Below are 144,179 nucleotides of genomic sequence, written 5' to 3'. Positions count from 1 at the left end.
CATCAATAGAGATCATCAAATCCAATAGAATTGCGTTGTATCTTTCCACACAGACATATGCGTACTCAACTGCTGAGGACAAATTCCATGTTTTGTTTTGTTTTTGTTTTTTTGAACAGTGCTGCCTTGAGTCGATGAAGTGACTTAAAGATGAGATATTTCTATTGAACGAGAGAGCGATTTTGAGCCAGTGACCGGAGTTTAAAACCTTTCAAGGTGGCAGAAAATGGTACTTCGTACACATCTTGCAATAAGAACGCCTACATGGATTCATTTTACTTTGAAAGTAAAATCATGAAAATAATGCAAGTTGCAGCATCGGGAATTAAATATTAAAATTATTAAATTCATACGTCACTTGTGTGTGTGTGTGTGTGAGAGAGAGAGAGAGAGAGAGAGAGAGAGAGAGAGAGAGAGAGAGAGAAAATGCGTGTGTTATCTGGAAATCGTCAACCTCCAAACGCAGTTATGTTCAATCTTCTTGGAATAAACTTCACTGAATGAAATAATCGTTTTGACGTCTTTGCACAAACCAAATGGATCCTTTCTAACTGTCAAATATCTTCTCTATTGACTCTTATCCTCCTTGAGTCGAAGTAAACAGCAGCGTGGCGCCACAGCCACTTCTACGGTCTCTCAACGCTACTCCAGTCAAGGATGGCTCAATAATCCGGTGTAAAACAATAGAATTTCATCTTAAAACCTCTTAAGGTCGTTCGTTGCTAAACTCAATTATGTCTGATTTTGACTAATAAACGTTTATCTAGGGAATATGGTGTTATTTGAATCTGAGAGATATATGATGAAATCTTTCTGAAGTACGGTTGGCCTACAAGGAAACGCCTTGATAAGTAACTAAGTCATTATTGAAGTGAATATTCAAATTCCTTGACGCGTGAATTTTTAATTCACATCTTCCTTCATTGGTTTGTCGAATTTAATACGTTCCTGGACCACAGTGCCTGCACCATGGCTACAGAGGGACTGTGCCATGACCACAGTGCCTCCACCACAGAGGGAATGTGCCATGACCACAGTGCCTCCACCACAGAGGGACTGTGCCACGCCACAGTGCCTCCACCGCCTCGACCACAGAGGGGCTGTGTCAAGACGTATAATGTCTTACCAATGTCGTAAGCTGGTAAACAAAAGAGAAGATGAGGTTTTCTAATTACAGCATTGCATCTTAATTTTTTTGTTCTCGTCATTGTACCCAATAATTGACAACTCAAAACGTTTATGTACAACTTGTAAGAAATTGTTTTTAAGACATCGCCGTAATGATGTAAGTCGATGGTTTCATGAAATAAATGACCCATAACCAATCAGATATTTATGCTGATCTGTTTTATGTCGGCCCTTATTCCAATAAGTTGTCATAGTACCTGCGTTGTTCTTCATTTGGCAGACGTTATATCAAAAGGCATTAGAAATATGAGAGAACTGTAATGTAGTGCTAAGTGCCTTTTATGGCAAAATGATTTCATTCTAGAATATGATATATTTTAGTTTCGCTTCCAGTCATTGACATTTATGGTTGTAGAAGCCAAGTCTCCGTAAAAATAACATCGTTACCGTGTGATGACTTATCGTTTTCTGTGAGAGAACGATTACTGAGAGCAAATGAAAAAATATAAAGCGATGTCAGATTTCGTTTGTTTTACAGAATTGAAGAGTAACAAGTTATAATGGCTGTTAATTAGACGGAAAGGTTAACGTTCTATCAAATCAAAGACATGTCAACAATTTCAGAAATGTGTTTGCCGCCTTCAGTGTGCACTTGTGGTCAATGGTTCTTCTAAAACAGTATGGCAACTATAACGATACAAACCAGATAATCAGAAAAATCGAGTGACCTTTGTCGTTGAAATCAAAACATCGGAACGCCAAGTGTGTTGTGTCAGTTATCGTCTCCGTCCAGCCATAGTGTTGTACTCCATTGTGAAATTTGACATGTTTCATATGTGCAAGAGACACGCCTAATAAAATTGTCTCGAGCGTCACCAACATGACCCGTGACCTACAAGGATAGACTGACTCAATAACATGACTGTTTTTGTTGTTTTGAATTACGCTCTCCTCAAACGTCAGGAAGAACTGAATGACAACTTGGAAATCAGATGTTGTATCAACAATCACCAAATAGGTATTGTGAGAAATTTAAAACATTCTGCACAAAAATATCTGTGGCAACAAATTTTCGTTGTTTTTTTCGAATGTTTTCCCAAGTGTCCTCTTAGAGCCTATTAGCGTCACAGATGGAATTTGCCCATCAGGCTTAGACTGCATTGCGGTCAGTAGTTCAACCAAATATTTCATTGCGTAAATTTTAGGGGACCAAAACTATGTCATATGGAATTCTACTTAATTTTACACTGCCTATAGTTTCGGAGTGGTCGCAACACATCTGGACGTGTTCTACTTACATGAAATTCATCAAAATACTGTTTGTCAAGATATGTATAAGTTCATTCGAGATTATCACAGGGCGATCTTATCACATGGGAGACTCCATAGACTCGAGTGGTTGGTATAGCAACCCACGCGTCTCACTCTCTTGCAATTGGTCAAGATAACACTGTGAATAAGCCGAACGGTAATCGGCTTGCTCGCTACAACTCACAGCTGTTTTCGTTCCCAGAGGTTTAAATCATCTTGCTAAATCATTCCAGCGGTATCTTTCGGTGCTGTTTTTGAGAACGTTAGGACACGTACCTGATGATAATGCAGGGGAGACTCTGTTCTCGAAGTCCTATTAATACTCAGCCATTGTACGAACATTTGTTTCCTCGAAAAATTGTACATGGATGTTAGATGTGAAGAGCGGCGATACCGTATTGAAATTAGCCTAGATTCTATTCGTACGCTTGCCTCCGTACCTCCGACCCACTCCCGGTCGGAGGTACGGAGGCAAGCGTACGAATAGAATCTAGGATATATTGAAATAACATTCTAAAATGTATAGCATGATTGAAAAACTAAACTTGACAATTTCATTATTGAGTGAGTATTTTTCCTTCAAAGGAAACCAACATGTAAATTGTAATTGCAAATTGAATCATAAAATTTGTACACGCTTGACCATGATCGTGGAAGTATACAAACGATATGATTTCAGGGACTACATGAAACTTGTGCCGTATACAGGGCGACCGTGACGAACGCTACACAATTAACTTGTGAATACCACCCATTACATTCAACAGATTGTTGAGCTGTTAAATAATGATAATAGTATTCATTACCAAAATCATTATCATCATCATCATCATCATCATCATCATCATCATCTTTATTAACCGCGAAAATAGACAGGTTTAAATTAGACTAACACCTAGCTAGACACAATAAAACATTTCACACGTGTAAAATGTGTACTATACACAGTGTTAAATATATAGCATTACATTATATAAAATAGTAGTGTGACTCCAATAATTTGTCAAGAGGTGTAGGGTAACTCACAACCATTAATGTAATGTGAAATGTGATTAAAATAGAAAACATGAGAATTTTTTGTGCACAAAAACACCGTAAGGAACGTCCGATCCGTAACAGTCTGTGGCTGTCCGTGTGCGTTTATTCACTGTTCGACTGTTTCAAGGGACCCATTGGATGAGTGCCAGAGAATATGTCTTTACGTCTGTACGTGATAATAGTGTGATGGCTATCCAGAAGCGCATACAAGTTACTATAAGTTACAATAAGTTGCTTTATAAATCGGAAGAAAAACTGTTGAAATTGCACGTAAATGGTCAATTCTCGGCCCATTTAGCGTCCCACTCACAACTGTTATATGAATAAGTTATCACGAAAATACCGCAAATGATGCACTAGGACATTAGCACCGCGCATCTCGATCGTCTGCACCCATGTCCTTGTGTATCCATTGCGCGTAAGATTTCCAAGCTTTAGGGAGCCTTCAGTAATTACAGGAGGGTGGGCCAGGGGAATTTCGCGCACACCTGTACTGTAAAATGTGACCCTCTCCCTATCCTCCTGTCTAAAATGTGGGTCAAAATGTGACCCTCCCCCTTGTCCGACATTCTTAAACTTGACCCTCCACCCCCAACCACTGCAGTATTCTCCCCAGGAATAACTGAAATAGTATCAGCTAATTTACATGACAATTGGTTCAATTGTATGTTAGGGACAAATTAGAGAGGGGAGGGCTGCTGTTTTTGGAGGGACAGTCGCAATTTATCACGCAAAAAATTTTGAAGAGATATCGTATTTCATACATTTGAGGGAGGGTCACCATGTTTTGTGCAACTGAAAGAAGGCAAGATGTGGCTGATGTTTAGTACGTCATCCAAAAATATCAAATTATGATACATGGAGTCTATCAATCAAATTATTGACAATTTCCCTCCACAAAACATGCTATATCTGTATATTATATATGTTTGATAATGTATTTAAATGTACTTTGCTTGAATTGGGAAGTAAAATGTGCATTTGTGTACAAGAAATTGATTTCTGAATTTCATCTAAAAAGTTGGTTCACTATCCATGGTGTCTATGATGAAATTATGAATAGTTTTTTTCCAATACAAAAATAGGTAAATCTTTGCATTTGTGTACTCTTGATTATTGATATTACTGTTCTTGATTAGACTAGAGTGGTTACAAGTCTGTGGTTGTGTAAGAAATTAGATTTTAGAATTTCACCAAAATATTTGATTCACTATGCATTTTAGTCTATGATGAAACTATGAATAATTTTTTTCCAATACAAAACTAGGTAAATCTGTGCATGTATGTGCGCTCGATTATGTATATTAATGTTTTTGATTAAACTAGAGTGGTTATAAGTCTATGGTTGTTCAAGAAATTTGATTTGGAATTTCACTCAAAAGTTGATTTACTGTACATGGTAGAACTATGCACAATTTTTTCCAAAATAAAGCTGACAATATCTTTGCATTTATGTACATTTGATAATTGATATACACTTTTCCACCGGTTGCATATGTTTTTGTCTCTTGTCTTTTATCAGTTTTAACTGTTCAAGGTGTTTAATGCAGGATCCCACTGCATCTTCTTTGCTTGTGAAACTTGTGGATAATGTGTACGTATTTTGTTGGTGATTTCCTATTTAGGAAATATCACACGGACAACCAAAGTTTTGGCCATAAAATCAGCTTCTGTCAAAAGTGACCCTTCCCCCAAGATAGGTTTATAAAAAGTGACCCTCCCCTTGAACTGTTTTCTAAAAAGTGACCCTCCTCCAATGCCCCCGGCCCACACCCCCCTGTAATTTCTGAAGGCTCCCTTATTTCCAAGACCATTGTGTTGCAAGTTATGAGACAACAACGTACGGATGAAATGACATGTGTGGATTCGACCTTGTGATCTACGTACTGATATTGACAAGAATATTTCTCATTGTCCTCGTCTAGGTCTTACTATTCACTGACCTATGACCTTACACGTTGACGCAAACTGCAGTGATTTTGTTCTGAGTTCGAGATAAAGGAGCATTCGATTTTTACGGGGGGGGGGGGTTCCGGTGGAACTTAAACTACGAATGAAATGCAGAAAAGACCCCTCCAAATTAAATTTCTAAAATATGACCTCCCAATTCATCGATTTATAAAATGTGAAACCCCATCAGAATCGAGAAGTACGAAAGATGCAGTTTACCTTTGTGAACTTGATACCCAGAATAACTGATCAGAAAAGCACTTGTCCCATTTTTGTTCTTTTTTATATTTTATAATTCTTTTTGTAATCTACAAAGTCCAAAAATGTATGCAAACACGTCATAACACCGTATTTTCAAAAATTTGAGCTATTTTCCAAAGTATTCAAAGTGTTATAAAACTTACATCGTGAACATGGCATGACACTTATTTCTCTCGGTCAACTTGAATTTTATTTTTGTGAACAAAAGTGCTTTTTTCTGCTTGTTATCACATGTCCAAACAGAATAAAGCCATGTTCCTGCTTTTTTGCCATGACTGCATACAAACCTTTGTAAAATTTCACCCCCAAAAAATTGATTGTAAGATTTGACACCCCCTCCCCAAGAAACCGGTGTTATAAAAGTCACCCCTCCTGATTTCCCTACACTGAAAGAGAAACGAATCCTCCCTAACAGAGAACCGATATTTTTTATTTTACTTTGAATATTTCATGCACTGTAAGAAATTATAAGGTTTCTGTTGCTCCCAAATAAAACTTGCTTGGGTGCCTTTTTAAACATCAGCTTTGAATGACTCAAGTTTCATTTTTAATTTCATATTTCATGACGTGCTTCGCAGAGTGGTCATAGAGCCATTGTAACACCATACCGTGCGAAGTCTGTTTTACTGGTAGTGTGCATTTCGCGAGTCAAGCATCAAGCACGTGTCAAGACTATGTGTACATTTCCATCCTATTTAATTGTTTACCCAGTGTTAAGTAGTTATCTGAGTGTAGGAGTGGGCGGTGCAGCCAGCATCGTCGGGTCGCGTGTGTACAGATCATCCACCGCACGTTTTGCGGTATGCATTAATTGTTGTATCGGTGTCGTCATTAAATGCTAACGTCTAACAGCTGGGCATGTGTGTGTGAACCTCTGCGCCGTAAAGCTATCTCAAACAAATCAGCCGACGTTATAATCAAATCGCCGAAATTCTATATCCTGGCAACCATTCGTAAAAAATACACTGATTCATTTCAACCTGTAACTGTGTCTGCCCTTTTTGTCTGTCTGTCTGTCTGTCTGTCTGTCTGTCTGTCTGTCTGTATGTATGTATGTATGTATGTATGTATGTATGTATGTATGTATGTATGTATGTATGTATGTATGTATGTGTCTATGAATGTATGTATGTATGCATATCTATGTATATATGCATCTGTGTATATTTTTTCATGAATACTAGTAAGCTTCATTGAAATCGTACCGCTATCGGTAGTCCGATCAAAAATACAATATAAAGTTTCTGCTGAGAGAAAGCTATTTATAATATCTGTGCCAATGATCACATTGTGACCGTCTGTTAGGCCCCTTGCAGACATTTAACTGTGCTACTTGAAGACGATCAAAACCACTTGAGAAGTATTAATGTAAACGGCGATGATTCATGTCTATCGTGGGAATTTATCCCTTCGGGTCACTCAAGTCGGTGTAATGAGCTAATTGACCTTCAGTATTTGTGGTAACATGTTCCGTGCCTTTTGATAATTAATCATTTTCCCACACCAACATAACTATCATCGACATTTTCTATAGAATAATTTTAACCACAAAAAGTGCTGGTTTTACTCTTGGTTCGGCGAGCGTGGGAGCGTTCAAGTGTCATTCATTACTATCGTACTTTGAAATTATCTTGAGGAACGATCAAGAGTAAATGTTTTTAAAAATGAAAGCAACACAACTGAGTGAATTTCTTGTTCTCGGTTTATTATCTTTATGTTGTTGATATCAGAATTGTTCGTTGTCGTCCATTTTTGAGATTCTGATGATTTGACACTTGCTTTCTTGCCGGAGAAGAGTTGAACTTCGCGACCTCAACAGATGCCAGTATGCTTGGTTTCGATCATTAAATCAAAAAATGTCGACAATGAAATGTATGGAACCACAGATCTAGGGTCTTTGATGAAACACAGGCCTAGGGTCTATGATGGAACCATAGACCTAAGGGACTGGTCAGTTTCTTCGGCCTGGGGGGGGGGGGCGGTGGATTATTTTTTGCCGACGTCAAAAAGTGGCTGACCTCCCCTATTCCAAATTTTGAAAACAGGGTGACCCCATTCCAGATTTTGAAAACAGGGTGACCCCATTCCAGATTTTGAAAACAGGGTGACCCCCCGCGACAACGGTAAAGCAAAAGTAGGATATAAACTATATATATATATATATATATATATATATATATATATATATATATATATATATATATATATATAATATTTTATATATATTTACATTTTAAACAGTCATTCTGTATTTGAAAATATATATATATATATATATATATATATATATATATATATATATATATATATATTACACAGTCATTCTGTGTTTTAATGAAATTGTTGACATGTCAGTTGTAAGATAGGAATTTCAAAGTGTCAATTTTAAAGTTTGAATACAGTACATTTTGAATGGGCTGTGAATGTATTTCACATTTTCTATGCTTAACCAGATGTCCTGAACTGTTGAACAGAAGTGGATGTCAATCATTAATATTAAAGAGGAAAAAGCAGTAAATCAAAAACTCTGATGGGTGTTAAGACTTGCCAGCCATCCAATTAAATCTCCTGAGAAGCCATAGAGAGCTATTTTAGCCAAATCTGATGTGTGCAGTGTATGAGAGGACCTTTTCTTGTAACATTGAAAACATAATAATAATGACGAAAACTGCCTTTTTAACTGTTATTTTAGTCATAAAAAAGCATCTTTTTACAGAAAAATTGAGACACAAAGGAAAATAGTTGCATCAATGAGAACGAAAGATATCTTGTCATTTTTCTATCTCTAAAATAAGTCACTGTATCAAATATATATTGTGAAATATTTGTGCATGTTGCTTTCTCACACTGAATTCTCATAGAGAACAAAACAGAAAAGTATCAGGAATTTGTCATGCTTTTCATATGAACTGCTGATTTCATAATGGTACACTTCACTTAGAAAACATCAAGATATCTCTGGCATATATCTCCGATTTATTAAAGTATGGCACCCGAAGGGCGCGCCAAAATATATGAAGCATCCTGAAATCCCTGATATACATATGTCTTGTATATTAAAGTCATGCACTGGAAGGGCGTGCTGAAAAATGTCTGATATATTAAAGTAATGCGCTCGAAGAGCACGCTGAAAAATATTGAACATACATGTATGTCTGATATGTTAAAGTCGGGCGTGCTGAAAAATATCTCTCATTATTAAAGTTACGCGCCCGAAGGGCGCGCCGAAAAATGCAACTGAATGATGAAATTTGTGGCTGACACGATGCATTTTAGGCAATGATGAGCCTGTGTCAAAATTCAAAAACACACTGACCCCCTATTGGGCATTTCAAAAACATGGTAACCCCCCTATCACCAAAGTCAAAAACAGGGTGAACCCCCCATGAATCCACCGCCCCCCCCCCAAGGTCGAAGAAACTGACCAGTCCCTAAGGTCTATGATGGAACCATAGACCTAGGGTCTATGATGGAACCATAGACCTAGGGTCTATGATGAAACCATAGACCTAGGGTCTATGATGGAACCATAGACCTAGGGTCTATGATGGAACCATAGACCTAGGGTCTATGATGAAACCATAGACCTAGGGTCTATGATTAAACCATAGACCTAGGGTCTATGATGAAACCATAGACCTAGGGTCTATGATGGAACCATAGACCTAGGGTCTATGATGGAACCATAGACCTAGGGTCTATGATGGAACCATAGACCTAGGGTCTATGATTAAACCATAGACCTAGGGTCTATGATGGAACTGTAGACCTAGGGTCTATGATGGAACCATAGACCTAGGGTCTATGATGGAACCATAGACCTAGGGTCTATGATGGAACCATAGACCTAGGGTCTATGATGGAACCATAGACCTAGGGTCTATGATGGAACCATAGACCTAGGGTCTATGATGGAACATAGACCTAGAATCTATGATGGAACATAGATCTAGGGTCTATGATGGTACCATAGACCTAGGGTCTATGATGGAACCATAGACCTAGGGTCTATGATTAAACCATAGACCTAGGGTCTATGATGGAACATAGACCTAGAGTCTATGATGGAACATATATCTAGGGTCTATGATGGAACATAGACCTAGGCTGCATTCACAAATACTTGTTAGGAGGAGGATAGAGAAATAGCGATTGAATTCTCCCAGATCTCACCCAATAACCTCAAAAAATTGCAATGCCCCATCAAAATATTTAAGTCCCCCAAATATCATACAGCCAAATATTTATTTGGGTTGTGTGCGCAGATAGTATAGCAATAGAAGTAAACTGTACTTACGTAGATACAAGGAGGTGCACTTTTTTATGTACCATGGTCAATAATATTTTGTGAATATTGATATGCATCCATCGTCCCTTTTGACCATTGTTCATTGATAACTGTCAAGTCTCCTGGTCTCCAATGTGATTCGCTATAGCCTGATCTCGTGTACAAGTATGTTTCACTGTCATGAGCGTCAAATGGCACAATTACTCCTCTTCAACAACATCAGAGTCAGATTTATCTCTGTCACTATCACTGTCAGTATGCAGTGACAGTGACACTGCCCGTAGGCAGTAGTATGGCAGTAGCTCCATTAACCTTGATAAGTTCGACAATATTTTTGTGTTTTTTATCAACTATATTCATCTATAACATGTTGCATGGTCGAGAATTCAGCTTGCAAACACAGCCTGTGTATGTGTACAGTTCTTTGTATTAGTGACAAATGGCCGTAGTGTGGACTATAAAAACAATAGTGTTTACATATAAAGGCACAAACTGAATATTGTGTGTTTCAGCACGATGTGTGGAGACAACAAGAAACTCTGTTTGATACATTACATATAAATACTGAAAAAAATTACAATAGTTGCATCTTCTGTCCTGTCACAAGATCTCCTTGTTTTGCTTATGCGATGAAATTGTTCTAGAATTCGTTCAATTATTACTGACCTTTGAACCATTGGATGACATAAAATGTTATTCATTTTTCATTGAATTACCTACCAAACATTGGAATTTGGAAAATCAGGGAACCAAAATATATTCAGATCCCACACCCTTATATCTAGAGCAAGACCTTCAAGGCCCCCCCGAGAATTTTCAAATCCCTTGAATTCCTCCAGCCCCCTTCATCAGTAGTCGTGAATAAAGCCCTAGGGTATATTGTGGAGCCATAGGTCTAAGGTCTATAACGGAACTATAGACCTAGTGTCAATGATGGAACTATAGACCAAGTATCTATGATTGAACAATAGAATGACAAAGTGTGTCTTGTGCTTACAATCGTTATGAACAAAAGGAACTCTTTGCGTGTATGTTGCTGTTCAAGAATTAAATTCGGCGCCTAATTCTTGCATGGCCCACATTAAAATACCACGTGACTGCAATGTCGCAAACAAAGAAAGAATGCTGAATGCTGTCTCATGTAATATGCTAATGAACAAACAACGGCGCTCAGGAAATACCAACTTTTGAACATTTATTTCGTGTAAGGTCAACAAAGGTTGTATTGATTGTTCATACTTATTGGGAATTTTATAACATTGAAAACGACTGTTTCCAGCGACTTGTCCGTTTATAATGAATAATGTATACGGGCGGCCATTTCGCTTTATCGTTCAGCCGTTTTTGCTCGGTCACTCGGACAAAGTTTCTTCACCAATATATTCAGCGAATATTTGTTGCAATTACATGTTTCCCAGACTCTCATTAGGTTGTAACGTTAAATGTTTATTATCTTTGAACGTTGGTTGGTCAAAGGTTGTCCATGATATAATATTTTTATCGTATGGCTTTATAATGCCATATGCCCACGTATCAATTTTATAACAAGGTCATGGGAAAATATTATCACTGCGTATATGACTTCAAACATCTCTCTCTCTCTCTCTCTCTCTCTCTCTCTCTCTCTCTCTCTCTCTCTCATATATACATTATGATGTTTTCCGTACGTATGGATGTGATGCGATAATATTCAGCGTTCGCTATGTAGCTAGTAGCCGTGCACTGTGTTGAGATATTTTCTTCAGGCCGATAATCGAATGTCAAGCAACTTAACAATACACGCCGCAGTGTCATTCCTTATAGAATTCATTTCGAGGATTAACATCACACGAAATGACAACATTTGCCCGTGGGGTGTATAGTCACACACTGAGCTGACTGTTGACACGGTACAAATGCTAATGCAATCGGGAGGTTAAAGGGCGTGGCTATGAAGATGTTGTTTTCCTTAGTAATGTTTGTAGGACTATTGTAGAGTGATGCCAGTTCTCTTGTTGCGATAATAGTCAATGAATGGATGACTGTTTACTCGTCCTTCCCTGTGATTAGTTTTCATCGTTGGGGGCACAGTAGGAGATCTTTGAATTCTAAAAACACATTCCTCTCCTACATTGCTCGCATTGCGTGCATTTCGTGCACATGCGCACTTCATGTTATCTTAACAGTAATACAAATAAACTTGTACTGTTTTCTTCCCCATGAGTTCTAAGGATATTTTAGACGTCAAAGTGTCAAAAACGTTTTGTTTAAAGAAATAAAACCAAAACATCGATTGTAAATGTATGTATGTATGTATGTATGTATGTATGTATGTATGTATGTATGTATGTATGTATGTATGTATGTATGTATGTATGTATGTATGTATGTATGTATGTATGTATGTATGTATGTATGTATGTATGCTACATATGATGTATACGCATTATTCAGTTTAGTACTCGAGACAACGTTTCATCGGGAGTTTTCATACAGAATGTATATCTGTATTCAACTTTTAAAGTAGTTCACGCACCAAAAGTGAAAGCCTTAGTCTTTTGCTCAAACGTTCCCAAAAGAGATTTGCAACCATTCTCTTGCCAATCAAATTTAGCACTTGATTAACAAATTACTGTATACAGTACCTAACATTTACCGATATTTGAAATTAACAATGGTCGCCATCTCTGTGTTAACTCTATGGGGAAATGGAATTTTCGATTTTTGAAAAACTAAGACGGTAAATTAATTTTTTCTTACTCCAAGGACTTTAAAATGAGCTCTCAAAAGTAGTAGAATTGTAAAAAAGAGTCCAAATATCAGTCCCCGAGACGCATTCTACTCAAACGAAAAGAATAGAAAAGAGATTGCCTTGAGAGTAATGTAGAAAATAGACTTTTTCGAGATCGCGTCTTAGGTGGCATTTAAAGTAGTCTCCTTTCAGTGGAAGATGGTGACCAGATGAAGCGTCCATTAAGTAATTGGATTTCATTCAGTACGTCCTTGCATTTCACCAACAAAAGAAGATGACAAAGGCCGTTTCACGTTGATGTTTCAGTGATGCTCTCTTTGTCGTGACATGTCAATCATTTGGGAAAACACCGAATCCTCAATATCATCTACGATACATTTCGAGACAGATGTGTTGCTAGCTTTGCGTGGTATCTTGCCCTGTGTCGAAATCATCAAACAGGTAACTAGGACACCGGTGTTCATTTCAGATGACGTAGATTTCCATGGTCCCCAACCAATCAGTGCGAGGAAGACTTGCAAACAAGTCTCCCAGGCCAGATCATTTGGAATAATAAACACATTCTCATCAATGAGAAATCAATATTGACCTTCACGTTGTATAATAAAGGCTTTCACTTACTTGGCAGCGTTTTCAACGAAAATACTTATCTGTCCTAGGATGACTTCCCGGTCCAAAATCTACTTTAAAATAAAGTGCTTTATCAACGTAAATCACGATTAAGTCTCTCTCATCAAAACGGAGACAATTATAGAATATTAGGGAACATCGGCAGTACATGAAAATATTTTTTTCTGGTCATTTATTATGTATGCATTCACAATATAGAAGATTTCATTAGTTTCAATTTAAACTGTAAAATTTTGTACAAACCAGACAACTCTCTGCTCCTTCTGTGATAGCAATGATGAAACATTAGATCATTTATTTCACTCAAGTCAATTCCATGGACATCATATTTTATATAATTTCTATAAATAGTATCTTTTTCTTGTTGCAAGGCCTTGCCTTCATTGTGTATTTTGGAGACTCAATTCTACTTATTTCTAATCGTCTCAATATCATATTAATTGACGAGGCTTCAACAAAGATTGGTTGGATGATTGGTAGAATGACTTGGAATATTGTATTGATAAACTGTCACCTAGTCGCTCTCATGACGCGGGAAAAAGAAGCATGATGATCGAACAGCTGACATACGCAGTCGGAAAAAAATGTATGTAAGTGTTTTAAACTCTGCTGAAGATGACAATGACATAAAGCAATATAATATTGTTTTTGACTTTTGCAATTTTTAGCGAATTGACTTTTAATTCCTCACAGACTTAAATCGGTTCGTAAGAGGCATCAAGTCTGTGATGTCAGGCCAAGTACTGTTCATTTCAGTCATCAAATATTTACTCGGACAATGGCGCGTGGAAAGCGTCATGATTTTTCATCATCTTAGTGTTGTTTCATCATCTTTTTGGTTAGGCAAGGATTGGTTCACTGATTTTGACTGTCTCACAAGAATAGTTTGCCGGCCCATCACCGTGTGGCTGCGGTCGTAATAACCTTACGCTCCTGTGTGCGAGGATGGCCTCAGAATCAGCAGATCTAAGCAGCGCCCTAAGCAGCGCCCTCTAGCCAGAGCCAGACTGTGTATAGATTAACAAGCGAGTATCGCCTTCCTTGTTCGTTGCGATACCAGTTGCATCCTACCACAGGAAAACAGTGATATGCTCACGGGTATTAGAATTTATGAAATATGGAAAACAAAAAACCCTGAAAACTACGCTCATTATATATAGTGCCTTAAGAACGGCAAAAGTCTTCCCGGCTGGATCAGTCGAGTTGTCCTCTTCCCATGTCTTTATATAGTAGTGTATTCTCTGTCACGTTCTGTAGTGAGTAATCAATAGAGTACAGTGGTGGGAAAACGTCAGAAAAAAAGGCAAAAACTCGATACAGAGCGGAAATCCGTATTGGTGTATTGCCTCTTCGGATCGACGATTGGGTGTTTCGTCACGAAATTCAAGATAGTAGACTTAGTGAATTTTGTTGAAGCAATTCGATATTTTATGACGATTTACAAACCACATACTTCCAGTGTGTCACTGAAATTTCTGCTGGTGATAATGGAGATACTGACGTTGACGTTACTATTCTAACAAAACATATAAGAAACACGGTTAAATTTATTGCAAGAGTATTACTTCGTATTAAGGATAGTTTTGTTAACTGCACATAGCATAATCTGTTTTCTCTTTTCGATATTGTCACACATTTACTTCATGATGTGTATTGAATTTCTGTTTGATTGTTTTTCTATTTTCAAGGTCACATATAAGTCCATTCCACTATAGGGGTTTTACTGTATTTTCTGTTTAATTATATGTGTAAATAGACTTCATGCAACTACGAAAAACCGACTCTATGTATTGTATTTCCACGATTTCATAAAACATCGAATCGTTAGATACAATTCAAAAGACACGATAACAGCCAAGGACTCCCTAGAAGTAAAGATATATTTGCCCATCTCAAAGGAGCGTCGATATATTTTACACGATATAGCTTTGCAAGAATTAAACTCAAAAGGAAGATTTGAAAATGAGTAACACTTTCTGCACTTAACTACCTTTCCTTACAAAAGATAAAATGTGTTATAGGGTGGGCCTTTATATCTAAATTTTGTTGTGACTTTAAATTTCATTTTTTTATTTCATTTTTTTACTGCAACGACGCAGCTGATGATAATCTAGCAGGATAAACCAAGGTTTGAAAGTTTTTTGCTATTGCTGTATCCGAAAAATATACAAATACATGTATTGTTATTTAACTTTTTTCCGGGGGAAAGGGGTGTCAGGGGGGTCAGGGGAGCCACTCAAATTCATCATGGTGGACTGGAGGGTTACTCGAAATGTCAGGGTTTCTAATTCTAATTCCTCCCAAACCCAGGTTGTAAATAATGACGACTCCTTTATCTTCAGTTCTAGGACCTCATTGAAGCCACTTCGATGCAAGACTGTACGAAAGACTGTCCCTTAGGGAGCCTTCAGTAATTACAGGTGGGGATGGGCCAGGCATTGGGGAGAGTCACTTTTTAGAAAAGTGTCCAAGGGGGGAGGACCATTTTTATAAACCTATTTGGGGGAGGGTCACTTTTAACAGAACCCGATTTTACGGCCAAACCTTCGATTGTCCATGTGATATTTCCTGAATAGGAAATTGCCGACGAAATACATTGATTCTTTTAAATACATACACATTATTGACAAGCTTCACATGGAATGAAGATGCAGTGGTATCCTACATTAAACACCTTGAACAGTTCAAACTGATGAAAGACAAGAGACAAAAACATATGGGACAGATGGTAAAGTGTATATCAATTATCAAATGTCTATAAATGCACAGATATTGTTAGTTTATCTTTTACATTGGAAATAAATTGTTCTTAGTTCTTTCCAAAAACAAAACTAGGTAAAGCTGTTCATACATGTTTTCTCTACTGAGCTTGTTTTCTTAGAATAAATGACTTTATAATCAGATCAACAAATGTGAATACGATTATAGGAATAGCTTACTGAAGAAGCTGCAATTTGTCCTTAACTGTTACTATCAGAGATGATCAAAAATAAGCAATAAAATCGTTGAGTCTTGGATTTACCCACTGTCCTTACTTTCTGGTCTTCGTTAGATCTGCATGCAGCTATTTCGTACTTTACACAGACCGTGGAGTGATAGGGGATAGAAATCTGTAAGTGAATAGAAACGTCATCGCTCATCTCCAGGACTCCATCTACTGCGGGAAGCAAGGCGTCCTCTTTTGCTGAATTTCCAAGACCGAGTTTTTGGGGCAATATTAAATGGATGTCATTCGTCTCTAGAATGGATAAAAAAATACCCAGTCATGATAACAACATTGTTAAAAATTGTAGACCACTTTCAAATTTATGCTTTGTCTGATCGATTGAAAATCTACTCATCAGAAAATAGACTGTATGCATAATGGCAATCAGCTTACTGAGCATATCACTGTACTGAAACCACCTTGAGCATATCACTGTACTGAAACCACCCTGAGCATATCACTGTACTGAAACCACCCTGAGCATATCACTGTACTGAAACCACCCTGAGCATATCACTGTACTGAAACCACCCTGAGCATATCACTTTACTGAAACCACCCTAAGCATATCACTGTACTGAAACCACCCTGAGCATATCACTGTACTGAAACCACCCTGCGCATATCACTGTATTGAAACCACCCTGAGCATATCACTGTACTGAAACCACCCTGACCATATCACTGTACTGAAACCACCTGAGCATATCACTGTACTGAAACCACCCTGCGCATATCACTGTATTGAAACCACCCTGACCATATCACTGTACTGAAATCACCCTGAGCATATCACTGTACACCCTGAGCATATCATTGTACTGAAACCACCCTGAGCATATCACTGTACTGAAACCACCTTGAGCATATCACTGTACTGAAACCACCTGAGCATATCACTGTACTGAAACCACCCTGACCATATCACTGTACTGAAACCACCCTGAGCATATCACTGTACTGAAACCACCCTGAGCATATCACTTTACTGAAACCACCCTGAGCATATCACTGTACTGAAACCACCCTGAGCATATCACTGTACTGAAACCACCCTGAGCATATCACTGTACTGAAACCACCCTGAGCATATCACTGTACTGAAACCACCCTGAGCATATCACTTTACTGAAACCACCCTGAGCATATCACTGTACTGAAACCACCCTGAGCATATCACTGTACTGAAACCACCCTGAGCATATCACTTACTGAAACCACCCTGAGCATATCACTGTACTGAAACCACCCTGAGCATATCACTGTACTGAAACCACCCTGAGCATATCACTGTACTGAAACCACCCTGAGCATATCACTTTACTGAAACCACCCTGAGCATATCACTGTACCGAAACCACCCTGAGCATATCATTGTACTGAAACCATTCTGAGCATATCACTGTACTGAAACCACCCTGAGCATATCACTGTATGAGACCACCCTGCGCATATCACTGTACTGAAATCACCCTGAGCTATCACTGTACTGAAACCACCCTGAGCATATCACTGTACTGAAACCACCCTGAGCATATCATTGTACTGAAACCACCCTGAGCATATCACTGTACTGAAACCACCCTGAGCATATCACTGTACTGAAACCACCCTGAGCATATCACTGTATTGAAACCACCCTGAGCATATCACTGTACTGAAACCACCCTGACCATATCACTGTACTGAAATCACCCTGAGCATATCACTGTACTGAAACCACCCTGAGCATATCACTGTACTGAAACCACCCTGAGCATATCACTGTACTGAAACCACCTTGAGCATATCACTGTACTGAAACAACCCTGAGCATATCACTGTACCGAAACCACCCTGAGCATATCACTGTACTGAAACCACCCTGAGCATATCACTGTACTGAAACCACCCTGAGCATATCACTGTACTGAAACCACCCTGAGCATATCACTGTACTGAAACCACCCTGAGCATATCACTGTACTGAAACCACCCTGAGCATATCACTGTACTGAAACCACCCTGAGCATATCACTGTACTGAAACCACCCTGAGCATATCACTGTACTGAAACCACCCTGAGCATATCACTGTACTGAAACCACCCTGAGCATATCACTGTACTGAAACCACCCTGAGCATATCACTGTACTGAAACCACCCTGAGCATATCACTGTACTGAAACCACCCTGAGCATATCACTGTACTGAAACCACCCTGAGCATATCACTGTACTGAAACCACCCTGAGCATATCACTGTACACCCTGAGCATATCATTGTACTGAAACCACCCTGAGCATATCACTGTACTGAAACCACCCTGAGCATATCACTGTACTGAAACCACCCTGAGCATATCACTGTACTGAAACCACCCTGAGCATATCACTTGTACTGAAACCACTCTGAGCATATCACTGTACTGAAACCACCCTGAGCATATCACTGTACTGAAACCACCCTGAGCATATCACTGTACTGAAACCACCCTGAGCATATCACTGTACTGAAACCACTCTGAGCATATCACTGTACTGAAACCACCCTGTTTTAATTCATAGCGGAGTAATCGCTGTATAAGATTCACAGAATTATGTGATTTTGGTAATGCTGGATTACTGTCAGGTTTTGATATTCTTGACCATGACATTCTTTTCAAAAGATTGCAGCGTCTTTTTGGAATAGGGGGGTTCAACCTTACAGTATTTTAACAAGACGTATAATTCGTGTTTAGGGTTTGGTGTCCAACAAGATTCTGTCATGGGATTTGGTGTCCAACAAGGTTCTGTCCAGGGACCTGAACTATTTGCTCTGTCTTTACACAAAAAAGCCTTGCTGATATGTTATATGCTGACGATTATCAGATTAATATTGTTAGTAGTAATCCAGAGCGTGTCAAATTGGATTTTGAATTGCGTCACTGGATGAAACCAACATGCTTATATTACTATTCGTTCTGATCTTTCACAATTGTTTGGGTGAACACTTCGTTGTTGCCTGTGTTAAAGATCTTTAAAAACGACCTTCCTAATCTTTCCAAGCTACAGTCTTTGGGGTCTATTGCATGTATGTCTTCTGGCGGGTGTTTAGAAAGGACCTTTCAATCAACTCGGAGTTATTCATCTCTGTGAAATTTGCGGTCATAAATAGCATTTTCTCACTTCAAGCTCCCCTCTATCGAAGTAATAGTCCTATCCTTATCTTTACCCTTCATTTGAAGGTCGAATAAAGAATTTCGCAATTCCGTCAGTTTCTTATCAAGATATACTTTTTCCTCTGCCAAATCTCTCTGGGCTTTTGAGTGCTTGTCCTTGGCTGTGTCATACGCCCGTCTGCATCAGGATCTGCAGCTCTGAGCAGCTTACAATCGATCTGTCTCATGCTTTCTGCATTTTCTATATTCCTACGTTGTCCCCATGTGTCTACATCTGTCCGCCTGTCTGTCTCTGTCTGTCCGACCGTATCTTTAGATGTCTGCTCTGCATCAGGCACTGTTTGTACATTGTCAACATGACTTGTGCCTTGTATCCGTTTACTTATTAGATGGAATAATAACACTGTTTCGTCGATTTGACAGTGTTTTTAGATTATGAACATTGCTGAATATATGATCATGAAGTTTTACACCCCTTCATGTAAGATTTCAGCCTCAATCACGTCCTAAATCACGTTCCGTATATGGCGTCAATATGTGTCTAGCAGTTGTCAACTATGGCGTCAAAGTGTCCCCATGGTAACTGAATGTTTGTCCGAGTTTGCTTGCCTGACAATGATTCCGATCGAACGGAAGATCGAGTCTGTTTTAATCTCTGTGAGGTGTACTGTTTTATTGTAAAGCAGAAGAGAACATTGATGTGCCATTAAAGTGTCAATATAGCAAGCTCTGAATGTCTCATTTGGTCCGTGGAAAACCCTATTGCTGAAATGAACGAAATTAATTTTTTTCTTTTTTTTCTTTTCATTCAGTGTGTCCATGATGAACAAAACCTCTGTGCAAAACATGATGACCAGTTACAGGTCATTATCAAATCTAGCATTAATTACTGTTGAATAGAAAGCACTAGGATAAAAATATATGATCGCACACAGGCCATTGTAAATTCGTATTCATTCAAAAAAACCAAGTTTTAATTAGGCGGTGCATTGACGTCTCTCTTTATCAGAATCGAGGTCGATATAAACTTTAACACCGAGAAGCTTACTCTGATACTATAGACGACATGACAAAGGCAGTGAAAGTCACGCCGCCCCGAGACGAGCTCTTTACGGCGACACAGGCAGTGAAAGTCACGCCGCCCCGAGACGAGCTCTTTACGGCGACACAGACGGTGAAAGTCACGCCGCCCCGAGACGAGATCTTTACGGTGACACAGGCGGTGAAAGTCACGCCGCCCCGAGACGAGCTCTTTACGGTGACACAGGCGGTGAAAGTCACGCCGCCCCGAGACGAGATCTTTACGGCGACACAGACGGTGAAAGTCACGCCGCCCGGAGACGAGCTCTTTACGGTGACAAAGGCAGTGAAAGTCGCGCCGCCCCGAGTCGAGCTAAAGAGCTATGCGTGGACGTGTGTTAGCATTCTATTATTTGTGCTTATTGAGGTTCTTTAATCCATTGTGCAAATATACTAGTAACACTTTTCTGGCTGTGTCTATTTTTCCTTTGCGAAATGCATTGCGTTTCCAGTTTTCGGACAGACAAAGACACATCACGTATGCACTCAGTTTTCTGCTGGACATTCAGTATCTTTCATCAAACGGTCATGTTTCCAGTCAACATCAAAGTCAACGTCAAATGGTCATATTTAGCTCTCTCTCCCATGTGTCTGTCTCTCTCTCTCTCTCTCTCTCTCTCTCTCTCTCTCTCTCTCTCTGATTTATACTAACCCACTAACCGGCTAAATGGTTTTTGTATAATTGCATCCTAATGTAGCATAGTTCGATCGATTGCAAAGCATATAATTATGCCCACCGAATGACTTTGCGAGAGATCTGCTGTGCCGTAATAGCCTACCGAAGGTCTATGACTCTGTCCTGTGCACGTCGTGGTTGCCATGATACGGCAGATACCTTACAAACTGTTGGTTTTTCTTCATTCATTATATTTAAAATCACCCTGGCTTTCTCCCATCAATTTGTGTCTTATCTGCAGGTGCAACAACACTCCGTTCTGCAGAAACTTATTACATGTAATGTATTTATAAATCCCTATTTATCGACACAATGTTAACATCAAATGACCTTACTATGACGTCATAGATATGATAACGTCCATCTTTTGCTTTTTCCGACCCACTTGTCACATGTATTTGAAGGATGTTGGAATGTAAGTTATTCACCGATAATTGAACCGTAGAGTTAGAGTCAGTAGCCAGTGATCACATAACTGTTCTGCCTATCATTCCTCAATTATTGTTTCCTAACGGAGCATTTTGCATTTTTTCGGGACTAAACGCGTCATTTTATGATTTGGTAGAGATTTTGTGCAGTATCAAAATTGCAGAGTGTATTAAACATTACAAACACTGTAACAAGCCGTTTAATGATGTTACAAGATTGGGTTATATCTTGCAGATTTGCAATTCCAGGTTTTCTGTGACAACAGAGATACACTATCTGAGCTCCCTGGGTCTTCAACATTTCAGTAAATTCATTCAAAATGACGTCACTAGTATGAAAATTATTTTTTTTCCTATTAACAATTCATCGAGGGTTATATTTAGTCGATATCCTTTTTAAACTTCTCTCAATGTCCAGTACAGTACTCGCATTCTGTGTTGAGTTGTAGGACAGACGTCCCATGATGCAATCGGATTGTGTGTTGACCTGTGGCAAACACGGATCGACAGCGGGTGATTCGTTTTCAAGTATCACAAGTGCATCATGGGATCGCAACGATCTGTTATTTTTTATTTTTGTTACTATTGCGCCTAGAGCTCTGTTCAGAGATTAGGCGCATTACAAATGTACTTTATTGTACTTGGGCCTCAGCCCAAGTACATTTGTTTTCATTCCGTGGGAAAAAACTGTAAGGTATAACCATTTCCGGCTGAGACCAGGGAGGGCAAAAATGTATTGGCTTCATCTTTCTTGGCATAATAAATGGCGTAATGATGTTAACTGAATGGAAGTGCTGCTCTCAGCCAGTCTTGAATAAGTGAGATGTGAATATAAATGCTTCTCTATCTGAGTTTTTGCCACAAAATCTTCTGAATATAATCAAAATGTGCATCGAAATGCAACAATTAATGCACCCTCCGTTTACTAGGCGATGGCACGACCCTTGCTACACCCACTGGACGAGCCAAAGTGGGAGGGGTAATTTCGGTTTGGTCGAACAGGAGGGCTCGAGACCAGAATTTAACATTTAAACTTGAAACATGTTTAATCACTGACAAGATGTGGATTAGTGTTAATCAAAGAGAAAGTTTGAAAAGGAAAGGTTTTATATCCCGGACACAATGAAAAACATTACGACTGGAAACTGTACCCCCGGTTGAGAATAGTAATGCCCACAGCGATGGAGAACACTTATCCTTGAGCTGAGAAAACCAGACCATCATTTCGAAATAGAGCTGCAGATTCGAGAAGCTCGTTAAAAATAGCTAGGTACACCCCATATAAGGGGTGGTTTCGAGTCTTGAGGGCAAATTTCGCCTCCTTCATTTAGAAATCGTACGTTTGTTTTTCCAGGGGAACACATCATTTGACACAAAATTTGCATGAAAAGGGTCGCCAGTAAGCACGTGGTCAAATCTGGCATAAGAAACAATATGAAATGTTGGGTAAAGCCAGTCCAAAATAAACTGATTTGAACTTTTGTGTTTTGTAATTTATACTACTGCAGTGACATGACTTTTTTTTTGACAACATCACACAATGTAATACGTTTTGAAACTGAATACTCTGACGTATTCTGTGTCCCCTTTGCTAAAAAATACGGTATGCCGATTACCATGTAAGGAGATGATGACGTCAAGACAGATTTGTAGTGCGTTTGGTCTTGGATGGTGCACGAAGTCTTGTCGAGGTAGCTCGTGTATTTATTTCCTAAATGGGAGATATTAGGGTCGATCTAAAAGGCCGAAAAATGTAATGATACTCTAAGCGAGCTGAACTCCAATTCGAATGGTTGGATAATTTGGAGGATGTCTGGACTGATCTCGTCTCATTTATTTGGCGGTCAGTATTGAATTTCAACTGCGTCACAAGTTTGCGTCGAACGGTCAACGAACGATATTTTAGAAATCTGGAGACATGGCACATCGCAGTTTTATTTTAGTATTTTATATTTTACAAAAGATGTAAGAAGCAATGATTTTGTTGAAAATTCTGAAAAAAATATAGGAAGATTTGATCGCGAACACATTTCACTTGAAGGTCACCTAGCCCTGCGTACGATGCTGTGTGTTCTGCTACAGCTAACCGCCCGTTCACCACAGCCCTGCAAAGACCCGTACGTTGGGTCGGTGACTTCAAATCCATTTTGGGACTTGACGTAAAAAGCCAAATTACTGCCGAAATTCAGCGTTCTTGGGCCCAAGTCGTATCCCGGCCTACCTCAGCTACTCGATCGCTTCCAAAAATGACAGTCTTTTATTCACTTCTCGTAAATAACCGTCGATGTCGGCAACTCTCTCGCTGGCCCTGCGTACGATGCTGTGTGTTAGCTGTAGCACATAGCATCGTACGCAGGGCTAGGGGTCAACATGGGGTCGCAGCCATGTTGCCTCAAAACTTATTTCTGTCTGCACTCAAAACTCAAAATGTCGCATATGAACCTGAAAAATCGATGTAATTTTGTCAAACTTCGGCGAAATTTCAGCCTATAGACAAAATTTCATCTAGGTAAGGTAAATTTACTGAAATTTGATCGACAAATAATCCTGAGCTTGAACGTGACAGCTCGCCTTCTCCGGGAAGTCATGCATCCGGCCAGCTGCCCATATGGCCGGGTGCATGAGATTGTTTTCAAGCGACGGCGGCAGACCGTACGGGGCTCTGGATATGAACCTACCGCCGGTGTAGCTGTAATAACTGTTGCGTTGTTTTTAATCACCACGGACGAAGTCCGCGGGGACTTATAGGTTTGGTCATGTCCGTGCGTCCGTCCGTCCGTTCACGCCTACAGTACCCAACCCCATACAGATGCACGTCGATTTGTTTCACGATGCTATCAAATTTGGCCGTGTTAGAGGACTTTTTAGTTTACACCTCCATAGACTCCCATGTATAAGGCAGTTCTCCATAGACTCGCATGTATGATGCCAAGAAAAATAAAAATTTAGTTTCTCATCGTATTCATATTGCCTAAAGGATGCAGTGACACAGTTTTTTGTCCCCACGGATAAAGTCCAGGGGGCTTATAGATTGGCTCATATCCGTCAGTGAGTGCATCAGTGAGTCCATCGGTTCACGCAGATATCTCAGACATTTTGACAAAATATCATGTGACCTTGGTGACCTTTGACCTCAAATATACATTATATTGTCCATGACTCAGTAACCACAAGTGCTAAACCTTTCATATTTGGTATGATGGGACACCTTATGATGCCACATATTGTACTCCATTATTATCTGCATATCTAATTATGAGCGAGCCAATAGAGCAAGAGGTCTGATTTCTGGTATATAGGGATAAGTTAACAATATAATTGTTTGACAAAACTTCACGTGACCTCAATGACCTATGACCTCAAATATACATATTTGTCCACAACTCAGTAACCACAAGTGCTACACCCTTCATATTTGGTATGAAAGGACACCTTATGACACCATATATTGTACCTCATTAATTATGTGCATATCTTATTTTGAGCGAGCCAATAGAGCTAGAGGTCTGATTTTGGTATATAGGAATAACTTAGCAATACAATTATTATGACAAAATGTGACGTGACCCCAATGACCTTTGACCTCAAATATATATATTTGTCCACAACTCAGTAACCACAAGTGCTACATCCTTCATATTTGGTATGATAAGACACCTTATGACACCACATATTGTACCTCATTAATTATGCGCATATCTAATTTTGAGCGAGCCAATAGAGCTAGAGGTCTGATTTTTGGTATATAGGAATAACTTAGCAATACAATTATTTTGACAAAATGTCACGTGACCTCGATGACCTTTGACCTCAAATATATATATTTGTCCACAACTCAGTAACCACAAGTGCTACACCCTTCATAAATGGTATGATGGGACACCTTATGACACCACATATTGTACCTCATTAATTATGCGCATATCTAATTCTGAGCAAGCCAATAGAGCTGGATGTCCGATTTTTGGTATATAGGGATAACTATAGGGTAGAAATCTAAATATGCCCATCTAAATATTAGACATCTACCATCGAGAACAAAAGAAATTTGCTGTAATTTGAATATTTAAGGAGTTTAAGCAATTCCCGCTATAAATAAAGAACCCCTGCCTCAAACTCCACAAAAGTTGCTAGACATATTTTGCCGTTGTCATGCCATTGCTTCGTTTAATAACCAGTTAATCAAATGCCTCATTGACAGGAGGAAATTCAAGATCATATTTGAATAGTAGTATATATTGTCCTCAAAATTACTCTATCACGGCCCAAGTACTCATTGCCTTCAGCAATACTGCCTTGTTATTATTATTATTATTATTATTAAAATTGCAGAGGTCGCTGTTTCCTTTCCCTCGGGAGACATGTAGCGCCATTGAATTTAATAGGTACAATCACCAGTGTTGTATCGGACTTCCACTTGACAACGCTCATTAAAGGGGTGAAAGCTGTACCTATATAAACTTTATAATTTCGTCTATAGCTAAAATCAAAGCACTGTGGTATTATTAAGTTAGAGGATAGATGTCGCAATATCTGTTAAACCGTGCACAGTCTAGTTCAATCTGCACACACACATTACACCAAGAACAGAAAATATCATGTAACATCATCGGACAATTTGGAACCCTCTTTGATACACATCTGTTTTTCAAAAGTATACTTTATTTGTCAGCTACTTTTTTGTCATCGTCCGCTGGCACGGCTCGTTAGCCAGACACGAGTCTTCGGGAACCATCCAGCTGCCCGAACAGCAGGCCTTGGCAAGCCAAGATGCTTTTCTGTCTTTCATTACCAATTCGACGTTTGTGTTGAACGCTGACATTATTTTGTCGTGTCGGCGGAGGTAGTACAGTACAGAAACTTTGAAAAAATGATTTTGCACGCTTTTATCATGAATAAAACACAATATATCCATCATTTAGATGAACAACGTCATCGCACGTTTTCAAACAGAAACTGCCCATTTACAGACTTTGCTCAACTGATGCAAAAGTAATCTACCACAACAGGTCAAATCACAGCGGGCTCTCGTTGTGCCAATGACACCCCCCTAAACAAAGAGAAAACTATATTGCGCATTCCTGTCACTTAAAAACTGCACTTGAAAAATATGTCTCTTGAATCAACGCCTATGTTTAGAAAAGAAGCATTGATTCTCTTTTTTCAATTATGCGATGATCTCTAAGTTCCTTTTAGAACATTTTCTTGCTGATGGACTGAACTCCCGAAAAAACCAACCAAACAAAATAAAACACTCCTTTCCAACTCTTGTGTTTTTCGGCTCTTCTACGTTCATAGTGAATCAATATACCACTCATCAACCTTTGATTGACGACGATAGAGGGAGACATTTGAGCTTGGGTTGCTATGGTTGCAAACCGATGAAAAAGAATCTAAACACAAAGCTTGGTTTGCTGCAATGGCGACATACACAATACACTTGATGATGTCCCAGTATCATAAATTTACTCAGATATGAAAAGTTGTCATGATTATGTTTTAATGTGATTCTCGCCTGTTACTGTAGGTGGTGACGTTGATTTAGGAAATAGTTTTAACCATCGATGTTTTTCACCGACAAATAGTTAGATAATGGAGAAGTAAAGACAGTGAATTTTTTAGACACGAGTAATTCGTCACTAAAATTCCCAAAATGTTTACAAGTTTATCTCTGGCAGACATAACGAAAATGACGATTTTGTGGCAGTGGAAAGCATATCCAAGGATATCCTGTAGCTGAAGACATTCTTTGTCTTTCAAAGGGAGGAAGTCCTGTTATTTACGTCGCTCACTTAATTGAATCTCGAGTGGAGAACTATAAATAAAACAACACGGAAATCCATTAGGTGCGACCTTGAGGAATGAGACAGATTTAGCAAACTGTGATTGTTCACCGCCTTAGGACACCGCTACGAGTCACGTCGTTTCCCCAGAATGGTACTGGATGGGGTATAACAGCTCCCAGGTTCCATGTTTGGACTGACTAGCGACTTTACCGTATTGCAGCCATCAAGCATTAATACTGACACTTATTAAACATCCTGTCTACATAAAAACGGCACCGGTAGATTTTCTTAAATTTATCGCAAACTGACTGAACGTTGGTACAGTATTTAACAGTAAATTAAATTCTGAAGACATTTCAACGCGATAAAAACAGGTGTTGGCAAAGCACCGCTGCGCTGACCAGGTCACCCGGGACTGTGAGTGACAGAGCATGGGCAAACAGCTTTTACAAACACGCGGTTTTGATTTCATTTACTTTGCATCTGGTTGAGTTGATATTTTGGATGACAAGTAAGGACATTGGAGTAGTGTACTAGCTCAATGCAGCTGTGATGCGTGTTGTAATACCATGATAGCTTGTCAAAGGTACATTCATCACTAAAACTCATTCCATAAAAAAACAACAGAAGTGCTCAATCCATTGTCAGCTTGGTATGTACAGATGCAATTTCACAACACGTAATCGGCTTGGGTTTTTCTTTTCAGTGGTTTTCGAGTGACAATCGTACTTAGATGTTTAGTTTTCACCACGACTGACAGTTTCTGAAAAAAAATGCCAAATCGCTGATACAACAAACTATTCATGTGTTATGAACACAGTGACTGTCGTGAAGCTAAATCAACGAATGCCTCCTTTGTCTGTCGAAATAGACATTGCCTTCCTCAGACAACATGAGGTCAGTCCTGCAGTTGATCAACTAGACCTTCAATCTGTCTGACACCCTGGCAGTGTCTGTCAGTTTTTACACGTCTGTCTGGTTGAATTACTGACTATCTTATTATCCTCATGTCATGACGTCATTCCTTCACTTTACATCACAGATAATAGAAATCTTCATTGACAGTATATCAGTCTATCTGTCCAATTGTCCATCTTTCTGTCCGCCCGTCTGTCTGTCTTTTCCCTGTCCCCTTTGCCCCTCTCTCTCTCTCTCTCTCTCTCTCTCTCTCTCTCTCTCTCTCTCTCTCTCTCATACATGCACACATATTGATGTCACGTGCATAGACGGTTCGATGGTAGTAAAAGCAACAACCACTGTAAGATAACAAACATACTTCTGACTGCATTGAGTTGAGTTTTACCGATTTATTTCCTCTCTCTGTGTTCTGCGCATAATGAGATCTTCATAGTGCTACTTCATGCCCAAAATAACAATTTCCGTGTTTATATACATTTATTTTAAATGGTGTAATGTTGTTTTCAAGATACAGAATAGACGATGATACCAACAGAATATGTTTGTAACCAACACGCTTCAAAACGTTAAACGCTAATGTGAATTATACGTTACTTGATTGTATCACAATACCACAGATCACATTCCTCTTCCGGATTGTAATTTTACACATGTCTTTACTCAGGAAGGGGCGTACACAAGGTCTGGAAAATGTCAAGGTCTGGAAAAGGTCAAGGTCTGGAGGTCAACTGTACAAACAACGTCATCTGACGCAAGGATCAGCCGGACGGAGAGTGAAACAAAAGTCCGGGCACAGTCCCTTCACTTCCCTTCCCTTCACCTGCATGTATGTAGAAAACATGGTCCAAAGCCCTCCCTTCACCTGCATGTATGTAGAAAACATGGTCCAAAGCCCTCCCTTCACCTGCATGTATGTAGAAAACATGGTCCAAAGCCCTCCCTTCACCTGCATGTATGTAGAAAACATGGTCCAAAGCCCTCCCTTCACCTGCATGTATGTGGAAAACATGGTCCAAAGCCCTCCCTTCACCTGCATGTATGTAGAAAACATGGTCCAAAGCCCTCCCTTCACCTGCATGTATGTGGAAAACATGGTCCAAAGCCCTCCCTTCACCTGCATGTATGTAGAAAACATGGTCCAAGGCCCTCCCTTCACCTGCATGTATGTAGAAAACGCCCTCCCTTCACCTGCGTGTATGTAGAAAACACGGTCCAAAGCCCTCCCTTCACCTGCGTGTATGTAGAAAACATGGTCCAAAGCCCTCCCTTCACCTGCATGTATGTAGAAAACATGGTCCAAAGCCCTCCCTTCACCTGCATGTATGTAGAAAACATGGTCCAAAGCCCTCCCTTCACCTGCATGTATGTAGAAAACATGGTCCAAAGCCCTCCCTTCACCTGCATGTATGTAGAAAACATGGTCCAAAGCCCTCCTTCACCTGCATGTATGTAGAAAACATGGTCCAAAGCCCTCCCTTCACCTGCATGTGTGTGTAAAAATGGTCCAAAGCCCTCCCTTTACCTGCATGTATGTGGAAAACATGGCTCAAAGCCCGAGACCGCGGAAGGCTCGTATTGGTGAAATATCGCAATAAGAGTACAAATTTAATGGTCTATAGGAGAAGACGATTATATCAAAGGGATCATTTGATTTAATCCAATCTCTTTGTAAGGATTCACTATATCCGGGACAATGCAAAATCCATACAGTATTTCCACTACGGAGCTACTGTACAAAATCGTTATGTGAAAGTCCCCTGGCTTTGTGGTCATATTTTGTGCTTGGAGTCGTTTTAATTTGGACTCCGAGTCTCAGTGCTGGTCAAGAAACATTGTCTTTTCCTAATGTTCTCACAATAACCCTAACTTGAACACCAATCAACACGAAACTCGTTTGTTTCGTACACCACTGCCTGATCACTCAGAATGACCTGACCTGTAGTCAGCCGGGAGTATTTCATGTGTAACGTTAACGAGACCTACCATAAACTGTACGTCATAAAATAATCTCCGTTAGATATATCTTATATTAATTTGAGTTTCTTCTGGGGGACTCACAAACATAAAATTGCCTTTTGTTCTTATTGTTTCTTCCAGACATCTTCAAATCATTCCAGAAGGGGAAAAATTGCATTGATTTTCACAGTAATTAAAATGAGCGATCTGTTGATGGCGGTCTGCTTTCATCTCAGATTAATTAATCAGCCGAACATTAATTGATCTGTTGATTTGTATTGTAATTTCAGGTTAATTAATCTGCTGAAGAACCAGGCAACTTTGCAAATTTGAGAACAAAGAAACTTTGTCTTCTTTCTGTCTCCAAGCCGCAGACGTAGCAGATTTTTGTCTGCACAATCCAAACAATCCTGTCTATCGAACACTACTCTCTTGTCGAATTGGACTTTGCAAAACGAAGGCAAAATTTAAGGTGCCCGTTCTGATTTCATTAGACTTGCTCCAATTCTGTCGACATATAAATATCAACACAGACAAACTGGGAATGAACTTCAGCAGTAGGCTGGCGCCCAGATATTGGGGTGAACACCTCGGCCAACAGAGACGTTGCCGCCGAGAAAAACAAGGCGACCCCGGGCCAGTCTACGATTTCCTTTAAAACACAGCCTAGATAACATAAGAAATCATTGAACAATTAATGTGTCGATAAAAATATAAAAACACTTTGAACATTGTAGACTAACTAAGGGTTATTGTTACAGCATTGATATCTTCACTAAGTTAAAGAAAAAATTCACAACTCATTGATATATTACTAAAGGACGTTTAGTTGATTAAGCTACATAAGATGAATGACGTCATAGGGAGTAACTGACTTTAGGTCTCTGAAATGGCAACTGACATAGTTTTCGCTAAGTTTGAACCATTCACATTGTCGAAAATTATACTCCCTGGAAACGTTTTCAAACCCCGCTACATTCCATTACGTCTTTCTCTAAAAACACTGTAAATATTGCACTGCCCTCACTCGACGACATTTCACATAAAATAAACACGATACAGTTGATAGCAACCATACCATGAATCGTTGAATTTATGTTGTTTTATTGCAGACCCTGAAGCTAACTCTAAGATTTTGTGCACGACTACAACTTAAAGAAATGATGCTTGATTTTCCAGATGAGTTTGACAATGGTATTATTTCAACTGACAGTTGGAGGTGTTGGGTACCCATTCTTTGGGCACGCATCTCTTTTGGCTCAGTGGAGCACAATGCTTACTATTTTACTTCAAAATCTGTTCACCAAATGGTTTTATCGGATTAGACAGCAATTGGCGGTGTCCTTTACTTTATTCGCTTCATCCGATCAGCGTATGCTTCACTACACGCTATGAGGATTAAGTCCCACTAATCCGTTGTAAAAACAATTAATGTAAGTTTTCTTAACGTTCTTTCCAGCACCACAGACTCCCCAGCACCACAGACTCCCCAGCAGTAAGATTCCCAAGGGTCTGTGCTACCTCCGTGAGTGCGTCCTTGAGGCATAATAAGTACATTTGAAAGTAAATCGTAAAAATTAGAATCCTTTTTTAAAAATTTTACCATTTCTTGAAGAAAAATGAGACAAGACAGCGTTTGCTTTGCAACTTTAGGGAATGTGTCACGCTTTATCAAGGTTGCCGAGACACAATACTATCTAACAATTAATGATGTTATGGCCACAGTACGTCATTAGTTGACTGTAGCCTTGCTGAGACTTGACTCGAAAGAAATGAACTTATTTTGTCTGTCTATTGACATTTTATACGTAACGAAATTCCTCATCTTTAACAACAGGGAGCAGAAGCCTATTTGTATTTCGTGTGCTATGTTTTGATGACATTGTTTCAACAGCTATGTCGTCCAATGTTATTAAATAGTTTTGGATGATATGATGTATCTACTGTTACTTATTAGTTACAAAATGCTTGAAGACAACACTGGGCTCCAGAATATTTCCCTCTTTGCTTGTACCTGTGGTCGCCATGGCCAGGTCGCTTGTTCATGCATCTCTCGTGTCTTTATCGGGTGATCTCTCACAGATAGAGACTGACCACAACACTGGTCAAAGACTCTCTCTCTCTCTCTCTCTCTCTCTCTCTCTCTCTCTCTCTCTCTCTCTCTCTCTCTCATATTCGGATACTTCAGTGGCGATGTATAATGAACGCTGTATCGCGCTTGCGCAGACCCCATCATGATCATCAACAATGTACATGATGCATTCAGTAGGCAAAAATCTTAAGAACAAGGTAATTTTATCATATTTACGCTTCTAAATTTGATATTAAACACAACAGGTCTTTAATGTAGATCAGTTTATTTCGAAGATTTCAAACTGTGACGGCTGGATAATACACGTACAATGTACAACAAATATTTCTCTTGTAAACAGTTTGTGTATACACAGAACAAAAGTACATGACACGTAACAAAGTTTTATTGAATTACCTACCGAACTGTCAAATCTGAAAATGTAAAAAATAGGACACTATTTTCAGACATCCCGTACACCCAGTGCAAACCGTTCAAATGCGCCCTCTACCACCCCAAAACTTTCAAGTCCCCCTTAATTAAGGCCCCAGCATTTGTGGATGCAGACTAACACAGCAGCTGCATACGAAAAGGAACAAATGACGTCATCGCAATCCTAACGGATATGCGTCGCTGATAACGGATCTCTGGAAAATGGCTTGTCAATATGACAAAAAGCATCATGCCCCTTTGTTCTATTACGTGGAGAGAGAGAGAGAGAGAGAGAGAGAGAGAGAGAGAGAGAGAGAGAGAGATATGATTCAGCCACAGTCCTTTTGTGGATGGACTGTGATTCAACACATATGATCGCAAGGAAATAACAGCTTGTGAAGCACGAAGTAAGAGCATAGTGATTTCATAATCGTGGACCACGGAAAAGATTCGATGTTAACACCTTTTGGCGACTATGTCGCGGTCTTCATATACATATATTAGATCTCGTAAGATATTAAGTTTTCGTATTCCATGTTATCTCACTTTATGTAAAGCACATTGTGTGTGAAGCAAGCAATTTTTACTTTAGAAACTGCTCGAAATTTCAAAGTTCTAGTTGGAACGCGTTTGTTAATACATAAACAGCTCGCTGTCGGACGCGTCTCATCTGTTGTCATGTCAACTTCTAAGAATCAGCTTGTACGTGTCATTGTTGTTTCTATCCAGTCTTCTATTGTTTCATTCTCGGTGTTTGACATCATCACTTTGTATATAACCGGCTGCATTGAACAAAATCACAGTCGCTTTGTACCATACAAACTCCAAGGGGCAAAAAACGCATTTGAAAATGTTTATCGTTAAGACGCGAATTTCAGACTGCAAATATTCCAATAGAAAAGTCCTTCAAGTATGTTTATCCAGAGGATTAAGATACTCCGATGCGCATGTGGGTCTGCACGCGTGGCTCATTTTCTGAGATTGGGATTTTTTCCTGAAAATTGCGTTGGGGATGAGGGGTTCTTTGCCAAACACCTTTTCAAAACGGGTTGGTACTTGAAAAAACAAGAATTCAAACGATTAAAGTGACTTCTTAAATCATGATTTCAATGATTGTGGCAGGTTAAGCAAACAGAAGATTTCTAGTTTCTAAGAGATGAAAAGGGATCACTTAGCTGTAGTTTGCTCTCAGACGACAGGTGTTATCAAAGATTACAATGGATTGAATAAATTTACAAATTCAACCAGGCAGTGGTTCCTGTGGCCCTGGGGGCAAATCGAATCATGTGACGACATGGTGAAATTGAATGCCAACAGGAAAGGTGTTTTACAGCGGAGAACAGAGTAGCTTTAGAAAGGAAAGAAAACTTTGAAGTTAATTTATATCTACGGAACAGCAATAATTCTTTCGATATTCATTGATGTCAAATGACAGACATTTATTCTGTATTTATTACAGAAATTAAATCGTGAAAATAGATTGTTTGTCTCCCGACATGAATATGACGAAGTCTATGTGTTCCGGCGATGAATTGCTTATAAAGTAAAAATGAAATACTAACACGATTTTAGTTGAGCGATTCAAGAGGTAAGTTTGAAAAACAAATTAAATATTTACTTTAATCGTTTTAAGAGCGAACAAATTAATGTGATTATATCATGGTGTTGCAGTCAAAAATAGTCCCGACATTTTCTACTTCTCCTCGCCAACACTCTCTTGTCAAACTTGCAATTAATTCCTAGAGGTCAAACACCAAACCCAATCTTCACAGCTCTTGTCTTGCCTGTCTAAATTAAATCGTAGACTGTAAAGTCGGAGCTCTCTCCCCTTGGATTGGTGCTGTTGTCTTTATTGAAAGAACAGCTATACACCCATGTCAGTGACAGTGGAACAAAATACACATAGCGGTATCCCGTTTTTCACAACATGGTCCCTTTTGCAACAACTCAAAACGCCAAAAGTATTCTTGGCTGACAATGGTCGTGTTTGTGAGACTAAACTCACGCTGATTTTTTTCCAATCGTACTAGCATTTCTTGTAAGCGACACACCGCGTGAACTCAACAGCTGGGGACAGGTGGAAAGTCACAATTTATTCACACGCGTCACGGCAGTGGAGTAGCTGTGCACACGTGGACAAAGACATATTGTTGATATATATGCACTGAAAAGTCAGTGGCCTGCTGTGTCTTTCAAAATCGCAGCTTTTGTTCTTAAAAGTGTTATACATGCATTCATTATAATAAACAGATAATCCATTCATTCCTTGATTGCTTTATTGTCTGATCGATAGCTAGATGGGTGACCAGGAATGAAACATATCATCTTTGGCTATGAGTAAAGTCGCGAAAACACGCATCTATGTGTGCGCATTGATTTATGACATTCATGTAAGCAGTGCAAAGAGACCAAGAGTTGAAAACCTTAGATCACCATCAAATACAATGACACAAATATTCATCTTGGCTGTACTTCATACAACTATGATAAACTCATTTCATTTACCGTAACATTTGTGGTTACTGCACCATAGGATCAAAAATCACCAATGTCCCGCTGGCAAATGGTTGTAAAATACAAAGAGTAATGAAAAACTCTGTGAACAAGTATTTCTATGCCATGATGGTAACAATGCACTCCCTCAACAAGGATTGTCTCTGTACCGTAACGTTGACGTCACTGTGGTTTTTGACTCCCATTGACTCGATCCATCAAGGACAAACAGGGCTGTGATTTTTACAGTTTCATAGAGCGTTGTGTCGAATGGTGTAGCCACAATATATCCTGTCTCAACTAGAAACTGTTAAAGTTGACGTAGTTTACAAAATATTGTCAGCTTTCCATTTCATTTCGTGGCTATGAATCATGTGAGTTCAGTGCTCATTTATCACATGAATTCCAATTTTCAAGTGAATTGTATGTTCACAAAGGACCATTTTATATTCGTTGTCAATTCAAAATGGTATTTTTCAACAAATTTGTTGGACGTTGTGCTGTGCCGAAAAAGAATACTTGTCTCGACATGTCGAGAAAAAATCGTGACACGTAGACACGTATGGATACTTATAACTTCTCTTTATTTGTGTTTGACAGCTTTATGATGGCTTTGATTGTGTCTACCACCGCCTCTTCATCCATGTGCGATGGACTGTGTGCCTCACACGGCCCCTTCATCCATGTAGGAGAGGGACTGTATGCCCATAACACGGTCCCTTCATTCAAGTGGGAGGGGGACTGTGTGCCTCACACGGCCCCTTCACCCACGTGGGAGAGGGACTGTATGCCCATAACACGGTCCCTTCACCCTAGTGGAAGGTGGACTGTGTGTCTCACGCGACCCTTCATGCACGTGGGAGGGGGGCTGTGTGCCTCACACGGCCCCTTCATCCACGTGGGAGGGGGACTGTTTGCTTCACACGGCCCCTTCATCCACGTGGGAGGGGGACTGTGCGCCTACATTTGTTGTAAGGTGGCAGTTGCTGTTGTCATTGCTGTAAACTTTTCAACAATTTTCAGTTTTATGAAATCCTGGAGGTGGCAGTCCCACTGCTACCTCTGCGCGCAGAATCCAGTCAATTAAACAGCGTAGAACAATGCCGTTTTCACATAACAATCGTCTTTTTATTATAGAAAAACTGGGAAAAGGCGACTTTATTTCAGATGTTATATGAATAAAATATGCACCAGCCACCTGTTCGACCAAGTCCATAGCAAGTGGTACACAAGTCGACAAAAGATTCCAGGGAGAACGTCAATGGAGTAAATAATATGAGCGAGAATTGACCGACTCTAAATTAGACATTGTATTATCCTTCATTGACAAAGTGCACGCCACGCGACTGACCATACGTCGTCGATACCAATTGATTTTCATTGTTTTACACCCGCCGGGTCTCCTTTATGGTCTGGAAAAGAAAAACTACACGGTTCGATTTTTTTTTGTCTCATTCATGACAAATTTCCCGCCAAGTCGCAAAGAGTTGAAAATTCCAGACAGGACAAAGACGATTCATTTCGACATTTTCTGACAAGTATGTGCGAACGAGGTGTGATCATGAAGATGAAATGGTACTGAAATTCTGTCCGCCGCGCTGGTGTAGGTGTTTCTATAAATTCGAACATTTCAGATTATGTGTGGCCCCATAAAACACTTGACCCGTATCACTTGAAATGTAGGGGCAACCGTAAGTGGCGGAATAGACAAGTCGCCCACGTCAGGTTTCCGCAAGTCGCTACGGCCATGAAGATGGGCGTTTACACCTATTCTATGACCTATTACGAAGATACCCGTATGAAAACAAAAGCTGATGGATGATAACTTTTGGCAAAATTTCACAAATTATTGAGCTGAAGACAGAATTATGTAAACTTGGCCATTCCCAGTATAACTTCGGTATGAATTGTCCCTTCACTCACATAAACGCGACTCAAGTTTTTATGAATATACAATTAGAAGAAATAAAAATACTTGATGACCAATGTCGAGCACGTGCAAGGTCAAATAACAAGTTAGAATTTTCAAGAATTTCTTGAAAGGTTTCCTGGTCCGTTTAGATTTGAACGATTTGTGAACGAATTGCGCCAATGTGTGAAGAGTTCGCCTATCTTGTTAAACCTATGATTGCAGAACCCCCATTAATCAGTCAACTTGCAATACATGCGATGTTTTTAAACATGATTGTTGGTGTTGGTATATTGCATCGTACCTTGCAACATCTTGCTTCAATAGCCCTTGGAACTATCTCCTTTTCATGGCATTTTCTAATAAAATGCAATTAACTTCATTATTGTACGAGGAAGATGTCTCAGATGTACATTTTCTTCCATGGCATCGGTAACGGCGTCGTGCTATCGTGCCCACAATGTAGCGGTTCTAAAGCAAACAAACACCCAGCTGTCGTTTTTCACATAAGCAGTGTCGCAACTGCTGCACAAAGGTCAGGCCGAACAAATTAATAATGCTTTGAGTATTTCAATGTATTTTGAGAAGGTTCATTGTTTAAATAACGATTTCATAACGACGCCATTTTGTTTGCTTATCGATGTGAAATAGCACACCGGCACGCGAGCTCCTCATTGTCATGGTGACGAGCCCACGTGCCACTAATGACAAAATGGAAACAATTCTCATTCCGAGTTGTACAACTCCGCCTACATAACTCACATCACATGCCCCGCCCAGCAAAAAGAGTTCCACCCACCCATCAAAAATATAATCCCATGAAAATTTTATATCTACCATCTGTTACGTCCTGTATCGCTTGCCACGCCTCTACATTCTGTAGTTTCCAGATTTTCTTTGTTCGTTCAAATTTCATGACGCGACTCGATGAACTATTTCGGTTACTATCACAAAAATCAGAACAAAGGAGCCATCGTCTTGAATTTTCTGTAAGTTTAGACGACATTAAGAATTTACGCTCTAATAATATCGATAACATATTCTGGAAGATAAAAAAGATCAAATATCGTTTATATTTTAAATCGAACGGATTTCCAAACGGTTAGCGTGACAACGTTCCCTCCATACTGCGTGGAGGCACTGTGGCTTGACAAAGATTTTGAACCTGAGATTCATAAAATATTGGGCAAGTGATGGTTGGGAAAAACCTATACTACTGACCGCTCTGTGTCCGAAAAAAGTCTGATGTTTGAAATACATTAACCTCCCCCCAAAAAGAAACACCTAACCAAGCCCGACCATCCAAATTGAAACGGACAAAGAAAAAACAAACAAACAGACAGACAACCAGACGAAAAGGATTTAAATTTCGTCGTAATAATAGGGAAATACTGAGTTTCAACTGATCTGTAGTTACACTTTGTAAAATCATAGAACCCGGACTATGATTTTGAAGTTAACGACAACTCTAGATGAATTGTTATTCGGTTAAAGGGGGCAAAACTCTCTTGTGTTTCAGTGATCGTTACTTTTAGATATGTATTTATTTTCTTCCTATAAAGTCCAACCTTCAAAGACCTCAATGTCTGATGCTGGGCACACAGTAAACGCGTAAGCTCACATTGGAAGAAGTCGTTTATCAAATATTTCTATAATCCATTGGTTATATGTGTTCAGATTTTACTGATGCTTAGACTGAGAAAGTTGCTAGATCCATGTTTTGTGAGAAATCCTTTGTTCTGGGTTTGACCTTCGAAATGAGGCTACGTGACATCATGAAGTCAGGGTTTTGCTTGAAATTACCCCCTCAACGATCGAACAAGAAACAGTAAGTCAACAGTTCAAAGATCAGTACAACACAAAGTACCGCAATACGGTTTTTGCAAGAACTCGAACCTGACGTTATTTTTAAGGCCAAAGTAATTAAATTTTTTGTTTTGCGTCCACTCTAAATGGGAAAAGGTACGCGTCTAAGCGGCTGAAAAACACACACAAGAAAGTTAACACAATGTAATTTGATTGCAGCAAATAAAAAATTGTAACAAAAGGCCAAAAAAAAAAAGAAATGTTTCTGGTCAGGTCTTTCTTTAAAAAATGGTGCGGCGACGCGCATTTTATTTTTTATTTTTTTCCCCTCAAGGGAGGGAGGAGGGTCAGTTTTATATTTTTATCAATGTAGTCACATATATACTGTTCATGCAGTCACTGATCATGCCCCCCAAAGAATTTTCTCTTTCTCTTCAGCCATTTTGGTTTGGTGTCAGCCACGGCCGCCGGCCACAAACAGGAAAAAAAAGGGTGACGCGCTGTTGTTCAAGTGACGCGCGCGCTGACCAGAAACATTTCTTTTTTTTGGCCAAATTTTAGTTCAGAAAAGCTAAGCGGTTATGTTCTAAAATTTCCTATTCAAATAAACTGTGTGTTTTTCATGAAAACCTTAAAAAACTAGGCGGGTAGGGACGCAAAACAAAGAATTTAATTACTTTGGCCCAATGAAAAAATTAAAAATTCATATTTCCTGTGATCCTGCTTACATATGTAAAACACAAAGGTCACTGTCAGGTTCAGTAGTCAATTTTCCAAGAGATATCATTCTCACAATCAATGTCTTTTCAGGATTGCAAAAATTCTTTTACCATCTATACCAGTCAGATTGAAGTGAAACTTGTCATATAAACGACGTGAATTTACTGAAAACATCAAACCCAAACCATTGCTGTTTACGGCTTTAAATTTCATGTTTCCATAGATACTGTTTTTTTTATGTTTAGAAAACTGACTGTACATAAACTTTTTATCTTTCCTGGGCTGTAATTAGCCGACCTAAAAAACAAACAAAGAATCAAACGAAGGAAGCAAAACAAAAGCAAAACAAAACAAACAAAGATCAAAATAACCCAGTAGACCTAACAAGTCCGCCAATCGACATTATTAACAGAGGAATGTTACAACAATGAAAATAAAATACCCAATCTTGTCTTTCACATGTCAAGTTTTGTTTTAAGAAATTAACACCCGAGTTAGTTAATAGTGAAGTTTTTAATCATATTACTTCACACTGATAGCCTACATCTGCAGACTTTTTAGCAAACTTTCGGTCTGGTTATCGTTTTTTGAAAACTTGATAATTTATTCAAGAAATGAAATTTCATCAAAGAAAAGAAAAGAAACGTGAAACATTTGAAAGACACTTCATCGGCAGATATGTCAACCACCAACATGACACATCATGTGTACATAACTCTAAAAATCATGTTTACATAACTCTAAAAATAGACAGAAGAATGATCTGAAAACATAGTGTGTCAAAGGAAGGAAACGTCTTACATACTCTTTATATTGAATGTAAATTTTGCAACTATTTCACACAGTTTTAGGCAGACTTTTATTAATCATTGAACCAGAAATCTTTCTCTTATTACAAATATCTCACTTTCGACGAATTTTCTCAGAGGGGTGTACCCCTAGTTCTTTACTTTATCGTCACAGCAGATCTTAGAATTTCAATAACAAGATTATGCTTTGAGTTGGAGTAGACAGACACTTTTTTTTAACAGTATTCATTATTGTGAATTTAATAATTTTTTACACTCTTGTTATAACCAATAATGCCTTATGACCCTGTGGTACTAATGGTAGTTGAGCAAGAAGCCGTATTTTACAAACTGAACAGTAGTTCTGGAGAATACATAAAAAATTGCAGCTAATGGAGCTTTAAATTTAGATAAGGTACGTTCCACAAGGATCCTCTTTATACCAGTGTTCTTCTTCACACAGGTGAATGGTGACAGCACTTTCAAGGTCGTTTCGTCACAGGTCAGATTTCAAGCTGAGGATGAAAATTGTGTGGACAGAAATTATTGTAATTTTCAATAATTTCCAATTCAAATTAGTCAATGTTTTCTTACATTCAGAGAGGATATTCATCCATGATGGTCAGGTATGTCAAACCAGACTGACCTTTTTTTTGAAAAGATAAATTTATTTCAACATAGTCACAAATAAAACAGTCTACATAACTGTGACAGACTATGGAAATCCGGTCACGACATGCGACATGCGACCTGCGACTTCAAAACTGCGACCTGCGTCCTGCGTGTCTGTCAAACTGCAACCTGCGACTTCCGGGTGCTCTGGCCTAGCTGCCACCTGCGAGTTTGAAACTGCGAACTGCGAGATCAAGACCTGATCCATGATTTTAGGTATTTGGTGTTTATTGAGAGTATGAAAAGCGCTCACAAGTAATATCAGTGATAGGTGGTGTCATTTAGGAAAGAGATGAGTTTCGATGACACAGCTGTGTTGGCCTACGTGTTGTTCGGTTGCTTTCATGAAGGCGCGACTTTGCACAATTTTTAAATATCGGATATTTACAATTTAGTATCGAAGTTTGACATATCGACGATTTCGGGACTAAAATCGATACTAGACGATACTAGAATGAACTGCGGTTGTCCCATGGCAAGCCGCGTCTGTGAAATCTCCGATATTTACCCGATATTTTTCGGCGATTTGGGGACTCTAATATCGATATTAGACGATACTGGAATGACTTGCCCTGTGCCTCGGCACGCCAGATCTGTGAAATCTCGATATTTACGCGATATATATCGGCGATTTGGGGACATTAATATCGATACTAGACGATACTAGATTTCAGTCAAATCGCAAGTAAATATCCGACATATATCGGAGATTTCACCACCACACAGTTCTGGCCAAACCCGACTTCCAAGGACTGACTCTAGCTTCGATACTAGACGATACTAGATTCAATCAAATCGCGCGTAATTAGCCGATATATATATATCGGAGATTTCAGCCCTTTAGGCCTATAGATCTAGCTAAGCCAATCTAACTTCTATATTGTATAATCTAGTAGCCGTAAATATCGGATATCATATAAAAGTGCAATGTCGCGGTGTCCTCGTTGCTTTCAAAGTCCGGTTTCAAACGGACAATGCTCAACTGATCACCGATTTTTATGAATAAAATTTGTTTTGATAGGCCTACTTCAACAAGCATGTTGTTATATATGTTGTTTCCTAAAGTGGTGGCTATGGTGGCATGTCGCAGTTGTGAAGTCGCAGGTCGCAGTTTGACAAACACGCATGACGCAGGTCGCGGAAGTCGCAGGTTACACCTAGGTCTAAATGCCGAAGTCGCAGGTCGCATGTTTCAAACTCGCAGGACGCAGGTCGCAGTTTTGAAGTCGCAGGTCGCATGTCGCATGTCGTGACCGGATTTCCATAACTGTGACAGACAGACACTGTCCTTTACCAGAGTTAGAATTTCGCCCTCAACGTCATCTACGCTTTGAGAGCACGCCCACCCAACAAACAAACACCTGGCAAAATAATTCAAGATGGCGGCTTTCAGTCTTGCACACGCTGGTTTGCGAAATGCCAAATTTGGACAAATTATGAGCAACTCAGATCCACATTTTATTCCCCTTTGCATTCAGCGTTTAGCTTGTTATACGACGTTATCATCAAGTCTGCCAGGAGTCGAGGTTCCGGGTAAGTGGTTTTCCACACCAGTCCACCTACATTTTAGTCGCTTCATCCTCTTCTGTAGCGTAGAGTCTAGAGTAGTGTACAATCTTTCCATTGTGATTGTTGCTGCAGTACTGTAGCTCGAGGTTTTGCCTTGAATTGTGGGTTGGACGGCAAGACAAGAGCTACAGAGTTTTCCTATGCGAAAGTGCAAAGTGTTCTCTCCAAGACGCGCGATTCCGCTAATCCCTCCATCTATTAAATCAAAGTCGCCTTCAAATAATCACAAACGAGCGACATGTCGCCCTCGTACGGTGAGGTTTGAGATTGTGATGTACATAGAGTACTTGAGCATTCCACTTCGTGATCACTGGATGTTTTGTTCAGATCGGTTTTTTCCGGAGTGGCCAAATAATGGCTGATTTGATTGGATGGAATGATTCCAGTTCGGAGTTAGCTATCAAACAAGTCAAGTAAGAAAGGTGTGAGGGTTCTAATAGATTTCCTGATTGTTTATGCGGCAAACACAAAGTTCGTAAGACCTCGACGATGATATTTTCACAATTGTTGTATCTGTTCAGATGCAATAAAGTTTGTTAATGTATGGAATGACGGTATATCCCTATATTCACAGTTGAATTACAAGTCAATTTCAAAGCTTCACTACCTTGAATTCGAAGTTTGATGGTAATTATGATGGCATGTCCTTGAGAGTGGTGTTACTGGGAAAGCATTGCTACTGAAAGTTTTTGCACTGATGCTGAACATTCTCCTACAGTCCACTTCTTGAATACAATGCCGATGGTAAGCGGACTTTGCCACATCGTGGTGACAGAAGTTGCTAGATTGCTCAGAGATGAAAATTTGGTGATACTAACTCGATGTGTACATTGTATTTCTCCATTTACAATGTAGTTCCTGGAGGACTGGTTGTAGATTTCTTCTGAAGTGTAGGAGTTCACTGTACCAAGGCTGACAGACTTTCTTACTGATAACTTTCAAAAGGACTGGAATTACATGATCAGCTAACACTTCCATAATAGTAGCAAGGAAAATATTTCAGGGTTTGCTTCTGAGGAGTAATTAACTGCCACTTAACAAGTTTCTGTGTGCTGTCTGCCGAGATGGCAATCACCACAGACATAACAGTGAGAAACCTGTCAATGACATACAGAAACTTGTTAAACGGCAGTAATTTGGAGAAAAAGTTACATGTAGGTATCATCGTCTGGGTAGGTGCAAAATTAGATCAAAAGGCAAACAGACAGAGAAAGGACGGCCCCTGGCATCAAGGGTATCCTGTTTGCCAACTAGTGCACTTTCAGATAGGAACCGACTCTCTGTACTGTAGCTTTGGTTTTGCTGTCCAATGCACACCCCAAGCAAAACCTACATCTACTATACTGTGGCAACTCTGCATGATGCTTTGGTGCTGCTGTAAAACCTTGGACACTTCAAAATGACCTCATCAGTATGCCATTTGATTTATAATGAAATTAAGAGCTTGATAGTTCAGCTTTATAGCAGAGATGGCTTTCATTTGGAAAGGAAATACTGGCAGCTGTAATTTTAAGTTTTTGGAACTGGCACTATATGCAATAACTTTTCTCAGCTTGTAGGGTACTGTAAAAATCCAATCAATTTGACCAGTAAAAATAATTATGATTTTAAATAGTTGAATTAAAGAAAATTAACAAAGTTAATTAACAAAGCCAAAATAATTATAGTGGTCGAAATATGAGGTATTTCAACTTTTTTGACATTTCATAAGTGATATGCTGACCATCTTGGATGATTGAAACATATAAAAGTGACTTTCTTGAAGTCCTGATTCAGACATTCTGTGCTGTACATTGTATTGTTCTGTGTATTTTATTGCAAATAAAATGTTGAAAACAGCTTGTCATGATTGGGTGGTCAAATAATTAGAGATTGAAAAAGTTCTAATTTCCATCCGTAGTCAAACTGATAAGAGTAAAATTAAAGTAAGTTTTGAGAAAATTAAAGGGCGGTCGAATTAATAGAGTGGTCAAATTAATAGGGGTTTTACAGTAAGCATCAGTACAATGATTGTAGCCCTATGGTCCTGAGCCAGCTTCTTGTGTCTTGTTGGCTGCGTAGCAGGCTACAATTCCTGACCATTGAAAGCTCAGAAATTTTGCCCAGCAGATCTGCTTTGCATTGAAAGGTTGCACAGGCAGCAAAGTTTCCTTTCTTTTGGGAAATTTTACCATAGTCGTGCTAAGTTCTTTGTCATCAGCGATGCCATCTGAGTTAACAAAATGGTCGTTGGTATATACATGTATGTTAGATTAGCACTAGCAGTCTTACGATGGTTTTAAAGTTGACAAAATGGTCGTTGAGTTAACAAAATGGTCGTTGGTATATACATGTATGTTAGATTAGCACTAGCAGTCTTACGATGGTTTTAACCCTTTTCCTGCCAAGTCGGTGAAAATCCGCTTGAAATTCGGTGTAGCTAGAATCTGAGCAGCCACGGCCGTTATCCTGCCAAGGCGGTGGAAATCGGGCTACTTTTTGGTACCCCCTTTCTGCCTAGTCGACGGAACTACGTGTAGCAACCCTTGCTCGCGCTAGGGGTCGTTCGAGGACAGGTTTTGGGCGAGGAACGGCGTTTGCTCTCGAAATGGGTTCACAGAGAGTCCAACGACAGGGAAAGGTGCGGAAGCTACCCAGCCAGTCCCCCACCCTGTTGGGGGACTGGTTTTTTTGGGGGGGACGAGTAGCGTACTTGGCAGGTTAGCACGGTGACGTATTCTAGCGGAGTTTGGGCTAACTTGGCTCTGAGGCACTACATAGATTGCGGCCGAAATTGACCGTCTCGGCAACGCTAATCTGTAAGGCAACCGCCTAAGACCGCCTCAGCTGGCGGTGCAATTTTTTGCCAATGGTGCGAGACGAAAATCACGGACTTAGTCCTGATTGACGGGAAGTGCGGACGGATTTGACGGACTCGGCTTGATTAGTCCCTGACATGGAACTGATCCGAACGGACTTGAGCGACATTTGTGAAGGGTAACCACCGCTTTTAACCGACTTGTTACCTTCTCGAAAAGACTACCCACTCAGATGTCGGACGTTGTCGGCTGCACTTGGCTCTAGACGTTCAAGCCGTGCAACGAAACACACCGCCTCAGCCTTGCCATTCACGAACATGGCCTCAAAATTTGACACCATTGTTCACCGACTTGGCGGCTGCGGTTAGGTGCGTGAACCGTTGTTCACCGACTTGTTACGCCTATGTTGTCCCTGTGAAGTTCGGCTAACGGCCGAGTCTAACGGGAGTTGGCAGACCTGTGTTTGGTTTATACCGTAGTATGACCGACTCAGGTAGAGGTACCTGTTGGTATATTCCGAGTTTTACGCACTCGGGCGTCAATGACGGGTCGTCATCACCGCTGATGACGTAGACGTGCTGGCCACGTTATTTGAAGGAGCCATGTTTGCCCAATGGACGAGGCCGAGACAGCTGTTGACAATTTTGGCATCCTTCATCTTTGACCGCCTTAGTTGGGTAAGCCGCTTGGCAGGCGACGGTTATGACCTAAACAAGCCGCTGAAGCACTGTTCGTTGCCGTACAAGAACGAGACGGCCAGTCCATTATAGACTCTCTCACAGCCCCTTCGTTCGCTACGCAGTTATGCGCCCTCAACGGTATTTCTAACAAGCGCGCTCACTGAGCCAGCCGTGTATAGCGTAGCGGAACTTGGGGCTGTTAACACTTGTTTTTTCGAATTTTTTTCCGATTTTTCTGATAGGCCATATGCTATTACATGTTAGGCGCCGTCGAGGCCCAATCTATGCCTCTGTTTCCACCCCTATCGTAATTGACAGACTGTGTTATCTGTCAAACATAAGTCTGGTGCAGCTGCGAAGTTAATTAATTAAAGAAGAACAAACAACTCTGTCCCCTTATCTAAACGTAGGACCTTTGTACTTGCCAGTCTACGTCATCACTGTCCCAACCGTAATACTATTGAAAGAGCTGTGCATAGTTATTCGTAACAGTTACTTCTCCTCAGAGATGGAAACTTTAAATTTGGCAATGATGACATTATGTACATGTCTTATTTCTACAATGGCAGTCTTATACTCCAGAACCGTCTACTGAACTGTAAGTGTTGGTTTAATATAATACAGGATGTTTTGTTTTGACGTTTGTCTGCAACCGTTGCATAACATTTCCTTGTAAATTTAGACCAGTCACTGAGTGAGATAGGTCCAAGGTTCAGTTCTCTTACACATGTCAACTTCATAACAGTCCAAAAGTATGCAATAATTCATGTTAAAATTACTATTTCATTGGTCTACCGTCCATAGGCATTACTGTCAATATCGACAACTGTCTAGTCATCAGCAATTTTGTCAGTGCTTGATTACTAAATTTGTATTTCTGTCAAAACTTAGTAGATTCTGTAGCATATGGTCATGTGCATATAACCATTCAGTCTTTAGTATCTATTTCGGCAATTGCGTAACAGTACACAAGCCTCAGATATTTGAGCAGTGTGCTATCAACACCGATATCACTTCTTATATCATAAGACATGTCTGTCTCGAAAGCTGGTCCAATGGCAGGCAAAATGGAAAAAGTATGGGTGGAGTTTTGACAACCAATCAAAAAAATCGAAAATAAAATCGAAAAAACAATTGTTAACAGCCCCTCGCCGGCTCGCTGAGCCGAGCTTCGCTCGGCTCACCTTCTGAGGGCGGTATTATGGTCAGAGGTGAAGCAGGCAAGGGGCTGTGAGAGAGTCTAGTCCATTACTGCTTAATGGGCGATCTGTCGGGTTGGCTTGTCACCGACTTGGATGACAATACGCCCTGCGCAGGCGTACTTAGAAGGGACATGAGGTTAAAGATACGGGTTTCCCACCCGTACTAAACATGGGCTTGGGCCAACGTCCTTGGGTGGCAGGTGCGCATGCCACGTACCCAGCTGGACGGAATGTCAAGTTGAGATGCTAATGACATTGACTATGTTATGCTAAGTGCTCGAGGGATTTGCATCGCAAATGAGTATTATTAGCATATCAAATGGTGCGGACAGGCAATTTACATGACGGGTAGGAATGTCAGCGCCGGTTGGTGGACTGATTGCCGTAGGTCCATTATAATAACAGGTGGCTGCATATATAAACACCCCTGCGTCCAATCATGTCCAGGGCTTTGTTTCCCTGTGGCTTTAAAAGGGTGGGACCTGCTAGTCTGTCGACACTGTTCCAGACATGAGCTTGACAGACCGCAAAAGTTTTCTGAAGGCGAGCAGACGACTGAAGCTCAAAGATGCAGAGTCTCCGGGCGGTAGTGGTAGCGATCGTTGTGATGTCCCTAGTAAACGTTCTAAGAAGTCGGGCAAGAAACGCTCCTGTAAGGCGAAGCTATCTCCGGCTGAAAAACCAGTGGTAAGCGTAAACGTAAGACTGATCGTTCTGCCGATGAGGATGATGACGGGTCACCGGTTGCCAGTGGTTCTCACCCGGCTGCTCGGGAGAGACTACTTCACCTGCAGAGACTACATCTGCTCTTGTGGGAGATACTTCACCTGCACAGACTACGTCTACTGCTGCTAGTGAGACAGTGAGTAACGAGACGGCTGATGCCATTGGTTCTCCCCCGGCTGCTCCGGGAGAGACACCACCTCTTGCGTGCACCATGAGCCCTCATCCTGCGTCAGGAGAGGTTCCTGTGCCCAGTGCGAAAGAGCTTGAGTCCTCGTCATCAGCAGAGGCTGCCCAGCCCGCTCCTGCCATAGTTTCGTGTGCTGCGATGTCCCCGCCGAAAAAGATAGATAGTGCGGAGGGTTCGTTATCAGGATAGCCCACCTGATTTTGAGCCAGATATGATCCTTGATGCCGCTACGGGCGAGTTCAGGCCCAGACGCCCAGACGACGGTGATATCACCGCTGAGTCCGACTCGGAGGTTGACGAGGATGCGGCAGAGGACGATGACTTTTATGACAGGCAGTATGTAGGTGAGGCAAGCTCTGACGACGATGATGACGTTGCTGCTGTGTTGGCGGAGGACGACACCCCTCCTGTCTGGCGTATGTCGGAAACTACCGATGCTAATATATTTGAGGAGACCGATTTTGACCATGAGAGAGGACCGACTTTCACCTTGCCCAGCCACTCCCGTGAGATCGATTACTTTTTTAAGTTATTCCAGCTACACTGATCAGATTGGCCAAGGACGAGACTAATAAATACGCCAAATTCCACCAGCGATATATCGCTAGGAAAATAGATAAATACTGGCGTAACGCTGACTACCGAGAGGTGGAGGCGTTCATTGGCGTCTTAGTCTGTATGGGTATCGACCGTAAATCATCAGTGGAGGATTATTGGTCTAGCGATCCCTTTCTGAGAAACCAGGGTATTTCTACTGTGATTACCCGCAGTCGCTTTCAGCAGCTTATGCGATACTTTCATCTGGCAGACCCAGAGAACGATCCACGTCGTGATCCTGATGAGGCACGCCGCCGACGTCGGTGTCAGGAGGATCCCTTTATAAAATCAATCCATGGATGGAGCCAATAGTTGACAGGTGCGTAAATAATTATAAGATGGGTAGAGAGATCTCCATCGACGAGGGCATGGTGCGATTTAAGGGCCGTTCTAAATTTAAGCAGAGATTACCGCATAAGCCTGATCGAGACGGTTTCAAGATATGGCAGCTGTGCGACTTCAGCACTGCATACATCGCTAACTTTGCACCGTACCTAGGTGTGAAATTTCGGGATCGGACTGATGGGAGACGGCAGGAGCGAGGTGTGGTGAAAAGAATTACGATGGAGCTGGTCCAGCCATTCTGTGGATATAATCACAGCCTATTCTGTGATAGCCTGTTTAGCACGGTTGTTACTGCTAGAGAGCTGATGGAGACCGGGATCTACGTGGTGGGTGTTTTAACCGCCGTAATCGTCGCACCATGCCCCCTCAATTAATTCCGCCGGGTAAGAGGAAGCGCCTTCCTCTGTCTGTTGGGGATATGAAAGCCACGACCAGAACGGACTCTCGTCTTAACATCACTGCTTATCAGGATAGTAACGCTCAGGTGCTGATCTTGAATACGGTCTATCCACCCTTGGAGTGCGTGCCAGTGGGGGAGGGAGACGAGCAGCGACAAGTGCCTCTGTCGCTGTATAATTATCGCCTGTACATGGGAGGCGTCGACCGAGCCAACCAGAAGCGCAAGTACTTTCACACTGGGCGCAAGAACCACAGATGGTGGACATATCTGGCATGTTACCTGATTGATGTTGCCCTGGTAAATGCATATATATGCTTCGATGTACACCCTGATAGTAAGCTGACCCATAAGATGTTTCATCTGCGTGTCGGGAAACAACTCATTGGCGGTTATTGTGGGCGATCGCAGCCCAGTGTGAGAGAGGTCGAGGCCACCGTTTCTCTTGCCTCGTACATAAATCCACAAAATCAGCCGATGCACGTTGTCAGCCGTTTGGAGGGGCGGCAGAAATGCTGTAAAGTATGCAGCAGAGAGGGTAAGACCACTGCGAGCGGACGACTGTCTGAGACGTCCAAAGGATGTAGTCTGTGCGGGGTTCATCTTCACGAGGGCGAGTGTTTTGCGGCTTTTCATCATCGCATGATGCTACGAGGTAAGAGGAGCGTTGGCGTGCAGACCTCTACTCACACAGCCCCGACGACACCCATCAGCAAGAGAACCCGACGTAAATAACGGACAGGGGACAGCTTCGCCTAACAGTGGCTTGACTGTATTCTTAACACGGACCATGATCACATTTTGAGCACGGTTGTGCCGTTTGTTTGTGCTTTACGATCCCGCTGATTGTAAATTGAAACACGGATTATTTTGTACAATCCCCCCGATTGTAATCTTTGTAACACGGACCATGCACTTGGACGTCGAGACAGACTCTGAGATTTATTATTCGGCATAATGTAAATTATTCCCGAATAAAATACTATCTATGGATCGCATATTTTCGTTTGTTTTGTTTAGACGGATTATTTTGTACAATTCCCCCTATTATAATTTTTGAAACACGGATCTGCCACCCCGATTGTAATTTTTGAAACACGGACCATGCACTCGGACGTCGAGACAGACTCCAAGATTTATTGTTCGGCATAATGTAAATTATTCCCGAATAAAATACTATCTATGATCGCATATTTTCGTTTGTTTTGTTTTTACCCCCACTTTCGTTTTTGGCAGATCCGTAAGGACGCTATAGTAATGGATGAACGTGCGTTGTATCACGTGGGAGGGGCACAGCCCAACGGAGGCTGTGCTCGTGCGACGTAGACGTTGTACCAACCATCTGTCGTTTGGGTTAGTGCACAGAGCAGTTGCACTGTCCAGAGCTAAGGTGGTACAAAACTGCACCTTAGTAACAACTGCACAACTAACCTGTTAGGAAACGGTAACACTAACGAGCTAAGTGTGCACTGAACTGGCCAAACTACGTACACGCCTTCCTTCAATGGCGAAGCTATGTCGTTGACACTACGTCAAAGCAGACTGCACTGTGCGACTCTTCCAAGTCGTTCAAAGTACGTGGCCAAGTGACACAACCCAGGGGAAACAGGACAGGTTTGAGGGTGCTGCCGCACCCATAGCACTAACCCCTGGGTCTTCTACTAACCCACGAGCGAGGTGATGTTTCCCCGGTGTGGCCGTGTGTGCCGGCGAACGAGCTTTACTTCCGCAAAAGTAAGCTAGAAAAGGGCATAAAAGTGCACGTCCCCCGGGGCAAACAACGCCCAAGACCTCGTCATTTCTCGACACAACCTCATCAGCGGTTGCCCCTCTATACGGGCATGCAAAAAAGTCTAACACGTATATGGTCGGTAATCGTACCCCGAAAATGCGGTATTTTCCCGCCAAATGCCTGGCAGGAAAGCGTGCAGGAGAGCCTATCTTCTGTAGACACGGAAAAGGGGGCCGGTTTTGACCAACTTGGCAGGATAACGGACAGGGGCGCTCGGCAGGAAAAGGGTTAAAGTCCCAATAGTTGCAAATGTTACACTGCATTATTTTCATGATTTTATTTTCAAACCAAAGTTGGTTCATGTAAATGTGCCGACTGAAGGACGTGTATAGAGGTATCACTGCTGGCTGATTTGGACCATACCTACATATTTTAACACGTTAAATAATATTAAACGGGTGCCGTGATTATTAAATAATGCCCCCACGGAAAAGAACAAAAAAATACAGTATTTCCTGCGCATATGCACCGTGATCTTCCCAGAAACAAGCATGATTCTATTTACTTGAATGCACAACACATGATGGCCAACATTTTGTCGCTGTAATCTTTATTTTCTCTGTCTTATGATTAGTTTTTGAGAATGGCGGAAAATCTAAAATGATGTTACGACATTTGAATTTGCATGCCACTTTTGACACTTATGACAGTGTTATATGCTTTTTTGGTCTTTAATGGGTCTTATTTCAAAGAAAACTCTTGGAAAACTGAGGATATTTTGAGATTGGTTTATTACACATTTGCAGCTATTGGGGCTTTAACCCTTTTCCTGCCAAGTCGGTGAAAATCCGCTTGAAATTCGGTGTAGCCAGAATCTAAGCACTGGTGACCGTTATTCTACCAACTCGGTGGAAATCGGGCCCTTTTTGGGTACCCCCTTTCCTGCCAAGTCGACGGCACTACGTTTTGCTATCCCCTGTGCGTTTAGGGGTCATCTGAGGACAGGTTTTCTGACAAGGAACGCCTTTTCCCCTCGAAATGGGTTCGCAGGGAGTCTATAGACAGGGAAAGGTGCAGAAACCTGTCCGCCAGTCCCCCACACCCGAGGGGGGGCTGGTTTTTTTTTACTGCTTTTTAGCGGACTTGGCAGGATAGCATGGTGACGTTTTCTGGCGGAGTTGGACGTACTTGGCTGCCTGGCACTATAGAGATTGCTGCCGAACTTGACCAACTCGGCAATGCTAATCTAGAAGGCTACCTCTTGCAAACGACTTGGCAGATGGTGCCGATGGTGCGAGACGAAAGTCACTTATTCAGTTGTGCGTGACTGAAAATGAGAACGTATTTTTGACGGGACGGCTCGACTTGTTCCTCCGATGGAACGGATATGAACGACTCGGAAATACCATTACAAACTGGTGTCCGATGTACTAAGCTGGGCTTCAGCTCTCCAAGTTCAAGCCAGGCAACGTCCTTCACCGCCTTGGCCGTGCCATTCAATGGACGTGGCTTTGGATTTTTTATTTATTCCATCGTCCGAAGTATTGGCTTTGGTTTGCAGGCAAACGTATCCTGTTGCCGACGACTTTGGTTGCTATACGTACGCTATTTGTGTACCGAGAATTCAGGGGACATTAGGTCAATGCTACGGGGATACCGCCTGTACCCCTTTCCTGCCAAGTCGGTGAAAATCCGCTTGAAATTCGGTGTAGCCAGAATCTAAGCACTGGTGACCGTTATTCTACCAACCCGGTGGAAATCGGGCCCTTTTTGGGTACCCCCTTTCCTGCCAAGTCGACGGCACTACGTTTTGCTATCCCCTGTGCATTTAGGGGTCATCCGAGGAGAGGTTTTCTGACAAGGAACGCCTTTTCCCCTCGAAATGGGTTCGCAGGGAGTTGATAGACAGGGAAAGGTGCAGAAACCTGTCCGCCAGTCCCCCACACCCGAGGGGGCTGGGTTTTTTTTACCGCTTTTTAGCGGACTTGGCAGGATAGCATGGTGACGTTTTCTGGCGGAGTTGGACGTACTTGGCTGCCTGGCACTATAGAGATTGCTGCCGAACTTGACCAACTCGGCAATGCTAATCTAGAAGGCTACCTCTTGCAAACGACTTGGCAGATATGCCGATGGTGCGAGACGAAAGTCACTTATTCAGTTGTGCGTGACTGAAAATGAGAACGTATTTTTGACGGGACGGCTCGACTTGTTCCTCCGATAGAACGGATATGAACGACTCGGAAATACCATTACAAACTGGTGTCCGACATACTAAGCTGGGCTTCAGCTCTGCAAGTTCAAGCCAGGCAACGTCCTTCACCGCCTTGGCCGTGCCATTCAATGGACGTAGCTTTGGATTTTTTATTTATTCCATCGTCCGAAGTATTGGCTCTGGTTTGCAGGCAAACGTATCCTCTTGCCGACGCATTGGTAACTACTACGCTGTTTGCGTACGGAGAATTCAAAAGGTGACATGAGGTCATTGCAATGCTACGGGGATACCGCCTGCATTTAGCAGGGACTGCTTTTGTTATGCAAACCAGCTAGCAGTACAATATGGCTGCCAGGCATGTGGACACGTCGATGGCTAGAACAATGGAAGCATATTGCGTTGCACCCGTGCATCGCAAAAGTGAACTGAAGATAGGGGGGTCACATGAAATTTTTAGAAGTTAGATGTGCATATTGTATTGGTATTTCCTGTAAGATCTTACAAAAAGAAACAGAAAGCTTTTGTTTGATCAAAATTGACCCAGAAATGGCCGAGATATCGCCAATTGAAAGTGAAAAAAATTGTGAATTATTTTGAGTAAAGTGTAGTAAAAATGCCAATTTGCATAAATTAACATATTTAGGCCGCTCTCGTTTTGAGGGGAATTTAAAATTTCTGATGTAACATAAAAATTACATTCAATTTCTCCATACTATCACTTTCCAAAATGAATTTGTTCAATGAGACACAGTTTTCTCGTTAAAAAACTGTTAAATTCATAAAAATTGATAAAACCCACCATGGTCAAATGCTGAAAACTTAGGATATGGTGACTTGCCATTGGTCAATTTAAAATTCTTTATAGATTCTTCATATTTAAACCAAATAGAAGATTTTCCACACCAGTAGGTTTCTTAGGGTGCTCTTACACTGGTGGTATCAGAATTTGTCAAAAATGCCAAATTATATGATTTCTATGGAAACGTTATATTATGAATTGGTTTCCATGGCAACAAATACTGGTTTGACGTAAAACTTTCAAATATCCATATTAAAAGCAAAAACAATGTTCAATTAAGTTATTTTGCTTGAATATCATTGAGAGAATATTTTTATGTAATTATAGGTGTTTCTTATCACCATGACAACAGAAATGACATTATTAGAAAGCCATAATGTATTTGCCATTTGTCAGTGATTTCTTAACTGTTGTTGTGAGTGTCAGTGGGCCTACTCTGGAATAAAAATGTGTGCAGACTACTGTAGTGTTCAATGGAAAATGAACGTGGAATAAGTCATGTGATAGAGTACAAACAAAAAACATTGTGAGTGAGCATGTACACAGGAATACACATATTTCTATGGTCACTTTAGGCCACATAGGTTTGTTTGTACAATGGTTACTGTAAGCATGCGCGCCTTAGAATTCCCCGTTTTACCTATTGTAGATTCTTCAACTACTCCCTAAAGCATGGTAAGTTGCACAGGTTCACATTGTCTATTTATCATGTGAGAGTGTTATCTGTGTTGTTTTTTGTTTACAAGTGAATTCTAGTAGAGACTACAATTGAAATGTCAACAATAACAGTGTGTCTGACTGATAAGATAATTAGTGTTTGCGTCAACATGCTTTGGGAGTAGAACAAGATCGAACAACTGACACGCACTCAATCGAAATAGTGAAACAAAACCTTAAAAGATTAGTTAATGGTGCTCTGACAGTATTTCTTTTCAGTATTCTGTGTGACCTACACGTGTGTTGCGCTAATAAACAAAGAAGCTGTGAAGATTTTCAAAGTTCCTTTACTGGGTCAGCCATCATGAAGTTCTTTTGAAAATACATGAAACTTGTCCAAGAAGTATGACAGTGTAATAAAATAAACATATTATTGTACAGTACATGTTTCTTGAACTGGATGACATATCTCTTTTAATTGATAGATAGTATTTTTGTTGTTTTATCTGCTCAATACATGCAATATTATGGTTTCTTTTTGCTTTGTCTCTTTTGCCATCATACTTTGGAAAGAAGTTCGCAGTGACTGTTGAAGGATGTTTCTCTCTCCATACAAATTGTCAATCCAATTGCAGATTCTCTTCCACTCTATCCCTTCTTTGGCTCCATAAATTTCTAGCTCAACTACAACCATTTCAGTTATATTTTCTACAGCATAAACACCATTTCCTTCCAGTATCTCTCTTGTTATCCCCTTTCTGTCACACTCTTCTCCAATAACATATATTTTTCTTGATTTATCTTTGTCATGACCTTAAAGCAAAAATAAAAAATAGATCATATTTTTATCTTTCAAAACTCTTAATGATTACTATATTTCAAATGAAGTCATTTTGTAGATTGCATCATGCCATCAGAGATTGGTAATAATCAGAAATTACCAGACTTTTTTTTATAGAAATGAATATTTTTGTCATCATCATCATCATCATCATCATCACAATTTATCATCATCATTGTTATTATTATTAGTAGTAGTGGTAGTAGTAGTATTTACAAACAGGATAACTATTACAAGTAAAAAATCTGAATGCTAACTTCATATTCATCAGTACAGCAGTGAGTAATAGACGCAATACATAGTAAACACTAAAACTCAATGACCCACAGAGGGCATACGCACAATGCAAGCATGACCAATGGTCTGTCTTCATGTTATAAGCGATACAAGATCGTCATGAATTCGATTTACGTCAGCAAAATATTAAATACGGCTCGATCATTTCGTTACTGCTTCATAGTGTTGAATTTTATCATGTAGAAACGAAAAACACCGAGCGTTCGCATTGCAACACCACGGATGTATAAACCGGAAGTTCCGCACAGACGTCTACAGTAGCTATTTTTAGATCGCTCAGCTGATTCATGCTAACTTGATCTGTCTTCCAGCTCCGACATTTAGTAGCTCTACGTACACGTTTATCTGACATCGACGGAATTTAATAAACGGTAAGAAGTGTAAACGGAACTGCTCGGTACTGGAAATTTAGTTCCAGAAAGTAAATCTGCAGTTGCGATGTTACCATCCACGATGTAAACCACGGTCCCTAAACTGTATTGCGACAAGGCCGTCTCATCAATCATTCATGTTTACATTCTCATTCATAATTCAGTCACGGTAAATTTCATTTTCGCGGTTTAGCAAACGAGAATTTCAAATTGTTCGATAGTGTTTTTGCCGATTGGAACTCCTTTTAAAGTGAAATCATGACGAAAATCGCAGTTACATAGATTTTACATTCCCTATCTGAACGCTCGCTCGGACCGGCGCAACCTGTGTTACCGGTACTTCCGGGATCAAATTGACGGTACACGGGAAAACGCGAATCGCAAATTTTGCCGTCTAGTGAACGAACACACAACAGACAGCTACAACGGAAATTGGACACAACAATTTATTTGAACATTTTATAACTTTCAAACATGTATGACGATCATTTGTACGCTGATCGAAGTCCCGGGACTTCAGCACACCACAACAAGTAGGGAGAATTTAAAATCGTTCGATTCGATCGACATCGCGACGTCAACAAACTGAAAAAGATCGTAACATGGCAACAAGTACAGAAAAAGAATGAACATTCTAATTTCGAACTAAAAATCAGATCGACACAAAAACAACTTCAAAGGGCTTATTTTGACTTACCTGAAAACTTTCCCGAAATTTTATCTTTGTGAGAACTTGAAATATTTGCATATGAATCCGTAGAAGCTCCATGAGGTCAGAAAACTCTTGAGCGCCGGGTAGGCGTTATTGTTCAGATGACCCCCCATGACAGCTTGCGCTATATACGCTCTGTCACAGAAAGTATTTTGTAATTTCCGGAGACCATGTTCACTCGAATCCGTACAATTTTCATATCATTAGAAAGCTGAAATTTCAAATATTTATGAACTGGCTCCGTATAATATGAATCATACGGCAGAAAAAAAGGAAAATCAAGTTTTAAATCTTTATTTTGTGTATTTTTGCCGTCATTTGCCCGATTTTCGATACGTAACCACCATCATATAGGTCGAATTCTGGTCTATAAAATGACACATATAGGATTTTTCTACCTAGAAAGACGGCCTCCGGGTTTTGTCTCAAAGTTACAGCAACGACGTAAATCGACGCGCCATTTTTTTAGCGCGCGCCAGCCTGAACCAAATTTCGCCAACTTTTCAGCGGAGAAAACCATTGCTCAAAATAAAAATTAAAGAACAGAAAAGAACACACACAAAGTTTGTAAATAGTTTTATTTTATTACACTTTTTTTTTCTTCTTGAACGACGACTTCACCTTCTTCATGATGGCACTTTTTCATACGTATTTCAATGAGCACACCCCAGTGAAGGAATTTAGTTGAGCGCGCGACCCCCCTACCATAAAGACTTGGGTGTAGTGACTAGTTATCACTGGTTAGCTGCGGCCCAAGCCATGTCAGTACAAACCCGTACCTGACTGAGGACCACTCGATTAAGTCAGTAATGAACGGTAACACTCGTAAACCAACTCCCAACTGAGCTGGCTAAACTACATGGAGCTGTGCTTCAATGGCTCAGCCATGTCGTTAATACAACGGCAAAAACGTAGTTTTTGTGCGACTCTGCTAGTCGTTGAAGGTACGTATTCAATGGACCCTACCCTGGGGAAACCGGTGCTGCTGCCACCCTAGCACGACCCTCAGGGTCTCTGACTAACAGACGAGTGAGGTGATGTTTGTGCCTAGCGGACGTGGGTAATACTGAAGGAGTTTATTTCCGAAAAAATAAACATGAAACGGCAATAAAATGACGCACTCCCAGGGGCAAACAAAGCCGGTGACCTCAATTTTTTCTGCAGTAACCCTTGAGCTCCTTCCCCTGTCTACGGGCATGTAGAGAAATTATCGAAGTCTAACACGTATAAGTACGGCTAAAACAACCCTGAAAATGGGCGATTTCTGCCAAAATGCCTGGCAGGATAACATGCAGGAGAGCCAATCTTTTGCAGGCACATATTATGGGGCGGTTTTCTACTGACTTGGGAGAATAAAGGACAAGGGCGCTCGGCAGGAAAAGGGGTACTGAGCAGGGACTGCTTTTGTTATGCAAACCAGCTAGCCACAATGGCTGCCAGGCATGTGGAGACGTCAATGGCTAGAACAATGGAAGCATATATTGCGTTGTACCCGTGCATCGCAAAAGTGAGACTGACGACTTGGGTGTAGTGACTGGTTATCACTAGTTAGCTGCAGCCCAAGCCATGGCGGTACAAACCCGTACCTGACTGAGGACCGCTTGATTAAGTTGGTTATGAACGGTAACACTCGTAAGCCAACTCCCAAACGAGCTGGCGAAAGTACGTGGAGCTGTGCTTCAATGGCTCAGCCATGTCATTAGAACAACGGCAAAAACGTAGTTTTGTGCTACACTGCCAAGTCGTTGAAGGTACGTATTCAATTGACCCTACCCTGGGGAAACAGGACAGGTTTGCCGGTGCTGCCGCACCCCTAGCACAATCCCCAGGGTCTCTGACTAACAGATGAGCGAGGTGATGTTTGTGCCTGGCGGACATGCGCAACACTGAAGGAGTCTATTTCCGAAAAAAATAAGCATGAAACGGCAATAAAATGACGCACCCCCTGGGGCAAACAAAGCCGGTGACCTCAATTTTTTGTCTGCAGTAACCCTTGAGCACCTTCCCCTGTCTACGGGCATGTAGAAATTATCGAAGTCTAACACGTATAAGTAGGGCTAAAACTACCCTGAAAATGGGCGGTTTCTACCAAAATCCCTGGCAGGATAACGTGCAGGAGAGCCAATCTTTTGCAGGCACGGAAAAGGGGGTTGTTTTCTACGGACTTGGCAGGATAACGGACAAGGGCGCTTGGCAGGAAAAGGGTTAATGTGTCATATTTGGTGAGATTGAGGCAAGATACAAGATGCAAGATAGTGGTGAATTTGAAGGAAAACTTAACTCAGTGGTCAATCCATTGTTTTTTCAGTCTTTCATGCACTGTCAACTATTTTTTTAGTGTAGCGTATTGTTATTAACAGAACCAAGATTTCAGTTATACCAGGGTTGGCAAAATGTGTGATGGAAATGGCTCGGGTCAAATTTGTCATTGGTCCAAATGACTTTAGTCCATCGCACCATGATCTATATCTTGCTTTCAAAAAATCAAAATTTTTTTAAAAGTATGCTGTGGCTCTTTTCACTTGAAAGTATATCATCCAGTTTCAGTCAATCGAAGAAATGCGACAGTGTTAGATGTCTGTGTTTTGTACATGAGGTCTCCACAATATCCATAACAATTTGAAGTTTAACTTTTCCTGCCGAGTGCCCTTGTCCGTTATTCTCCCAAGTCAGTAGAAAACCGCCCCATAATATGTGCCTGCAAAAGATTGGCTCTCCTGCATGTTATCCTGCCAGGCATTTTGGCAGAAATCGCCCATTTTCAGGGTAGTTTTAGCCGTACTTATACGTGTTAGACTTCGATAATTTCTACATGCCCGTAGACAGGGGAAGGAGCTCAAGGGTTGCTGCAGAAAAAAATTGAGGTCACCGGCTTTGTTTGCCCCTGGGAGTGCGTCATTTATTGCCGTTTCATGTTTTTTTTTCGGAAATAAACTCCTTCAGTATTACGTACGTCCGCTAGGCACAAACATCACCTCACTCGTCTGTTAGTCAGAGACCCTGAGGGTCGTGCTAGGGGTGCAGCAGCACCGTCAAACCTGTCCTGTTTCCCCAGGGTAGGGTCAATTGAATACGTACCTCCAACGACTTGGCAGTGTAGCACAAAAACTACGTTTTTGCCGTTGTATTAACGACATGGCTGAGCCATTGAAGCACAGCTTTACGTAGTTTTGCCAGCTCAGTTGGGAGTTGGCTTACGAGTGTTACCGTTCATTACTGACTTAATCGAGTGGTCCTCAGTCAGGTACGGGTTTGTACCGACATGGCTTGGGCTGCAGCTAACCAGTGATAACCAGTCACTACCCCCAAGTCTTCAGTTCACTTTTGCGATGCACGGGTGCAACGCAATATGCTTCCATTGTTCTAGCCATCGACGTGTCCACATGCTGGCAGCCATATTGTACTGCTAGCTGGTTTGCATAACAAAAGCAGTCCCTGCTAAATGCAGACGGTATCCCCGTACATGTAGCATATTGACCTCATGTGCCCTTTGAATTCTCTGTACGCAAACAGCGTACGTAGTTACCAATGCATCGGCAAGAGGATACGTTTGCCTGCAAACCAGAGCCAGTACTTCGGACGGTGGAATAAATAAAAAATCCAAAGCTACGTCCATTGAATGGCACGGCCAAGGCAGTGAAGGACGTTGCCTGGCTTGAACTTGCAGAGCTGAAGCCCAGCTTAGTACGTCGGACACCAGTTTGTAATGGTATTTCCGAGTATTCATATCCGTTCCATGGGAGGAACAAGTCGAGCCGTCCCGTCAAAAATACGTTCTCATTTTCAGTCACGCACAACTGAATAAGTGACTTTCGTCTCGCACCATCGGCATATCTGCCAAGTCGTTTGCAAGAGGTAGCCTTCTAGATTAGCATTGCCGAGTTGGTCAAGTTCGGCAGCAATCTGTATAGTGCCAGGCAGCCAAGTACGTCCAACTCCGCCAGAAAACGTCACCATGCTATCCTGCCAAGTCCGCTAAAAAGCGGTAAAAAAAAAACCACCCCCCTCGGGTGTGGGGGACTGGCGGACAGGTTCTGCACCTTTCCCTGTCCTTGGACTCCCTGTGAACCCATTTCGAGAGCAAATGCCGTTCCTCGCCCAAAACCTGTCCTCGAACGACCCCTAGCGTGAGCAAGGGTTTGCTACACGTAGTTCCGTCGACTAGGCAGGAAAGGGGGTACCAAAAAGTAGCCCGATTTCCCCGCCTTGGCAGGATAACGGCCGTGGCTGCTCAGATTCTAGCTACACCGAATTTCAAGCGGATTTTCACCGACTTGGCAGGAAAAGGGTTTTAAAACAACTAAAATGTTGACATTTTCTTGACAAGTATCAAACAGTCAAAATACTAAGCACTACATATAGCCGTAGTTGGATGGCATGTCAACACATTGTGTTTTGATCACAACACATCATGTGACACAACACACTCACTACATGTATGTGACACTGTATATTACAGCCCAAACATGGGACTATGTGCCCGAGGGTAGGTGACCATTTGCCCGACGTAAGGAGGGCAAATGGTCTCCTGCCCCGAGGGTACATAGTCCCTTGTTTGGGCTATAATGTTTTTATTACATGCCTCTCTTACTCAGTTTGCAACAAAAATGTTTACCTTTATTGGCAAATTATAGACAAATGCTTTATTTTCATTTTAGACGAAAAACGGTTAAAAATAGAACGATTTTCATCCTCGAATGGCGCATTGATATATTTAAACTACTGTAATGCGGTTTATCAATATTTTTATGCGAAAATTTTCCAAAAACCGGATTTTCTGTGTAAAACATGCAATTTCAAGACTTTTACATGCAAAAGTTTTCAAGTTGAAAATAGTTCCAGTTCACTTTCAGTCCAGTGATGACTATGCGGCCCGCGACGTCATCGGCAAGTTACCATTGAATCCTATGGAGCGCGCGACGTTCGATATACGAGGCATGTAATAAAACACACCATGTGACACAACACACTGACACATCAACACACCATGTGACAACACAACGTGTGACACAACACACTGACATAACACACTATGTGACAACACAATGTGTGACACAACACACCATGTGACACAACACACCAAGTGACACAACACACCATGTGACACAACTTACCATGTGACACAACTTACCATGCAAACACACTGTTTCTTGTTAACTCTGTGTGTCTTCCTTCCAGATTTGTCTCCTCAGATCAACGTCAGAAAGACAAGAATTCTTGCAGAAATGAAGAGACGGGCTCAGCGACGACAGGTCAGTCAGAATTAGATTGGGGCATGAGTTATATTCTGTCCTTCATAGAACTTCATCAAAACAACACTATTTACATTAGTTTTTGCTCAATAATTACATTTTATCATTGCTTTTGCTTTAGATGGGAGACATTCTTGTCGGTATGTGATTTGAGTTTCAACTATACTAATGTATCAGCTACTCTAAATATGAAAGCAGAGATAACAAGTGAGTGAAGCCCTGATGAAATGAGTTGGATCTGCATACAATTGACCATCATACAGCCCTTTGAGAATGAAACAGGTGATATCTTTTACAGGTTATCCCACCAAGACATCTTAAAATGAAAGAAAACCAAGACTGGTCTGCTGTGTGGCCCACAGCGGTCACTTTTAAACCTTCAGCCATACCAATGCCAATACGTATGGGTTATCCAATCAAGAAAGGTGTTCAGCCATCCAAATTAGGCAATACTGAACTCATGAAGGTATGTACTGCAATGCCAAACACAGAGACTGTCAACACATTGGTATTTATGCTTACCTTCCCTCAATTACAAGAGTAGATTTAGAATTATTGAGGGGTTTTGAAATCCAGGTATTTCACAGAAACTCTTCATTTGATCATGATCTCCACATGGGTTTTGCAATGAAGCTAAAACACGCAAACCGCCGTCACACTGTTAGGTGCTGGGAATTGTGGTACCTTGAAATGTTTCCGCAGCGATAGTTACTGTATCACATAGGGTAAGCACCCTGACTTGGGTAAACACCCCTCCCCTATAGCACATTGTGTGGTCCTTCAACTTTGGGGTTATATTCTAGCAAACACCCCCCTCCCTTCATAGCAAACATCCCCCTCCCCTCATAGAATTTGGAAAACAAAAATGATGAACTGACTGATTTACAGTGATCTGGTTAAATGAAATAAATATTGAAAGAAAATCTTGAAACTGTTGCAAAAATTGATAGCCAGACGTGAAAGTCACAATTGCGCAAGCAATATGATGGTAGAGGTTGTCAAAGCGTTCTGGAATGGTCCCCCATCTCCATTATCATTTTAACTTGTACTAATATTGTGTTCAATATATAAAATATGTTTCTACATTGGACAAACAAGCTGCACCGTATTGTGCACACACATTTACCTATCATATATTTCACAAACCATTTTGTTCCTCTGACTAAACAGATATTCATCAGATTTGTATCAGACTCTGCAGTAGTTTTAGCAAGGAATGTACCGTACATTGCTTAACACTGGTTTGTGTCTTCTTGATATTTTAGATTCCAAATTTTTTACACTTGACCCCACCAGCTGTCAAGGAACACTGTGCTGTACTCAAAGGTAATGTGAGCCTAATGTTTTTTCATTATAATTGGATTTCTTTGTTGTTAAATGGAAATAGTTGTCAAGAACTTCAAAACTTTACTAGAAGAGATTACATTACAACCATTTGCAGAAATAGAGCGCGAAGCCACTGCAGTGAGCTGCAATAAAACTGCTTACACTAATTAGTTTCAGCTGTAGCCCTGGACACTTTGGTGTTGAACAAGGCTACTTGATAAAGACCAAAAAGTCTGCTTGTACAAAGGCAAAACTAGCTCTGTCTGAGGCTCGAGTTGTAAATGAGAGTTTACGATTGGCACCCTGTGTTCAAGATTAAGATACAATGTAACATTACCGTGCACTGGTCCATGTACAAATCTTTTTTATTTCAACTTCCCCAGACAAACTGTCTGCATGGGACATACAATGTTGTCGACTTTGCCAGCTGGCTACAGCTGAAACTAATTAGTGTGAGCAGTTTTATTGCAGTTCACTGCAGTGGCTTCGCGCTCTATTACTGAAAAGGGTAGTATGTACTTACATATTCATCTAAATACTGGAAACTGGCAATTTAGCAAATTAGAAATGTTCACATACTGTTGAAGAATCAACAAAACATTTTGGTACAACATGACGTGTGCATTGATGAGTCTGGTCAATCATCAATACAGAATGACCTTTGACCTTATCATGAATCCAGGAGAACTCCATCAGAATCCGTCTTTAGTAAATGTCAAATTGCTGTGATAAATGAAATTCAGTAGATTTTCAATGAGATTCAAACTCACGATGTACAGCACCCCTTCACCTAGTGAAGACACCACAGTCGTAACCGCTCGGCCAAATCCTGACCCTTATAAAAGAATGGTTCAACAACCATGCTAAGTTGTTACAATTCTTCTGTTTGCAACCCCTCCACACGTGATAGAGTTCATGAAGCACTCACAGTGACACATCACACACAAACTTTATCGGAGCAATGAGTACATCGCTTAACTCCAGACAAAAGACAGCCCCTGGGACAATTTTGTCCACCATATCTGCCATATCTGAGAGTACCATATCTGCCGCTAATTAGAGCTCAGTTGTACTAGAAGCAAGCTACATGATATCAAATTTAGAGTTCTAATTACTTTTAAACATAGCTCCAAAAGTACGTAAATATAAGCCTCAAAATAATCATGGAAAACAAGGTCATTGTCAGTATCAGATATTACTAGTACTTGCAGACTACACCCAACACAGTTGACTCATGAGTGTGGCCGAGGGGACTCACAAGTATGCAAGAATGTGGGACAACAGGTTCCATTTTGGGGACATTGTCACAAGGGCGCGTCCTGGCTGCAACACTGAGAATGTCTGCAATTTGTATATTTCATGATTCTTTTCCTGTTTTCTCAGTTTTTGAGAATTTTTTTATCACAGAAGGCGTTGACTGCATTGATTTGAAATTCAGTTTGCAGGTTGCTACAGATGTTCTTTTACATATTTACTCAAATAATAATTGAATGAGCTTCATAATTTGACACATTTTTTTACTTTAAATAAAACATTTCTTTATTATATCAGGAAGCACCTGCCTTGCCAATTTGAAGGTTTCAGTAAACAATGCCTAGGCATGCAAGGGATTTGTGATCAGTGAAGTTATTCTGTGAAATTTCCTGAACTCAAATAATTTCCTGCTGCCTTGCCTTTGTATCTCTTCAGTAAACATGTTTCAGATACATCTTCCATGACCTTGAAGTTGCAGTCAGCCAAAAGTTAAAAGTCTTAAATAGTAGTTGAACAAAGTCATGAGAAAAAGCTCAATGAACAATGAATTTGCTGAACAAGGTCAAGAGATGGGGATTGATAAATATTTATCATTGGCAAAATTGTAGCTGAACCCAGCATAAGCTTATCATTATCACTGATGGTATTGTAATAGATAAAGGAAACCAGTGGCAACCAAGTGACATTGAGATTGGCCGATGAAGTCAACCTTTGTACATAAATATATGCTCTTGTTCAAGTCCAAAATTCTGGATATCAATAAAGTTGAATGTCAGCAGTATAAAAGAAACTTAACTGTTAAAAAATGTCATCGCTTTCAATTATAGCAACAAGCTGCTACACAGAGAATAGAACATACATGTATAGTCAATGACAGGCCAAGCAAAGCCAGGCAAAGCCAGGCCAAAGCTGAGCTGAGCCAAGCCACATCAAGCCAAGCCAAGCCGAGCCCAGCCAAGCCAAGGCAAAAGAGAAAGTGTTAAAGCCCCAATAGCTGCAAATTTTGTGTATTATTTTCATGATTTAATTTTCAAACCAAAGTTGATTTGTGCACAATTTAACCCTTAAAGTGCCGCGTCGGTTTATAAACCGACACGGCATTCTCGCTCTCAGCGCCACGTCGGTATATAAACTGACAGTGGTTGCGTTCTATGCTTATGCCTAACTCAGCTATGCATTGCCGAACTCGGCCAGAAGGAGGGTATTCCTGACCCTTTGAACCCAGTTTAGTACCATATAAGGACTAAAATAATGACATCATGCAGCCTAACAATCGAAAATTCCAGTAATTTATGCGAACTTTCTTCAAAAGAGGTCAGCGGTTTTCATGAATATTTAATCAGGTCTGCAGTTTCACCCGTACGCGGATACGGCCACAGTGCATTGAACGAAACACGTACGTACGTTTTGAAAGCGGAAGACACGGAAGACAACTATATTATGCCAAGCTACTGCCCTCTGGATGATAGAAATGATAGATTTTACAGTTTTTTTGAGAATATTTTACGGAAAAATGACGCGATTTGGTGACCAAATCGATCGCAATAGTGAACTTCGAACGTATCGGCGGCCAAGATGGCGGCACTGTGTGATGCCTAACTCTCGACATGGAACCCGAGGTTAAGGTTTTCGAAGTCCAAAACATGCAAGATTGAGAAATTTGTAAGGATTTGGTTAAATTGAAGTGTATTTTGTGAATTTTCAAGCGTTTGACTGCCAAAAAGCCCCTTTAAACTGTTGATATTTGACCTCCGGCGTCCTGAAGCGAGACGGCCATGACAGTCAACCCGGTTTGTAAATGAAATGTAGTTGTTCTGAACTGTTGACATTGCGAGACATTTCCTACGTGTTACGCATTTTTTTAACTGAAATAAACCGGACATGAAACTTTTTTTCTCGATACTTAGTGGTTTCTTTCCATTTCGTGGCGGATTTTGTGGCGTGCTTGTCAAAAAACGTGATCAACTTGGCGAACAGATTGACTAATATGTATGGTAGTACGAGTCCGTGACTCGATAAGCCACAGATAGTTACACACGCGTACGTGAATTAAACTAATGTAAGTTGGGTCGAACACCAAAATTAATCGATGAAAAGGTTAGTGAAATGTGTTTTGTCCTCAACTCTTCATTATAATTATACTGGCGGTTCAAACTATACAGAGTCAGTTGAATATGCCCTATAGTTGTGTGCATGTGTTGCACAATAGTTACCCCTCCATGTACAATATGGAACCTTGTTGTCTCTGTGTATGCAAATTAATTGTTTGTGTTTACAGGCAAACAAGACTATAATTGATTTCTTCTAACTTTGAAGACAGATTTTAAATAACACTAACAAGAAATCGTATGATAGATAGTAAACTGATGACAAGTGGATATGTACACTGAATTTTTCTCTGGAAAATCATTTCCACTAGAAGAAATAAAATATATAAACAAGCAAACAAATACAAACAAACAAACAAATACAATAGACAAATAAACGACGATGCTTGGGCAATGCAATCATGCCGATGCTCCATACACAGTAGTTGTCAATCTACATTTAATGTACTGCATGTAAAATATTATTTGTATTTTTGTAGAGATGCATTTGCACAGGAAGCATTTGTATTATTTTGAAAGACACTAATTGTTTGTTTGTTTTTGTTTATTATTTACGTATGATGTTACATGATGCTGAAATCGTGTACCTGAATTCGTGTCTTGCCATAACATGAAAATTTTTTTCAAGTTTGAAGGCCGATGATGAATTTTTACATTTTTAGAAACTTTTTATCATTTTCAGTGAATTTGGAACAAAAACGAGCATTTTAGCCCAATTTTACACCTTTAATGTGTAAATTGAAACTTTTCATTGTCATAGAGAGCTTCTTCATATCCTGAGCTTTGGAAATAATAATGGGTTGTTAGGGTTTCTCGTCACAGAAAATGAACTGCACCAGTCTGAAAAAGCATAACATGTTGAGAAGTTGGGTTCAAAAAGTCCTTGGCCTGGCAGTTGCATTGCATAGAAAGTCTATGGTGATTTGTGTTAATGTGCTAACTGAAGGACATGTATAGAAGTATCACTACTTGCTGATTTGGACCATGCCTATGTGTTTTAACAGGTTGAACAAATAATGAATGGGTGCCACACTCATAAAATGACGCCCCCATGGAAAAGTACAAAAAATGCAGTATTCTTGCACATACACATCGTGATCATACAAGAAACAAGCATGATCCCATTCACTTGAAGGCACAAAGCACAATTTGCTGACATTTTGCTGTTGTAATCTTTATTTTTTCTGTCAATTGAGTAGTTTTTGAAAATGGCAGGAAATCTAAAATGATGTTTAAACGTTTGAATTTACATGCCACTTCTTACACTTATGACAGTGTTATACACTTTTTCAGAATATTTTGCGATCAGTTTATAATTATATTTGCAGCTGTTGGGGCTTTAATCAAAGGGATAACACAAATTGTATGAGGGTGAATGCAAACAGTTGAAACAGCTAAACACTGAATATAGAATGAATTAGAGAAAGAGAGACAGAGAAAAGAAAAATAAAGGCATGAGGAAACAGATTTCTGAGAAGTTGAAAAATTAAAAGAAAGATCATAAAAACATTGTGAAACATTGTTTATTCCCTTAAAAGCCCATGAGCTGCAACTCTGCCAAATTTGTCCAACCTCAAAGTACCTTCAATTTCCTCATATATTCATTGCAATCTGCAAATTGAATGATATAGTCATTAACTATGCCTCAACAATACCGGTATTTGCATTTGAATGACAGAATAGGAAAGAAATTGAACAGATTTTTGTTCATTTTAAATTCCCCACCATTTTCAAAATCTTGCCATGTTATGTGAAAAACAGAATTTTTTGTCAAATTGCAGAGAATCCCTTTCCTGTACTTTCAGTCGGTTGCACCATATTGTATTTGTAAAGATTCAAATGTGTACATGCACCATTTACGCTGTTTATCATGTAGTTGTATGGAGGTGGCCATATTTGGGTGTGGCACCTGTTTATTATTTGTCTTACTGAAACCTCCCCATGCAGTCTCACTCAGTGGGAAATTATACTTGAGTAAACATCTCTGAGGAAGAACATTTCTATGAACTAATTTTAATCTAAATATAAAATCATGAAAATAATGCCAAAAGTTGCAGCTCATTAAGTCTCATAATACAGAAGAGATAGCAAAATGGAAAAAAAAACATTTTCGAATCCAATTGTGTGAAAACCTGTCATTTGAAAATTTTTCTGTAAATTTATTTCTGTATAGAGGCAGTAGTTACATGTCAGCTTTGTGTGATAGTTGCTTTATGTTACAAGTGTACTTTTCTGACTGTAAATCATCTTCTATTGTCAGCATTTTGCACTGAGTGGCCGAAGGAACTTGATAGTGATGAGAAACTTGAAAGATATTTCCCTTTAGAAGTTGAAACAACAGATTACATCTTCTCTGGTCCATCATTACGGCATCCCAAAGCAAGAATTGTGAAATTCAGAGTAAGTCAATAATTCCTAAATCCTCATATTAACATTGGTTGAAGTACCTTGTGACAAAATATCTATGCTTCTCTTTGGTAGAATTATTTTGTATCAAGTATCCTCATATTTCTTTGTAGCAAATTGCACATTTTTTTATTATTGGCTTTGTTTTGCTATGTTAGTGTGGCAGTCATGACCCCAAGATGACCCCCTCTTCAAACGATAACCTGCCACTGTAACACTTCATACCCACGGCTATGAAAACCAGAACTTGTTTTATGTGAAAACTGAAAACGTATCCATTGAGAAGAGAGGTCCATTAATTAAACAGATATATTAATGACACAAATCATATTGTTAGAATTATTGGTCATGAGATTTGTAAAAGTGATCATTTTTTGATGCTATACTTTGATGGTGTATGTTAGATGTACACACAGTGATTATCACATTTACTTCCATTTTATGTCAAACTTAATTCATGTCCATTTTACTGTGATCATGTAACATGATGTTAAATGCTACTGATGTATCACTAGGGAGAACTTTATACATGTAAATTTCTGTAAGTGAAATCTCAAAAATTACTCCGATTGCCAGAAATTTCACCCAGAGAAACAGAGACTGGCATGTCATATATCATATTTCCATGTTGAGTTCTTTCCTATTCTCTGTTTCCTGTCTCACAGATAAAATTATCCAATCTAGAATTAGATCTACATGCAAGGAGGAAACTCATAAAACTTGTCGGTGATCGATATGATCCAGAAACAGACATAGTGACGATAGTTACTGATAGGTAAGTCTATTTCATACATACGGTATATCAGAGCATAGCAGCTGTATGTCAATACTTTGGTAATACGTATATATGTTATAAATGCTTGTCAGATGATAGAATGCAATGTCTGTCATTTCATCAATAGTTGAACATCTCTTTTGTGTTCCTAAGATCTCTTGAAATATAAGAAATTCAATTAGGTAAAGAAGGCAAACAACCAATACTGAATTTTGTAAGTTCACAACATCATGTCAGGGTTGAGACTTCCCTGAGTCTTTTGTATCACAATATCTGTACTTGCAGTTGGCTACTTTGTTGTCTGGTGAGTCACCTCAAAAACTTAAAAGTTTATCTTGTGAGCAATCTTGTAACATAAGATGTGTGAGTGGTGGGTGGTGGGTTGTGTGAGTGGTGGGTGGTGTGAGTGGGTTGTGTCACTATGTGTTGTGTATGCCGTAACTATGGTGACATTTTGCAGTGCTTGAAGTTTTTTGATGTAGAGTTCTATTCTATGTCTTCAAACAGATGTCCAACAAGAAAACAGAACATGGATTATGCTACTTATCTACTAACAGTTTTATATCATGAATCTTGGGTGAGTATCTCATTTTTTGATGATAAGAATATCTTCTGACCACCTCAGCTTATCAGTGAGTAAGATCTATACCTGAGTTGTGCTAATAATATACAGCATATCTCAACTTACTTTTTTAATGTCAAAAACTCTATTCATGTACATTTATAAGTAACACAGCTTTAATTGCTGTAATCACATAAGCATAAACTATTATTTACCATTTCTGTAACCCACCACTGACACAACCCACCACTGACACACAACCACTACTGATACAACCCCAATCCACTGACTTTTAACAAACACAACCCACAATTGACACAAGACTGCTTATAGTGCTGAGCATTAAACCATTTCACGGTTAATAAAATTTGTCCTGTTCAAAATTATCTGTTCAAGTGTTTAATTTGTATCTAAGTTTATTAGAGATCTTTGCATATTTTGTAACTTTTTTGCCCATCGTTTTTAAAACTTTATTTGCATACTTGTTTGCTAAATACAAACTTTCTTTGAAAGAAAACTGAAAAATGGGAGGCTGACAAGACAGATGATGACATGGAAGAGTACATATGGGGAAACAGCCAATCAGAGAAGAGGATAGTGCAATTAATTCATGAAATGAAAGAAAAGGTAATTTTTTTTCCTTAAGTTGCGTCAGTGAGTCTTTAAGAATAGATGTTGTTTGATTGATATTGTTAGTTTGATGCTGGTGAACAACGCCCTCTAGTGGTGTAACTCCAAATAGCATCTAATTTCATGATGATGGAATATGCATCAAAAGTTTTTTTATTCTGGAAATGAAAGGGCGTGTTAATCTGCATTGTAAATTCACACAGTTCAAAGAGGCCATCATTCCATCTGATACAATACAGTGATATGATACAAAAATGACTAATGTGACCCCAATGTGTCTGTCTGTATGTGTGTGTGTGTGTGTGTATGTGTATTTATGTATGTACATAAAAATGTATGTACATGTGTATGTACGTACATGTACATAGGTATGTAAGTACATATGTACGCAGTATGTACATATGTGTGTTTGTTTGTATGTATGTATCTTTGTGTATCTGACAGTACAAGCCGTCCATCCATCCCTAGACAGATTTTATTCCAGTCATAATTCAGAACAATAAAACATGTCAGAATATTGTACACATAGCATAATCATGGGAAGATCTAGATCTGATTAGATTTTGGTTGATTTGGTCTACATAATTAAAGGTCATTTGCATATGAAATTAGTTAATTTTTGTATTGCGCTACAACTGTAGATCTTAAGAAAATACTTGACCAAATTTCATGTTAAGTACACAGGCACTTTAACTGATCTGTGGTCATACTATGCTAAAAGTTTGGTTGATGTTGATTTAAATACGGATTTTATTATCATTATGCAAATTTAACGTGATACTGTCTATTACTTGGCCATACACCAAAACTCAATACACTGAATTTCATCAGATTCTTAAGTATGTTGGTTGTTGTTAGGTTTTACATTTTCTCAAGTTTGATGAGTATGACAAACTGATTATCTGTTTATTGGCACATTTAATGAATTTCTGAAATTAGGCCATAAATCAAATACCACATACAACTTGCGTCTTAGGAACTGTTACAAATAATGTAAACTCATGAGTCATATGCATAAAACATAAAAGGTAAACCATGGCACTGGGTTTCCTCTGGCTTCTGAAATGTTAGTAAATTTACTAATTTGATGTCTAAGGTTTTAGTAACTTTCATAATTTGTTAATACACTGGGAATTTTGCAGTGTGTTACATTTTACCAGCAAAAACCATCATCTATTTTGTATTGACTACTCTGAATGATGATACAAACACAAATTAATACTTCACTTAATAACACCTTTATTGTAATCCACCAATCAAATCTCTGGTTCCAACAGAAGTGCGACTCAAGGTCATAGAGATAACAATTTTTTCAGAAGTTCAAGAGTGCTGCCTGGGGCTTTCACTAGTTTCAAACAAATCTACAAATGTGCACTGTCTTTAGCTGAAGCAAAGCAGCAGTTGCCATTCTCCTTGATTTGGGCATGTTTTCAACAGTAACTGTTGTCTTTGTGATGGAGATGTAACCTATTAACTTCTCTTTTTTGCACCTTTCATACTGGTACACCATGACATGTCATTCTCTGTCACACGAATGCCATGTAAGAGTTTTCTGAAAAAACCCTTATTTTAGCAAACAATATAACATGAAGAGGAGACATAACATTATCATGTAACAATAATCAGTATCAAGTGAACAGTCTTGAAAGTATGAGACAGTTACATTGTAAATAAATGGCAAAGTTTGCACAGATGAATTAGCAAACTCATTAAAATTATCAGTTGTAGAAAGTGCCAGTCTTGTCTCACACTATCAGGAAGACTCACAAGTTAAGCAATGATGATAAACAATGATAACTAATTCTATGCCTTGCCAAAAAAACAAACTATACTTCCTGCCGTATTACGAAATATGGATGACTGCAGAGTTTTCATGTAAATTCACTAACATCATCAAATTTCAATCAAAATCACAAATCTTTTGATTGATTTTTCAAGAAATGACTGTGTTGCTATTTCTATGTCCTCATACTTGGGTGTCATCGAATCACATGAAATACCTCTTGGTATTTGTGTTAATTCAAACATGGTGTTCATGTTACACAGTCTCATTACACAGTTTGCTGATTGTCCTAGATAACTATAATATGTGGCTGATTTGAGTCATTACATTTTTGAAGTCAACTCACTGCTGAAATGACATGTATTCATGTCATATGTGTGTACTGACCGTAAATGCTACTCTTTTTTAGCTCATATTTGGTTTTATATATAAATACCAAAAAGAGCTTATATGATGAGTCTGAGTGGTGTCTGTATGTCTGTATATTTGTGGGTATGTGCGGATGTATGTCCGTCACACACAAAGGCTCCCATTCTTGACCGCGGAGTGACGTCACTTTCGCCTCACGCACGCGAGTGAGGTGAATTGGGATTTGACTATGCAGGACAGGGAACAATGCAGAAATTATGTGACAAAGGACAGAACTTAGTGTTTATCATTGACATAATGTTGAAACTTTGAATACTGGTGTAAAGGTTGGAAAATCCACACTTCAATATTTTGTTCTCACGGCAGGGTGACGCAAAAATGATGTAAAAAACCGCAAGTTCCCGAATGTCCGCGGTCAAGAATACTGCCAAAGCTACCATCTCAGTATTTGGTGTACAGGTAGATGCAGGGGTTGACTGTCTATGGTCCAACTAAGAGGAACTAACTGTTTCTGCTTTGCATGTTGCTAAAGTTGAACTCCATTACCTAAAGTTTCAGACCTTATTTACTTTTGTCGTTCCTTTTTCGCTGGTTTAAATATTTCTTGTTGTTTTTCTGGTGGTACTGTCCAGAAATCATTGTCATAACATCAGCGTAGAATTTTCCTGCACTGAACAGATAGAAACAATATGTCTGTATATACCAATTCTGATCAAATTTGAGCGACACCGAATAATTGCGGTATTTTTTATGTCAGTCTTCTCCTCTGAACTCTCTCATGGCTTCTTTGTGTCTGCCATCTTGTTTCCATCAGTATCTGCTTTCTTTTCTTACTAGCTATGCACAGTTACTGTCCATCTACGTTTGGAAAACCAGAAAGGAAAAAAGGCATTCGATCACAATGTAGTCTATGCATGCCATACCATGGTAAATACAAACAGTGAAATAGCAGTTTTGTTGGGGGATTTACTATTGGCCAAAAAACTTCCCACAATGGAATCATGACAATCATATTCAATGTTACAAAATGTAAATTTTTACCTGGGCTGAAGCTATGGAAGGGGGGGGTCTTATATGGCACCTTAACATCAGAAAATCGTACAGAATGAGCTTTCTTGTGTGATCGCACCGAAGAAATGGGAAGCTGAATTTTCGTACATAACTTTTACATTGACATTGAAAAACATTTGTAAACTCTCAAAAAAATCCTTATTTGCTAAACTTACTAAATCATGACCATTAATTCATTTTCGCGATGGTTTCATTTATCGTGTCTAAAACCTGGGTCAAATAAATGCACAGTTATCCATTCATTCACTATCTTTCAACACATCAAACAATATAAGTAGTATCTCGTATCAAACAAAATTCATGACAAATGGCCGACTTTGTCCCTTTAATGTTTGAAACAATATGATCCAGACAATAAATGTTTGAAGTAGTCTGTGTTTGTGCAATGAACAATGGAAACTAAATATATTTTGGATAGTGAAAATTGAGATTCAAACATTTACCTGAAAAGATTTTTGATCACAAGAATTTTCTTCTTTCTATCCTGCAGCCTGAAAATCTGAAATCTGTGGCATCTAAAGAAGAGATTTTGAAGACGGATGAAATCCAACGCTATAAAGATTCAGTGACAAGACTTTACAATGATGAAGAAAGTTTAGAAAATCTTGAACAATACAAACAATCAGTGAAGAAACTGCTTCACGTGTAATGATAGTTAACCTTTTGACCTTTCAACCTCAGCTGTATTGTGACCACTCCTGTGTTTAGTTGTTTGAATTACACCCTGTAACAAATGATGTTGTCATTGTCAGTATCAGCTATTGAAGATGACATGGTAATTTTCTGTGCCAAGATTTTCTCTGAGAATTGCAAAATAATTTATAGTAATAAAGTCTTTAAGTTGATAATGTTACCATTCTTTAGTTTTTGGACAGTGTTGCCACAGTGTGTGTGTTTGTGGACATTTTGCTCCAGTGATAACATAAAAACCATTGGCCAAAAATCATGCAATTTAGTACATAGCTGTCTAGCACAATCAGGGACAAATCTAGGTCTGATTACATTTTGGTAGGTACGGTATGGTCTCCATAAAAGTAATTTGAATGATAAATGAATTATTGCAATGAACGATATCTAAAGAATTACTTAACCAAATTTGATGCAGTAGGCACTCTTACTGCTATAAGGGGTTTATCTATGATAAATGTTTTGTGGGCTTGGCTTAAATGTTATAAGCTCATTGGCATACTTAAAAAAATGTTGCATATAAAAGCAAGAAACAAGGCCAGCAACGGATATGACATGAGAGTTTTGACCAGTTCATGATACACATTCATGGGTGATAGCGAATGCATATGTGGAGTGAACTGGTCAAAACTGAGTGGTATACCTGATGCAGAGGGGGTATATTGCTATTATATCAATTCTTGCATAAAATGTCAAAAAGGAATTTTCTCTGGCTGACACCACATGACTGTTCGAACCATGCTATATTGCTTTTATTGCATGGTTCTTTTTAGTCCCCACGGACACTGTCCGGGGGGACTTATAGGTTTGGTCATGTCCGTGCGTGCGTCCGTGCGTGCGTCCGTTCACGCAGATATCTCAGAGATGCCTGGAGCGATTTCATTCAAACTTGGTACAAGGATTACTTCATATGTCATACAGATGCACGTTGATTTGTTTTCTATTACAATCCAATATGGCCGCCAGACGCCCATTTTATTACAATTTTTTCATGTACAGAGCCATAACTCAGACATATTTCAACTGATTTTATTCAAAGTTGGTACAAGGACATTGACCAATGTCATAGATATGCATGTCAATTTGTTGTGTGGTACATTCCAATATTGCTGCTGTGTGGCCATTTTGTTACGACGATTTTTTTCGTGCACAGAGCCATAACTCAGGCATATCTCAACTGATTTTATTCAAAGTTGGTACAAGGACATTGACCTATGTCATACATATGCACATTGATTTGTTTTGTGATACGATCCAATATGGCCTCCGTGTGGCCATTTGTTTACGATTTTTCCATGTCCTGAACCATAACACAGACATGTCATCAAGCAAATTTTTTCAAAGTTGGTACAAGGACATTGACTTATAGTATACATATGTACTTCAATTTGTTTCTCGATATGGTCCGATATGGCCACATGGTGGCAATTTTGTTATGGTTTTTTCATGTCGAGAGCCATAACTCTGGCAAGTCTCAACTGATTTTATTCAAGTTTGTACATGGGCATTGATTTATGTCATACATATATGTGTTGATTTTTTAAACAGTAAGATCAAATATCGTTGCGTGGCGGCGATTTTGTTACGATTTTCTCATGTACTGAGCCATAACTCAGACATATTTCCACCAGTATCATTCAAAGTTGGTACAAGGACATTGACCTATTTCATACATGCTCGTCAATTTGTTTCACGTCATGTAGCAGTATCATGTCAATTATTGAAGTTTCGTAATTAGGCTGATATGTCAAGAAATACTGCATCAAATTTCATGAAACTTTGTACAGATGTTAAGCTCACATTGCTTTAACAGTGAAAAAGACATTTATCAGTGTCATTTCAATTAATTTGTAATTGCATATGTAATGAACTTTCCTAATTAGAGTGATATATCCACAAATACAACATCAAATTTGATGAAACTTGATACAGATGTTGATCTCATAGTGTTGTAAATACTGCATTAAACTTTATGAAATATGGTATTGGTGATAATCTATTAGTGTTAGGATAGTATGAAATAATGTTTTGCAACATCCTGTCAACTAATTCCCACTTGACTCATTTAATGATCTTTAGGATAGTGGCCTACATTGGTTTTATGTTTTCATCACCATGGAACTCATTCTTGGCCATTGAGCACATCTGTATCAAAGTATTTTTATCACAGACTAATGAATAGGACTCTATCCTCTCTGAGGACCTGTAATCAAAGTACCCATTAACAAGTGGGGACTGTGTCATCAATGATGATTCTTTTTATATTAGATTCCTATATTTCTACCATTAATATACTAGTACTGTCAAGGGTTTCACCAAGTTTTGAAGTAGAGGGCCCAAAAACAAAGTGGCTTTTTGGAAGGAAACAAAATATTTTAGCTATAAAAGAGTGTAAATTTTCTATAAAAGTAGCAATCAAAATCATGAGAGTAACTGGTTAATTTTGCCTCTGACTGATATATTATTATAAGCCATACATCAACATTCAATGCACTAAATGCCATGCTGGAAGTTTGATGAGTATGACATGCTGTTTATCAGGTGAGTCTACATTGTCCATTGTCTTTGATCAGTCTGCATTTTACATTGTCTTGGTTCTGTCTGCACTGCCATTGTGTTGGTTCAGTCTACATCACACATTCATGTTATGAAAGGCAGATTTGATTTTACGAGATGATGAAAACTGGGTTACACTTAATTTTGTGCATTTTTGTTGAAAATAGTGTCAGTAATTGACAAAATGACATTTCCTAATCTGTACAAATGGGATAGATTGTAGTGTTCCATATGATAGCTTTGTAATTGTTGAGAAATGTTTTTTATGACTTTTACATGTTAAATGTGCAATTTATTGGTTACTTTTGTGAACTTGTGCACTTATTGTACAAAGACTACCGTCAGTAAAGCCAAAAGGCTGGTAGAAAAATAAGTGGACGTTGGTGGCGCTTTTCACTGGCCTTGCATTATAGCCTGTGCCTTGAAGCTCGGCAAAAACTTTCAATTTAAGTGATGGGAAATGCCATATTTGTGGCCAAGAAGAAACACTGGAACACATCTTATTTGAGTGTTAATATGTAAAAGAAATCTGGCAGAAATGTATTTATTTCTTTGTCAGAAAACACAACTTTGATAACAATATCAATATCAAAAGATTAGCAATTGCAGGAATCGAAAATGATAATAATGCAACATCTGACATTATTTACTGTATTACTTCCTTTGTAAAATATACAGTTTGGAATATTTGAAATTCGGTTACTCTTGATGGGATTAAAGTTTCCCTTCAATCCTATGTTATGCAATTAAAATGTTATCTTTCCTCATGGATGAATACATTAATTTCATATATAAGACAATGAACAAAGTTGAGGATTTTATCACAAAGTTTTCAAACCTTGAAGAGGAAGGATGTGTTCTAAATGCATTTATTTGATGATATGGTGTTTTTTTATAATGTTCTTTCTCTTCTTATTTCTTAAATGACTGGTTTTTTTCAGACAAGTCGCTTTGTAATTTTGTTTATTCACTTGACACAGTTATGTAGATTGTTTTATTTGCCACTTTGTTGGAATAAATTTATCTTTTTCAAAAAAAAAAAAGCCTGCGCCTTGAACTCATTATCATAGGATCATTATTGTTTCATTCCTTGATACTTTACTTCTTGATATTGTGATGGTGGACATATCTGCTATAAAAGTTTCATGCCATGGATAATTCAACTTTTAAGAAAAAAGCTACTGGTATTATCACAGCATCCAATAATAATATGTAAAATCAATTTCTTCTTGTAATCACGATGTAGATTGTTGACCAAGTTTTCATTATTCATGAGTATTTCACTTTTTCTTTATCATAGACAAAGTGTCACTCTTCAAATAAATAAATAAATAAATATATATATATATGTGTGTGTGTGTGTGTGTGTGTGTAAGTGTGTAAATGTCCATACCATTCTATGAACAAGCAGAATACCAAAAATCAGAACACTATCCAAATTGGAACTTTGTAACTTTACTTAGCTCATTCCTTTTTGTTCAGGAATACACCACTGATGTTTAAAAATCTATATTGAAAAATAAGCTTAAAATCTCTATTGAAACAATAAGTTTTCATCAGCCAAGAGATCTACAGCTGTAGAGGGCCAGAGCGGTGTTGACCAACACTACTTAATTATGGAAATCACATGGAAACCCAAACCATACACTAGTATACAACCATTTGCTGTGATAGAGTTGATACTATTGAATTTCTGAAAAAAAAAAACATTTCATTTCAGGTTATTAATAAAAAAATCTCAGCTTTCTCAATTCCAATCAGGGGAAAGGAAAGAGAGATAAACAGTGTTATACACATACGTACTGTCAATCTTTATGATTGTGTTGTTCATTTGACCTATTGTATTTCAAGTATGAGATGGTGAAGCTTTGGAACAAACTACTTCAGTTTAGATGACGTAGATTGATGGTTTTGTTACAAATAAACTTTATAAAATACTGCTTAATGGTCAAAAGTTTGCGACTTGCATTTTTCTAATCTCTGATAATTATTTTACTGGGTTTTAAAAGTTTGTTTCTTGGGTTGTAAGTGTTTGCTTTGGTTCCACCAGAGAATTCATGACATTGGTGTATTTACACAACCATGGACATAACGTCAATGGACCTACTGCCTATGATTCATTCCAGTTGACAAAGCAAATATCTTACCGAAAAAAGAGAAGGATAGAAAATTTCAGGTGTAATCAGGAATCTATGGCTGGAGTAATAACGTGAGTCATTTTGCAACCAAGACTGAATCTATGAAATTCAATGAAATTCCCTGACATTGGCAGTAATACCAAGGTGTTATTTCCTTCGAATGACGCACAGCCACGAACCTACAATAAATTCCGTGGTTTGTGGAGGGACCGTGTTTTTTGTGACGACCAATGCTTGTGATTTCCTCTTTCTTGTCAGTGTTGTGAACCGTCATTCATTCAACATATCCTTGTTTACTCAATGTCAAACCATAGACTCTCGAGAAATCTCGAGAGTCTATGGTCAAACAAACAAACGTCATCGAGAAAAATGGAACATACCATTATTTGGTGACGTAAAATCACAGCTCTTTTTTGGGGAGACAATGCCATACTTTTCAAATGCGTGGAGCCGTTGATACGTGGCAGGTGATTTATTATACGGCGATATTTCATGTCTATGGATGTTTCAATCTCACCACGGCGATGTGCATCATGAAAGAAAAGACAAGATGTACACATTTCACTCTTCGAAATTAAGTCTGTTATTCCTGTCGAATAATTAGCTACTCCACATCGGGTGAAAGGTTATCCCTGGGGTGGCGACCTCTAACCAATCAAGAGGGATTTCTTTTGACGTATGAATAAGCAACTGTGTAAACACGTCTCTGATTGGCTTCCAGAACAGTAAACTTCATCTTATTCCACAACAGGAGAACAGTCACCATTCGATTCTGCGGCGACAAACGCACCCCAGAAGCAAAGCGATTAATAAGTCAAAATTTTGCGCTAATGTAGACCCATTTATGAATATGGAAGAGGGAAGATAGCCGAGAAAGAAGATGTGGTGTTTTGTTAGTGAACCGAGCGGTGTTTTACATGAGTTTAAGTTGGCGAAGTCCGCCACAGGACTCCAACTTCTAGAAAAGGTAAGAGATACCGACAGTGAGTTGTTTTGTGTTTATTGATTTGCAGTGTTTTTCACTTTAAATGGAAATCAGCAAGCATTTATACGTTAATAGATTGAAGGGTCCATGGGGATTCATTTCGATTGCTACTCTCAAATTTTAGAAACTTTTACTGGTCATGTTTCCTCATACACCAATATTTCTTCGCAATAGCAATTGCAGTGATAAGGATAAGGTGTTTACACCGGAAGTTTCTCAGCGGAACCCATTTCAAAGTTATTCAAAGCGGTGACCTTTCTGTTTGGGTGTACATGTATATGAAATGCGGAGGTCGCTTGTTTGTTTTTCTCCTTAGTTTATTCTATTTAAAGAATTGCGTAAAGGCGACGTAGTTACCCATCAAGATGTAACTAAATAAGAACTAAAATATCGCACAGGGTATGGTTGGGTTCTTTTAAACTTCAGTTTAAAAATTAAAGACCCCATCTGCGGAAAACTTGTCCTTTGCGTTTAGTAAGTTTGGCACTGTTAGCGAAACAGGGATCTACATGCATTGTCAAACTGGATGTATAAGGTTGATCAACCCCTACGATTGTCTTTATTTAAATGATCATACAGTTAATTCACAAAACAGCCTTGTAGACGAGATATCGCCTGGTTGTTAATTGTTGTTAAATATTGTCATCAAAAACCACGGAGGTAGAAGGAGACCAAGTAGATATTGCCACGTACAGTTCAATATTGGTAACTGGTACTTCTGACTGTTTCGAATTAGCTTTGGAAATCTCGTGACATGATTTGCCACGTTTTTTTCTCTTCATCCAGGCTTCATTATCACATTATCATTTGCCTTTTGCTAAAGTTTGTGACTTTTATTTTTTGTCAGCCAATGATATGTATCATGACAGGCTCTCCACACATCATACCCTCCACAAACCATCACAGAGATTTTCATTGTTTTTTCTGTCCATATTGACATTTGAATGCTCAGTCTGACCATGGACTTATCTTTTTTGTACATCCATATATATATATATATATATATATATATATATATATATATATATGTATATATATATATATATATATATATATATATTATATATATATATATATATATATATAATATATTTTTATCATTTCAAAGTTGTGAATTTCAAAGGCTGGAATGCTCTTTGTACTTTAAAAGGAGAGATCAAACATAGCATTAACTGAGCACCTGTATTTGATCAAATTGTTGTATCATGAATATTCATATCGGATGGTTACATATCAGCAACTACAAATGTTGTCACAGGGGATAACAAGTATGTATTTCAATGAAGGACCGTTTATTAGAAGAAACAGAATAACTGACAACACAAGCCAATATGAATCACAAATGACAAGAAGAGAGTCTGTTAGGGGTTGTGTTGTCCTGGAAGAGGGTCTGTCTAGGAATAGTTGTCCTGGAAGAGGGTCTGTCTAGGAATAGTTGTCCTGGAAGAGGGTCTGTCTAGGAATGGTTGTCCTGGAAGAGGGTCTGTCTAGGAATGGTTGTCCTGGAAGAGGGTCTGTCTAGGAATGGTTGTCCTGGAAGAGGGTCTGTCTAGGAATGGTTGTCCTGGAAGAGGGTCTGTCTAGGAATAGTTGTCCTGGAAGAGGGTCTGTCTAGAAATGGTTGTCCTGGAAGAGGGTCTGTCTAGGAATGGTTGTCCTGGAAGAGGGTCTGTCTAGGAATAGCATCCATGGCCAGAAGTCGGGATTTTTTCATTTTAGACATTTTTACATTTTAGTAGTGCATGTTTGACATGTTAGGTCGGAACTAACAGCCGATCTAACGTGACCAAAAAAGCCAAATTTGCAAACCTATCGTGTATCGTGCAGACCCAACATATCCGCACCTATCGTTTCTAAAATGTCTAACGTGTATGCCAGGTTGGAACTAACGTGCCTAAAATGGACCTAACGTGTCTAAAATGTCTAACGTGTATGTCATTTTAGGTTCTCCACATGACTCCAATTTCTATCATGCCAATAATGCAAACCTATCGTGTATCGTGCAGACCTAACGTGTACGCACCTAACGTGTCTAAAATGTCTAACGTGCATGTCATTTTAGGTTCTCCACATGACTCCAATTTCTATCATGCCAATCGTGCAAACCTATCGTGTATCGTGCAGACCTTACGTGTACGGACCTAACGTGTCTACGCACGTTTGCCTTACACGTTTGGGTTCTATAATGTACAATGGCATACAACTCCCCATAGCACGATAGCTTCAACAATGTGAAACGTGCAGTTTTACCAACTACTGGCCATAGCTCAGGAATAGTTGTCCTGGAAGAGGGTCTGTCTAGGAATAGTTGTCCTGGAAGAGGGTCTGTCTAGGAATGGTTGTCCTGGAAGAGGGTCTGTCTAGGAATGGTTGTCCTGGAAGAGGGTCTGTCTAGGAATAGTTGTCCTGGAAGAGGGTCTGTCTAGGAATGGTTGTCCTGGAAGAGGGACTGAATGGTTGTCCTGGAAGAGGGTCTGTCTAGGAATGGTTGTCCTGGAAGAGGGTCTGTCTAGGAATGGTTGTCCTGGAAGAGGGTCTGTCTAGAAATGGTTGTCCTGGAAGAGGGTCTGTCTAGGAATGGTTGTCCTGGAAGAGGGTCTGTCTAGAAATGGTTGTCCTGGAAGAGGGTCTGTCTAGGAATGGTTGTCCTGGAAGAGGGTCTGTCAAGGAATGGTTGTCCTGGAAGAGGGTCTGTCTAGGAATGGTTGTCCTGGAAGAGGGTCTGTGTGGAATAGAGTTGTCCTGGGTAAAAGGTTAAGTTGACATACCATTGTCCTCACTCAACAGTGCTTTCACACCTTTCCTCAAACCCTTTGTTTCACTGTGACACCTTCCTTTGGCATTGTCCATTACCCACAATGCATTTGGCCTTGTGCTTCTTTAAAAGTCCATTCTGCAAGTACATCTGATGAAGGAGACTGTTGTCGCCGAAAGCTAATGTTTACAGTAAAACAGTTGATCAACAGTGTGCTTCCCTCAACAATATTGGTAAGATTGGTGTCAATAATTTATCAGATTTTCTTGCTGTATGTCTCTGTGTTTGTAGCCAGGGTCTACATTGGTAATTTTCCAGACTCTTTTTGTTTGTAGCCAGGGGGAAGAGCATGGTAGTTTTCCTTTGAAATCTTGGTTGCTCCAGCCCAAACCCTGACTTGTTCAAAACTGACCACAGCTACATGTAGCTGACTGTAGTATTGTTATGCAAGTGACAGTGGCCTTGTCTTATGGACAATGACACTGCAAAGTTACTTTTTGCACCTTTCTTTTCTTATATTTCTTGTGGTAAAATATTAGAAAATAACGTCGCTTAAATCATGAGTCTTCAAGTACTGTATAAATATGACATGCTCCTATCAATGTCAATGCCATGTATGGCTGAGGTAAGTAGACATGACGTCTAGCACAGGTGACCTGGCTTCCACTATTTACTAGGTGACTCTTTGATCACAGGAGTGTACACAGTGTGAGCTAAGTGCCTGTGAAAGTAAGCCAGTTCTTGTTTTACAACCAAGTGAAATGTTATTCTGCAATAAAACTGTTCCTTGATATATTTACAAAATATAAACAAAAAGGCAATGTTCCAGGGCCAAAGGAAGTTGGAATGCAATACATACAGATAGGTCAATGTCTACAAATAAACTGTTGCACCAAGCATTGAACCAGTGAAGAACTACCTTTGATATGATTCAGTAATTTCTGCCAATCTTGAATACAAGGAGGATCATTTGTAGAGTCTTACATTTTTATTTTACGTTTGGTTTGTTTGAAATCAAACTCATTTCTGAAAAGTTCAGGTTTTGATCTGTAACACATTTTGGAATTGTGGACAGGTTTTTTTTTGTCTTCATTTTCATTTGTGGCACAATGATGACAATTGATCAAAGTGTATTTACAGAACTTTATACTTGCAATCCAAGTGTGATTTGACATAATTTGAAATTTCAACTTTATTAAATATCAACAAACAAAAAGAGATATTAACAGACATTGTTTTTCAAATCAGTAACCTGTTGTACATGTATACATGAACTCTAACAAATATTGTAGAGACATGACTGGGAATCAGCATTTGTGTGCAGCTAATCTCTCTAGTCTTAGTAGTACTACTGCAGTCTTGAGGACATGTCTGGTAAGAATGATGGAAATATTCAAGAATTGGCGTAAACTACAGGTGTTTCAATGTTTGTACAAAACTATAGAATACAGAGCTTGTAGAAAGCTATTGGAAAGTGGCGTATTGTGTTATCGCTCATCATCATCGATTCATAGATTGTTACGAAATTTTATGTGAAGCCAACACAAACCACTTTCTGAAGCATCAAAAATATGTAGAATGGAATTAATGAGACTCATACTCAATGATTCAAAAGTATTTTACCACCCATTTGCCATCGGGTGCTTATCCAAGATTACCTTTGACATGATGTAGGTAGAACATTGAGAATGCAATACTTACCAGTGTCACTGAGTCTCATACTGACAAGACCAATGATTGGCTATTCCTGTCTATGCATACTTCCAAAAGCATTGTCCAGTATTCGATACATTGATTGTATCCATCATTGATAAATGAATGTGAGTTCAGACATAAATTAAGTAGTCATTAATAACAATGATTCTATGACACATAGCTCCAAAGTAAATGTTTAAAATCAATGGTTGTCCCAGCTGCCGGTTGTAAAATATTAGTTGTTTCTTTCCAGGGACCAGGATTGTCTCTTTTGTTGTAGTTCACTGAACAGAATAAAGACAACAAATACCCTTCAACATAATCACTGATTTTGGCCTCTTCAATGCTTTTCAACCACAGAATTATTCGCTGTGTTCATTACAGTTTATTCCTTGCTATCTTTTCTTTGTCTATGGATCTGTATTGACAAGGTTTACAAACTGTGAGAGAGAGGGGGAGTTGATTCTAACTGTGAGAGACAGGGGGTAGATTCAAACTGAGAGAGAGGGAGTTGATTCAAACTGTGAGAGAGAGGGGGTAGATTCAAACTGTGAGAGAGAGGGGAGTTGATTCAAAAGGAGAGACAGGGAGGGGGAGTAGATAGAGATTTAGATTTGTAGAGATCATATCAACTTTTGGTACGTAGCCTAGGTCGTCACTATTCTGTACCACAGGCGTTTTGAGCGTTCAGTATAGAGTAACTTAACATTCTCTGTGTATGTACCCCCCCCCGGTACAACATTCGCAATTCCAAGCACCTGTGCTCTGTCCTGTCCCTTACAGCTGACCTCTTAAGTTAGACAGTTGCTCTTGGTGGTGTACCAGTACAAGATGCATTTTGTAAGGGTTGTAAATGATCATTGTAATTAGCACTGAATTTGCTCACATGTTAATTGTTTTGTAACTGAAATGTGTTAATTTTCAAAAATTTAATTAATTTGAGAGTTGAAATTGTAATGTTGTTTTGATAGTAAGAAAAACAATGAACATGCTAATACATTAGACCAGTGCACAGTCCTTGATAAACTTACTATCACATGAGACTACCCACAGTCCCTGATACCTACAAACATACCCATTCTATAAGTAGACTACCGATAGTCCCTGCTGCCTACAAACATACCATTGTATTAGTCTACCCACAGTCCCTTGTGCCTACAAACATACCATTGTATTAGACTACCCACAGTCCCTAGTGCCTACAAACATACCATTGTATTAGACTACCCACAGTCCCTAGTGCCTACAAACATACCATTGTATTAGACTACCCACAGTCCCTTGTGCCTACAAACATACCATTGTATTAGACTGCCCACAGTCCCTTGTGCCTACAAACATACCATTGTATTAGACTACCCACAGTCCCTAGTGCCTACAAACATACCATTGTATTAGACTACCCACAGTCCCTTGTGCCTACAAACATACCATTGTATTAGACTACCCACAGTCCCTAGTGCCTACAAACATACCATTGTATTAGACTACCCACAGTCCCTTGTGCCTACAAACATACCATTGTATTAGACTACCCACAGTCCCTAGTGCCTACAAACATGAGCTATGGCCAGTAGTTGGTAAAATGCACGTTTCACATTGTTGAAGCTATCGTGCTATAGGCATTTGTATGCCATTGTACATTATAGAACCCAAACGTGCAGGACAAACGTGCATGACTAAACACTGTAAAAGTCTGCACGTTAGACATTTTAGACACGTTAGGTCCGTACACGTTAGGTTTGCACAATACACGATAGGTTTGCATGATTGGCATGATAGATTTGGCATGATAGATTTTGACCCAAGTTGAGAACCTAAAATGACATACACGTTAGACATTTTAGACACGTTAGGTCCGTACACGTTAGGTTTGCACGATACAAGATAGGTTTGCACGATTGGCATGATAGATTTTGACCCATGTTGAGAACCTAAAATGACATGCACGTTAGACATTTTAGACACGTTAGGTCCGTACACGTTAGGTCTGCACGATACAGGATAGGTTTGCACGATTGGCATAATAAATTTTGACTCGTGTGGAGAACCGAAAATGATATACACATAAGACATTTTAGACACGTTAGGTCCGTACACGTTAGGTTTCCACGATACAGGATAGGTTTGCACGATTGGCATGGTAGATTTTGACCCATGTTGAGAACCTTAAATGACATGCACGTTAGACATTTTAGACACGTTAGGTCCGTACATGGTAGGTCTGCACGTTACACGATTTGTTTGCACGATTGGCATGATAGATTTTGACCCATGTTGAGAACCTAAATGACATGCACGTTAGACATTTTAGACACGTTAGGTCCGTACACGTTAGGTCGGCACGTTACACGATAGGTTTGCACGATTGGCATGATAGATTTTGACCCATGTTGAGAACCTAAAATGACATGCACGTTAGACATTTTAGACACGTTAGGTCCGTACACGTTAGGTCGGCACGTTACACGATAGGTTTGCACGATTGGCATGATTGATTTTGACCCATGTTGAGAACCTAAAATGACATGCACGTTAGACATTTTAGACACGTTAGGTCCGTACACGTTAGGTCTGCACGATACACGATAGGTTTGCACAATTGGCATGATAGATTTTGACCCATGTTGAGAACCTAAAATGACATGCACGTTTGACATTTTAGACACGTTAGGTCCGTACACGTTAGGTCGGCACGTTACAAGATAGGTTTGCACGATTGGCATGATAGAGTTAGACCTTACCGTGTTTGTAGGCCATCACCTTAATCTTGAGTATCGTATAAGGTGCCGACCTAAGATTTACGGAGCTAACGTGTCTAAAATGTCTAACGTGTATGTCATTTTAGGTTGTCCACGAGTCAAAATCTATCATGCCAATCGTGCAAACTTATCGTGTAACGTGCTGACCACGTTAGGTTAGGTTTGCACGATTGGCATGATAGATTTTGACCCATGTTGAGAACCTAAAATGACATGCACGTTAGACATTTTAGACACGTTAGGTCCGTACACGTTAGGTCTGCACGATACACGATAGGTTTGCACGATTGGCATAATAGATTTTGACTCATGTGGAGAACCAAAAATGATATACACATTAGACATTTTAGACACGTTAGGTCCGTACACGTTAGGTTTCCACGATACAGGATAGGTTTGCACGATTGGCATGATAGATTTTGACCCATGTTGAGAACCTAAAATGACATGCACGTTAGACATTTTAGACACGTTAGGTCCGTACACGTTAGGTCGGCACGTTACACGATAGGTTTGCACGATTGGCATGATAGATTTTGACCCATGTTGAGAACCTAAAATGACATGCACGTTAGACATTTTAGACACGTTAGGTCTGTACACGTTAGGTCGGCACGTTACACGATAGGTTTGCACGATTGGCATGATAGATTTTGACCCATGTTGAGAACCTAAAATGACATGCACGTTAGACATTTTAGACACGTTAGGTCCGTACACGTTAGGTCGGCACGTTACAAGATAGGTTTGCACGATTGGCATGATAGATTTTGACCCATGTTGAGAACCTAAAATGACATGCACGTTAGACATTTTAGACACGTTAGGTCCGTACACGTTAGGTCTGCACGTTACACGATAGGTTTGCACGATTGGCATGATAGATTTTGACCCATGTTGAGAACCTAAAATGACATGCACGTTAGACATTTTAGACACGTTAGGTCCGTACACGTTAGGTCGGCACGTTACAAGATAGGTTTGCACGATTGGCATGATAGAGTTAGACCTTACTGTGTTTGTAGGCCATCACCTTAATCTTGAGTATCGTATAAGGTGCCGACCTAAGATTTACGGAGCTAACGTGTCTTAAATGTCTAACGTGTATGTCACTTTAGGTTGTCCACGAGTCAAAATCTATCATGCCAATCGTGCAAACTTATCGTGTAACGTGCTGACCACGTTAGGTTAGGTTTGCACGATTGGCATGATAGATTTTGACCCATGTTGAGAACCTAAAATGACATGCACGTTAGACATTTTAGACACGTTAGGTCCGTACACGTTAGGTCTGCACGATACACGATAAGTTTGCACGATTGGCATGATAGATTTTGACCCATGTTGAGAGTCTAAAATGACATGCACGTTAGACATTTTAGACACGTTAGGTCCGTAAACGTTAGGTCGGCACGTTACACGATAGGTTTGCACGCTTGGCATGATAGATTTTGACCCATGTTGAGAACCTAAAATGACATACACGTTAGACATTTTAGACACGATAGGTTCTTACACGTTAGGTCTGCACGATACACGATAGGTTTGCAAGTTTGGCTTTTTTGGTCACGTTAGTTCCGACCTAACATGTCAAACATGCACTACTAAAATGTAAAAATGTCTAAAATGAAAAAATCCCGACTTCTGGCCATGGATGACAAACATACCATTTTATTAGACTACCCACAGTCCCTAGTGCCCACAAACATACCATTGTATTAGACTACCCACAGTCCCTAGTGCCTACAAACATACCATTGTATTAGACTACCCACAGTCCCTTGTGTCTTAAAAACATACCATTGTATTAGACTACCCACAGTCCCTAGTGCCTACAAACATACCATTGTATTAGACTGCCCACAGTCCCTTGTGCCTACAAACATACCATTGTATTAGACTACCCACAGTCCCTAGTGCCTACAAACATACCATTGTATTAGACTACCCACAGTCCCTAGTGCCTACAAACATACCATTGTATTAGACTACCCACAGTCCCTTGTGCCTACAAACATACCATTGTATTAGACTACCCACAGTCCCTTGTGCCTACAAACATACCATTGTATTAGACTACCCACAGTCCCTAGTGCCTACAAACATACCATTGTATTAGACTACCCACAGTCCCTTGTGCCTACAAACATACCATTGTATTAGACTACCCACAGTCCCTAGTGCCTACAACATACCATTGTATTAGACTACCCACAGTCCCTAGTGCCTACAAACATACCATTGTATTAGTCTACCCACAGTCCCTAGTGCCTACAAACATACCATTGTATTAGACTACCCACAGTCCCTTGTGCCTACAAACATACCATTGTATTAGACTACCCACAGTCCCTAGTGCCTACAAACATACCATTGTATTAGACTACCCACAGTCCCTAGTGCCTACAAACATACCATTGTATTAGACTGCCCACATTCCCTTGTGCCTACAAACATACAATTGTATTAGACTACCCACAGTACCAGGTGCACATGAACAATGTCATGAGTACATGTACATGTAGGGTATGTCATATGGCAGAATGGTATTAGACATACTGGCATAGGCTACAAATATAATATGGATCTGTATTACCTACTTATCTTTTGTCTAATTTTTAGAAATATCTGATATGTTTTATCAATTTTTAATCAACTTCAAGTTCAGCATGTTTTAAAAAACACTGATAACTGTTGTTTATTTTACATCAATGTTCTTCACAAAATATAAGGATTGTCTGTGTACATCAGGGTGTTGTCAGAGACATGTAACATTGAGGAGAATATTGTCAGATATGAAACTTCAAGGACAGTATTGTCTGAGACATGTAATGTCAAGGACAGTATTGTCGGAGACATGTAATGTCAAGGACAGTATTGTCGGAGACATGTAATGTCAAGGACAGTATTGTCTGAGACATGTAATGTCAAGGACAGTATTGTCTGAGACATGTAATGTCAAGGACAGTATTGTCTGAGACATGTAATGTCAAGGACAGTATTGTCGGAGACATGTAATGTCAAGGACAGTATTGTCTGAGACATGTAATGTCAAGGACAGTATTGTCTGAGACATGTAATGTCAAGGACAGTATTGTCTGAGACATGTAATGTCAAGGACAGTATTGTCTGAGACATGTAATGTCAAGGACAGTATTGTCTGAGACATGTAATGTTAAGGACATGCAAGGTTTTGCCAATGTTTACTTAAAGTAACTGTGAGGTCAAAGGTCAAATAATATATATAAAGAAGAGATCAAACATAGCATTAACTGAGCACCTGTACATGTACATGATGTGTAATATTGTATTATGGAGGACATGGGTTTGATATGGACAATAACATGGTGTGTAATATTGTATTATTAAGGACATGGGTTTGATATGGACAATGACATCATGATGGTCAAGGACAATGACGGGGTTTGGGCTAGACTAGCTGTAAGCTATTTCCCGACTCCCCATTTACCCTCTACTTTGTTATTTTCTCCCTCTCGAGTTCATGTGTCATGTAATTAACTTTTTCAAATCAAGTAAATAAACCACTTATTACATATATATTTATGATGTGAGGATTGTAAGCTGGACAGTTTATTAGAATATTATTGTATCACACATGCAGTCGTATATTTCAAGTGTTCTTTTTTGTGAAAATATGACTTAGTGAGGATCATATCACAGGAAACAAAATGGGAAAAAGTCGAAACCATACCTTCAGCAAGGAAGGAAGTTGATAGCGTTTGTTTGATAACCTTTGACATTTTCCAATCACACTTTCATTTCCTGGTGTAGGTGAGGAAATGTTATCTTTATAACAAATAATATAAGTCGTAAATTGCTTTTTAGAGGACATATTTTTATCATGTGTAGATCTACAGTATTGAAATTGGAATTTGCACTAGCCTCACATCATGTAACCTGTGAGACATGATGACATGTAACCTGTGAGACATGATGACATGTAACCTGTGAGACAAGATGACGTGTAACCTGTGAGACATGATGACATGTAACCTGTGAGACATGATGACATGTAACCTGTGAGACATGATGACATGTAACCTGTGAGACATGATGACATGTAACCTGTGAGACATGATGACGTGTAACCTGTGAGACATGATGACGTGTAACCTGTGAGACATGATGACATGTAACCTGTCAGACATGATGACATGTAACCTGTGAGACATGATGACATGTAACCTGTGAGACATGATGACATGTAACCTGTGAGACATGATGACATGTAACCTGTGAGACATGATGACATGTAACCTGTCAGACATGATGACATGTAACCTGTGAGACATGATGACATGCCCTCATAAGTTAGGTATCAATAGTTGCCAAAGATTGGAGGGCAAAGACCTGGATATTAGGATCTTCTCGTATACATCAAAGTTTGCACATTGGGCCATAAAGGTTTTACATAACAATATGAAATATATTGTGCACATTTTGGAGTGTAAGAATTACAATTATTTACCGTGTGGATTCCACATCAAGCTGTGTATTTGGTTATGTATTTTACATTCAGCATCGTACTCGGTACTTTCAAAACAATGTCGTCACCTGGGAATGGTGATCATCTCTTCTAGAGATTCATTGCAGCCTAAACAAATAAAAACATCAATATGAATATTTAACATATCACCAAAACTGTTGCCGGATACAGTGGTTTGCGGCCAAAAATATTAACTGCTATTTAAAGTGCTATATCAACTTCAAACTTCATAGCTTGTTCACATGTACATGTACACAGTGTGATAACAACGTCAAAAGTGGATCTTGAGGCTGACTAATGTTTATCCAAGTGTACATGTACATGGACAACTGAGCAGGGGCATGATAGTGAGACGTACTGCATAAACATGGCATTTTAAACACTTTAAACAGAGTGAATGTTGAAACTGTCTGTCTGTCGGTTGTCATGGTATCTTAGAAATTCATGTGTTCCTTTAACTTCATTTTATTCAGAGAGATATGAACATTAGAAATTGTATTTATATTCTGATATTCTACAACTGGCTTGTCAAAAGTTTGATTTGGAGACTATCTGTACTCTGGTGACGGTTTTAATTATGTAAAGTACTCATATTAACATACCGGGGGTATATTTATCTCAGTAGCTGTTTGTGGGCCTGTTAGTAATGTTTCAAAGAATTGGACAAAAAAGCAAATTACCGATACTACAGTATGAAATAGATGTAAAAATCTAAATGTACGGTATGAAAATCTGAAAGAGTTACAGTGTACCATTATATTTAACATGTATAAGTGCATGGATGTATGGCTCATTTGAAAAATCTTTAATGCATTATGATAAAGTAATGTGTTTGTTGTTTTATCATTGATCATCACAATTTGTGACCAATTAGTTTCTAATCACCAGTTCGTTATCACTCTAAATTTGGAGGGTCGTTTTCGAACGACAGCCCATGCCCAGATCTCAACTTGATTACGTCACTGACTTCGAAGTCTTCGTGTTTTGATTTTGACATCGGCTAATTTCGGCCTTTGTTTTAACGCTATGCAAGGCCAAGTTAGGAAAAATTCGGTCGTGGTTAACCTCGTGACTAACCTCACTACAACATCATGGCAGCAAGAGAGCATGATAAGTCGTAATTTGCCAACTTTTCGAGCTTTCTGTTTGACGTAGTGCGATCGTGACCTCAATGTTTTCAGTATCGGCAGAGACAGGTCAAGCACCTGCAGTTCAAAAATGTCCCATTTTCACGTACTAATGTGTTTGTGAGCAATGTCATTCAAGTTATTCAATCGATAAATATAGATGAACAAAGGATGGCAGTTTCATTGAGCTACGTTGATGGGGGACGTTGGGGGACATTTTTGAAAATCGGTTACCCTTCCAAATTGTATTCGTTTAGCCTGGTCAAGCCAGCGAAATTGATGATCGCCGAACTGTGGATGGTTCAAAGACTTTGGAAGTGCAGATTTTTGATAAAGAGCTATGTTTATTGACTGAATGTTTCCAAGTTGTCTTTCCCGGGGTTGAGGCATTTATCAAACTTCATAAGATTATTTCCAAATACCCCACACTAGGGTAGTACGTTGGTAGGGGTTGACATTGACTTCGTACTTTCCACTGTCCCTTATAAAGTTAAACCACATCGTAAATATGTTAAGCTTCAGCATGCTCGAGATACAGGTTTTATTAGCTCCCATAGCCATATGTATATATGGCAATGGAAGCTATTCTTATAGGCTAGGGAAATGTCTGTATGTCTGTATGTCTGTATGTCTGTATGTCTGTCCGTCAACATCAAAAACTCCAAAACCGCTGTACATTTCATCTTGATATTTGGTGTGTACATGGATGATGGGCTGTAGATGAGATTTTGTTCAAATGAAGTTGTCATTGCCAAAAATGTGCAAATTAAGTGAAAAAATGTAAAAACAGTCAAAATTGAAAAACTCAATAACCACTGAGCAGATTACATGAAAAATTAGCATGTAAGTACTTTGGGCTGACATGAAATGATTGTGCACATCTTGGGTCAGTATCTTGGACTTGCTATTTTTCATGAATTTTTTTGTAATTTTCTCCCATTTTTGGTCAAAAAATCTCCTGCTCTGAAACCACAAGTCCGATTGATTTGAAACTTGGTATGGAAGTGCATAGGAGTGACCTTTCCCAAATTTGGGCAAATCGTGGTGAAATTTGCATATTTTTAGTTTACATGTCCATAGACTCCCATGTATAAGGCAGATCTCCATAGACTCCCATGTATAAGGCCACGAAAAATAAAAATTTAGTTTCTCGTCGTATTCTTATTGCAAAAGGATGCAGTGACACAATTTTTAGTCCCCACGGATGAAGTCCAGTGAGCTTATAGATTAGGTCATGTCCGTCTGTTCGTCCATCCGCGAGTCCATCCGTTCACGCAGATATCTCGGATATTTTGACAAAATGTCATGTGACCTTGATGACCTTTGATCTCAAATATACATATTTGTCCATAACTCAGTAACCACAAGTGCTACAGCCTTCATGTATGGTATGATGGGACACCTTATGACGCCACATATTGTACCTCATTAATTATGCGCATATCTAATTTTGAGCGAGCCAATAGAGCTAGAGGTCTGATTTTTGGTATATAGGGATAACTTAGCAAAACAATTTTTTTGACAAAATGTCACGTGACCTGGGTGACCTTTGACCTCAAATATACATATTTGTCCATAACTCAGTAACCACAAGTGCTACAGCCTTCATGTATGGTATGATGGGACACCTTATGACGCCACATATTGTACCTCATTAATTATGCGCATATCTAATTTTGAGCGAGCCAATAGAGCTAGAGGTCTGATTTTTGGTATATAGGGATAACTTAGCAAAACAATTTTTTTTGACAAAATGTCACGTGACCTCGGTGACCTTTGACCTCAAATATACATATTTTTCCATAACTCGGTAACCACAAGTGCTACACCCTTCATGTTTGGTATGATTTGACACCTTATGACGCCACATACTGTACCTCAATAATTATGCGCATATCTCATTCTGAGCGAGCCAATAGAGCTGGATGTCTGATTTTTGGTATATAGGGATAACTATAGGAGAGAAATTTTTTGACCAAATGTCATGTGACCTCGATGACCTTTTACCTAAAATATATGTTTATGTCAATAAATAAGTAACCACAAGTGCTATGTCCTTTGTATTTAGTAGGATGGGAGACCTTATGACAACACACGCTTTACCTCATTAATTATGTACACATCTCATTCTGGGCAAGCGAATAGAGCTAGAGATCTGATTTTTTGGCATATAGGGATTAATTAGCAATATAATTTTTTTTTTCAAAATGTCATGTGACCTCGATGACCTTTGACCTTGATTATACATATATATGCATATTTCAGTAACCACAAGTTCTATACCCTCCAATTTTGATAGGATATTAGACCTTAAGATGTCACATCTTGTACCTCATTTATAATGCGCATATGTATTTCTTGGCTGGCCAATACTGCTGGAGGTCTGATCTTTTTTCCCGATTTAGAACCATAACTTTGACATGCCTCATGTGTTTCAAATTGGGAACAACGACATAGACCTATGTGCCCATAGATCTCAACATATACACTCCAGTGATACTTCTTAATGACCACATTTTCCTGCCCCATCAAGACTAATACTCCTATTACAAGTGGGGACTATGTCATTGTAAATGACTTGTTGAGTTAATGGTTGTATCACAGTCTTCGATATATCTAATTCTGTATTTTTTCCATTTTATATTCTGAATAATTACATTAAACATATTTCACTGTCTCCAGTACATTTCATTTAAGTATTTTCACTTCATGCACTTTATCCCTTTCACACATGTTCAAATATCTGACCAGAGAACAAACACTAAATAGTCCAGGATGGGAGCTACAGTGTCATTGACACTATTTTTACAGATACACTGCTGTTAGTCAAACACGTGTATGTCACACATTCAGAACCGACCTAGACACATTGGGCACGGAGTGAAATCAGTTACTTTGCATGTCGCCTTCAAGTTCAACTTAATTCGCGTTCCGAAACTTCATCATTATAGTACATACAGTGATAGTACCAATGAATTTTCCCCGGGAATTTACCAATGAATGGGTGCTCAGTTATGAACATGGACGAAAATGTACGGCAAAGCGAACATTGAGGTCTAAATCAGCTTGAAATTGGTGTGTAAACAACCTATTTACCTTCGCTAAGTGATCGGTCCCGGCATTATTAGCCTACCGGGTACCAGTCAACTCGCACCTTTTCCAACCCGCCCAGAACCAACTCACCCGATTCCAACTCGTCCGATTCCAACTCGCCCGATACCGACTCGCCCGATGCCAACTCGCCCGATACTATTTTGCAATTTTTATGAGTACTTGGTACGTAAAAAAGAAAGTTTTATTTCTTAAAACAGCCTACAACAAATATTTCTAACATTGAGAACCATAGGTGCGGCTAGGGCTTGAAATATGTGCCAACGCGGAAAAGTTTTTATTTGCGAATTTCATGTTTTGCAAATCTCTTGAAAGAATAAATTTTGTTCGGTTTCTTTACGTATAGGGAAAGTTACTGCAGTTACTGGCTCATGTCTTTAGGAACAGTAGGACCGTCTTTTACGAGTTACTGGCTCGGCATGAAAATAGCTGGCCTCGAGCTCTGCATGGCAGGGCTGTGTGTTACCGGCGTTATACGGCCTCCCACCACATGGGCAGAGCTAGCTAGCCTCGGGCCATCGGGTTTGTGTACATGGAATCTACAACTACATCTCAAACAACGAGCAACTTGGCATCGGGCGAGTTGGAATTGGGCAAGTTGGTTCTGGGCGGGTTGGGAAAGGTGGGAGTTGACTGTAATTCGTTACCCGGCTGCACTGTGGCCGGTCATCGTCTATTTCCGCGTCAGATAACGTAGGCAACACGTACGTACATAGATTCCCACTGTAATCTGTTTGATGCATTCTGGGATTGAATACGCATGCGCATATCAAAGTTCACCGAGGTCATCCAATCTGCGATTGCGCAAACGACCCTCCAAATTTAGAGTGGTAACGAACTGATCACAGTATTGAAATTCTTACAATAGCTCATCCTTTTTGAATACAATTTATCTCATGACTGCATACATGTAGTTCCTCTGCAGTGACCAGTACAGACAGTTTCAACATTCACTCAGTTTAACGTGCTTAAAATGTGATTTCTGTATGTTGAGTGACCACATCATTGATTGACCACTATGTGGTTTTGGATGTGGGAAACCGATCTTCTATGAACCATGTCTGATCTCATCGTCTGAGGACTATTTAAAATCCAACACCATCTGGGTATTGATAAATCTGATAGCTGCCATTATACCGTTAATTGGCAAGGGAATATCTTAGCTATGTGAATTACCAAGGCATTACACGTAAATGTTGCCAATTACTCAGAGCATAGGTTCTGGTACAATGTATACTTTCTGTGTAAATGGACTGTACAGGTACATGGTATGTTGATGACAATTCCAATCTGTCATACACTCCAGTATTTGTCCAACATGTAACAGATGCTATTGCTATAACATGTCAACTTGTGTAAACTATTCCCAGTTTTAATTTGTCTATGATGATGATAAATTGTTATCAGCAATAATTGGTCCATAATCTGTCAAAGGGCTTCAGTGGCTGTAACTTTTGATGAATCAGATCTTTTTTCACTATGTTTTAGATCAATAATATTTTTGTTGTGATTCCTGAAGGAAGCATATTTAGATATTCAGCTTGTCAACTCAGCCTGTACATGTATGTGTGTAATCTGCATTGACATTGACAATTTAGTCTGCATTGACATTGACAATGTAGTCTGCATGGACATTGACAACGTAGTCTGCATTGTTATTGTTAACATTATTGCTGACAAGTGAATTTTAGTGTGGACTAACTTAGTGTAGACTAAAAGTCACATTTAAAACATTACCCTCAACACATATGTGTATAAATGCTGTGTTGGCAAACTGAAAATTGGGTTTTTCAATGAAAAGTAGGAAAAAATATCATGTTTTCCGACAGCACTACATTGAAAAAAATTGAAAAAAAACCCCCACAAGTACAAGTATTGTACAGTAAATTGCTTAAGTTTAACAATGAACCGTTCTCCTTTACATGAATAGTTTAACTCTCAACTTGAGTTGAGTAAAGATGTCATAGTTACTAGTCAAAAATTTGTTCACCCCTCCAAATTAAATACAGTAGTATATAGAGATCTTTTGTGTTTGTATATCTTGGTCTATAAATTTCCAGTACAAATATAAACCTGGTTGACTAAAGTGATTATCAGCATTTCACAGTTTTCCCTTGACAAAGTGTATTGAACCCAGCGCAAGAATGCCAAATAGATATAGTTTAGATAGCTGCATTTTTGTGTAATTTATTCACTTATATATAAATACATGTAATATTTACATGTTGTATTTTGTATTGTGTCTCTGAATGGATATAGTACTTACTGTCTCTCAATTCCCATTGTAAAAAAAAATGTCAAACATAAATAAATTGAATATTTTGTTGTTTCTATAATCTGTATAACCTTTTTCACATTGCGCATAATTCTTCCATTGCCAATGAAAATATGGTATGAAAATATTCATGGAGCTTGTGAATAAATCTTTTGTAATTTTAATTATAATAGCCATGTTTTGCACAGTTTGACATGCAATGTGCTTTATCAAAGAGTGTTGTAAAGAATTGCTCTACATGTACAATAGTGTACAGATTTGCAGCCATTGGTGTCTTACGTCTTTCTGATGAAAATCCAGTACACAAATAACTGCGCACATGTGTTCTGTTGTAAATTGAAATGTATTAAAAGTATTGAAAGGTTTTCCAATAATTTTGCTGTAATATAATCTTTCATCTTTATAATGTGTCTTGTTTAAATAAAAAGAGAAGTTTGGTTTTCATTTGCAGCTATTCCCATCGAATTTGGTGAATATGTTCTCTATCTTCCCACTCTGATGTAGTATAAATTTGTATCAGGAATATTTTAGGTATGAAGTCATTAAAAAGTACTTCATGTAAGCACATGCTGCAAAGTTGTCTCAAGCTGTTGTGGTAATTTTGATTTGCAGAATAGTGTACAGATGTGCCTGTCTATTTTTAGAGAATTTCCAGGTTAGCTGTGTTACATTGCCAACAGATGAACAGAACTCAGCATGCTTGTTCATTGCAGTTGTCAAATGAACTCAGTAGTTAGCAAACAAAGTTCTAATTACGTCAGACAACATGCTGGGAGTTTGTTTTCAATAGAGCCCAGGAACATCACATAGTGGTGAGTCTGAACAGGTGCTTCCAACATGGATTATTTTAATTGCAGCAATGAGCTGTATGGGGTCATCAGACTGCCATGCAAGCAAAGATCAAAGATACATTTGTCCTGCACAGAGTCAGATGTGAAACTTTTTGTGGCCAATTGCAGGCTTGTCTATGGCTTCTTTGCCTTTACTGTGACATTTATTCATTATTTTACAAGCAATGTGTTGAACTACAAAATACCTGGTATTTGCCTTACCTCCAGAAAATATGGTGTACGATGTGCATTTACAGTATTACTACCGTACCAGTTTTGGTAATGAGAGTAGAAATCTAGCCTGGACTAAAATCCAATTGTCGACAATAATACTGGATATCACATGCTTACAAGGCACTGCTGTGATGATAACACTAGACTCTAGTCACTTTGAGAGTTTTCTATTTTCTGAACAGAGCGCAAATATTTGAAAATGCATTGAAAATTTTGAGTTATACAGTTTTGGTGCATAAAGATGAATTTTAGAGGTTTCTAAAGCCATTCAGTTGTTTAAGTTAATACCATTTTATGAACTTGATTGAACATTACCATCAGTCTTAGTATGATGAAAATAGCAATAGCAAATAATTGCCATTTTGTGGTAAAAAAGTTTATGTAGAACTATTTGAAGGGTTTATTGGATATATGCATTCGTATGTTCAGGTAGTACCAATTTTGCTGTGAATTACTGACAAAGGTTATCGGTTTAGGTCTTGGCAATTCTCACGATATCAATGCTTTTTAATGAGTTCATTGTGTTCAAGGCTGATTTGCTTTAACCATGAATGTATCACAATCTTTTTGTTTGATGTACATTTTATTGTCCTCTCATTGAAAGGTGAATTTTCTTTTACACTCAATACAATGTGTGGTTTTAGTGTACAATGGTGACTGACCATTAACCCTTTCACCCCCAGTTCCACAGGTCCAAGATCACCATTGATAACAATGGGTTTAGGTGAAACCATGGTGGTGACCATTAAATAGCAAAACCTTGTTACATGTACAGTATGGTACCGAGTAATCTAGTAGACCAATGTATAAAACCTGTCCATTCTTGTCCCGGGATTCTTGTCTCCCAATATGTGGGTCCAAGATGACCAAGAGATAGGCTGTATGTATTCTATGTACTATGGTATACTGGTACAACAACGGTGGAGGATGTGGGAACTCTATGATGTGTCTTTTTAAAGGGATAGGTTTTATTATCAGTTCTATCACTGAACAAATTGATTAACTGGACACAGCTCTCTAAGAAGAACAAAGGACTAATATTATGTAAATAGTCAATGTCAAGAAGCACAAATGTGAGAATTGAGGATTGAGGACTACGGCTTAAACCACCAGTAGTCACATTCAGACAGGCATCTAAAGGGCATCTCCTGTTCCTGTGACAATTCAGTTCTATACGGTCTTATTTATGAGAACTATCAAATACTGCTAGAAACAAGCAACTTGAAGACAGGTGTGGTGTTTCACAGATGTTATGTAGTCATTAGTTCAGACTCAGTTTCCATCAGGTTTTCTGAAATTTGATGCCTTAGTTTATTAACCCAGTGTGATCAATGAACAACAGACTGATAATGCAATATTGGAATTTTTCAGCATCATGTAACATGTGTATTGAATAATTCAGTAGAGACGTTGTTGATTGGTCTGTGCAGAAAGTTATCAGTCCCCCCGGATGAAGTCCAGCGGGGACTTATAGATTGGGTCCCGTCTGTGCGTCCCTCCCTCCCTCCATCCATCATCAACAGTTTCTCAGACACTGCTGAACCAATTTCGTTCAAACTTGGCACAAAGGCATAGCACTATGACCTACAGATGCACGTCGATTTATTTTGTGATACGATCCAATATGGCCGCAAGGCGGCCATTTTGTTGCAATTTTTCATGTCTTTGGACCATTGTTGCGATTTTTCGTGTCTTTGAACCATAACTCAAACATTACTTCATGATATGATCCAATAGGGCTGACATCCTTGAACCGATTCTGTTCAAACTTGGCACAAAGGCATAACACTATGGCCTACATATGCATGTCAAATTATATTGCGATACGATCCAATATGGGCGTGAGGCGGCCAATTTGTTGCAATTTTTCATGTCTTTGGACCATAACTCAGACATCCTTGAACAGATTCTGTTCAAACTTGGCACAAAGGCATAACACTATGGCCTACATGTGCATGTCAAATTATTTTGCGATAAGATCCAATATGGCCGCGAGGCAGCCATTTTGTTTGCAATTTTTCATGTCTTTGAACATAACTCAATATGGCTGCATTCTTGTGCACATTAATTTGTTTCATTATATGATCCGAAATGGCTGATTACAACAACATACCCGATCCCATACCATTTCGAAAATTCCACCAAACCATGTGTATAGTATGTGCCGTCATGACACTAGAGGCAGTGAGGGCATTGTTATGTGTGATGTAATCAAAAGTTCCTTCAGTGGTCATTACCGGCAGAGATGAGTCATTTATTGAACGTTCCTCAGATTACTTTATTATGCAAGTCACAGGCCTGATGCACCCGTTGCATCAATGTCATTCCACAGCTACCTAGACCACAGCTACCTCGACACCAAAGATTATAACAAAACGGACAAGCGGGGACTGTGTCATCAATGATGACTTGTTGCAGTTAAAAGCCAAATACAGGGTTGCATATGCCAGTGCAGTCTCAACTTGCGTGCAGATGCCTTTCAACAATTTAGAAAGCTACTCAAAACCTGCAAATACTGCATAAAGCAAAGGAAATTACTGGACAAAGCTTGTTCAACAGAGGTATTTTTATTTCTATAGGGCCATGCTTGCTATTGGTAATTACAGTGGATTGGCTAATTCAATTTGCATAATCCATTATTTTAGAAGTGAATTGCTTTTTGTTCACAAGTTGTAATTCTGCTAACAGTAATTGAGGATGAAACAAAGTCTGTAAAATAAGTAGCTTTCTGAACACTTGTCTTATGTAACATTGGTCTCATGTTCATCTAGTGTGTTCAAATGCTCTGGAGACTTCTTGCCGATTAAACAGTATAGTACATGTGTGCTAGGGTCTCCTGAATTTTAATCTGTTGTTAGTTCCACTGTCAATAAAGCTGAGCTTATCAGATAGGTGGATTGTCAGCTGGCGTCTGGCATCACTCATTTGTCAACGTTCATCTTCCTCTGAGAAACCACTTCTAGTGGTTTTAAATTTAGTATACAGGTTCTTGGTGTTGATCTATGTCATTGTGGCAGAATCTGCATATTTGTATTTGTAGGGCAATTTTTCTTGTTTTACACTGTAATTGACATGCAGCTCTTGGATGAAGTGATTTCATGTCTATGAAAATGTCCAGCCAAGCTGAGTTTGGTATAAATAAATCTTCTTTTCTGAAACCGCTCATCAGATTGCTTTGAAATTTGGTATTTAGGTTGCCAGGGGCGACCATAGTCAAGTTTACTCAATTCATGGTGGAATTTGTGTATTTGGGCAATTTCTCATATTTTGGTCAAGAATCTTCTGTGCAGTGGCTTGTCTAATTGGTTTGGAAGTTAATATGCAGATTTCTAGAGGTAACCTTAGTGAAGTTTGTTCAAATTATGGTGCAATTTGCATATTTGGATTTTGGGGGCAATTTTTCCAGTTTTTGGTCAAAAAATTTCATTCTTTGAAATTGCTATTCTGATTGCTTTGAAACTTGGTATTGATGTTCCTTTGATGAACTTCAGGAACTTCAGAAAGGTTTGTTCAAATCCTGCTGGATTTTTCTGTTTTTCTTATTTTAAATCTGAGACCATTCATCAGATTTCTTTGAGTTTTCAGTTTCGTACAAATCCTGAAAAAAAACTGCAAAACCATTTTTTTTAGCAATTTTTGTCGATTTTTAGTCAAAACATTTCAAAAATCATCTTGTCATGGCAACAAGATAGGTTTGTGTATCTTTCTAATGGGTACAGTGACCTTCGCTATGTATGGAAAGTCTACAAACGACTGTGTTTTCAATGCTATGGGCCAGGTTACAGTCATTTTGCACTGTCATGTGATCTCTGCAAAAAGACATGAGGAACTTTGCAACACAGTAAGGAATTTTTAGCTCCCATAGCCATATGTATATATGGCAATGGAAGGTATTCTTATAGGCTAGGGAAATGTCTGTATGTATGTATGTCTGTATGTCTGTGTGTCTGTATGTCTGTATGTCTGTATGTCTGTATGTCTGTCCGTCAACATCAAAAACTCCAAAACCGCTGTACATTTCATCTTGATATTTGGTGTGTATATGGATGATGGGCTGTAGATGAGATTTTGTTCAAATGAAGTTGTCATTGCCAAAAATATGCAAATTGAGTGAAAAAATGTAAAAACAGTCAAAATTGAAAAAACTCAATAACCACTGAGCAGATTACATGAAAAATTAGCATGTAAGTACTTTGGGCTGACATGAAATGATTGTGCACATCTTGGGTCAGTATCTTGGACTTGCTATTTTTCATGAATTTTTTTGTAATTTTTTCCCATTTTTGGTCAAAAAATCTCCTGCTCTGAAACCACAAGTCCGATTGATTTGAAACTTGGTATGGAAGTGCATAGGAGTGACCTTTCCCAAATTTGGGCAAATCGTGGTGAAATTTGCATATTTTTAGTTTACACGTCCATAGACTCCCATGTATAAGGCCACGAAAAATAAAAATTTAGTTTCTCATCGTATTCATATTGCAAAAAGGATGCAGTGACACAATTTTTAGTCCCCTAGGATGAAGTCCAGTGAGCTTATAGATTGGGTCATGTCCGTCTGTTCGTCCATCCGTGAGTCCATCCGTTCACGCAGATATCTCGGATATTTTGACAAAATGTCATGTGACCTTGATGACCTTTGACCTCAAATATACATATTTGTCCATAACTCAGTAACCACAAGTGCTACCATACTTCATATATGGTATGATGGGACAGCTTATGACGCCACATATTGTACCTCATTAATTATGCACATATCTAATTTTGAGCGAGCCAATAGAGCTAGAGGTCTGATTTTGGTAAATAGGGATAACTTAGCAATACAATTTTTTTGACAAAATGTCACGTGACCTGGGTGACCTTTGACCTCAAATATACATATTTGTCCATAACTCAGTAACCACAAGTGCTACCATACTTCATATATGGTATGATGGGACAGCTTATGACGCCACATATTGTACCTCATTAATTATGCGCATATCTAATTTTGAGCGAACCAATAGAGCTAGATGTCTGATTTTTGGTATATAGGGATAACTTAGCAATACAATTTTTTTTGACAAAATGTCACGTGACCTGGGTGACCTTTGACCTCAAATATACATATTTGTCCAAAACTCAGTAACCACAAGTGCTACAGCCTTAATGTATGGTATGATGGGACAGCTTATGATGCCACATATTGTACCTCATGAATTATGCACATATCTAATTTTGAGCGAGCCAATAGAGCTAGATGTCTGATTTTTGGTATATAGGGATAACTTAGCAATACATTTTTTGACAAAATGTCACGTGACCTGGGTGACCTTTGACCTCAAATATACATATTTGTCCAAAACTCAGTAACCACAAGTGCTACAGCCTTAATGTATGGTATGAATGAACACCTTATGACGCCACATATTGTACCTCATTAATTATGTGCATATCTAATTTTGAGCGAGCCAATAGAGCTAGAGGTCTGATTTTTGGTATATAGGGATAACTTAGCAAAACAATTTTTTTGACAAAATGTCACGTGACCTGGGTGACCTTGACCTCAAATATACATATTTGTCCAAAACTCAGTAACCACAAGTGCTACAGCCTTCATGTATGGTATGATGGGACAGCTTATGACGCCACATATTGTACCTCATTAATTATGCACATATCTAATTTTGAGCGAGCCAATAGAGCTAGAGGTCTGATTTTTGGTATATAGGGATAACTTAGCAAAACAATTTTTTTGACAAAAATGTCACGTGACCTTGGTGACCTTTGACCTCAAATATACATATTTGTCCATAACTCAGTAACCACAAGTGCTACAGCCTTCATGTATGGTATGATGGGACACCTTATGACGCCACATATTGTACCTCATTAATTATGTGCATATCTAATTTTGAGCGAGCCAATAGAGCTAGAGGTCTGATTTTTGGTATATAGGGATAACTTAGCAATACAATTTTTTTGACAAAATGTCACGTGACCTGGGTGACCTTTGATCTCAAATATACATATTTGTCCATAACTCAGTAACCACAAGTGCTACACCCTTCATGTATGGTATGATGGGACAGCTTATGACGCCACATATTGTACCTCATTAATTATGCACATATCTAATTTTGAGCGAGCCAATAGAGCTACAGGTCTGATTTTTGGTATATAGGGATAACTTAGCAAAACAATATTTTTGACAAAATGTCATGTGACCTCGGTGACCTTTGACCCAAAATATATGTTTATGTCAATAAATAAGTAACCACAAGTGCTATGTCCTTTGTATTTAGTAGGATGGGAGACCTTATGACAACACACGCTTTACCTCATTAATTATGTACACATCTAATTCTGGGCAAGCGAATAGAGCTAGAGATCTGATTTTTTGGCATATAGGGATTAATTAGCAATATAATTTTTTTTTTTCAAAATGTCATGTGACCTCGATGACCTTTGACCTTGATTATACATATATATGCATATTTCAGTAACCACGAGTTCTATACCCTCCATTTTGATAGGATAGTAGACCTTAAGATGTCACATCTTCTACCTCATTATAATGCGCATATGTATTTCTTGGCTGGCCAATACTGCTAGAGGTCTGATCTTTTCTCCGATTTAGAACTATAACTTAGACATGCCTCATGTGTTTCGAATTGGGAACAACGACATAGACCTATGTGCCCATAGATCTCAACATATACACTCCAGTGATACTTCTTAATGACCACATTTTCCTGCCCCATCAAGACTAATACTCCTATTACAAGTGGGCACTATGTCATTGTTAATGACTTGTTGAGTTAATGGTTGTATCACAGTCTTCGATATATCTAATTCTGTATTTTTTCCATTTTATATTCTGAATAATTACATTAAACATATTTCACTGTCTCCAGTACATTTCATTTAATGATGCGACTCAGGTTCAAAGGTCAATTTTAGGAATTTTTTTTTTATTTCAATTTCGAACCACTGATACGTGGTCTTTCTTTTGGGTAAAGGTGTTGGGTCACATCGTACGGGAAATTCCTGAAATATTACTAAAATGGCAAACTATCAGCTACACCGCGTGCCATTATTTCTCTTTTGTCTTAACGGTCGCGGATTACCGACCACGATATCTTTGATAAACACGCAGAGATTATGTATAGGCTTTGCGGTATAGTGCGCATGCGCTAGCTTCAACGTTATGCTCAGCGTTTTGAACTCCGCATGTCGAGCAGACCAAAGCCGGTGCTCGCGCTCTGTACCGTCGAAAAAGCAAGCGAGGTCCACAAAAGCGGACCTGAAAAAGACGGCAACGTGCGCAAAGGTCGATTCAAATCTAAAACAGTCCGACTTTGGCTCATACTCCCTGCAATAACGATCAAGAATGCAGTGAAGAGTCAGATTTGGCCGAGGACGCAGACGATAACGGAGACAACTATGAAAGTATTTGACACGTTGCTTTTCGAACATATTGGGCTATGCTGATTGCATACCCGAGCCTGAGCGAGATGAAACTTCTGTTAGTTGCGATAATTTTATCACTCTTGCTGTACATGCTTGGTGTTAGTATCGTGTTCTTTTATATTTTTAAACTCGAGTTTTCTATCGTGCAGTCTTTTCGTGTCTGCTGAGAAACCTTGAACAACACCGTACCCGACAACAAGTGACATTTATGTCAAGGAGTTTCCCAAGCCAGTGCAGGAGTTCATACACACATAATGTAGATTCACAAGAGCAAGTTCACCGATCTGCTAATTTTTCGAAACGAAATGCAATATATTTTTTCATTTCATGCCTTTTCTTTCTTAAATATAACTCAGAAATTAAATTACGTCAAACGTGAATTGCGAGGGTTCACAAATGATTATTGTGTGCGTGTTGTCTAAACTTATCAATTACCCGCAGACTCGAGATCCACAGCTACTAGCTGGACCTCAACACTGAACGTAAAACAAACCCGGCTCAACTTCTATAAGTGCTGAAACTAGCAATTTTTGCTATATGAGGTCAGTCATCGAAAGTTTGACTAAAAGTAAAAATCTCCAAAATAATTATGTGTGCGCTGGTATTGCGCAAGTCGAGTGACTCCACTGTAGACTAGTCCGATACTCTGTCTCTCGGAACACGCTGTCGATGACAGCCTGCACTGTTCTACCTACGGCGTAATTATTATTAGTTTGATAAAATCGGTACAAGAACACATATAAATAAAGTTTGTAAAAATAACACGAGTCAATCTCTCCCGTCGTAACGAAGGGCGACAAGTTTGCAGTGCGGTGCAAAAGCTAAGAAAATACGACAGACATTTTAAAAGCTAAGAAAATACGACAGACATTTTATGTTGTCAAGAGTTACATGTGTTCGTCTCATCTTGAGGTAGGAAAACTAGCAACTGACGTCCCGTTCGCACAGTGTCGGCGCTAACATGAACTTGACAATCACTTTTCACAAAAAACATGCATAAATTGCCGATCGCGAGACAGGAAGTAGACAACTTGAGTCAAGAACAAGTGAATGCCCGACGCGATCGCGCGACGACAGCACACAGGTCTCGATCTGATAGACTTTTTTACACAAGTTTCGACGTCTTCGTCTTGACTGTGAACACTGGTAACCAGATTGTAACCGTTGAGTTAACAGTATACAGTTAATATGCTAGTTAAACGTTCCAAAAATGGATTAAATCGCCAAGTACCCCTCTGTGTTTGTTGTGTAAATACCACCCACTGCTGGCAGTAAAGCATTTGCCAGTTCAGTGTATAATTTCTTTCTATTTTCACACGATCTGCAATCCTAAACATATTCAAAATTCCCAAAACTGACTCTAAATACTTCAACTTATTCCTGGTATAAGAAAATTCGCAGAAAATAGTGCGCGAGTCGGACTTCTTGGTCACAATGTGTGACGCATAGGTCGTTTACACAAATCGTCGATTTTCTCAGTTCCGTTTTTGGCAGTGCGTACATTATTCAAATAAGTATAAGTCGGCGGCGCCTGGACAGACTAGCCTGATTTTTCACCTGTGAACATTGAATGAATATATCTTAAAGACCGTGTCTCAGATTTCCGATGAAGGGCCTGGAAGTGAAGATATCCTGACAAACGTGAACAAAGGCCGATAATTTATGCAAAAAACGTCAAGTTGACACTTTGAAGGTGCATTGTGCGAAACAAAAGCGAATTTCAAAAATCCGGGACACGGTTTTTTGCCCAGTATACCCAGCCGTCGATTGCCGTAAACAGATCACCAAGGCCGATTGGAGATTTGTACTTACACTTTTTTGAGTAAAAAAACTAAAAAACACGTGTTTTTGAGTAAAACAGCAGTATGCGCACTGTTTTTGAAAAACTAACAAATTTTCTGAACTCTTCGGTGACCGAGCAGATAAAAAAAGTACCACATGTCGGGTGTGTGACCACGTCTTCTTTGTGAAAATGAGGATTGAAAATAAGTGACAATGAAACTGAGTCGCTACCTTAAGTATTTTCACTTCATGCACTTTATCCCTTTCACACATGTTCAAATATCTGACCAGAGAACAAACACTAAATAGTCCACGATGGGAGCTACAGTGTCATTGACGCTAAGGAATTTTTCTCATTAGGCAAAAAATATCAAACCTGCGAAATATTTTGCTCAACGCCACAAAAGGAAAAAAAGAACTCATGAAAAATCACCCACATACGGAGTAAAATAGCATAGCAAACAGCCTTTCAAAATAAAATTTTGCTCAGCCAATTTCTCTCATGTACGGCAAGCTTTAGTGATAAGGCAACAATGCTGGCATTTACACTGTTTGTGTGGACAAGTGGCTGCATTTGCTTTAGCCTTTGATATTATATTGGGCATTACATGTAAGTAGATTAGTAATGTGCTTTTGGATTGAAAATTTTGTCAAATTTGCACAGAAATTTTCCACAGAAATGTTGATACATTTGAGTCCCTCTGATTAGCAATGTGTTTGACAGCTGATTCTCTGAGTCTTGACAACCCTATGGTGACTCAATGGTTTATCAGTCTTGACAACCCTATGGTGACTCTATGGTTTATCAGTCTTTTAATAGCAGATCAAGTCAGAAAAATTCATGTTCAAGGCCTTCAAATGTTAAAAGTCTTTGTTTAAATACAACATATGGGATATGTTGTGCTTCACTGGTTAAACCAACTTGACCTGATAGTGACAAACTTGGTAGGGTAAAAAGGTTAAAGAAAATAAATGCCTTTGTTGGTAATTAGTTGATGTATTGAACAAATTAATCAAATTACTTGTAGAAATATCATGTTGGTGCCATATGGTTACATGTAATTACTGATGGTGCACCAAGTTAATTGGATTGAAAACAATTGGACATTGTTACATAACAAAAATCTGTCATGAAAGGGGAAAGCAGTTCAATGCCATTATTGTATTCAGTTGACCTTCAAACACAATACTGTAAGGTTGGCTCTCAAAAACATAAACATCCACTTCGCAACTTCAACGTTTGTGTCATTTAGCGAGCTAGATTTGAAATTTACAGTACAGTCTCATTAAAAGTGTACGGACATTTTGAAAACATATGAGAAATTTCAGAAGTTTTGGTCGTTTGGTATTGGCCTTGTCAAAGTTGATACCAAGGCATTTTAGTATTTGTTAAGTTAAGATTTGTGTATTTGTTCTAAATTTTTAAATATTTTTCAAACAGGTACATATAGCCAAGCTTCATGCTTTAATTTAGGATTGTTCTGACAATTCTTAATGATGATAAAAGCATATCAAAATATTACAGCCAATACAAAATCTAAAAAGGTAATACACTTTAGCAGATGTGTTTGAGTAACTGATGTCAAGCACACTGCTTGGTTTATTGTTATCTGATACCAGAGATCTTTCCAGATTGCAGAGCCCAGTTGCTGCTGCCTACACATGACTTTATATCTCTATTGGGGATATTACATTCATCCATTACAATTTGAAGAGTTTATAAACAGCGTGATTCAACATATGTTTTGATGGTTATTTTTAGAACTATTTATCCTAGGCATCCACATCTAATAATATAATACCCATGAACTAATAAAATAAGATTTTTCAGTTTGTTGTGTAATGTGAGTTAAATTGTGAAAAAATTGTACTGAAAGGTAGAATGTACCAGTACCTTGGGGACAAATATTCTGACTTGAGTCTAAAATGTTTTTGGCCTACCACTTCTTAGGGCTTGTTTTAATGGCGTAATCAAAGTTTTCACCGCTCACTTTTGAGAAAATCTGAAAGTTTTGTTCCCCATAGTTGACACAGGGATGGTGGCCATTTTGAATTTTAAGTATTGGGTAAATGTTGCTTATTAATTTGATTTCTGTAGTATCAAAACTTGCACGGTTACCTTTGATTTTTAATTTCGAAACATAGTGGTTCAAAGTTGTATTATGGAAAGTTTGAGCAAAAATTAAACTCTTTCAATTTTGAGGTGCATACTAAGTAAGTTGTCTTCTTTATAGTGTTCTGGCAATGTTTTTGCCCATGTTATGTGTGGTCAAAACACACATATGGTAAAACACATGTGCAGGAATTTGAAACTTTGCAGATGTACATGTAGGCATCTCTTTTACAATCCTGCTTGTTAATTTAATGTGTAGTGGAAGGGGACCTATTGAAGGTTTTGAAACAGACAGATGTCTTGCATACTAGTATCAAGGGATTCATTTTCCATGGACTAGCCTGTTCAACCTCTGGATGTACAGGCCTGTCAAGCAAGCATTCCTTTAATGCGTATAAGCCATGCGTATTTGTCCAATGAACTCATCAAATTGATGCAGATATCAAGCTAGAAAGATACATGCAGCTAATACATGCGGTATACACTAAATGAAATGACACAAAATCTAGACAAATAAAAGTGGTGCATTGACATTTGAGTTTACAAGTAATTCATGCATTTTTTTTACATTTTATCCAGTAGTCATGACATCGTGTAACCTGTGCGTGTAGGTGAAAATTGTTAATTCTGGCTATCTTCCTCAGTATTTACATGTACCTGTGATATTGAGTTTCAAAGTCATGGTCTTTATTAGTACAGTAACTAGTGACACATTGAGATTGTTCATGTTCTGAAAAAGTTGTCAATTGTTAACCTTACATGGATGTAGGGTATTGTTGCAATATACATGTAAATAAGTACATGTTTATTGTAGTAAACACTACTGAGGTAAAATTGGTTTGACCTTAGTGAACACTTTTCTGAAGTAAAACTGGTTTTGTCTCATACAAATCACAATGTCACAGCAGTTTCTTGATGATTTGCAACAATCCTGAAGTTCCAGCCACTCTGATGTAAAATGACCACCTTCTGCAAGATAGTAAACACAGTGCTGAGTTGCCTTGGTGACCAAGCACTGTGTTCCATTGTGAAAAGAAATGTCCATAGTATCAAACTGGCAAAGGGCAAATAAATGCAAACATTAGCACAGAATAGCTGTGCTCTATACTGTAAGCAAATTGTACAATGTTAGGCAACACAAAACTGTGATTACATATATACTGTAGGGGAGGCTTATAATTGAGAAACCAACAGTGTGTGTTGTCTGCCATAAATGTTTAATTTATGTTAATTTATGCACAGTTATTGAACACCACTTGAACTTAGAATCAATTTTAAAAGTCAACTTACATCTAAAGAAATTGTAAAGAACAAAAAAATACAAGATTTATGTTCTCACAATCATGGTATGCCACGATCACACTGACACTGATAGGCAGCCACAGCAAAAAGACAGCAAATACTGAGGAACAATTTTCCAGCTTAATTGAAAGTATCACAGTTTAATCAAACTGATTACACAATCCCTGAATACATAAGTGAAAATTTAGTAAAATTTCCATTTGAATCATATCTTAAGATAAAAAGTACCTGTAAACTTGAACAATGACGTCATGTACTGGTATGCTGCCAATCAACAGAATAGAGTGAACCATGTACCAGCATGCATTGGCTCACATGAAAGGAACTCAATAAATATATCAAACAGTGTGCCTCTTTTAGAAACAACAACATATGGTACACTGAAGAAGTGAACATTGTAATAATCACTGGTAAAAGTCTTCACCGTGAGATGAAAGGATAATTAAAACAAATGAAATCGCTATCTGCATGCTACTTGGCTGTGATTCTGATTGCTATCTGCATGCTACTTGGCTGTGATTTCGATTGCTATCTGCATGCTACTTGGCTGTGATTTTGATTGCTATCTGCATGCTACTTGGCTGTGATTTCGATTGCTATCTGCATGCTACTTGGCTGTGATTTCGATTGCTATCTGCATGCTATGGCTCTGATAAATGACAGCTGTTATCTGCATGCTCAGGGGCTCTGATTGTAAACGTGAAGATCGGGTTAAGTATGCAGTACGTCCACCTTGAATGGGTTATTTGCAATCGTGTAACGGTGTATTATGCTGTGATTAGTCGTTGTAAACATCAGCAGATACACTCTTACATGAATGCTAGTAACTGTATTATCATCAGAGACTGACCAGCAATTCAGCAATTTCCACTAGGCTCCATGGAAAGTCAATAATTCCTGCACAGCCCTTGTCCATGAATTGTTTTGCTATCTTGTAAACTAATCATAGTTACATGTATATCATCATAGATATATATGTGTGTATGATGTGTTTGTGTGAATTACTTCAGTTAAGACACTGTCCATCTTGCTTTGACCATCTTCCCAACAGGTCAACTTAAAAAATGAGTAAAATATGGTGTAATACATGTATGTATTTGACTGGCTTTACCATCATAAGGAAGTTCCCTATAGTTTTAACGTAATTTGAAGAGAATAGTTAAGCTGATTAATTTACCCACTTTATCTGAAGTGTGTTGCACTCCTGTTCTTATGTTGAACTTGTATAAATATTTCTGAAAAATTGTAAGAAAGTCGCTTTATACTATAGTTGTCAATGTTACACATGCCAAGTAATTCAAACTTCAACATGATCATTTGAAAATGTTCAGCATTTGATAGGATTTCATGGGGATCTCCAAGATAAACCCCTAGGGTAGTCAAATCTCCAAAATAAACCCCTAGGGCAGTCAAATTTCCCAGATAAACCCTTGGGCAATCAGGATTTCAGGGGGTTCTCCAAGATAAACCCCAAGGGCAGTCAAATCTCTTGGCCATGTAAAAGTTACAATACCCATAACTTATTAAAATAATTTTTTTACTAATTTTGTGTTAGAAAACAATTATGTTTTATATTGAATCAAACTAGATGCATTAGCCTTGTGAACTCACTGCATTGTGTACAAAACAGCATTTCAAGACCATACATTCTATGCTAGAGGGTGATTCAAGATGATGCAGCTGTACATTTTGAACAAAATAGCATTTCAAGATGATATTGGTAGTAGAAGCCATAAAATATTCCTTTCACCCTGTCAAACTCAGATTTTCACAGGAAAATATTTCCTCAACTTTTGAAACTATAAAGCCGTATAATTGTGTAAATTTCAAATCCATTATGAAACAACGTTACTCACTGAACTGAAGAGCAAAGTTGTACAGATTGCAATGAAAGAGTTTTGCTTGCATCGCACATCTTAACAAAACTTTGCTATTAAACTTTTTCAGATTGCCAGACAAAGCACTAGGAATATTTATGTACTAATTGTTGTTGTCGGTTGTAGTAAACCTCAAACTGACAGTGAAATTTTCATCAATTTGTATTTTATTATAGGTAAGTGAAGAGATTGGTCTCCTGGAGTGGGATTATTTTGGTTTGAAGTATTCCGGAAGGAAAGGTGAGCAACTATGGCTGAACCTGCGAAATCCTCTCTACTTCCAAGTGTGTGGAACCCAACCATTCCGACTAAGCTTACAAGTCAAGTATTTTGTACAGCCCCAGGAACTGCAACAGGCAAGCACTAGGTGAGCATAGTTGATGTTGTTTTTGCTTTGCATTTGTAAAGATACCTTGAAAACCTTCTCTCAATGTATTGTACATAGTATGTATGAAACTTGTCATCTGTGTAAGCCTTCTTACTGGAATGGCAGGGAAGATACTGTGATTTAATTCTAAATTTGAATACAAGAATCTTTGGTTAAAATATTAGAAACAGAACTTTGTAGAGAAAAGGGTACAGTTTGTATCGAATTGTGTCACGGATACTGCCATAAAGGCTTAAAGTGCTGTAAAGAGCCCAGTGTTATAAGATTGGCAAATGGTAAGTTTTGACAAGTACTGAAACTTGTCTGAATAATTAAAAAAGTTACAAAGAAGTCTAGAAGTTAACAGGTCATAGGTTAGTGATATGAAATGTATTTCTTTTATTTAAAAGTAGTGATTTTATCTAATTCTTTGAATCTTTTGAATGGAAAAGTCCATTTTCTGTGTGGATTTTGTCTCTTTTGTCCTTTCTGAATTGGGTGAGTGACCTCTAAATAAAGTGTCAACCCTTTTACCATAATGGTTTGGCCCAAAGCCATTGTTATTGGTGAGTATTGTCAAGTTGTCTATAGGGAGTTTTGAAGGAGGAGAAATTTTCAGTGACACTGTGCTTTGTGAATGTCGGAAGAGATAATGTCAAGCTGTCACAACATGTGTATTCTGGAAGATGATTGTTGATTGGTGAATAGCCTAGCCTAGGTTGTTGAAAGAAGGGCCATTTTAAATTCTTTTCATCTCAATAACACGCTCTACAGAGATCCAATCTTACATATTCATCTCAATGACAAAACAGAGATCCAATCTTACATATTCCAAATTTGAAGATTCAAGGGCAATAGTGAAAGGTTTTTGAAGAAAACTTGACAGCATTATGTTTTTACAGCATTATGTTTTCTCTGTTTGATATGTAGTCATAATAGCCGAGTTGTTGTCATACATTCCTTGACTGTTTGGCCAGAATGTTTATAAGATAAGAATTATGGGTCATTTCCTCAATGTAGGTGTTAAACAACAGTGTTGTGGGGTGTGTCAGACATTTAGGGTCAATTTCAAGGTCACTGCGGCTATTAGGACCAATCTCAGGAAATGAAAAGTTCCAGCCCTGTTTTAACAGATAAGAGTGAGAAGTCGTTAACCTGTGAAAATGGCTTTTAATACTACTCCCATCACATTCTTGTATCCAGCTGCCGTACACAAGCCAAGGCATGCAGTCATTTTGTTCAGTGCTATATCTCATTTTTAACATACTGAAAACATCACTCAGCAACATCACATCCAAGTCACAATCTCATCTGATTCTCAAATTTGATGACAACCAGGGAAATTCCTTTGTCTGCAGCTTGTTCTGTTTAGGTATTCATTTGTCTTTGCTGTCATTTATAAAGTTTATATATGCCCAGGTAAGAATATCTTTACCAGTGGTATAATCACCAGTGGTATAATGTTATCTAGTTTAAGTGAAATGTATTGTGTACACCATTGTACCACACAGAATGTGTACATGTAATAAAGTACACAGCACTAATGTGTTGCTATATAGCCACTACAATGGAAAGCCCATTGCATTTTAACAAACACAGGGTAGTGCGCCCTCACAAGGTTTGCATTGGTAATTCTACGGTAATTCTGGAGGTTTGAAATACAGATACCGTAGATTAAGAAAGTATTTGGAAGAGAATATTAAACCTGTTCATCCCAGTTCCCTGTATACAGGTCCAACTTTACCATAGAAAACAATGGATTTGGGACAAACCATGGTGGTGAAAGGGTTAAACCTGTTCATCCCATATCCAATGTCCGCAAACACCTGATGACATGACATGACAATAGGTTTGGATCAAACTATGACAGTACATTGTACATATTGTATATAACCGCAAAACTCTGGCAGACTGTTTATCAAATACTGTTCTGGTTTTGATTGACAGATTGGTTTTGATTGACAGATTGGTTGTGATTGACAGATTGTCCAATGCAATATATGGCTTAGGCAGACTGTATCTCAAACAGTGTTCTGGTTTTTATTGACAGATTGTCAGATTTGTGTTCCGTTACCAAGGTGATCAACTACTAATAGAGAGTCCCTATATTTTTGCAGGCATCAATTTTACTTGACCCTTAGGGGTTTATTTTTCAAGAAGCATTTCACCATATCAGATGAGGAATGTGTCAAGCTGTGGGCGCTGATTGCCCAGGCAGAACTTGGTGACAAAGTGGAAGAGCAACACATAAACTATAAAAGAATACTGCCAGACATCAGGTGAGTAACTAAGGAAACCAACCAAACTAAAATGCTGTGTTTTCTCTGGCTTCTGAAAGTTTTTAGTAAATTTACGAATTAGGTATTGAAACTTTTCGTAAATTTTGAAATTCATAAGTAAACTTAACCGTTCCAATACCGAATATCATTCAATCAAATTCAAATTAAGTACAACATGTGCTTAGACAGAACTATTCTGAGGTTGGGGGCCTTCAGCTCTCAATCAACTAGCTGCTTCCTTGCATTGTCACAGAGGGACTGTGCATTCGTATATTTACGAATCAACAATGAAAAAAATTAGTAAATCATCTAAAAAATTAGTAATTTTACGAATTTGAGAGTGGCAGAGGAAACACAGAAATGATAAGTAACCCACATAAAAAAAATTCTTACCTGTTTGCGTAGGCATCTGTTATACAGCAAACATGGCTTGACTTCAGATAAAAAATTTTAGTCACTCAACATAGAGGGCGCTATCAAGTGACCTTTTTGTTCTTTGCTTGATGTTGAAACTAAATTTATCCACCAGATTTAAACTTAATTCATCCACCAGATTTAAACAAAATTTATCCACCAGATTTAAACTAAATTCATCCACCAGATTTAAACAAAATTTATCCACCAGATTTAAACAAAATTTATCCACCAGATTTAAACAAAATTTATCCACCAGATTTAAACTTAATTCATCCACCAGATTTAAACGAAATTTATCCACCAGATTTAAACAAAATTTATCCACCAGATTTAAACTAAATTTATCCACCAGATTTAAACTAAATTTATTCACCACATTTAAAGTAAATTTATCCACCAGATTTAAACTAAATTTATCCACCAGATTTAAACTAAATTTATCCACCAGATTTAAACAAAATTTATCCACCAGATTTAAACTGAATTTATCCACCAGATTTAAACTAAATTTATCCACCAGATTAAATTTATCCACCAGATTTAAATTTAATTTATCCACCAGATTTAAATTTAATTTATCCACCAGATTTAATCGATAAAGAAAACAAAGTAAATGGAAGAGAAAAAAATTATGTTAATTGGTTGTAAACCTAGACCATGACTGTTTACGTAGGAATAATAAGAAAAAACGAATAAAAATGAGTTACATACCGGTGTGTCAGAAGCTAGATGAAATTATGTTTATTTTTTGTAAAAAATTGTGGAGTATAAAGAAGTCAGTGCACGCTGAAAGGATTTCAGAGATCAGAATTTTGATCTGAATTTTAATCCATATCATAACAGAATACTCAGTGCTCTTAATAGCTACAGTACATGATTAGATACCGTTACATAAAGCGAATATAATTGCTGTAAATAGTAAAAAAATATATATTTCATGAACTATAGTGCCTCGTTATATCAGCAGAAACAAAACTGAAATTCAGACAAAATTTAGGAATAATTTTTGGTATAGAGTAGTTTGTATATATATATATATATATATATATATATATATATATATAACATATATACCATATTCCTCCGATTCTAAGACCCCCTTTTCAGAACCAAAGATGACGAAATAGATATGGGGGGTCTAATAAACGGATGTCACCGCGAAATCGAACATCGAAGTTAATTTATGCTAATTTATGCAATTTATGCAAATTTTTATGCCAATGATTTTTTGATTCACGCTACAGACAACTCATACTTTGTGATATCGACTCATGGCCATGCTGTGTAGATACTGGCAGTCGAATCTGTACAAGTATAAATTAATGGAGATCCACAAGTCTTGAAATATAACGTATTTGCCATACCTTCTTTTACTAAACAATACGATAGCAATAAATCTTTGTATTTCGTGAATAGATAATCACCACGAAGCTTTAAACAACAAGTACGTTCCTCAGCAGCAGCGGCTAGCTCCCCATAGCATGGCCACAAAGGTCAGACAATGAGTGAAGGGAAAGTCCCTGAAGTTCCGCTGGCTGTGATTGGTCAATTTACGCAATAGGTCAAAGGTGTCAGTGCATGAGGTCAAGGTAAAATTCTGTTCAGTGGGATGGTGTCCGTCCGATGTTTTCTATGTACGACTTTCATTTACTGTACTCCTTAAAATAAACAATCAATTACACGTCGTGAGTTTTATTATTTTGCTCCTAGTTTCAAAAAGTTTAACCGTATCTCAAAACGAAATGTGATCTTACGAACAGGCAGGCTCGAACAGGTAAAGTGTTGAGGCATCGGCTGGCCGAGACAAAAGATTGCTGCGCCAATCTGCTTTATTTGATGTGTTGATTTTTTGGCAATACATGTACACCCTGAAGTTTTGTTATTACTTGTATCGATGACCAAAATGTCTCCTGATGTTGAATTCAGTCATCTATGATCAACTATTCGGAATATGGTACGATCATGCACGTTTTTGTTCTAACTGTAAGTGCTGGCCGTTTAAGCTTATGAAGTTGGGTATTTTTCCCTCGCAAGACTTCGAAAGCGTGCATAATCTTGAAAATCTGTTACACTATCGTTCTACTCATTGCTAGGACTAGTTCAGGAAAGGACACACACAAATGCCGTTCAAACAATAAATACCTTCATTACGTGAGAAAAACTACAAAATTGATGAAACATAAACGGAAGAAATTCAAAGAATTTTCAGTTCATGCGCAAAAGAAACTTTGGATATCGCGTTTCGTTTGTCAACACCATAATTGCCCTCTTCATCTAAGTCAAACCAGTCGAAGTCGATATCGTCGTCATTAAGTCTTTTTGAAAGATTTTACGATGCCAATGACATTTCTACTTTCACTGGTTGCTTATATAAAGTTGAACGTAAGAGAAAACTTGCAGCGCTTCACAATGATCACGAAAGAAAACTTACGTGATAGAAAACTGTTGAAAAAATCTTTTTATACTTTAATGGTAAATTTGAACGTAAGAGAAAACGTGCAGCTATTCACAATGATCACAAAAGATACCTTACCTGATAGAAAACTGTTCAAAAAATCTTTATAAGCACACCATTTAAAGAGCACTTTTTCATGTGCCGTAGTCTTTTGCCTCAGTAGTATGAAAACAAAAGTGTAAAAGTTGAGCGAAGCAAGTTCAAAGCTCGTGTCATTCACACGTCCCAAATTTTCTATTGATAACGGCAACAAAAGGATTTCCCGACATTGTTACAAGATCCTATAAAAATGCGTCGATTTATCATAGACTTTATTTTCTGAAAAGTCATAAGACAGTGCACAGTCGTCATGGGCAAGAAAAAAGTAATTATTAAAAACATTCTCGCTGTCGGCATGCCTAGATGCAGACAACATACACGATCGAAATGCTGTAGCCGTTGTTCAAGATGGTTGCAAAGTTGAAAGTTTGAAGCGAGATGCGGCACTGATACCGGGCACTGCTATTTTCGAATATCATCGATCGTGACGTGTCAGTCAACAAAATACTACTTGAAGGCAAAGAAGAAGCATTCATCCATTCTCCAAGAGTTGGCATGGCATAGAAATGTCACGACAGTGTTTTGGCAAATAATGCGGCTGTACCTCTGCTAAAGCAATCAGTCCGAGGTACTGTTTTCACCGTACATATTCACTAAAACAGACCAAATCATGCCGCTGACCAAAAAAAATGAAACGGCCCTTTTAAGGGCCACAACAGTCTCCAAAAAGAGAACTACTGATACCCAAACTTTTTTGTGTTTGTATGAGTGTAAATGTGTTTGTTTGATCGTGATGAAATGAGCGAATCGTACTTGAACGACAAGTCGGAAAACCCGACGATCCTAAATGTTCATTTCATGGTGGCCAAATTGCATCGAAATGTTCGATTCGTACATGATCAGATGTTGAAAAATCTGCTTATTTTGATGGTAGCAAAATGACAGTAACGAAAAGACGACATTGTACTAGATCGAGACGCTAAAAAATCCAACTCTTTTATATTGTTCATTTAGGTAGTGAAATCCAAGTGTAGTTTTATCGCCAGGAAATTATAGAACTGTTCCCGATTGACATGTTCCAAACCCCAACAATAGTGTGCGTGTGTGTGTGTGAGGTTTGATACTTCACTTTGACACTTGTTTGTGACTTTGATAAGCAGCGTAGGTGTTGTGGATATTCTGGTCTCATTACATGACAATGGCTCTATTGTTCCCGTCAAAATTCGGTGTACCCCCTGGGGGGTCTTATAAACGAACTAACAGCTAATTACGAATTGATAAATAATCCTGGGGTCTTAGAATCGGAGGAATACGGTATATATATACACACACGAAGTATGCGGTTCGACTTGTCCGATACAAAGTGCTCAATACAAAAGTAGAGCGAGATATACCGGGGTATAAGGGTTGCTGAAGAATTGATTTTACAATTTCATCTCTACAACGTTGTTTCGTGAGTCGCGAGACTCACTCATCAGGAGACTAGACTTGAGTGAATCTACACAGACAAACACCACCTGTGTAACCAGGGATGTTTATTCCATGTCTAGTCTCTTGATGATTGAGTCTTGTGACTCACGAAACAATGTTGTAGAGACGAAATTGTAAAATCAATTCTCCAGCAACCCTTTTATATATATTATAATATATATATATATATATATATATATATATATATATATATATATATATATATATATATATATATAATATATATATATGTATATATATATATATATATATATATATATATATATATATATATATATATAGAATCAGGTAGGAAATTTGGTGATTTGCATAAATTTCATGAACTTTTTGCCAAATTTCCACTGCAGACTGATGATTGATGACTTAGTTTACAATATTTTCAAATTTACACAAAGAAATCCTATTGCAGTATAAATACTGATGGTCACAGGTGTCTTCCAAATTGGAGGAATTGCATTAGGCAATCAGAAATTTTGAAACTGCAGTGACTAAACTAAATTTGGGCCATTATTTTGAACAAGCCCATCAGTCTACTGAAGGGGAAAAGTCTCAAAAATATAACCTTGAAATCAGAAGTAAAAACTTAAATTATTGTACTTTATCAAGTGGAAGCAGATGTCTAAATCTTGAAATCTTTGCAGCATGGAAGGATTGCTAAAACAAGAGCTTGCATACATTATATGAGAAAATGTTACAATGTTTGATGTTGTGATTAATAATGGAACCTTACTTTCGATTTTGTACCTTTGGAAAATTTTATTTTCATTTACAATTGGATGGTCTTGCTTTCATGTTCATTTAGCTTTGCGTGTAGTATTCTGATCATTCCGCATATTAACCAAACTTTTTGGTGATCTCAGTGCTTTTAGTGACATTACCCTATTTAGCAGTTCACTTTTCTTTGAAGAATATTTTAATCAGGTTCCTGTGATGGAAATGATCTGTTCTGTTCAACTGCTTTGTGTCTATAAATCTCAATGACAGATCTTCCTGCTGTGTCTGTGACAAAGTCATCTAAACATTTCACACTTTTTAATCATTCCTGAAACAGATTTAATTTTGATTTTCAATTTCCTTTTTTTTTCAGTGAGAATCACCATCAAATGATTGCAGAAGCTCACCGTTCACTGAATGGAATGTCACAAAACTCTGCAAAGATAGAATTTCTGAAACATCTCTCAAATTTACCCACATATGGCGTTGAATTTTTCATCGTCAGGAATGAACTCAGACACAGTGTGACCATTGGTGTCAACTCTACTGGTTTACAGGTGCTACCCACAGATGCATCTGGCCAAACACAAAAGTATGTTAATTTATATTTTGTTTACCAAAAGGTACTTTGCACTCATTTTTTACACTCAGAAGTCGAAACTGTTTTCTTTCATAGTCAAGAAGAAAATTTGAAATAACTGAGCAAATTCTTTAGATTCAAAAAGCAAATTTTCCAGAATTAATTGCACCATGTGAAATTCAAAATGGCTGCCCTTTTTTAACATAATGACCGAAGGTCATCATGTTATTTTGATGGGTTGAGTTGACGTCAGACAGTGAAAATTTTCCGTAAACGACAAAAAATTAAAAACCACTGAATAGACTGTGTTGATATTTGGTACAGATATTCAGATTGTGTTCTAGGTTCCGATTCCTAAAAATGGAGTTAAACAGAGTAGTGGTTAGATAATTTTGGGAAATTTCTAACCCCCCTTTTTAACTGATTGATTTTAGGGGTCTTTCATATATGTAGTTTTGGAGGGCACACCAATCCTGCATTTTGCACTGTTTTATGAGTTGTCGAACAGAAATGTGGTTTTGATGAATGTTAGAAATATGCAGGATGGCTGATTCGAAGTATCAGAGATTTCCATGCTCTTTTGGTCATCAAAAGCGATAAAAAAAAACATATTTTTATATTTTAGATTCTCATATTTGAGACAACCCTAGGCATTTGTCATATGACTTAGTCACATGACTAACTACTTGACCTATTTATACGCGCATTGATTTCAAGACCAGATGTTCTATGTGCATGATATAGTGGCAGAGATTTGTAGTGTCGTTCAAACATGGTCTGTTAGCACGGAAATAAGATTTGTTTGTTTGTGGCTTCAGTTCATTTCTCATTGATAATGGTGATGCTTTGAAAGTGGACTGACCCATGCTATACAGGAACATTTTTTTGTGTCCCATGACTGTGATAACAGCCTGAGACAAAAGCCTTCCTGAAGATTTTTATTGCCGTGTCCCAACATTATCTCACATCTGCTTACTTCAATCAAGTAAACATCCTTGAGTCAATATACAGACTTTGACATTCACATTCCAGAGATTAAGTATCCAGGACGTCACATGTTACAGTCTTTACTCTTAGACAATGAAGTTACAAGTTTTAGGTTAGTTATCAAGCTAGCACCAGCATCTGTCCTGAGCATCTGTCCGTGTGTTCTCACAGGAAATTACAGGGAACAAAAATTATTTGAGAAGTTTCTCTCCTTTAAATAGAAGCTATATTACAATTAAAACCTGTCATGGATGGATTGCTCTCAAATGATCTGAAACACAGTTATTGCCCATTAGCAACAAATCTATAGCAAGATTTATGTAAAGTTCATGAACTCACACAAGGTATTAGACAAAAAGATGACCATGACTTTGCTGCCCTACTTGATCATCTTGCCCCCTTAAATTGACTAATATTTATAGACCTTTTTGTAATAAGGGTGGCAGGCAAGATTGGCTTTACGTTTCCAACATTATGGTATTGACCAATTCCTGTGGTGGCCTTCTACCAACCTTTAAACAGTAATTCAGTTCATTCCTATCTTAGCTTCCATTACTACTTTCAACATTTATTTCATTCAGATTTCCTTAGCTTAGTATATAAGTTTGTAATCTTAGCTTGTCAACTTAGCTTTACTACACTTATTCTAACCTCATTATTCTTACACTACTGTTATACCTTATAACCCCAAAATTTTTCAAGAGATGCATACGTGATTGTCACTCAACAAACTATTTACAAAGATGTCTTCTGCCTTTTTCTCCATATACATATACATAAACATGTCCCTTTTCTCATAATAATGGTCTTAAAATCACAATGTGAAAAATAGTCTTTCAGCCGTATGTTGCACGTTGACTTTGTGGTCTGTCTAATTCACAGTGAGTGGGGTTGTTAATAAATGCTGATAATACTTGGCGGTCATTATGTTCAAATGCCATTGGCGGTATTTTTTTTAGTGGTACCTCAAAATTTTGAGATTTAAACCTTTGCTCAAATTTTAAGTAAGAGAACTTTGAGCCAATGAATGTTGTAAAATTTAAATGTTGCAACTATGTTGACATGATGCATCTAGATATCATGCATGAAATACAATGTTTGTAAATAAGAAAGTCGCACATACACAGTTTTGACAACCCCCTCCTTTTTAATTGAAAACAGGGCAACCATAGACTTCGTTGTCACATTTCATTTGTCTTGTCATCAAAGTCAAAGGACATGATACTTGGAAATTAAGCACCAAGATGTTTTAAAGGAACAAAGGTGCTCTTTTTCAGCCTTTTCCATAACTTTTGTGTTATTTGTAAAGTTGTTTGTGTTCACTGATTACTTGAAACATACTTGTCAACAGTACACAAATTCTGCTCTGCTAGCAGCCAGACAAGATTAAATGTACAGTTAAAGATTTTAGGCACCTTATTCTAGAATTACATTCAGTGTACAAGTCATCATGCATTGCTTAATACATGCTTACCTAGTTCGAACTTCATGCAAGTTTATGAAATAAGATCTTTGATTGGCTGTGTCTATCATAAAGTTTGGACTTCATGCAAGCTTATGAAAGGAGATCTTTGATTGGCTATGTCTATCATAAAGAGAAGGGTAACAGGTTTCACTGGCATAATGGAGATGGTCATTTGTTGAAGGGAAACCGAGTTTGAATGAAAGTACCTTATTCAATATTTGTAGTATATCCCCCTGTTTGAATTCACACCCTTCTCCATGTACATTCACATACACGTATTAGCCCCTATGCCTTACTTCGCCAAACTGACATCAGAAGTCAACTATAATATTGTTGAGTTTAAACATGTCTTACCAAAAAAAATGATCTGCTCCTCCCTAGAATCAATTCAGTTTCATATTGCTGAACTAGGGGCTCATGTTTTTACAGAGATCACAAATAAAGATTTCATCCATCAAGGGGTAATTTTTGACTCTTTTAAAGTCTTACATCAGCATATTTGGAACACTGAGTAACTTCATAAATGTATTCTGAGTATTTTTGGTATCACAAAAAGTGAAAAAAAAGAGAGAGACATTACTTTGTCTCATTAAAAATATGTTCATTGCTTGTTTTCAGTTATGTTAACTTTCACACAGAAATAAGGCACACTTCCATTCTTGGTTCAGGGATTACAGGTACATGTCACTGTCTGTTAGACTCCTTATAGTGGCTGTGCCATAAACTGGGAATTTTTCTTTCTCAGTATAACTAATATTCTTGCCATAAATTTTGTTTTTCTTGACGGTTTTACTCTTTTCACAATTTTCATAGAACTGCTAGTAGTTAATGTAGACATTATATTATAGTGAAAGTTTTAGTTGTTCAGTTTCTGATACTACGTTAAATATGATTGCAGGATTCCATTTGAAGACATAAGTCGTGTGTCGTACCACCACAACCGCTTTGTTGTACACTATTACAAAAGGAAAGCCAATTCAGAAAGGGAGACAACGACGACATGCCTCAAGTACAGTCTTCCTTCACGCAGAGCAGCCCAGGGCCTTTTCAGAGCATTTACAGAAACTCACACATTTTTCAGGGTAGGTCAACATATTATTAGATATTTTTATCTTGATAATTTCAGAAACTTCCACCCTGTCACAGTTCCCTCAAGTAAACTGGTACACCAAACTCCAGGTATATAAGAGTATCTCAAACCATACACTGTATGTGTTTCAAACACAGTTGGACCACAAAGTCTGAGTACTCTTACTTGCATGCCGATTATGCTTCCTTGACGAGTACATGGCTTAGTTGGACTTGAAGAAACCAAGTAACTTGTAAATGCATAACATACAGTGAATCAATCAGCAAACTCCTAACTCATTATCATAATACTGAGGATTTGTAACAAGATTAGAACAAGATCTGATCTTTAAAAATGCAGATATTGTCACTCACAAAGATTACGTTGACAATCTGTGCTGTCGAAGAAAAGTATTTCAGTTTCACAGTATCCAGTAATCTGTTGCGCAATGTAAATGCTTTCTGAAACACTCAAACACTTCAGTCAGCTTTGTTCAAATTGTGGTGATATTAGCATATTTGTATTTTCTGGCAATTTTTTTTTATTTTGAGAAAAAATTATCTTCTCTGATTGGTTTTACTGTTCCCTACTCCTAGTGTGTAAGTGCACTTTACCCCTGAAAGAATGAAACTAGCGTAAAATTCTGATACAGAGTAAAAACAATTGTTATTTGCATGGCAAGCATTTCAGTTATTACCAATTATTGGCATGACAGAAAGTTTCATGCTTACAATGTTTCCACTATTCTAATGTTTTTTATTTCCTGTACCTCTCCAACTGTAGTGTGAAAGAGTAGAATCAGTGGTGAGACAGCAACACTCACATACTGGTCTCGGATCACTGATGGCTCTGGTCAGACCGAACACAAACACTGGAAAGCTATTTCAATTTGACATCCAAAGGACTCGGCGACAAGCCTATGACTACACTTGGCAGAAACTTCATCCAGATAGTTGTAATGTTTATAAGTTGGTAAGTGCTATCTGACTCTCTTGCTTTCATTTTATTCTGTAAATGTCTTCGAAATCTTGCCTACACTCTGATTCTTGAATTTCAATATACTATTCCTGGATGTTTTTGCAGAGTTCAGACATGGGCTCCTCAGATTCATTTCAAGGGGCGTCAAGCAACAGTGCTGGATCCTGGGATCTGAGAGCAGGAACATTGGAAAGATATGGATCTCAAAACGGAGCATTTACGAAAATGGTTGAAGAATGTCTTGAGGAGGAAGCTAGCAGTACTGTTGCTACTAATTGTGCTAAAGTGAGATTTTATGCATTGATTTGATTTTGAGAGAGTGACTTATCAACAATCATTGCTCACTCTCCTTATTTTAGTTAGTCCCCACGGACACCGTCCGGGGGACTTATAGGTTGGTCATGTCCGTGCGTGCGTGCGTGCGTGCGTCTGTGCGTGCGTGTGTCCGTCCGTTCACGCAGATATCTCAGAGATGCAAGAAGCGATTTCATTCAAACTTGGTACAAGGATTACTTCATATGTCATACAGATGCACGTCGATTTGTTTTGTGATACGATCCAATATGGCCGCCAGGCGGCCATTTTATTACGATTTTTTCATGTACAGAGCCATAACTCAGACATGTTTCAACCGATTTTATTCAAAGTTGGTACAAGGACATTGACCAATGTCATAGATATGCACGTGGATTTGTTTTGTGATACGATCCAATATGGCCGCCAGGCGGCCATTTTATTACGATTTTTTCATGTACAGAGCCATAACTCAGACATGTTTCAACCGATTTTATTCAACGTTGGTACAAGGACATTGACCAATTTCATAGATATGCACGTCGATTTGTTTTGTGATACGATCCAATATGGCTGCTGTGTGGCCATTTTGTTACGATTTTTTTCATGTACAGAGGCATAACTCAGGCATATCTCAACCGATTTTATTCAAAGTTGGTACAAGGACATTGACCTATGTCATACATATGTACGTTGATTTGTTATGTGATACGATCCAATATGGCCGCTAGGCAGCCATTTTATTACGATGTTTTCATGTACAGAGCCATAACTCAGACATGTTTCAACCGATTTTATTCAAAGTTGGTACAAGGAGATTGACTAATGTCATACATATGCATGTCAATTTGTTATGTGATACGATCCAATATGGCTGCCTTGCGGCCATTTTGTTACGATTTTTCATGTACAGAGCCATAATACTCTCAGGCATATCTCAACCGATTTTATTCAAAGTTGGTACAAGGACATTAACCTATGTCATACATATGTATGTCAATTTGTTTCATGATATGATCCAATATGGCTGCATGGCAGCCATTTTGTTACAATTTTTTCGTGTCCTTAGCCAAAACTTGGGCATGTCTCAACTAATTTTATTCACCGATTTTATTCAAACTTAGTACAAGGACGTTGACCTATGTCATACATATGCACATTGATTTGTTTTATGATACAATCCAATATGGCCTCCGTGTGGCCATTTTTTCCCCGATTTTTTCATGTCCGGAACCATAACTCAGACATGTATCAAGCATATTTATTCAAAGTTGGTATAAGGACATTGACTTATTTATACATATGTATGTCGATTGGTTTCACGAGATGGTCCAATATGGCCACATGGTAGCATTTTGTTATGGTTGTTCCATGTCGAGAGCCATAACTCTGGCAAGTCTCAACTGATCTTATTAGTCCCCACGGACACCGTCCAAGGGGACTTATAGGTTTGGTCATGTCCGTGCGTGTGTGCGTCCGTGCGTGCGTGCGTGCGTGTGTGCGTCCGTCCGTTCACGCAGATATCTCAGAGATGCAAGAAGCGATTTCATTCAAACTTGGTACAAGGATTACTTCATATGTCATACAGATGCACGTCGATTTGTTTTGTGATACGATCCAATATGGCCGCCAGGCGGCCATTTATTACGATTTTTTCATGTACAGAGCCATAACTCAGACATGTTTCAACCGATTTTATTCAAAGTTGGTACAAGGACATTGACCAATGTCATAGATATGCACGTCATTTTGTTTTGTGATACGATCCAATATGGCCGCCAGGCGGCCATTTTATTACGATTTTTTCATGTACAGAGCCGTAACTCAGACATGTTTTAACCGATTTTATTCAAAGTTGGTACAAGGACATTGACCAATGTCATAGATATGCACATCAATTTGTTGTGTGATACAATCCAATATGGCCGCCAGGCGGCCATTTTATTACGATTTTTTCATGTACAGGGCCATAACTCAGACATGTTTCAACCGATTTTATTCAAAGTTGGTACAAGGACATTGACAATGTCATAGATATGCACATCCATTTGTTTTGTGATACAATCCAATATGGCCGCCAGGCGGCCATTTTATTACGATTTTTTCATGTACAGAGCCATAACTCAGACATGTTTCAACCGATTTATCAAACGTTGGTACAAGGACATTGATCAATGTCATAGATATGCATGTTGATTTGTTTTGTGATACGATCCAATATGGCCGCCAGGCGGCCATTTTATTACAATATTTTCATATACAGTGCCATAACTCAGACATGTTTTAACCGATTTTATTCAAAGTTGGTACAAGGACATTGACCAATGTCATAGATATGCATGTCAATTTGTTTTGTGATACAATCCAATATGGCTGCTGTGTGGCCATTTTATTACGATTTTTTCATATGCAGAGGCATAACTCAGGCATATCTCAACCGATTTTATTCAAAGTTGGTACAAGGACATTGACCTATGTCTACATATGTACGTCAATTTGTTATGTGATACGATCCAATATGGCCGCTAGGCAGCCATTTTATTACAATATTTTCATGTACAGAGCAATAACTCAGACATGTTTCAACGGATTTTATTCAAAGTTGGTACAAGGAGATTGACTAATGTCATACATATGCATGTCAATTTGTTATGTGATACGATCCAATATGGCTGCCTTGCGGCCATTTTATTACGATTTTTTCCTGTCGAGGGCCATAATACTCTAAGGCATATCTTAACCGATTTTATTCAAAGTTGGTACAAGGACATTAACCTATGTCATACATATGTATGTCAATTTGTTTCATGATATGATCCAATATGGCTGCATGGCAGCCATTTTGTTACAATTTTTTCGTGTCCTTAGCCAAAACTTGGGCATGTCTCAATTAATGAAGAGGACTCTATCCTCTTAGGACATGTAATCAAAGTACCCATTAACAAGTGGGGACTGTGTCATCAACGATGACTTGTTCAAAGTTGGTACATGTACATTGACTTACGTCATACATATACATGTTGATTTTTTAAACAGTAAGATCAAATATCGCTGCATGGCGGTGATTTTGTTACAATTTTCAAATGTACAGAGCCATAACTCAGACATATTTCCACCAGTATCATTCAAAGTTGGTACAAGGACATTGACCTATTTCATACATATGCTCGTCAATTTGTTTCACGTCATGTAGCAGTAACATGTCAATTATTGAAGTTTCGTAAGTAGGCTGATATGTCAAGAAATACGTACTGCATCAAATTCATGAAATTTTATACAGATGTTAACTGATGTTAAGCTCACATTGCTTTAACATTGAAAAAGACATTTATCAGTGTCATTTTAATTAATTTGTAATTGCATAAGTAATGAACTTTCCTAATTAGGGTGATATAGCCACAAATTAATACAACGGCAAATGTGATGAAACTCGATACAGATGTTGATCTCATAGTGTTGTAAATACTGCATCAAACTTTATGAAATATGGTACCAGTGATAATCTGTCAAGTGTTAGAATTGTATGCAAAATGTTTTGCAACATCCTGTTGATTAATTCCTAGTTGACCCATTTTATGAACTTTAGGATGGTGACCTACATTGGTTTTATGTTTTCATCACCATGGAACTCATTCTTGGCCATTGAGCGCCATCTGTATCAAAGTATTTTTATCACAGACCTAATTAATGAAGAGGACTCTATCCTCTCTGAGGACATGTAATCAAAGTACCCATTAACAAGTGGGGACTGTGTCATCAACGATGACTTGTTCAACATATTTTGAGATAGTTTCAGAAGTCGTGACTACAGCACACTGCATTATGAGAATTGTTATGTATCAAAGTGACAACAACTGATGAGACCATATTTTAGTCATAGCTTCACAAGTTTTGCTAATTTATGCAACAACCTCCTCTCCAAATGCTGCTTTTTTCTTGTATTTGCTATTTGGCCACAAAAATACTGGTCTGCTAAAATACTAAATTTTCATCATTTGTGTTACAAGTTTTTTGCAATTCAATATTAAAAGTAAAACAAAGTCCCATAATTTTGTCTGATCTCCTGTTTGTGCATGATGAATTTCAGATTTGATGAATTTCAGATTTGATTTAAAGAAACATATGTACTGTTATCACCCAGCAACTTGAAGCTTCTATTGTAAGTAACGTCAGTGAATGTACCGGTATTGTGTTGTTTATAGTAAATTACTACTAAATGTTGATAAATGTTAGATGGTCATTAGCTATCGTAATCTTTCCTTTCCACATTGTATAGGACTCAACAAAGGCAGATAAACAAGACGTCACTCACAAAACTTCTCGAACGTCAACACATTCAGAACTCATCATGTCATTACGGAATGAAGTAACACAAATGAAAGAAGCACGTCTCTGCCAAGTGTGCCTGGACAAGAAGATCTCCTGTGCTTTCTGTCCATGTGGTCACATGATGTGCTGTGAAACATGTGCACAGGAATGTAAGAAGTGTCCACTATGCAGAGCAGAGATCACATACATCCAGAGGGTCTTTTTTCCCTGTGATTGACCTTTGACCTCTGCTGGATTCAACTGATACAACGAAACCAATGAAAATATGGTGATGTTGCAAACAGGTCACACAAAGAATGGTTTTTACCTCAAAAGTCCTGGAACAGTTGGAAGAATGGCACAAACCTCTTGCTGATAGTGAATTATATATTATTTAAGAATTTACTTCAAGAGCCATGAAATACTGTGTTTCCATGGTTTATGGCCATTTCATGCATATATGATATGTTACATTTTTGTTAAACTGTGACTTCAACATTTTTTGTGTCATTTCCTTAGAGGGGTTTGTTTGCTCTGTCACAGCACTGCTAGGAGGTGAAACCTTTCAGCTAACATACAAACTACCACATAATATACAAACTACTACATAACGTACAAACTACTACATATCAAACTAAAATAGAATTGGACATGTTAGTACAGTTTAAACTCCTCTGACTTGTATACTCACTATGCAAAAATATCAGACTGTGGTTGTCATAGTCAGTGCAAATTGTTGCCATTATCATCACCATCATCAATAAATATTACATTGCCTGGAAATGTCGTCACTTACAAGTATGGTTGATTTCCATCATCAATAAATATGACATCATTGCCTGGAAATGTCGGCACTTACAAGTATGGTTGATTTCCATCTATAAGAATCATAGAACTTCTTTGTTCATACCATTGGTCGATGGAATGATACCACAAATCTTTCAATTGACTGTTGAGTAATATTAGAATTATGTTTGGCTTGAATACTTCTTAAAAATTAGTATTTATGTATTTATTTGTATAAAATATCAGAACATATTAGTTCATCCATGCAACTTAAACTTAACTTTCGATGAAAGACATGTTTTATTCATAGCAACTGATCTTGTTTTGGTACATTGCATGGAAATGATCTAGTGATTGTGGCTGCTACCAATGGTAATACAGTAGGTAAGCTTGATAAAACAGGTCTGTTTTCAGAAATCTTCCCTGGCCTTGATGCCATATTTTATCTACTGCACAGACTATATTATAGCCAGTACACAGACTACATTGTAGACTGTACACATACTGTACTGTCTACAATGTAGCCTGTACACACGCTACATTATACTTTACAGCCAGTACACAGGCTACAGTGTAGACTGTACACATATTGTACAGTCTACAATTGTAGCCTGTATACAGGATACATTGAAGCTAGTATGCAGGTTGCATTGAAGCAAGTACACAGGGTACACTGTAGCCAAGTACACAGGTCAAGATGAAAAGACTCCATTATTTGGTATGGTAGATGATTTGAAATTATATTTGTTGAAATAGATTATTTCATAGTATATTATGCATGTGAAAAAAATTACCTGAGAGTTTGAAGGCACTGGTTCTTGATAGATAGCATGCAGTGGTATATCTATACATTGACTAACAGGGTTAAGTTATGTCAATGAAAAGCTACAAACATGCTCTGTTGTAACATACGCAATACTCAAAGATGTGCCTGGCATTTACTAATACTTGACATCTATACGGTATAACAAAATATTTTTACACAAATCTTCTGAGGACAGTGCCTTTATTACAGAGAAATTGCTTCTTTTTTTGTACAAAGTGATTATAGAGTAATGTCTTTGTTGTTCAGAAGTGCTTTAACACTGTTGTATTCAGTATTGCTTGACTCATTTACTTTTGAACTGAATGTAAAGATGGATTGTTGCAGTTGATTGAAAGTAACACTGGTAAATGTTTGATCCAAGGTGTTTGGAATGGCTTGCAGTGTAGCATTCTGATTGGTGGAAGTGTTTAGTACACCTGTTAATAAACGTTATCCATATGATGTATAGATAGTGAAAATCACGTTGGAAAACTGAAGAAATTTACTGGAGATACTGGTAAATTATGCAAATTTTTTCAAATCGTAGCATCTCCGTGTTATGTACATAGCTTCCATCAACTTTGTATTAGCTGATGTTCAAGTTCAATGCCATCAACTTTGCATTAGCTGATATTCAAGTTCAATACAAGTTGCATCTTCACAGTGTATCATCACAGTGCTATTTTAATGATAATGTTAGAATATAGTTATAATATCAAATTCTGGAGAATTAGAACTACTGGTGATAGTTGTTGATAAATATTTCGTCATTGAAAGCTCAAAGTCAAAGTAGCCTTGCAATGCAAAATTTGAAGATATGGTTTTGCTATTTTGGATAACTCAGTGAACACTCTCAGATTGCAATATTCACAAGTAAATCATTGGGCTAAGATCATTGGCTAGACATTGGTGAAACATATGTGATAAAATGAGTTTCAATTGAAAATATGTGATGAAATGAGTTTCAATTGATAATTTAGTCAATAATTGTAACGGATATCAACAAATGGCAGGTAGAAACTTTTCATGAATTATTGCATTACAGGTAAAGTTTATACTACAACCAGGAATATTTTTTTCAGTTTACTGAGAATATTTTATCGTCGGCAGCTAGTCAATTGAAACGTGTTCACCATAGTGTTGTCATAAGTCATTTTGAACCCATACATTAAATTTGAGTAAATGGTGTTCACAAAGAGTAAAGCAATTGTAAGACAGATATCTTCAAAGAATTCAATCACCTCATTTCAGTGATCATTGGAAGACCTAATTATAGTTATTTGCAATAAAATGTAAGGTTTTCTTTAAAGTCGTATTACATGTAGCTAACTTGTGTCATGTATACCAAGATGTTCAGGTACATTTTCTCACTTCCAAAATTGACTTCTAAAGTGAATTTTAATGTCATGTCCAAAATTGAGCATGAGTGATTGCAATTAGCTGTCAAGTGTTATAACAATGGACTTGTAACAGTTGCCATCTAGAAATAAAGATCAAACATTTGCTGTGTAGAAGATAATTAAACAGATCAGTATCAGTGATATGGAAGAAGCTAAGCTGCTGTCATACTTAGCATACACAGACTTCCTATGTGTGCCTTCAAAGTATCCTTTAATCATTTGTAAATTACATGACATTATGGTAATATCTTGTTTTTTTTCCAGACTAGCTTAATACTCCATAGACATGTAAGCTATGCACTATGCAGCAGTGTGTGCCATGCGTTGTATGGCAGTGTATGCAAATTGCCATGCACTATATGGCAGTGTATGGCAGTGTATGCCATACATTGTGTGGTAGTGTATTGCAGTGTATGCCAATTGCCATCCACTGTATGGCAGTGTATGCCCGCATGGTATGGCAGTGTATGGAAGTGTATGCCATGTATTGTGTAGTAGTGGTAAAAAAGTACTAAGAGTTATTTTAATAAAAATTAGATTTTACACTAACAATTTAAATGCATGTTACCATGTACCTCATAAGTGTTTTTATATTTTGAACAGTAATATTATTATTGTAAATTTACTATTGGATCAGATGAGTATTATGTTTATATGATAAAGTATATTTAATGGTTTTTTTTATGGTATGGACTGTAAAATGCAAAGTATTGATAATACAATGTGTTAGATACAGGACATTTTGAGGGATTTGAAATCCACTCTTTTCAACTCATTCTGTTTCTAGGAGGGGAAAAATTGCCTTGTGGTGTTCCTGTTTCTTAAATTTTTGTTTTTTCAAAAATGGAATTTTGTACAATTATTATTTTTATGACTGCGCATTTTACAATTTTGTGTTTCTGTTAGATGGAAGGATTGCACTAGAAATTCAGTTTGTATATTTGATCTACATGTAATGGATTAAATACCAGTACATATCAACACTGTTCCTTTTTGTTTACCAAAACCTGATAGCCCACCAGGAACTTATAATGACATTGAAATTGTAGAAGCAAATTTTTAAACAGAAGACGAGAATGTTCTCATTAAAGTTTGCATGTAGATCTTAATTCCCAAGGATTGCCTGAAGTTTTATATCAATACTCTATTTTAGTACTAATACTGTATTATTGTGGGACAAAGTTCGTGACCTGAAGGGCAGCCCACAACCCCTAGTGAAATCATATGTAGGGGACCCCTTACAGGATCTAACTGTACATCTGGCAATGTGATACCAAACTCTCCAGAAATACCAAAACCATTCGATCTTATAAGTAAATCAAAACTTTTTCAAGTTTGAGATCAATAAATGCATAAAAGTAATTTCAACTATGGTTTTGACCAATTCAGTTTTGTTAACCCACTGTAAGTAAAACACGGCTTATACAATAATCGGTTGTTCGTCATTGTTGACCATCCTTTGTCCAAAGTCGTCTTTTAACTTTTTGGTTTCAGATCTTCTTAAATAACCTGGTTAGTTACTTTTTCGTTCAGTACACAGGTCCCTAGGAGTAACTTAAATCAGATTCGTCCAAAGTATTATAAAGACAACAGTTACTGTGTATTTCAAAGTCCCTTTTGCTAAAAAATATCTTCCAAACCATTTGACAGACAGTTTTTGGTGTATATGTTCTGAGGGATTACGTAATTAAGATTTACCCAAAGTATAATGAAATCTGCAATTTTGCCTTTTTTGATGATTGCATTTGTAGGTATTTTGGTAATTTTTTTCAAAAATCTACTCTCAGGTGACTTCACTTGCAATCAAATTTTGTTCATAAACTCCTAGGGATAACATTCACTTTTACAAGATTCTTGTAAAATTCTTAATATTCCAATTTTTAGGGCTGATTTTCTCATTTTTGGTCAAAACATGTATCTTTATATCACTCATCTTACAGCTTTGATGTTATACATGCAACTTTGAAGGGATGCCCCGATAAAATTAGCACTAACATTTGAATTTTTTGTTCAGTTTTCTTCAAGGCACTTATTTTCTTTAAAATTATTCGACGACCAATAGTGTCACATGGTATGCTCCTTGAAAGTGCTTGAATTTGAAATCTTGCAGACAAGTCATGGAAAAGTCCATGCAGATGAAATTCAGTCTTAAAAAATTGATATTTCACCCACCATTTTTAAAAATGACATGGCAAGCTCTCGTGATGTCATTAAAATTATATATGAAATGATATATAACTATGATATATTGTAAAAATGATATCTAGGAAATGGTGTTTTGGACCTAAAAAGTCCTGAAAAAATGCTTTGAAAGTCCTTTGAAGAAATGACTATGAGTTTGCAGACACTGGTGACAAATGTTTCCAGAGATGACCTCATTCTTTTTTATTCATTGCACAACTGATGATGAATTTTACATGCAAACTTTTAGGACGAATTTTCTCATATTTTGTTTAAATATTTTTTTTGTCTCTGTCATACAGCTTTTTTGAATTCAATAAATATCTCGTTAAGAATGCCCTTGCTTGGTTATGAATGAATTAACAACATCTATGTACTTTCAATTTTGAATTTTTTCTTATTTTTTTCTGAATTTTCTTCAAACCATAGCTTCTCTGAAACTGTCCAATACCAATAAAACTTGGTTTATAACTTTTAGGAATGACCTTACTCTGTTTTCTTGCAAATTATATTTGCATGCACAAATCTTGACTCTGGCTGTATTTAAAAAGATGGTATGTTCCCTGTTTAGTTACAGCTTTATAACGTCACTGGTCTGAAAGCTTAGAAATTCAATATTTAACTTCTCAGGGGTGAATTATGATTATAATTGCTCTCTTATTATTCAGCATTAGAAATTCCAAATTGTTGCATTATCTTCAATGCAAAGTTCATTATGCTATCAAGAAATACCACAATCTGCATGGCGTAGTCTGCACTACATTACGTATCAGAATGCATCTGAAGGTAGTTCACTTTTCCTATGCAATGTATAGACATGCCATTTGACCATAGACCCTTGACGATCTATGATTTGACTAACCTGTGACAAAAAATACAACTTTCTCTAGTCAGATCAGTTTTCTTTGAATTTACTTTTTGATTGCTATGCAGTGATTTTATTTTTGTCATAATTAGTAAGACTAACAGAAGAGCCATATTGATCACAAGGTCTCTTGTTTGAATGTACATTTCCTTGAAATAGTCATACTTTGAAAATTAGATAAAGGCGTCACAGATTTATTGAGAGATGTTCTCACTTTGATCAGGCCAACTGCTCTGTCATCTTTTTATTGGCCAGTTTAAAATTTAAAAAAATTTAGTGTCCATCATGTTAATTCCGTTACTTTCTGATATAAATATCCTAAATTTGCTACATTATCTGAAGACACTCTTTCGTATATTGTATTGTTGCATGTAGTTTTGTAGAAAGCAACGCTTGGTTAAAAAACCGGCTAAGATAATGATATGCCCTAAAAACATGTCAAAAGTGCAGTTGCAAATTACTCTACTTGTAATCCGTGTAGGCCAATGTAAGATATTGGAAACTGCCCACTTGTAAGTACTGAAGAATTTTTTCAATTGTTTTTCCTAAATACTTTATCTTTTGAGTTTTTTATGTGTCTATCTTTACACAAATTTGTGTACATTATTTTCACTTTTTTCCAGGGTTTTATAAATATATTAAGGCATGTTTCTGTAACTTAAAATCAGATTTAATAAATAAACATGAAGCTCAAAGGTAGACAATTTTTATGATGTGTGTGGTGTTTTTAATGTAAATACATACTTTTGATATCGGTAGCAGCTTTCAAGTTTCATTGGTTGTTGAGAGAGGAAGTATTGACAGATTTGTGGATTGAGAGAATGTCTCAGTTTTAACTTGTATCTGTCAGGTATTCTCATTTGTATTTCACAAGTGTACTAATGCTCTCTGAAAAACTTTAGTTGAGATCTACAGATTTCAATACCTGGTGGTAAACAATTTTCTTTTGAAGGTTATTTCATAAGTGAGGATAAGTACAGACAAAGCACTGATCTCAATGCGTCATCTTTTGAAGATCATCTTAATTCTAAAGTTTAAATGAAGAAATGGCTGATATTTGACTTCCAGTCATTTCTGCAATATATGATGAAATGAAGCTGTTGATTGTTTTATCTGTGTCAAGTGTTAGAATGTTGTCAGACTGTGTGTATACACTCCCTTTAAACACACATGTTAATTGATTTGTGTACAAGTATAATCAATTATTCAATGAAATTTCTAATACAATCCTTCATATGGAGTAAAGCAGACCCTCAAGAAGCATAGACAGTAGAGGGGTCTTCCCCCCTCTAATGTCTATGCGAGAAGTAAGCACTTCTGTGCACTTTTCAAGTAAGTGGCTCCCTTTACACACATTAAAAAAAGTTTCCCTTCATAAAATACAAACAGCCAACTAACGATGCATTGGCTACAAACACTACATCTGGCAGCAAACTTCCGCAGTATTTTCTTGTGGTAATATGCTTGCTTTTTTAGCTACTATAGACTATAGTCTATAGAAGCTATTGGGATGGGTATCCGTCCGTCGTCAGTCTGTATGTATGTATGTATGTATGTATGTATGTATGTATGTCCGTTTGTGAGGCGTCCGTCCACTCAAATATCTTGAGAACCGCGGTACTTACTGATTTGATATTTGTTGTGTAGATGAAAAATATGATTTTGAGAAAGTATTTTTTTTAATTTTTTGATATTGTTGAAAATAGGCAAATTAATGCCAAAAAAGGTGTTTTTGGTAAAAAATCTTCTCCTTCATAACCGCTGGTCAGACAGCTTTGTTATTTGGTATACAGGTCCCTAGGGATAACCCAACTTAGATTTGTTCAAATTGTGATGAAATATGCAAATGTGTATTTTTAAGGAATTTTTTGTCATTTTTGGTCAAAATTTGACTTACATTGTATGTAATTCTTGTACTGTATAAACCCTATCAATTCACCCAGAAAAAAATAATTAATATGATTTTAAATAATTGAATTAATTAGGAAATCATCAAAGCCAAAATAATTTTAGTGTGGAATTATCAGAAAGTTCAACTTTTTTTGACAGTTCATAGTGAAATACCATCTTGGAGGATTAAAACATGTAAAGGCAACTTTCCTGAATCCCAACTTTGATATATTCTGAACCACCATTTATGTTATCTAAAAGAAATTGCTCATAATAGTTTGTCATGATAGGGTGGTCAAATAAATAGAGATAGAGAAAGTTCTAATTTCCATTTATGGTTGACTTGGTAAGGATAAAATAAGATTACTTTTTTAGGAAAAAAATAGAGTGGTCAATTAAAAGAGTGGTCAAAGTGATGGGGTTTTTATGGTAAAGCTGGGCTGTAAGATTCCTCATGTGCTATTTATAGCACTTATGCAATCTGTGTAAACAGTGCAATGAAAGTGTAACATGATTCCTTATAATGCTTTTGATGACCTTGAACTTCTTAAGTTTAAAACATTTGTCTCTTCAGTGTGCTTTCTCTGAGTACGTACAGTCTCAACTTATTCAACAGAACTTACTTACAATGTTAATTTGAAAGTTAAAATGTGCTTGGTTAATAGGATGAAAATACTGATATTAAAAGATAACCAGCTCAAGATACCTGACAGATATGCTGTTTTTTTATGACGTAAATCTTGATTTAAGCAAGTCTTGTTTACTTTTATAAGAATGTAATTAACTCTCGTTTATGTGCTTTTATAGACTAATATAGTCTGATGAAATATGCAAATCTGTATTTTTACAGAATTATTTTCCATTTTTGGTCAGGCCATCCTGAAATGAGCTATCAAAGATATCCACCTTCTTCATCAATACATGTGTCACAAAAGGTTATTCTCTACATAACACAGCAGAGCTCTTTCAACTGTTGAGTCGCTTGTTTTTTCAAAACTGCTGGTCAGACAGCTTTAATATTTGGTTTACAAGTCCCTAGGATGACCTTAGTGAGATAATTTCATACAGTCAGGAAATACTTAATTTTGTATCCATGTCTATAGTAGCTTCAGGGACTTTGGCCCTATGTTTTGCAGAAAGTATGGTGTTTAAATTGAATTTGAAATAAAATGTGAATTGGTTTATCAGTGTTAATTTGCAACCATTTAAATGATACTCAGATCAAAAGTTTTGATTTGACTATTGAAAGACCAACCCCCCTCCCCCCCCTTCCCCCGTGGCCTCCAGAGGTCAGGTCATATCTTCAAAGCCTGTTGCTCATAATGTAACAGGAGTTTCATAAAAGAATATCAACTCTCTTGAAGACAAAATTTTTATGCTTACAGCAGAGTATTTCGATTGAACCGCTGAGCTTTCAGTGGCTGTGGTGTCAATGTGAGTAGTATTAAGATCGATGACGTAACAGATCCACTGACCGCAGGAGGGCGTTGTAAACTGCTGGAATTTCCATCCCATCATCCCTAATGAAGGCTGGCTGTTGTGGTTTGATTTCAATGGCCTCTTTCACTCCGCTTTTGATGCAATGATCACATGAGATGATCTTAACGTTTTTACAATGTTCATAAATTGCAGAGGTTTCTCAACTCTGGTGTTTAGTGAGTCTCGTTCCTTGTTGTCTAGCCTCCCCATGGGTAGTCTACAGACTTCACACTTGACACGATAAATTACACCACACTTTTTTAGCTTTTCTGTTCTGTCTTTAACGTGGGTGAGAATTTGCCGCATAGAGTACAGGGTACTCAGGAGCCATTAATGTTAATAAAGAAATATGAAAAATATTATTATTAATAAAGAAATATTAATAATCGCGAAATTATTATTAATAATAAAAGATATCAAAATTTGAAAATTGTAATCATCGTCATCATCATCATCATCATCATTCAGCATCATTGGCAGTGTTGAATTCTTAACACAGTTCGCCCGGGATCTGCCAATGATGCTGAATGATGATGATGATGATGATGATGATGACGATGATTACAATTTTCATATTTTCATATTTTTTATTATTAAAAATAATTTCATATTTTTAAATATTTCTTTATTAATAATAATATTTTTCGTATTTTTTATTAACATAGTTGAGGCGGGTGAACTTTGTTAAGAATTCAACACTGCCAATGATGATGAATGATGATGATGATGACGACAATGATTACAATTTTCATATTTTTATTATCAATAATAATTTCCTATTTTTAATATTTCTTTATTAATAATAATATTTTTAATATTTCTTTATTGACATTAATGGCTCCTGAGTACCCTGTGCATAGTGTTGAACGGTCTGTGGTACATATCGATGCTATGGGATTTAAAAGCCTTTAAAACTTCAAAAAACTTTAAAAGCCTTTAAAACTTCAAAAACAGCATGCAACCAACCAACCTTAGGGTAGAGATACGTTGATGACACATTCATCCGTTTAGGCGACTTTGACGTTGATTAATTTTCCCAATATCTGAATTCATAGATCCACATATTAAATTTACATGTGAACAGGAACAGGACAGCAGACTCCAGTTTCTGGATACTTGTATTCACATCAATAATGGCGACTCCACTAATGTTACAGTATACAGCAAACTTACCCACACACATCAATATCTCAATTTCAACTCCAATCATCATCTCGAACACAAAAGTCACAGAAACACATTAAAGATAAGCAGAAGGAAATTGAACACGTCAAGAGAGCTCTGAAAACCAATGGGTACCCAGAGTGGATGTATGGGGTCCCAAGAAAGAAGGATAAAACCAAGGACACAGACAAATCAAAGAAAGTCAACATCAAACAGACTACATCAACTCTCTCACGTTAACATGTTTGTATTTTTGGGGTAAGGCCGCGTTCAATAAAATGGTGTGGGGGGGGGCTGGAGGAATCGCGATTGAAATTTTATTTTTTTCAGATCCCCCCTCAATACCCTCAAAAATTTTCAAGTCCCCCTTCAATACCCTCAAAAATTTTCAAGTCCCCCCCCCAAAAAAATTACCATATAGCCGCATATTTATTCAGAATGCACGCAGAGTAAAAATAAACATGTAATATGTCGTTCTGCATGCAGATGTTCAACACTACCTCTTATCAACAGGTTGTAGAGCCATATACCTAGGGCAAGTTCTTAAATTGATTCATTTTTAAATGCATCAGTGAACCTTTTGGATTTCTCAGTCTAAGCCGACTTGAGTTTATCCAACTCTGGCCTGTTCAATGGCACCAGCTGAAAAGCACACAAAATGACAATCATGAGATAGTATGAAATTGTGTTTTCCTAGCTACGTTTAACCAAATTGTTAAAAAATGAGCACAGTGACCTACCGAATTTTTTTTTCAAAAGTACAAGACATATACAACTTATATGCCACTTATAAATGTTTTACAAAATTGACAATACTGGAAGGTTAAAATATTCCATGAAATTAATGTTTTAATCTCAGAAATTTTGGGTGTAATAATTGCAAATTTGATAAAAAATAAATGATTCCATTTAGTCACACAGTTTTCCATTTAAATTAGAGTCTTTACTGTTCAAAGTTTTACTTTTGTGTTATTGGTACAATGAGATGTGAAAATTTCATTCACTGCATGAACTTGAAATGAATGGTTTTATATATTGATTTTAAGTTATTTTAGAAAAACTGACTTTTCATCGTACCTTTGTATAAGATCAAGTATGGTGACCCCCATCTTTTTCTCTAATA

General features: G+C 38.3%; 2 protein-coding genes across 4 annotated transcripts; both read left to right on the top strand.

Annotated features, from left to right (window-relative positions):
* Nucleotides 1–41,308: 41,308 nt before the first annotated feature.
* On the top strand, nucleotides 41,309–75,708 carry LOC139122556 (small ribosomal subunit protein mS35-like). Of its 2 annotated transcripts, XM_070688053.1 has the most exons (10): nucleotides 42,546–42,730; nucleotides 62,498–62,571; nucleotides 62,870–63,037; nucleotides 63,837–63,897; nucleotides 69,520–69,659; nucleotides 70,331–70,440; nucleotides 70,948–71,017; nucleotides 71,516–71,629; nucleotides 74,622–74,711; nucleotides 75,346–75,708. In XM_070688053.1, the coding sequence occupies exons 1-10, from the start codon at nucleotides 42,577–42,579 to the stop codon at nucleotides 75,502–75,504; spliced, it is 1,140 nt and encodes a 379-aa protein (XP_070544154.1). In that variant the 5' UTR covers nucleotides 42,546–42,576; the 3' UTR covers nucleotides 75,505–75,708. The 2 variants fall into 2 exon arrangements, with proteins under 2 accessions (XP_070544165.1, XP_070544154.1); XM_070688064.1 differs by lacking the exon at nucleotides 74,622–74,711 and having other exon boundaries at nucleotides 41,309–42,730.
* Nucleotides 75,709–80,957: 5,249 nt separating this feature from the next.
* LOC139122542 (E3 ubiquitin-protein ligase MYLIP-like) lies at nucleotides 80,958–138,133 on the top strand. Of its 2 annotated transcripts, none has more exons than XM_070688031.1 (8): nucleotides 80,958–81,203; nucleotides 115,220–115,410; nucleotides 117,528–117,689; nucleotides 123,179–123,397; nucleotides 126,736–126,919; nucleotides 127,690–127,878; nucleotides 127,990–128,169; nucleotides 132,455–138,133. In XM_070688031.1, exons 1-8 carry the CDS (start codon nucleotides 81,117–81,119, stop codon nucleotides 132,722–132,724), a joined length of 1,482 nt encoding a protein of 493 aa, XP_070544132.1. In that variant the 5' UTR covers nucleotides 80,958–81,116; the 3' UTR covers nucleotides 132,725–138,133. The 2 variants fall into 2 exon arrangements, with proteins under 2 accessions (XP_070544132.1, XP_070544141.1); XM_070688040.1 differs by lacking the exon at nucleotides 80,958–81,203 and adding an exon at nucleotides 84,144–84,209.
* Nucleotides 138,134–144,179: the final 6,046 nt, after the last annotated feature.

The sequence above is a fragment of the Ptychodera flava genome, chromosome 2 (genome assembly GCF_041260155.1).
Source record: "Ptychodera flava strain L36383 chromosome 2, AS_Pfla_20210202, whole genome shotgun sequence".
Classification (NCBI taxonomy): domain Eukaryota; kingdom Metazoa; phylum Hemichordata; class Enteropneusta; family Ptychoderidae; genus Ptychodera; species Ptychodera flava.
The sequence above is the reverse complement of the archived record's forward strand: the minus strand, read 5'-3'. Positions and strand labels throughout refer to the sequence as shown.

Coding starts and splice junctions, on each gene's coding strand:
- LOC139122556 (XM_070688053.1), top strand. CDS start 42,577: ATGGCGGCTTTCAGTCTTGCACACGCTGGTTTGCGAAATGCCAAATTT. Junction 63,898..69,519: donor ACACTGTGCTGTACTCAAAG/GTAATGTGAGCC, acceptor TTCTATTGTCAG/CATTTTGCACTGAGTGGCCG. Junction 74,712..75,345: donor TCTATGCATGCCATACCATG/GTAAATACAAAC, acceptor TCTATCCTGCAG/CCTGAAAATCTGAAATCTGT.
- LOC139122542 (XM_070688031.1), top strand. CDS start 81,117: ATGTGGTGTTTTGTTAGTGAACCGAGCGGTGTTTTACATGAGTTTAAG. Junction 81,204..115,219: donor GACTCCAACTTCTAGAAAAG/GTAAGAGATACC, acceptor ATTTTATTATAG/GTAAGTGAAGAGATTGGTCT. Junction 127,879..127,989: donor GTTGTAATGTTTATAAGTTG/GTAAGTGCTATC, acceptor ATGTTTTTGCAG/AGTTCAGACATGGGCTCCTC.